The 144,179-nt window shown below is 48.6% G+C and overlaps 1 protein-coding gene across 1 annotated transcript; it reads right to left on the bottom strand.

Moving 5' to 3' along the window:
- Window positions 1-70,676: 70,676 nt before the first annotated feature.
- Window positions 70,677-124,660, bottom strand: SYT17 (synaptotagmin 17). The gene is made up of 8 exons (XM_037507542.2): window positions 124,545-124,660; window positions 121,145-121,162; window positions 120,357-120,505; window positions 114,132-114,280; window positions 110,580-111,199; window positions 97,244-97,364; window positions 95,457-95,612; window positions 70,677-70,907 (listed from the first exon to the last, which is right to left on the bottom strand). The coding sequence occupies exons 1-8, from the start codon at window positions 124,557-124,559 to the stop codon at window positions 70,711-70,713; spliced, it is 1,425 nt and encodes a 474-aa protein (XP_037363439.1). The 5' UTR covers window positions 124,560-124,660; the 3' UTR covers window positions 70,677-70,710.
- Between the last annotated feature and the right edge of the window lie 19,519 nt (window positions 124,661-144,179).

The following is a 144,179-nucleotide window of genomic DNA, read 5'->3' as shown; positions in this document are numbered from 1 at the left end:
TGGGATCACCTGTGGGGTCCTTAAGAATTACTGATGCTGGTTTCACTGTCAGTTTCTGGTTTTTTTTTTTTTTTTTTTAGATTTATTTATGTGTACAAGAGCTGGGGTACAGGCCAGAGATGCAGGGGGGCTGAGATGATTCACCAGCGACAGAGCATGGAACAGAACAGGCAGACTGACTGAAACACACTGCTGAGGGGAGCAGCGGGAGAGGCAGGAGAGGTCTGCTGTGCCCTGTGGGTAGCTCCCTGGCAGGCCGGGGATCAAACTCATGCTGCAGAGGCTGTAGATTGCCTCATAGTGCGGTGCCCAACCCCTGCGCCACCAGGGAGGCCCAGTTTCTGGTTAATTGGCATGGGGGAAACCGAGGCATGAGTTTTGCAAAACTTCGCAGGAGATTCTGTAGGAAGCACAGTCTAGGAAACACTGCCCAGCCCAGAACCCCAGTTCTCAAATGTTAGTGTGTTAGGGGCATGTGTAGGGTTTGTTCAGACACCTACATTACAGGGCCCCACATTGTAGGGTTTTAGTACACCTGGGTGGAACCTGAGAATTTGCCTTTCTAATAAGGTATTGATGCTGCTAGTCTGGGGTTCAGACTTTCAGAACCTGTGGCCTGTGGCAGAGGAGAAGGACCTTGCAGACTACAGTTGGGTCACCAAGGAGGGAGGCTGTGAGCTTCACTGAACAAGCATGAATGGCCAGTGCAAAGTAGCTATGTGAGTGGACTGTCCTTTTGCCATCTGGGGAGGACTGGCCACCAAGTCTAGCCAGCCTGTGGGCCCCACTTCAAGTCATAAAACGTGCCGGCTCACCAACCTGTGCAGTCCATGGACAGCCTCCTTTGCTATAGTTCAGGCCAGCCTGGCCCCTCTAGAATAGAGAGAGACAGACTCATCCCCAAAGGGAGTGAGGTGTGGAGGGTGAATTTTGCACCGAGGCCACCTGGAAATGGCCCACCAAGTCTGACATTGGTAGACTATCCACTTGGCTTCAATAAAAGCCCATGATTCCATTCCATGGAGAGGGCTGAGCTGCCCAAGTTCTTATGCAAAGGTTGGAAAAATTACTGTTAGCAGGCACCCTCAGGGCACCCTGGAACCCCAAACCTGCATGCTTTAAATGGATCCTGCCGGTGGGGGGGAGGCCTCCCTGGTGGCGCAAGGACTTAAGACGCAGTGCTATGAAGCTCTTTGTAGCCACTGCAGCATGAGTTCCATCCCCGGCCAGGGAGCAACCCACATGGCACAGCAGACCTCTCCTGCCTCTCTGCTGTTCCTCTTGGTGGTGTATTTCAGTAGATCTGCCTGTTCTGCTCCCCACTCTGTCCCTGGTGATTCTTCTCACCCCCTGCACCTCTGGCTTGTACCCCAGTTCTTGTATGCATAAATAAATAAATAAATAAATAAATAAATATTTTTTTAAAACTCTTGGGAAAAAAAAAAAAGAACAAACAGCCATGTTCCACATGGCACTTTCCACGTTCCAAAGTCCTTTCTTTCCCAAACCCCTTCTCTAGCCCCCTCCCTGCTCAGGCCGCCCTTCCTACATGAGGCAGGGAACTTGGAACCTCCCCTTTCCATGGAGACCACACTGCACCCAGAGGGGTGTTGAGATATGGTTAAACGAGTGAGATTTCTCTTAGGGGAACAGATGGAAGAATGTTCAATCCAGGATTGTTCTGGAAAACACCGAGCTCTGTACTCCAATAAGTTCTTTGTCCAAATCAGTGTAATATTTTTCCTGCTTTTAGTTCACGTTTTCATTTAAAAAAAATAAAAGAAACTGGTCACACATTTACAACTAAGCTTCAAACTGAGGCAGAGGTAAGCCCAGAAGCTCTTTTTATTCTTTTTTTTTTTTTTTGAGCAGAAAACTTAATTTGGTTTATAACATCGTATACATTCTAGCTGTACAGCATCAAAACTCAACATTTGTATATCCTACATCATGATCACCATTAAGTGTTCACTGTTATCTTCCCCAAGGAAAATTCCTTTGTCTATCTATTTATTTTGTTTCAGACTATTAATCTGAGTGAAGTTACACTGTTCAGCCTTAGACTAAAATTCTTAGAATAAAATCGGCCTAGGGCTTCCCTGGTGGTGCAGGGGTTAAAGACAGCGCTGTCAAGCTATCACCAGCCACTGCAGCACAAGTTCAATACCTGGCCAGCCAGGGAGAAACCCACATGGCGCAGCAGACCTCTCCTGTCTCACCCGCTGCTCCCCTCAGCAGTGTATTTCAGTCAGTCTGCCTGTTCTGCTCCCCACTCTGTCTCTGGTAAATCCTCTCACCCCCCACCTCTAGCTTACATCCCGTTCTTGTATGCATAAAAAAATAAAATCTTTAAAAAAAAGAATAAAATCCCCCTAGAGGTGTGGGAAGGAAGCCACCATTTATTAAGTGCCTAGTATATACACACTTTGTGTTCATTAGCTCACGGGCTGAAGCAGAAAACACGGGGATATATCACTGACTGTCTAGAATTTGAGGGGGAAAAAAAAGCATGTTTTTGAGCAAAACAGTCCTTAGGATAAAGCATTCTCACAGAGAAAATGATACAGATAACATATAGAGCTGTGAATATATGCGGGCCATTATAGAGTCTTTCTGGACCTGATATCATTAAAATTCCTGCTGAGGGCTGGTTACTTAATTATACCACAAGCAAAGTTTCAGCAATTGCTTCTAATGGTTTTCACAGGCCTGTGAGAAACCTAGGTGGGGCAGACGGGTGGCAAGGCTTATTTTTGCCTGCTGGAGAGGACTTTAAATGTTTAGCGTGTGTGCTATTATACATAGGACAAAATTATAGCAATATGAAGCCATGTTTTAGACAAAAGACCAACATTTTTGTCTTCAAAATATTAGATCAGACACTGGCCCTCACACTAAAAATTATGTAGTCTTGTAAACAGGTTGTAAATCAATAAAATTTAATTTAAAGCAAGTGTTGGTCTTGAAAATGACTGCGTTCATTCATTTAGTAAGCATGCGTTTGCACTCCTACTGCCTGCCAGGCGCTGAGGTTTCCATGATGAACAAAATAGACACAGTCCCTGGCCTCAAACAGCTTCAGAACTGGCCCAAGAGAGAAATACTATGAGTAAAAATACACCCCCAAGCTGATATCTTGATACTTGTCCCTTCGTTGCATACATCAGCCCCAACAAGAGAGAGAAGTAACAAGGATATAATTTATATTGGAAGGTCAGGGAAGGCGACTAAGCACCCCTAACCAGTCACAGAGGGCTCCCTGCTGGTTAGCTCACCTCCCACTTCACCAGGCCCACCTCCTCGAAGGGGAGCAAACCTGGACACTCTCCATTTTTCAGCAATAAAGCTCCCCGCTGTCTGCCTGTGCGTCCCTGTGAAAATGCTAACAACCGTGCTGACTCCCTGGCACAGCAAGCTCTGAGTAAACAGCTTCTGACTTTTCTTACTTGGATGGTCTTTGTTTACTCGCATGACCTCCATGCCCTGGACAGAGGCTGGCACACAGAAGGTGCCTGGATAGTAACTTGGTGGGCTGAAGGAGGCACATGGCGGTGGAGAGGCCGTGGGTCCATTCTTTGCCCCCTGGTTAGACACTCAAGCCCATAGCACATGCTCTGTCTTACCCCAGTCCTACTTCTCTAGAAATCTAGAGAAAACTCTAGACCTGCCCACACAGTGACTGACTCCTTGGACTTCCCCAGGCCTCAGGCACTCAACACACCACAGACCTTCTAGTCATCTTGTCCCTTCCTCCCACAGTCCTTTTCCTGGTTTCTTCTCCCAAGATTCACATCCCCTTGCCCCCTCAGGCCCCACCTGGAATGTGAGAATCAGCCCACCCCCTCCCTCTTGTCCTTCCAGCCCATCAACCATCAGTGAGCAGGTTGGTTGGTTCTACTCCAGAATGCAGGGGAGGGCCTCCCGGTGGCGCAGCGGTTGAGCGCTGGGTTGCGAAGCTGCCCGCAGCCTCTGCGGCGCCGGTTCGATCCCCGGCTGCTCCCCCGGCACCTGAGGACCACGTGGCGCGCAGACCTCTCCTGCCGCCCGCTGCTCCCTCAGCAGTGTACTTCGGTCCTTCTGCCTGCTCTGCTCCCTGCTCTGGCTCTGGTGAATTCTCTCACCTCCATGCTTCTGACTACCCAGTGCATGTAAACAAAACAAAACAAACAACAAACAACAAAAAAAAAAAACATGCCTCATGCAGGGAACCTGCCCCTTCCTCAAGCTCCATCCCTGGGGCTTGTCTTCTCTGCAGCAACAGCCCAGAACTGGTCAAGCTGCCTCCAGGGGTATTTCCCCTGACGACCCCATTCTGGCCAGAAGAATCCACTCAACAGCGAACCCCTTGGGCCCAGTCAGGTCAGAGTCTGCAGTAAAGAGCAGAGCTTGCTGGAATCCTCCAGACCTGGTCCCTGCCCACCTTTGCAGCTTTAATTTCACAGGTACGGCCTACATTCCAGTCCCTAGCAGGGGCCCAGTCCCCAACCTCTCCTCGCCTACTTGACAAGTTTCCCTTCCTCAAAGCCCAAGGAGTCACCACCTCTGGAATGAAACCCCTCCCTCCTGATACCTGTCCTCTGGGCTCATTTTCCCCAGTGTGGACATTCCTCCCAGGGAGGGATTTTACTTCTTTTGCCATTGTCTTCTCAGAACCAAACATCATGCCTGGCACTCAACAGATATCAAAATGTCAATATTTGTTGAGCAAACAAATATTTACTAAGGAGAAGACTTGTATCAGGGCTAGATTACCCAAGAGAGTTTGAAGCCAGCTGCAAAACAGGGGGAATACCCCAAAATTATCTAGAAAGAATTTACTTTTTTTTAAAAAAAAAGATTCATTTATTTATTTATACAAGCACTGGTTACAGTCAGAAGCCTGGAGGGTGAGAGAATTCACCAGAGTCAGAGCGGAGAGCAGAGCAGGCAGACTGACAAAGTACACTGCTGAGGGGAGCAGTGGGCGGCAGGTGAGGTCTGCGCACCATGTGGGACCCTCACCCGGGGGGCCGGGGATCGAACCGGCGCTGCAAAGGCTGCGGGCAGCTTCGCAACCCAGCGCTCAACCGCTGCGCCACAGGGGAGGCCCCAAGAATTTACTTTTTTTAAAAAAGATTTATTTATGCATACAAGAGCTGAGGTGCAGGCCAGAGGTGTGGGGGGGTGGGGTGAGCGGATTCACCAGAGACAGAGCGGGGAACAGAACAGGTAGACTAACTAAAATACACTGCTGAGGGAAATAGTGGGCAAGACAGGAGAGGTCTGCTGCACCACGTGGGTCACCTCCCTGGCCAGGGATCGAACTCGTGTTGCAGAGGCTACAGATAGCTTCATAGTGCTATGTCTTAAGCCCTTGTGCCACCAGGGAGGCCCCAAGAATTTACTATTTGATAGTTAGGTAGAAGCAATAAAGTCATCATGAGGACATAAGGCATTGGGCTTCCTTACATTCCTTTTGCTATTTAGTTTTTTTTTCTATTATTTTGCTCTATTTTATTCATAATTGACACATGAATCTTGCTTTTGAATAAGCTAGAATATTGAGGATATGTACACCTTCAGAGTATGAACAATGACATAAACCTCTGTTAACTTTTTCTATTAGAACCCATTTGCTGACTTCTTGCAGATTTCTCCCTTTTCTTCCAAAAAAAAAAAATCTTAATGTTTATCAAGTACAGGTATGTTTTCCATGTTGTGTTTCTTCCCTTAATTTCCATGAAACTCAGAGCTAACTTGTGGCCTGTATTTTATGATTATATAGAACCCTTGTGCATGAATTTCTGACTCCTAACTTCTCAGATTGCTATTGAACCTTTATTTTTTTTCTTCACTTCTGCTCTGCATCTTTATTTTTCAAGCTTAACTATATTATGGTTGTTATTGTTTTCTTGTTTAAGTATGGGACTTTATTTTTTAGCAACAGCAAGTGTAGAGAAAAATCCAGCAGAGAGTACAAGGAGTTCCCATCTCTCCTTCTTACTTTTCCCACTATTACCAACTTGCATTGGTGTGGTGCACTAGTTACAATCAATGACCCAATGGACACATTATTATTAACTAAAGTTCATAGCAATTTCAGGGTTCACTCTTGGTGATGCACATAGAGTTCTGTGGGTCTTAACAAATGAGCAGCCTGTGTATGCACCATTTCAGTATCACACAGAATAGTTTCGCTGATCTAAAAATTCCCCAGGATTCATCTTTTCACCCCCGCCCCATCTCTTGTTGCTTTGTTTCTGTTTTGAACTAAGTAAGAAAAAGGACAGAGTAGAATCATAATCTTTTTGTCTTATCTTATTATGAAAACTCCCGAACATCCCTAAAGCTTGAATATATGTCAAAGTGACCTCAAGTATATCTTCCATCTAGATTCAACAATTGTTAACATTTGTCACTTGGGCTCTGTAGCACCTATTTGCTTTGTTTTATTTCACTTATTTTATTTTTCTGAACTCTTTGAAAATAGGTTGCAGACATTGTGAATAGTTGATTTCTAGATACTTCAGGAAAAAAAAAAGAAAAAGAAAAAACAGAAAAAAATAGATACTTCAGGATTTATCTTGTAGGATTAAGGACACTCTCCTGCATAATCTGCATGCCATTCTCACATGAAAGAACATTAACGATAAATGATAATCCCATACTATCATCTGGGATTCACACTCACATTTCCCCAACTGTCTTCAGCATTTTCTTGCTCTGCTTTCTCAAAACAAGATGCCATTAAACTTGATGTTGGTCATTTTTGTCTCTTTAGTCACTATTCATTCAAAACAGTCCTCTCTTTCCATCTTTTTTGATGTTGATTTTTTTTTTAAAGATTTATTTATTTATGCAAGCACTGGGTATAGTCAGAAGCCCGGGAGGGTGAGAGGATTCACCAGAGCCAGAGCAGGGAGCAGAACAGGCAGACTGATGAACTACACTGCCGAGGGGAGCAGCAGGCACAGCAGGAGAGGTCTGAGCGCCATGTGGGACCCTCACCAGTGGCCAGGAATTGAACCAGCACTACAGAGGCTGCGGGCAACTTTGCAGCTGAGCGCTCAACCGCTGCACCACCAGGGGAGGCCTTTGATGTTGATTTTTTTAAAGACTATATAAAATACGCATAGCAGAAAATGTGCCATCCTAACCATTTTGAAGTGTCCAGTTCAGTGGCATGAAGTACATTCACATTGTTGTGGAACCCCCATCCATCTGCAGAACTTTTTCCATCTGGCAGAACTGAAACTGCCCATTTCTCTCCTCCCTGTCCCAATCTACTCTCTGAATGACATGGACCTTTTTTTTTTTTAAAACCTATAAAAAGTGCTCCATATTTAACACATACATCTTGATGAATTTACCAATGAAACTGTCACCATACACAATGCCATAAACCTAACCATTACCTCTAAAAGGTGACAAAAATATTTAATGTAAGGTCTACCCTCCTAACAAGTTTGTAAGAATTCAACACTGCTCTATGGCCAAAGCACCCTGAACATGCCCATCTCATCTTTTCTCAGAAGAATACCACACAGTACCCTTTATTCTATGTTCGATGGACTTTGTGGTCCAGTAACTCTCCGGGACTTTCTATCCTGCGTAAGTGAAACTATACACCCACTTGACCAGCACCTCTGGGTTCCTCCTTCCCCCAGACTCTGATCACCATCATTCTACACTCTGCTTCTATGCGTCTGAGTATTTTAGATGCCTCATTTAAGTGGGATCATGTAGTGATGTCTGACCTATCATGTAGCATCATATTCTCCAAGATCATCTATATTGTAAAATTAATACAATCCTTTCTAAACGCTTCCCAAAAATTGAACAGGAAAGAATCTTCTAAACTCATTAAAAACAAAACAAAACAAAACAAAACAAAACAGGCCCATGCTGATACCAAAGCTGAACAAAGGCATTATTAGGAAAACTAAAAGTCAATGTCCCTGATGTACATAAATGCAAAATTCATCAACAAAATGTCAGCAAACCAACATTCAACAACATATTAAAAGAATTATAAACTTGACCAAGTTGGATGTAATATGTATGTATGTATGTGAATATTTGGTATGTATATTTGGTATGTAATATTTGGATTCATCCCTGGAATGTTTGGGTTCAACATACGTACATGAATCAATGTGATATACACCACATTAACAGAATGAAGGATAAAAATCATATGATCATTTCAACTGATGCAGAAAAAGTAGTCTACAAAATCAACAGCATTTCGTGATTCAAATATCTCTACAGGGCCTCCCTGGTGCCACAGTGGGCTGAGCACAGCGCTGTGAAGCTGTCCGCAGCCTCTGAAGCGCAGGTTCGATTTCTGGCCGGCCAGGGAGATACCCACTTGGCACAGCAGACCGCTCCTGTCGCGCCTGCTGCTCCCCTCAGCAGTGCTTTCGGTCCATCTGCCTGTTCTGCTCTCGGCTCTGTCTCTGGTGAATCCTCTCACCCTCCCTTGCCTCTGGCCTGTACCCCAGTTCTTGTATAAATAAAAATAAATCTTAAAAAAAAATCGCCACAAATTAGGTGTTGAAGGAATTTACCTCAACACAATAAAGCCCATATATGAAAAGCCCACAGTTATCATCCTCCTCATTGGGGTCAAATGGAAAGCTTTTTTTCTAAGATCTGGAAAAAGGCAAGGATGTCCCCTCTCGCCACTTCTGTTTAACATTGTACTGGAAGACCTAGCCAGAGTAAATATGAAAAAGAAGCCAAAGTCATCTAGCTTGGAAAGGAAGAAGCTGAAGTATCTGTTTTCAAATGACATGAGCCTCAGGGCCTCCCTGGTAGTTTAGGGTTTAAGGTTCAGCGCTACCACTTCAAAGGCCCACCGCCAGGGCCTGAATTCAATCCCCAGTCAGGGAGCTGACTCACAAACAGTGCAGCGGACCTCTCCTGTCTGGCCTGCTGCTCCCCTCAGCAGTGTATTTCAGTAGATCTGCCTGTTCTGCTCCCCACTTTGTCTCTGGTGAATCCTCACACACACACACACACACACACACACACACACACACACGTCTGGCATACACCCCAGATCTTCTATGAAAATATAAATAAAATCTTCAAGTGACCTGAACCTATATGATGAAAACCCTAAAGATTCCACAAAAAGCTATTAGAACTAATGGAGGAATTCAGTAATGTCGAAGAATAGAAAACCAGCATTCAAAAATAGTGTTTCTTTACACTCTGAACTTTCTGAAATGAGTACCCTGGACTCTTAAAAGCTTCAGGCCAGTTGACTTGAATAACGTCCCACCTTCTGAATTAGTCTGATTCCTTCGTCCTGTGGTTAACTCCCTCTCCTTTCTGGTCAGCTGAAAGTTAGTTCTAGAGGCTCTGTTCAGGCCGTTTGGGGGCAAGAACACTCCACAGGTAATGCGAGTCTCAGAGAGCATTGCATCAGGGAGAAACAGCATTACAAGCCCCACTATTTGTGGGGATGGGGTGGGAAGGAGGGACTTTAGGCTCAAGCCAGACTTGAGTTGAAAGAATTCCTCACTCCTCTAGTCTCACCGCAGGGCTCTCTAAGTGGATGCTTCTACAGTTTCTACAATTAAATTGTCTCCAAGCAAACTTTTTTTAAAAAGATTTATTTATGCATATAAGAGCTGGGGTACAGACCAGAGATGCAGGGTGTGAAAGGACTCACCAGAGACAGAGTCGGGAGCAGAACCGGCAGATAACTGAAATACACTGCTGAGGGGAGCAGCGGGGAGACAGGAGAGGTCTTCTCAGCCATGTGGGTCAGCATCCTGGCCAGAGATCAAACTTGTGCTGCAGTGGCTACAGATAGCTTCATTGTGCTGCTTCATTGTGCTGCATCTTAATCCCTTGCACCACTAGGGAGGCTCCTCTAAGCAAACTCTATGCTGAATCTTCTCCCAGTTACTGTGCCCTGTCTTCAAAACCAACATTACGCTTTAGTAGACAAGGATGGGAAAGAAATATTCAATTAAATTGGCTGTAAATGCCCCCCTACCTCCTGTCATGTATCAGAAGACTTTAATCTCATGTTTTTATCCTTTCCTTTTTGATCACTAAATGGATATGAATTTCTTTGCTTTGATTTTATCATCCTGCTACATTTTCCTTCTAAAGGTGTTGAAGTAGACAATTACTTTTATTTGAACAGATAAGTTCAAAGAGTCATCTTAAGATCTGGTCCCAGTTTCAACCATTATATCTGATTCATTAATCAGAAATACAGAAGCCTACATTGGCTTACATTCTCTGCCAAAGAAAAGACAAACGAATAACACTCAGATAACTCTAGAAATTTGCAAAGGTTGGAATATAAACTGTACTGGCTGCATGGAGTTTTTCCAGTACCATTTCTGAGTCTCTGACACCAACTGGGTATCCAGCCATTCAGTTCAACTCTACTGCTACCTGGACTCCGTGTCAGCTCTGACAATAAAGGGCTCAGTCCCACAATATTGCCCCCATTTCAGATGCCAGTTACAAGTGGCCTGGGGTCCCACCTCCTGGCCTCTCATTATGAGAAGAAACAAACCCCTATTGTTTTCACCATCTCACCTGCAGTCAAACACCACCCAGCTGACTGCCCATCTGGTAGGAATTGTTAGCAATCCTTTCTTTTTCTCCAAGCTCTCTCCTACCTCCTGCCTTCTCTTTTCCTGTTCCAAAGATTAGTTATTCACTTCTGCTAAATGGCCCTCTTAGTAACCAAATCTGCTAAGCAGAGACAATGTTACTGTGGATGGAGTGGGTGTCCTGACATCTAGTCCCTACTCAGCCCTGTGGGTTAGCCATTCATTCACAAATACCTACTGAAGGCCTCCCTGGTGGCACAAGGGGTTAAGCACAGCACTGTGAAGCTATCTGCAGCCTCCGCAGCGTGAGTTCCAAGTCTGGCCAGGGAGCTGACCCACAGCCAGGGAGGTGACCCACATGGCGCAGCAGACCTCTCCCGTCTCACCTGCTGCTCCCCTCAGCCATGTATTTTAGTCAATCTGCCTATTTTGTTCCCCATTCTGTCTCTGGTGAATCCTCTCACCACCACCCCCCACCTCTGGCCTGTACCCCAGTTCTTGTATGCATAAATAAATAAATCTGTAAAAAAAAAAAAACAAACCCAAATATCTATTGAGAACTGAATGAGATGATCTGTTTTGCAGACTGTATTTGCTTCTTAGGGCTGCTGTAACAAATCACCACAAACCAGGTGACCTCAAACAACAGAAATTTCTTCTCTTACAGTTCTGAGGCCAGAAATCCAAGATCAAGGGATGGGCACGCATGCTTTGAAGGTCCTAGAGGAGAAGATATTCTTGCTTCTTCCACCTCCTGGTGGCTCCTTGGCTGGTGGCTGCTTCCCCACTGTCTTCCAGGGCCTCTTCCTCTGTGTCTGCAGCTTCTCATCTCACTCATGACAGCTGTCGGTTGTAGGGCCCACCTGGCTCATCCGGGACCTCGAGATAAGAATCAGCATCTTGAGATTCTTAACCACAGTTTGCAACTCTTTTGCCGGTTAAAGTCCTATTCTCAGGTGTGGGGGGGTTAGAATGTGGGCATGGCGCTTGGGGGTCACCATCAACCCATTAGACATACTCAAATTGGGGCTAATTTTGTTTATCCATTGATTTGTTACTGGGCATTTGGGTCTTTCTCTCTGTTTGGGATTGTGACAGCATATGGCTGTTTTTCTCCATGTCTTTCCACCATGCCTAGAACTGAGGGGGGAGGGTGGGCCAGGTGTTACTCTTGTCAGTCCTGCTGCTACATAACAGGCATTACTAAAGGCTTGTAGAGCTGAGAGCAAAAGAATAAATCGCTAGAGAAACAGTAATAGCTGAAGCCGTTATCAGGGAGAAAGGCTTTCTAATTTCTACCTTTTGAACTTGAAAAAAAGTGACTTATGATAGCCTCAGAAAGATATTTAAATGCCAAGTTCTGAGGCATTTATCATAGGACGGCAAAAGCAATATGATGCATTAAGATGTTGGGAGACTCACCGGAAATCAAAAGTAAGTAGGAAGGCAGATTTCCCTCCTACTGGGCGAGCTCCAGGGAAAAAGTCATTGAAATCCAATTGCTTGAAATCCAATGGACTTCATTAAATTGCCGAAATTACCGGGAGCCTATTGCAAAAAAAAAAAAAAAAGGAAAGTGAGGGGCGCTCATTTCTTTTTAATTGTTGATGCAATTTGGAAGGAATTAAACTGCAATTATGTTCTTTTACTTATGAGGAGACCGAGTGTGAACACCCTATAGGGACCCCTCTCAGCCCTTTGAAAATTAACCAGCCTTTTGCTTGGGATGGCTCCCCGGGGCTGCCCTGTTGCTCAGCGAGTTCGGCTACTTCGGCGCGCCCTCTGGTGGCCACGGGTGGCAGGTTCGGCAATTGCCTTCTGTTCCCCCTGACAGGCGAGGATTCGAGCAATTTCAGCCACTTTGGGTGGACCTGCCAGTTGATTCACGCTTAAACTGCAAAGTTCGCCTCAGCACCTATTGTTTCGGGGTCAAGACGGACTATCTAGGTCCACAAGCTTTTAAATTTGTAATTATAGGGGGCCTCCCTGGTGGCACAAGGGGTTAAGCACCGCTCTACCAAGCAATCCGCAGCCTCTGCAGCACGAGTTCGATCCCAGGCCGGCCAAGGAGCTACCCACATGGCGCAGCAGACCTCTCCTGTCTCGCCCGCCGCTCCCCTCAGCAGTGTATTTCAGTCAGTCTGCCTGTTCTGTTCCCCACTCTATCTCGGGTGAATCCTCTCACCCTCCTGCGCATCTGGCCTGTACCCTGGTTCTTGTATAAGAGTAAATAAATTGGCCCTCCCCTGGTGGTGCAGCGGTTGAGCGCTGGGCTGCGAAGCTGCCCACAGCCTCTGCTGCACCGGTTCGATCCTTGGCCGCCAACAAGGGTCCCACATGGTGGGACAGACCTTACCTGCCATGCCCGCTGCTCCCCTCAGCAGTGTACTTCGTCAGTCTGCCTGTTCTGTTCCCTGCTCTGGCTCTGGTGAATCCTCTCACCCTCCTGTGCTTCTGACTGTACCCAGTGCTTGTATAAATAAATAAATAAATCTTTAAAAAAAAAAAAAGGAATAAATAAATCATGTGGTTCTTGTATAAAAATAAATAAATCTTTTTTTTTAATCTGCCTGTTCTGTTCCCCACTCTGTCTCTGGTGAATCCTCACCACCCCCCATACCTCTGGCCTGCACCCCAGTTCTTGTATGCATAAGTAAATAAATCTTTTTTTAAAATAAAATACAATAAAAATGGAGATTTCCAAGACTTACCGAGGTCTACTGAAGTGAAGGGATTCTCTGGAGACACATCTTTGGAGTCTGGTTTTAAAATCAAGCTCCCTAGGCTAATTTTAGATTCACTGAAGCTTGAGAACCCTGCGGTTGGCAATTGTAAATGTGTGTTCATTATCACTGTAAATGTGATTGTTCATTGTTGTTGTAAATGTGGGGTTGTTCTTTTTTTTTTTTGTTTTAAAGATTTTTTAATTTATTTGTGTGTAGAAGATCTGGGGTGTAAGCTAGAGGTCCGTGGTGGTGAGAGAATTCATTAGAGACAGAGTGGGGAGCAGAACAGGCAGATTTTTACTGAAATACGCTGCTGAGGGGAGCAGTGGGCGAGACTGGAGAGGTCGCTGCTTTGCCATATGTGGGGCAGCTCCCTGGCAGGGGATCAAACTCAGGCTACGGCCTGTGATAGTGCTGAGACAACCCTAGGCCACCAGGGAAGCTCTGTTCATTATTATAAAGTGATTGTTCATTGTGAGGGGTCAAAGTTTATTTAAGTGAGAGAGAACCAACTAGCCAGAAGCCAAAAAACTGGTGTGAGGGACAAGGCTACTAATATATCAGTCAGGAAAAGAATGCAAAAAATAAGATTGCTAAGTTAGACAGGAGACTTGGGGTATGTTCTATAAGACAAACCAAAAATCCTGCTTGGGGGTAACTTTGTTACTGGGCTATAAAATCATAATTTATCACAATATCATTGGACAGTAAAGGAATTGTGTTGAAGCAATTGTAGATTTTTACCCAAAATCGTGGGACCAAAAAAAACTATATTCTCCGGAAGTGTCAGATGAGGCCAAGCAGGCTGACTAGCAACTGCTCTAACTTCAGGATCATGAACCCCCCATGAAGGGGCAAAGGGTGAAGCATTTTGAGCTTTCTGGGCCCAACATCTCTGTGTGATTACTCAATCCTGCCCTTTGCAGGAAAGCAGTCGTGGATAATGTGTAAATGAATGAGCAAGGCTGTAGCCAGTAAAAACTTATTTACAAAAATACGTCACAGGCCAGATTCAACTGTGGCCATTGTTGGTTCATGCCTGCTGGGACTGAAGTCCAGAAACTGTGGTGAGGTGCTCTGCCTCAGGTCTAGTACCTCAGGTGGATTGCCTCAGGTACACTGTCTCAGGCGTGCTGCCTCAGGTGCACTGCTTCAGTTACGCTTTCTCAGGTGCACTTTCTCAGATACATTGACTCAGGTATACTGCCTCAGATACACTGTCTCAGATGCGTGCCTTAGGTCACACAGGTACATTGTCTCAGGCGGCTGCCTCAGGGCCCTGCCTCTTTTCAGACAGCTTGCCCTCTGTTAAGGCAGAGATACCAGCCTGCAGTGGACCCTGCACCTCCCTAAGTGAGCAGGCTGAGAAGTTGTGCTGGGCTCAGAGGCCACAGATCATTTTTGGTCCTGAAGCACCTGAGTGGCTTGTGCTCCATCCCCCCTCCCCCACCTCATGGGGGTCGTGTATGGATGGGGAGATGGAGCTTGACCCTTAGCTTGGCTGTTGACACTGGAGCAGTTAGGGACATTCCAGGCATGAGCTCCAATTTCAGGGGCCACTCACTGTGTTTGGAGAATCTTCTCTCTCCTCATGCTCAGAAGAAGCCAGGCCATGCAGCATGCAATGATTGTTCTCTCTGGGGTCCATGATCTCAAACGGCACAGGGTAACTCTTGACACAGGGGGTTGCACGTGGTGATCAGGATCAAAGTGGCAGGATCACCAGGCCAACGTGGACTTCAGTCATCTTCATTCAAAACAGGCTATTGCTGGGCCTCCCCGGTGGCACAGCGGTTGAGCACTGGGTTCGATCCCCGGCCACCGGGAGAGGGTCCCACATGGCGCGCAGACCTCTCCTGCCGCCCGCTGCTCCCCTCAGCAGTGTACTTCATCATTCAGCTCCCTGCTCTGACTTTGGTGAATTCTCTCGCCCTCCCGCGCTTCTGACTGTACCCAGTGCTTGTATAAATAAAAAAAAAAACTTAAAAAAAAAAAAAAAAGAGGCTATTGCTAAGGACAGTGACGCCCCGGAACCCTGACTTTGTCACGCCTGAGAGCACCTGGACAGATGGTGTGGCCATGGGGTCTGGCTTCCAGAAGGCTCGGCCATGTGGCTCTGGGCTGAGGCCTCAGTTTCTAACCACAGGGTGGTTTCCACAGGGTTGTTTCAGGGTCCCCCCCCAACAGTGAGGACCAGCTTTCTCCCAGCGAGGGGTTGAGGACAGTGCAAGGAGGTGACTGAGCACCTTCAGTGACGTAGACTTGGGAGCCACATGGCCATCTGGGCATTTCCCTGACAATCCCTGGTTGCACAGACCTGCTCAGTGTGCCCAGGGCTGCTGGGGTGTAAGTACGAGCTGCTGAGACGGGGGCACCTTGAAGGCTGGACCCCAAGCTTCCATCATGGGGGAGAAGAGGAGCACCCATCACAGCAGGGGGCAGGAATAAGGACAGAAAAGCAGGTTTGGGGCTGGGCCTGGAGCGCCTGGTCAGCAAAGATGAAGAGTTTTAGCTGAGAACCAACACTTGGTCCCCACAGCGGTGTGGGCTGGGGTTTACAGGTTAGGATGCTGGGTCTTGCTGGCAGCCTTTCCTGAAGGTGGGGAGCAAGGAGGGGCCCTGAAGGCAGAGATCCCTGGGGAGACTGCTGTGGAGAAACCAATGGCAAAGAGTGATACCGGATTCCTGGTCTTGGTTCCCCTGCACCGAAAAGGAAAGTAGTTGTGACTTTGTCACAAATGAAGGTAGCATAGTAGAGTCTGAAAAACCTCCATCCTGCTCACTCGCAGAGCTTTGGGGTACTTAACTAGAGTTACAGCACATGAAAGAGGGGAGCAGGGAGGGTCAGCACCTCAGTTTTGTGACCTAAGTGCCTGGTGAGTTGGCTGACTACTGGTTTCCAGCTGCCACTGGTGGTCAGTCATTCTGACCTGTCTGACAAGTTCCCTCCTTGGCTTTGTTTTGAAGTTTCTTTGTAGTAAGCCCCTTAGCCCTGGGAATGCAAGAAAAAGATTTTAGTTAAACACATAAATCAAGGCCTGTTGAACTTAGAGGCGGGGGTGGGGTGGGGAGGCAGGCCCTGCAGGCACCTCAGACTTGGCTCTCACCCTGTGGGCCTGAGGCACAGAGTGGGCCGGTGCCTTCCATCTTTTTGTGCATTTTCAACACAAACGCCTCTATTCACTTTTTGATCCCAACTGGCTGCTCCAGCTCACACCAGGGAGGGAAGAGGGGAAGGGGGTGTGGAGGGCCTGTTCCTGGAGACTGCACTTCCTTCTGTTAACATTTCATGGTTCGAGCCTAGTCCCATGACCACACTCACTGCAAAGGAGACTGGGAAATGTAGTTTTTTTTTGGGGGGGGTTGGCCATCTGGGTTCAGGAAGAGAAAAGGTGTGATTGTTTATTAGGGACATTAGCCGCGTCTGTTCACTGGCAGCCACAGGGAATGAGACAAAGTGAGGAGAACCAGATGCTTTTTCTGAGGGAGTTAGAGCGGGATTTGGGGGAGGAGGGGTTGGGGTTGGAGGAGGGAAGAGTCTCTAACTTGTTGCAGCTGAAGCCTCACCTTGCCCTCACCTGCTCTCCCTCAGGCACTGATACGTGCCTCTCCTTCCCCAAAAATGTAACCCCTCCCATTCTCCTCTTGCACCCAGCTCATTTGGACTGCTCTCCATCCCCAAATGTACTGCCAGCTGCTGTTTACTTAGGAAATGAAAACTAATTTTAGTGTAAGCTTTAGCAAAACCTAGTCTCCCGGCAAATTGGTGGCTGCTGCCTCTGTCCCGTGAATGCCAGGGACTCCAGGGTCAACAGAATCTTTTTTTTTTTTTAAAGATTTATTTATTTAATTATTTATACAAGCACTGGGTAGTCAGAAGCGCCAGAGGGTGAGAGAATTCACCAGAGTCAGAGCGGGGAGCAGAGCAGGCAGAAGGACCGAAGCACACCGCCGAGGGGAGCAGCGGGCGGCAGGAGAGGTCTGCGCGCCATGTGGGACCCTCCTCTGGTGGCCGGGGAGCAGCCGGGGATCGAACCGGCACTGCAGAGGCCGCGGGCAGCCTCGCAACCCAGCGCTCAACCGCTGCGCCACCGGGGAGACCCTAGTCAACATAATCTTTAAGACCCTCCTGAGTGGACAGTTCCGGCCCTCCACCATATGCCTCTACTGTGGAGTTAAAAACAACTCTTTCCCCTGAATTCTGAAAATACCATGAGCATTCTGTTTGCTTTTTCCTCCAGCTGGGATGTTCTTTCTTCAGGTCTCTGCTCCAATGCCACCTTCTCCGTGATTGTGGCGACCACCATGCTCACGGTCACTGTCCTCTTTGTCACTTTAGTTTTCATCATAGCACCTGTCACCATCTGATGCATGCTAGAGCCACTTGCCAAGTGGCCCGTTATGTCTCCTCCCCCTTTGATGAATGCCAAGCTCCATCCAGGCAGCAACAGGTGTCTATTGGCTACAGCGGTCACCCAGGGTCTAGAACAGTGTAACAGCTCAACACAGATCTGCATAGTGGTCCTGCTGGAAAAGGTGGGGGAGGGCGGGAGGGAAAAGGGACCCTTCAAATCAAGTTTCGGTGACAATGTTTTCAGAATCAGCTTTCTGCACTACAAATTAGCTTGATACCCTTTGGATATGTTAAGCCTAAGGATCTCATCAGCGGTGTGCACAAATATTGAGAACAGGATCAGCAAATCTCTTCTTTCTTTTTTTTTTTAAATAATAAATTTTATTTTTATATTCCCCATACAATTGCAGCCCCCCCATTCTGACCCCAATCCCTCCCCTCCCGCCCCCGCCCCCCAAAAAGTGTCTCTGGTTCATAGTTTTTTGTTGATTTTGATTTTCACTTTCTTATAGTTATTCATTTTCCTGGTCCCTTATTTAAGTTTTCTAGATTCCTGCTATGAGTGAGACCATCCGGTATTTTTCTTTTTCTTTCTGGCTTATTTCGCTGAGCAGGATCCCTTCCAGCTCCATCCATGTTGCTGCAAATTGCATGTGTTTATCTTTTTTGAATGCTGAGTAATATTCCATGGTGTATATGTACCACATCTTCTTGATCCAGTCATCTATTTTTGGGCATTTGGGTTGTTTCCAAAGCTTAGCTATTGTAAACAGTTCAGCAAATCTTTTCTGTAGAGAGCTGGACTGAAAGAATTTGAGGCTTCCTGATATGTAATGGTCACTTGTAACAACTCAGCTCTGCCTCTGGTGCAGCCACACACAATGAGATAATGAAAGCATGTGGTTGGGTGCCAATAAAACTTTAGAAAAACACACAGAGGGTCAGATTGGGCCCATCAGGCCAGTTTGCTGATCTAGATTTAGAGCAAAGTGCCATTTATAGTGGCACAAGTTGAGAAGATCTTAAATATGAAGCAATTGGGAATTACTCCAACTATACCACATTCATAAGATGAAGATGATGGGGCCATTAAAAAAGGTGTTTTTTGAGAAATTGTTATGAACTGGGATATATTTACTGCACAATTACATAGGAAGAATCATTTAAGCCAATAATTAAGGGAGTGAAGTCTGGAGTGGAAGAAATCTAAGCTTGTGTCCAAACCCCACCCTTCCTGCCTGTTTGATCTTGAGCAAATTGCTTAATTTCTGGTTACTTCATTTAAAAAAAGAGACAAAAAAAATCACCTATCTTATAAGGTTGTTGAAAGATAATACATAGAGCATACTGTTTCGTGTGTATGTGCTTAACAAATAATAGTTCTCAGGTGGGGAGATGGAACATGGCCCTATTTTTATAGTTTCATGCTCTCAAACTGGAGGAAACCTTCAAGGCACGTCCTTCAAAGGAGGCTCTGAATCTCTGCCGGCCTCGGTTTCCAGATGACAACATCTTGGTCCAATCACCGTGTCAGCTTTCTGGTTATTGTTTGGATCCTTTGAGCCCTTATAATATGTATCGGATGCAAAGATCCACAGGGGTAAGGATTAGAAGATCAAGCGTTTCCTTTGCTTTTTCTCTTCTTCCCCTCCCCCAGCATAAAGTTCTATGATTCAGATTTTTACTCTTTGAGCATTTAAAATCTAATTCAGGGTCTCCCTGGTGGTGCAGGGGTTAAGAAGCAATGTATGGGGCCTCCCCGGTGGCGCAGCGGTTAAGCGCTGGGTTGCGAAGCTGCCAGCAGCCTCTGCAGCGCCAGTTCGATCTCCGGCTGCTCCCCTCAGCAGTGTACTTCGGTCCTTCTGCCTGCTCTGCTCCCCGCTCTGGCTCTGGTGAATTCTCTCGCCCTCCCGCGCTTCTGACTGTACCCAGTGCTTCTATAAATAAATAAAATAAATAAAAATAAAAATCTTAAAAAAAAAAAAGCAGTAATATATGAAGCAATCTGCAGCCACGGCAGCATGAGTTCGATTCCTAGCCAGCCAGGGAGCAATCTACATGGTGCAGCAGACCTCTCCTGGCTCGCCCGCTGCTCCCCTCAGCAGTGTATTTCAGTAGATCTGCCTGTTCTGTTCCCTACTCTGTTTCTGGTGGATCCTCTCACCCCCCACACCTCTGGCCTGTATCCCAGCTCTTGTATGCATAAATAAATAAATCTTTTTAAAAACAACATAAACTCTAATTCAGGGCCTCCCTGGTGGCACAGGGGTTAAGACGCAACCTATGAAGCTGTCCGCAGCCACTGCAGCACAAGTTCGATCCCTGGCCGGCTGGGGAGCAACCCACATGGTGCAGCAGACCTCTCCTGTCTCCCGCTGGTCCCCTCAGCAGTGTATTTCAGTCAGTCTGCCTGTTCTGCTCCCCACTCTTTCTCTGGTGAATCTCCTCACACCTCTGGTCTACACCCCTGTTTTGTATTCATAAATAAATAAACCTTTACAAAAATAAAATCTAATTCAACTTTCAAAGTTCCCTTTACATCTAACCTTTCCAAATCCAAGCTATGTCCTCATTCATGCGTGCATTAACAATCTTATTGGATATTGGTAGAAAATACAGATTCCCCGGTCTCCACATGAAGTCTGTGTGGATTTAAATAGATGTTTATTATTGAAGGTTTTTTTAAAATTATTTATTTATTCATTTATTTTGTGGGACACTCGCCGGCGGCCGGGGAACGAACCCGCGCTGCAGAGGCTACAGGCAGCCTTGCAGCCCAGCGCTCAACCGCTGCGCCACCAGGGGAGGCCCTGAAGGTCCTTTTAACAAGATATTTGCAGGGAATCTAATGAGCAGCCAGGATGGGGAATTGCTTGTCAGGGTCGCATTCATTACCCTTGTGGCTTTGCATTGATTATTTGTAAATGAGAAGCCATCCCCTGGGCATCTGACGTCCCGAGTACCAGGGACCTCAGACGGTGCGCGGCGCAGAAGAAATGCAGGGCGAACTCCACAGGCTGTGCTGCCGCGGGCCTCACAGCCAACCAGAAGGTGGCGCGAGAGGCCAGGCCACAGTGGAGAGTTTCTGCACCTGTGCTCCCTTCTCCTGGCCGTTTAGACCACCGGTGTTTTCACTTTTTTTTTTCTTTAATTGTTTTTATGAACAATTCCACAAGCTTAAGGAATGATTCTGTTTGTGGCACATTCATAACCTTCTTGGGGGGGCCCTTATAATACTCATTTTCATTCATCCAACAACCTCATCTGTTGAGTGTTTTTTTGGTTTTTGGTTTAAATATTTATTTATTTATGCATACAAGAGCTGGGGTACAGGCCAGAGATGTGGGGGGCGAGAGGATTCACCAGAGACAGAGTGGGGAACAGAACAGGCAGGTTGACAGAAATCCACTGCTGAGGGGAGCAGCAGGTGAGACAGGAGAGGTCTGCCTCGCCATGTGGGTTTCTCCCTGGCCGCTGGGGATCGAACTTGTGCTGCAGTGGCTGTAGATTGCTTCACAGTGATGTGCTTAACCCCTTGTGCCACCAGGGAGGCCCTGTTAAGTGTTTTTAAAGACTACTTTGCATTTGGAATGTACTTATTTAAAAAAATAAATATATGGCAGTGCTGCCTGCACCTTTCTGGACCCCAGTTCTTCCTCTGTAAGGTGGCCTCCAAAGGCAAGAGGGGCTAGGGTGGGGTTTGAACAATCCTGTTTCTTTTGATCTGGGTGCTGGTTAAATAGGTGTGCTGAGGTTGTGAAAATCTTTAAAGCTGTATGGTTATAGTAGGTGCACTTCTCTGTGTGTGTACTCCATTTTAAAAAGGTTAAAATAAAAGCAAAAGCACCAAAAGCCCAATATTAGTTTCCTTTTGCCACCATAACAAATTATCACAAATCTAGTGGCTTAAAACAACACGCATTTATGGTGCCGTTGCTATGGAAAACAGTTTGTAGTTTCCTCAAAAAATTAAAAATAGAGTAGCCATATGATCCAGCAATCCCACTTCTGGGTATATATCCAAAATAATTGAAAGCAGGATCGCGAACAGATTTTTGCCCGTGTTCACTGCACCATTATTCTAAAAGCCAAGCAGTAGGAGCAACCCTAATGCCCATTAACCAAAGAGGGGACAAGCAAAATGTGGTGGGCACATCCAGTGGAATATTATTCAGACTTAAAAAGGGAGGAAACCCTGTTATATGCTATACTTAAAATTTTTTTTTTAATTTTTAAAAAGATTTGTCTATTTATGCATACAAGAGCTGGGGTACAGGCCAGAGATGCAGGGGGTGAGAGGATTCACCAGAGACAGAGTGGGAAGCAGAACAGGCAGACTGACTGAAACACCCTGCTGAGGGGAGCAGCCGGCGAGACAGGAGAGGTCTGCTTCGCCATGTGGGTTGCTCCCTGGCTGGCCGGGATTGAACTTGTGCTTCAGAGGCTGCAGATTGCTTCACAGTGCTGTGCTTAACCCCTTGCGCCACCAGGGAGGCCCTCCATGGATTTTCTATTGGCTCCTGTATCCCTTTCACACTCTCCATCACTGTGGGGTTTTTTGCTTGCTGTTTTTTGTTTGTAAGTTTCTTCTTACTTTCTGGCACTGCAAAATATTCCAGGTTTATCTTGTATATTTCTTGGCCCTGTCTGAGGATCAGCCACGTTTCCAAGCTCTCTGCTTCCTTTTCTTGGAGATTGCTATTAAAAAACCTAGATGTGAGAGCAAAATGTGCTTATTGCTGCTGAACTGTCCTTGCTTCTCAGTCTTCTCAGCAGACGTCTCAGCGGAGAATGCAAGGAAAAGTGTCTCTACTCACACTAAGCTGTGCATACAGACAGAAGAGTAAATTTTTCTATGTGGAACCATCTGAACGTATGTATTGAGCTAAACATGAGTTCATATTGGTGTTTCCCATTCTGATCTGCTAGCACATAGATCGGTCTGTTTCTCCACCTATTTATAATCTCCTAAGAATGAGAAGCTTCACTTTCACCATTGCTATCCGTTGACGTAACTGTTTGATTCAAGTAAACACATATTGCAGTGTGCATTTGTTTTAACCAGCAATTATTCCTGCAGTTACTTATCCCAACGAAAAACACCTTCAAGAATATAAAGATACAAGTAGGAGGAGGTTCACTGGTAATTGACTCATTGCCAATATTTGGCTTCCCACCTTGTGGAGGATTATATTTTTGAGCTCTTTGAACTCTGGCAAGGTCCCGTTTTTGTTTTTTGTTTTTTTAAGATTTATTTATTTATGCATACAAGAACTGGGGTACAGGCCAGAGGTGTGGGGGGGGTGAGAGGATTCACTAGGACAGAGTGGGGAGCAGAACAGGCGGATCTACTGAAATACACTGCTGAGGGGAGCAGCAGGTGAGTCAGGGGAGGTCTGCTGCGCCATGTGGGTCACCTCCCTGGCCGGGGATCGAACCCGTGCTGCAGTGGCTGCGGATAGCTTCATAGGTTGAGTCTTAACCCGTTGCGCCACCAGGGAGGCCCTACAAGGTCGTGTTTTGGCCCCCAAATATGAGCAGGTCACACATGTCCATTACCAGAAGAACCTTTAAATGGTTGTATGTTTTTTCATCCTGCCTTTTTGTTAGGCCTCATTGTTCTGCCAGTTCCAGATGATGGCAGCTCTATCAGCATGGTTTCTGGAATGAGGATGACAAGGGCAGAACCCCAGCTGACCGACAACGGGAATGTTTCGTGGACAAGAACTAAACCTCTCTTGTTTTCAGCTAACACTTGGATTAGTCATTACAGCAGCCTAACTTCACCCATCCTGACTGTTGTGCAACAGTGAATACTGGAAGTAATGTAAACATGTGTCAATAGGAGCCAAGTTAGTAAATCAAGGCACCTTGTGACAATCAGGTCTGTTATGGAGGCACACATTTAACAAAGTCTCGCTATTGTTGAGAAGAAAAAATGTCCATACTGGTAAGTGAAAAACAAGCAAATTATGAGACAGTTGGTTCAGTATGGCACATTGTTGTAAAGCAAATAATTTATGTACAAATGTGAGTATGTGCATCAGAAAACTCCCTGGAGGAATGTATACCAAACTCTCAGCTGCAGCTAGCTCTACATTTTAGATTTCTGTATTTGAATTTTTACAAGTTTTGAGTCAAGATTCCCTCTGCTCTGGGCTGGATCTGTTTCATCTGTCAGTTGGCAGCTAGAGTGGATTATGCAAATTGGCTTTCTCCTTGGATGGATTTGACAATCTACAAGGTTAAGTCTGGAGGCAAACATGTGGACTTGTGAAGTGGGGACAGGCTAATAAATAAAGCATTTTGAGCAGCATTCCTGAATTTTTTTCCAACCCCATCAAAAGCACAGAAAGTAATTAGTGTTCATCTTAATTCCCATTGTAAACAGTGGTGATTACAAACGGATGAAGACTTAGATGGTTTCTGTGCTTCCGTTTGTCGCTTACTACTCTTGGATAATTATTTTCACAGAGCAGTTTCAACAACAACGAAGAACGAGTTAGGGGGTGGGGGACGTTATTTATTTATCTTTGAATCCTCAGTCCGGCTTGACCCACAGTAGGGTATTTAATGAATGTGATTCCAAAGATGCCTGTTTTCGGTAATATCTATTATTTAAAAATCTTTATTTTATTAAAACATTTTACAGCAAAATTGACCATTTTGGATGTGCAGATCTATGAATTTCAATGCATGAATGCGTTTTCATAGCCACCCACCCAGGCAGAATACAGAACATGTCCATCATCCCCAAAATCTCCATGGTGTGTACTCATTGTAATTGTATTTCCTCTCAACCCTACCTGACTTCTGGCAAACACTGGTATACTCTATGTCACTGTTGCTTTGTCCTCTCAAGGATGTCAATGAACTGCCATGATACAACAGATAATCTTTTGCAACTGTATTCTGTTACCTGGCAGTTTCTTTTAAGTACTGATTAATATTCATCAGTAACATTAGCTTATGAACACCACCTTTGTGCCAGGCACCATGCTGGGTATAGGGATGTAACAAAAGACCCTGTCTATATGGTCCCTATTGGACTGGAGCTTTAAGACCTTCACAGAGATTCATAGAGCTCTGGAGTACAAGGAGGCCCAGAATCAATTTAACCCTGAACTCCCCAAAGATTGGGCAGTGGATCAGGAACATCAGCACATGCTGAGAGCTTGTTAAAAAGGTAGTGTTACTGAGAATAGGCCTGGGTTCTGCTGCCTGTCACTACAAAAAAGCCAATAAACAGAGACAGGAATTGAATCTGTAAGTGCTTTTATTTATCAGATCACTGGCCATCAATCTGAGAGAATGGAAGGACCATTCTGCCATCATATCTAAAGCTGGCCTTTTTATAATGAGTTAAGCAAAAACAATCACAAACAAACAGCCATCAAAACAGCCCATCATAGTTGATGTTCTTGGTCTTCATCAAGTTCAGTCCCCAGAGTTTATTATCAGATTGCTGGTTGTTTTGATCTTGGTACACCCAGTGGCATCAGTGTCCAGCATGCCTTTGGGCATCATTAGGGCATGAATCTCAGTTTTAAAGCAAGAGTTTTAGTTTAAAGCATACAGATCAGGCCCTCCCTGGTGGTGCAGGGCATAAGTTTCAGTGCTGTCGCCACTGAAGCCTGAGTTCGATCCCCGGCCAGGATGCTGACCCACATGGCGCAGCAGACCTCTCCTGTCTCGCCTGCTGCTCCCCCCACAGTGTATTTCAGAAGATCCACCTGTTCTGTTCCCTACTCTGTCTCTGGTGAATCCTCTCACCCCCCACACCTCTTGCCTACACCCCAGTTCTTCTACACAGAAGTAAATAAAATCTTTTTAAAAAGAAAATAGATCATTAATCATGTAGTGTGCACGTGCAGTCTATGCTAGGTGTGTATGTGTTGATTTCTATGCTAGGCCTTTTCCTGCTTCCTAGTCCCCATCAGTAGAATTGCAGGTTCCACCCCTTACCACTCGAATCATACTTGCATAACAGTCCCTAGGGGCCACCTTTGCACATGGAACTTGGTGAAGTCTTGCCTTCCACAGAGTGCAGAGACTCCTGCCTCTTTGCCCAATACCCGTTCAGCCTTTGCACAAGCACTTTCAAAAGGGATCTTGCTCTGTGCCTCAGGAGCCTTCCTTGCTGAGCAGCTCACATTATTTGCAGTTTTTCTCAGTCCAAATGGAAATTTGCTTTTGTCTAAATACTACTCTATTTCTGACTTTTGGGTTGATCCAAAACACACAGTTTTCTTTCTTTTTTTAAAAAGATTTATTTATTTATGCATACAAGAACTGGGGTGCACTCTAAGTAATTTCAAACACAGCAGCGTTGCAAGAGTAATATAAAGAAATTCTATAAATCCTTTGCCCATACTTGCCAGTTGACTTTTTTGCCATGTTTACTGTATAATTCCCGATTTTTTTCATTTTGTTCTGAATTACTTAAAAAATAAGTTGCAAAGAGAATGCTCTTTACCTTTGGCACCTCTCAGAGTGTATGCCCCATGGGCAAGTTCATCCTTACATATAACTAGTTACAGAGTCATCAAAACCAGGATATAACACGGAAAACAAGCGTCTAGACATTTTCAACCTCTTTTTATGGGATGTCAGGCAAGAGAGAAGGATTCAAGTTCCCACAGCAGAGTCTATGACCAGATGCAGCTTGAGTATAATTTGCCTTAACTGCTTTAAACTTCTTGCGGAACTATCTCTTGATTAGAATAGAATATTTATACGGTATATGTTTTCACTTTCATAGTGATATCATCTACTCCCTAAATTGTGTTGAAAAGAATCTATTGGCGATAAGAGCCACATCAGGGAACAGAGTATGATTCTCTCCAAATTTTCACAGAGTTGATAAAAGAAGAAATGGCCGGGACTTTTTTTTCTCTTCAATTCTCTTTTACTGTCAATTTCCCGAAAACCTTTCCTAAATGATATAATTATATTGCTGTAATCCTCACCAATTATAGTGAAATCAGAGGCTAAGAGAGGGAGGTTGGGAGATCTTCCTTGTCTCCTAGCAAAATTAAATTCAAATTGCGCTGGAGAGATAGGAGACAGTACACAGGGAGCAATATTTTTATATTATCCTTTTTAATGGAATTGAGGATAGGAAGCGGGCACTCCCGAGGCCTGGCTTCTGATCTTCAGGAGGTGTGGGGATGGTTTATGTGCGATGACGGGCGAGCACTTAAGGCTGGAGAGGGGTTGTCAGGGAATCTTTATTTTTATTTAAAATGGGCAAGATTTATTTATTTATGCATACAAGAGCTGGGGTACAGGCCAGATATGTGGGGGTGGGGGTGAGAGGACTCACCATAGACAGAGTGGGGAGCAGAACAGGCAGACTGACTGAAACACACTGCTGAGGGGAGCAGTGGGCGAGACAGGAGAGGTCTGCTGCGCCATGTGGTTTCTCCCTGGTGGGCCAGGGATGGAACTCATGCTGCAAAGGCTGCAGATTGCTTGGTCGTGCTTAACCCCTTGCACCACCAGGGAAGCCCTGTCAAGGAATCTTTAAATGGAGAGAGGAAGAGACATTTTGACTGTATCCAGCCCTGAGCTCCCCAGAAATGCACACCCCCACCCCCATGCCTTCTCTCATGGAGATGACAGAAATTCCCAGCTCCAGGAGAGGTTTAATCATGGTGCATGGAAGAACAGAATGGACTACAGCTGGCTTCTTCACTTTGACAGGGAGGGACGTTCTTTTAAGAGTGGGAGTTCAGGGGGTTTGGCCAACCTGGCCAGGATCTTCATCGGCAGAGGGGAGGGCAACCCCAGAATGCTGAGCAGAAAAAGAGCATCAGGAATTGGTGCAAGGAGTGCTATGTGGCTGGAACAAAAGGAAAATGAGTCAGGAAGTTGGAGGTCAGGAAGAGCCCCGATTGCATGATTGTATTCACCACAAGGAAAGGCAAGTTGGGGCAAATAGTATAGGACCCAGACTGCAGGGGTGAGGAGGCTGGTGGCTGTGGATGAGCTGCAAGTTGCAGGGCTGGTGGGGTAGGAGGGTTTGTGAGTGGAGGACTTGGCAGAAGAGGTCCAGCGATGAAGGACAGCAGCCTCCTTATCCCATTGCTTCCGCCTTCCAAGCCTATTCTTTCTGGTGACAGCTCGGGCCAGAACTTCAAGGGAAATATTGGATGTGTTCATCCCTGAGTACAACAAGCTGAGCATAAGTTTTTGGAGCCAAATGATTAAAAAAGGAAACAAATCTAATGTGGAGACTGTAGAGCCTGGGATTGGGGTAGAACTGAGGTCTGTTCTGGCTCCACCACTCACTCACTAGCTGTGTGACAAGAGACAAGTTACTTAACCTCTCTGTGCCTCACTTTTCCTTTATAAAATGGGGATATATTAATGAAATCTACCTTATTGGGGTATAGTGAGCATTAGATGAGACAATGCATTTTAAATGCCTAGCACAGGGCGTGGAGGTCATCAATTCATGGCAGTTTCTGTTTCTGTGACATTTAATCTCTGGGGGCTTCTTGGGGTAGGTAGTTCAGAGAGAACAATACAAAGGATGGGGAGATGGCTTGAAAGGTCAAAAATACACTAATCAGGGCCTCCCTGATGGTGCAGGCTGTTGAATGCTGCGCTGTGAGGCTGTCCACAGCCTCTGCAGTGCAGGTTCGATTCCCGGACAGCCGGGGAGATACCCACATGGCACAGCAGACCTCTCCTGTCTTGCCCGCTGCTCCCCTCAGCAGTACGTTTCAGTCAGTCCGCCTGTTCTGTTCCCAGTCCTTCTCCCAGTCCTGCACATCTGGCCTGTACCCAGGTTCTTATATGAATGAATTAATAAATCCTAAAAAAAAGAAAACAAGAGGCTAAAATATTAAAAAAAAATACACTAATGAATGGAAGTTGTTTTTTTTTTTATCATTCAAAAATGTTAAATAGCTAAGAGGTTTTTGCTGATTGCATTGAAAGCTACAGAGGGTCTGGATGCCCCCTCCAGGCAGTGGGCGATGTGGTTGGAAGCTCAGCTCTCCTTTCCCACTATCTCGGAGCCTCCAGGGCCTTGGTTTCTGGAAACTGTGTGTCTGGGGATACCATGGCAGGTATTGTTAGTTGCTTACCTAGTAGTCATTTCCCCTTCTAACTCATCAGCCAAATTCTGGCTTGGCTGAGGTTTTCCTGTGTGGATCTCAGACTCCAGCTTTCCCTGTGAAACCCAACATCCCCTTCCACACATCTGCAGGCCACAGATGCCCCAGCAGGGCTGGGGGTGCCCTTTGGTGCTGGTGGGCTCATTCCATTGCCACCTACTATCATGAGAATGCCCATCCTCCTGGACCACCAGTGCCCTCCAAGCAATGGTTAGCTTTGCCAGAATGTAGCAAGGCAGAGGCCCCCCCTGGTGGCGCAAGGGTTAAGTCTCAGTGCTATCAAGCTATTGCTAGGCACTGTAGCACGAGTTCAATCCCCGGCCAGGGAGCTGACCCACATGGCACAACAGACCTCTCCTGCCCTGCCCGCTGCTCCCCTCAGCAGTGTATTTCAGTAGATCTGCCTGTTCTGCTCCCCACTCTGTCTCTGGTGAATCCTCTCACCCCCTGAACTTCTGGTCTACACCCTAGTTCTTGTATGCATAAATAAATACAATGAATCTTTCAAAAAAGAATATAACAAGGCCACGTAAGATGAAGAGGGCACTGACTTATACTTACTTGGATTTTTAATGTCACCTCCAGACACCCGAGGTATTGGGGTCCTCAGTTCCAAAAGTCACGTGGCAGCTCTTAGCCTGGAAGAGTAGGCACAGGGACAGTTTGCATTCTTCCAAAGCCTTCATTTCCATCTTTTTTTGGATCACTGGGTTTTAAAATGTTGGTGCTTATTCTATCCTGGACAGCCTGATGTTTTGGAGGAGGGGTGTCTACTTGATAAATTATTACACATCAGGAACCACAGAGAAATCATTCAATAAAGTGGATTTAGGTGACTTGTCAAGAGCCACTCCCCAAACTGCAGACACAGGTCAGGGATGGTGCTTGAATGGGGGAGGGGTCTGTGAACCCTCACACCCTTGGTGGTTGGTCCTGGAGCTGAAGAGACTTGAGCTCTCATTGGCTGGATTTGCTGTCAGTCAATAAGGCATTCACAAGCTTGCCACAGGGAAAACTGTTCTCATAGCTGATGAAAGAGCTCTGCCTGTTCCAATATCACTGTATGACCAGCAATGTGAATTTTAAAAAATATAGTCAAATTTTAGTGATTTTCCTTTTATTTACATAATTATGTCATTTTGGGAGCACAAATTCACACCTCACCCTCCACCAAAGCTCTAGTAGCAATGGCCTTTGACTACAACAATGTTAAAACCCACAGATCATACAATATCTGTCTGAAGTAGTCCAGACTTGGGGACACCATTAGGGTGAAAAAATGCATGGGTAGAATACTTACATTCTGGTACAATACACATAACATAAAAATGACCATTTTATACAAAATGCCACTGAATTGTACACAATTGCTTCTTACTAATTGTTTTGTTGTAAGAGGACTTGGTAGAATGACGTCCATTTGGCAAAATCTGCCAGAGCCAAGGTCAAGGTCGAAGTGGACATGTAGCCCCTCTGTAATGATGAATTTAAAAATTATGAGTATTTAGTGTGTGCTGCTGACCTTTATATACATTTTTTGAGATTTATTTGTATTTATTTATGCATAGAAGAACTGGGGTATAGGAAGAGGTACGGGGGGTGAGAGGATTCACCAGAGGCAGAGTGGGGAGCAGAACACACAGATGTACCGAAACACACTGCTGAGGGGAGCAGCGGGCAAGACAGGAAAGGTCTGTTGCACCATGTGGGTCAGCTCCCTGGCCAGGGAATCGAACTCATGTCGCTGTGGTTGGCAATAGCTTGATAGTTCTGAGATTTTAACCCTTGAGCCATCAGAGAGGCCCCTGAATCTTTACATATTTTAAATAATTAAAGTGTGGGTGTTGTTAGTTTCCCCCATTTTATGGATGAGTCTCTGAGGTCTCTGACAGCTCAGCAATCCTGATAGCTCCGTGAGATGTCATTACTGCTCTTGGAAGTCAAGGAAATTGAGATTCAAAGGTAAGTGCCCAAGGCCACAGATTTGAATTTGGTTACTGGGGTGGCTTCTTCCATTGCTACTTGCTGCCTCTGTTGATGAATTAGCAGAAAGTATCATTTGAGCACTGTAAGGGAAGCAGACAGATGGGCACCAAGAAGACGGCAGACCTGGTTTACAATCCAGCATCACTGCAACACTTGGGCACCAACTGAAAGGCCCAGAGAGAGGAAAAGATGTTAATGAACTTGCTGGTTCGAAGGGCGAGCCTCAGGTGGACACCTGCACTGGGTAGTGATCTGTGTCCTGTTGCGTGTGGTGATCAACGTTAAAAATCTGGTTCTAGCAGCTCTCCTGCCTGCTTGTGACTATGCAGATGTCTCTTAGTAAATTTGTCCCTTTCAGATGCAACTCTTCCTGCCTGCTTGTGTCTATGCAAGCATCTTCTCCTTTCCCTTTTAAAATAAACCTGCCCCCCCAAAATGGGCAGGTTTATTTTAAAAGGGAATGGAGAAGATGCTTGCATAGACACAAGCAGGCAGGAAGTGTTGCAGAAGAGCTAAAAAGAAACTTCTCTGAAGAGGAAATGCAAATGGCCCACAGGCATATGAAAAAATGTTCAACATCACTTGTAATCAGGGAAATGCAAATCAAAACTACCATGAGATACCATCTTACACCAGTGAGAATGGCACATATTAAAAAAACTAGCAACAACAAATGTTGGGGAGGATGTGGAGAAAAAGGAACTCTCCTGCACTGCTGGTGGGAGTGCAAACTGGTCCAACCACTGTGGAGAGCTGTGTGGAGATTTCTGGACCTACTAAACATAGAGCTTCCATATGATCCAGCAATTCCACTCCTAGGTATTTACCCAAAGGACACAGAAACATCCATTCCAAAGAGCACATGCACCCCTATGTTTATAGCAGCACTGTTTACAATAGCTAAGCTTTGGAAACAACCCAAATGCCCAAAAATAGATGACTGGATCAAGAAGATGTGGTACATATACACCATGGAATATGACTCAGCATTCAAAGAAGATAAACACATGCAATTTGCAGCAACATGGATGGCGCTGGAGGGGATCCTGCTCAGCAAAATAAGCCAGAAAGAAAAAGAAAAATACCTGTCCCTGTTCCTGCTCACTCACAGCAGGAATCTAGAAAACTTAAATAAGGGACCAGGAAAATGAATAACTATAAGAAAGTGAAAATCAAAATCAACAAACAACTATGAACCAGAGACACTCTGGTTGGGGGTGGGGAGGGGAGGGATTGGGGTCAAAGTAAGGGGGTTGCAATTGTATGGGGAATATAAAAATAAAATTTATTTTAAAAAATAAAATAAATAAAATAAAATAAACCTGCCCTTTTGGATTTTTTTTTAAATATGGCTCTAAAATCTACCAAGTTTGTGACCTTGAGCAAGTTACTGGAGCCCAGTGTCTCCATTTCCTCCTCTGTAAAACGGCAGTACTGCATAGTGCCTACCTCACAGGGTTGTGATGAAGATGACATCATCTGTGCACTTAGTGAGAGGCCTGGAAGCCACTGTCAAAGACAATGACAATTTTATCTCTCTGGTTACATTTCCAGGGATGTTTTAGCACCATCCCTGTGGTTTGGCACCCAATGTCCCATCCCTTAATCTAGTTGGGGCTGCAGCCTGGACCCTCTCCAAGCCCCAGTCACTTTGCTAATCAGGATCTTATCACATGCCAGTCTGGGCTCTCCCAAACCAGGCAGGGAGCCCCTAGGTCCTGAGGGCCTTCTGCACCATCCGTATGGCTCTTAGCCGGGGAGACAGAAACCAAATCCTTCCCAACGATGCTGGGAAATTAGTTTAGCACTGTCTGTCTGCTGGTGCACAGTGACTCAGAGGCGGCCAGCCCAGCGGGGCTCCTGGGCTCTGGAAGTTGAGCAAGATCGATGTGGTGGTGAATGCAAAGCAGCAGAGAGCTGTGGCTGGGAGGCAGGGTGAGAAGGCCCTTCTGCCTGCTTCTTGCTCCCTTCTAGGTGAGCTGAGGTAAGGTTCCAGTAGGGGTCTGAGCCTCTAATGCTGCCCCTCCTCTCATTCTTCAAGGAGTAATTGTACTGCACAGATGAATTTCACTAAACAAATGGCACTGGAAGCTTACATAGCCTTCTCTTGAGCTTTTGCGGAAGGAAGTGATGGCTTTCTTTTGGGGGTCGGCAAACTTTCTCTGCCAAAGTCCGGAGAGTAAATATTTTAGGCTTTGTGGGGCAGGCGGTCTCTGTCACAACTACTCAACTCTTATGTTGTAGTGGGAAGGCAGCCATAGACAATCCACAAACAAATGGGTGTAGCTGTGTGCCAATAAAACTTTATTTCCAAAAGAGGTGGAGGGCCACATTGGGCTGTGGTTCATAGCAGAGTCCTGCTCTAGGTGGTAATCTTGACATAGAGGATGGAGTAAGTGACATCTTAAAACCTTTTCTGCCTTAAGATACTCCTAACTGAAATAATGACAGTTATTAATAGTGGATTATTAATAATAATTATTAATTATTATTATTATTAATAATAATAATAGTGGATTATTTTAATTGATGACCTAGAGCAGAACAAATTCACCATAGCTTGGATCTTGAGAGCGAGAAGGAGAGATGAAGAAAGGAATGGGAACTAGTTAAAATTACAGACCCACGAAGTGTCTAACCTTTTTGGGTTCTTTCTGGATTGTCTGTTTTGGTTCCCAATGCTGGTTGCACATAAGAAATCCCTAAGGAGGTCAGCATCAAAAAAATTAATGCTGAACATTACACCAGAGATTTGAATGAACTCATTCTGGGTGCAACCCAGGGATTAGGATTTTAAAAAACTCCCTAGTGAGTATAACATGCAGGCAGATTGAGAAACACTGGTCTTGATGTTGTTTTCAACATGCTGCAAAGCCAGCGGATTCTCCAGGAAACACAAACCAAATCCCTGAAGACCGCTTTGCTCAAGTGTTCATGTTTCCCGGCAGCCATCTGCACAAAGCCCTGCCGATCACTAACTTGTGGTGAAAGCATTTCTTGCTAGTATGTGAAGGGACACCCAGAGTAGGTGTTTCCCAGAGAATACATAGGAAAACCATACAGATAGTCCTCATCACAACATACACGAGAGAGCTCCAGGGTCAAGTAGATTAGGGAAATAGCAGGTTTGAGTTGGACAAAGTTCTTTTATTTTTTTTTGTTAAAAAAAAAAGGACTTATTTAGGCAGATGAGATCTGGTGTGCAGGCCACAGTTGTGGGGGGAGAGGATTCACCAGAGACAGAGTAGGGAACAGAACAGGCAGATCTACTGAAATACACTGCTGAGGGGAGCAGTGGGTGAGGCAGGAGAGGTCTGCTGTACCATGTAGGTAGCTCCCTGGGCAGGGATCGAACTCATGCTGCAGTGGCTGCTGATAGCTTCATAGTGCTGAGACTTGACCTCACCAGGGAGGCCCAAGACAAAGTTCTTAACTGTAGGACTTCTCAGAGTTTTTAGACACCAATGTGCAATCACTGATGCAACAAGTAGTGAGTAAATGTCTGCCACGTGCCAGGCATTGTCCTGGGAGTGTGACATGGTGGTGAGTAAAAATAAAGCACGGGTGCTGCCCGTGAAACTTACACTCTAGGAAGGAAACTAAGGAGCAAACAAGTGACTAGATCAGTACAAATTGTGACAAGTGCTGCAGAAAAGGAAAAGAAGAGGGTGCAAGAAGAGAGAACAGCAGAGGGGATTGAAGGTCTTGAAGAAATGCCATTTAAACGGATCCCTGAAGTGTGCAAAGGAACCATCAATGTGAAGACTGGGGAGAGGGAACAGCAAATGAGAAGGGGGACAGCCTATGAGAAGAGGGAACAGCATATAAGAAGATCCTGCGCGCAGGAAAGGCTTAATGCTTTGGAGGTGGCTGAGTGGCGACTGAGTGGGTGGCTCACTCAGCACAAGTCAGGGAGGGGGTGAGCTGGTGGGAGGAGGCCAGTAGGGCGGTTCTGAAGTTTGCATTTTATTCTAGGTGCCACAGGAAGCCACTATGCGTAGTGCATCTCCTGGGGACAGAGGGGTGAATATTAGGGCCTCCCCATTATTTAAGAACACATGCATGTTGAGCTGCCAGGTGTCAAGGCAATCAATGAGGACAATAAGCCAAAGTGAAAGTAACAATCAAGACTTGATTCATTTAGTGCAACAGTGAAAGCAAGGGCAGAGAAAAGGAAAAGTGTCGCTTCCCAGTGTGTCACTTGTCCCTGCAGCTAAGGATTGGTGACATGACATAAAACTCCCTAGAGACTGTGGGCACTGGTCCCGCACGGCATTGGGTACGGGAAGGACAGCTTTTCCCAAGTGGCCTGCCAGGCATGGCCTGGAAATGTCTATGGTAGAGCTGGACTCCTCAAGGAGAAACCATGATTCTGCAACCCCTTTGGAGAATTCCAGAAACACACCTTGGTAAGTTTTGCAATGTACATTTCACTGAACACTGAAATATAACTTATTCAAGAAAAGCAAACAAGTCACCCATTTGTGGTTTGATGAATTTTCCCAAATTGAGCTGAGCACTCCTGTGTAACCAGCACCCAGAGCAAGGAACAGAATTTGACCAGCACCTAGAAGTGCCCCTGTGGCCCTATGCATAGTGCATCTCCTGGGGACAGAGGGGTGCCCCTGGCCCTTCTGGTCACTCTCCACCCACTACCTGACCTGCCCCACCAGAAATCTTGCCTGGTTTTGGACTTTATGCAAATGAAACCATACAATGGGTACTCTTGTGTACCTGGCTTCTCCTTTAACCTAACGTTTGTGAGATTCCTCCAAGCTGTTTGTTGAGTGCAGTTTCAATTGATTTGTCCTTACAGCTGCACAGCAGGCGCTGGAAATCTTCAGCTCGTGGGTCAGATCTGGCCCACTGCCTATTTTTATAAATAAAGTTTTATTAGAACGCACTCTTGCCCACTCCTTTCCAGCTAGTGTGTGCCTTCTGCCACAACCATGGCAGAGCTAAGTAGTTACAGCAGAGACCCTATGGCCTGCAACACCAAAACTATTTACTCCTTGGCCTTCTACAGAAAATGTTCTTGGACCCTGGCTACATGGCAGAGACATTCAGAGAGTGTGGTCAATTGACTGATGTTCATCTACAAACTGGTTCTGGTCAAGGACAAGTTAAGCACGGAAATTGAGCAGTTTCAGACTCTTGTTGCAGCCAGTGGGGTGTAGACCTGCCTGGGTGTTACTGAGCTCACAAGGAGAGTCTGCTTGCTGGCTGAGGCCGAGGATGGGCAGACATACAAGGCCTATATCTTGATGGTGACAGGTTGGGGGGAAGCAAAACTGCTCCTTCACCACAGAGAGTTCAAGAAGCACTGCTGAACTAAATTGTGTGACTATGAAAATGACTTATTTACCCATCCAATACTTGATAGATATTTGCATTGTTTTCTGTTCCTGCCGACACTTTTAATTTGCTCTATAAACTGTTTTTTAACATGGCAAATATCAGCCAGGCAGCCTGGAAGGGATTCTGACACATGTTGTTAGTATTATGGTCTGATGATACTTGGGTAGGAGCTTCAGTATAGGGAACCCTGCCATTGTAGGCCCTGCATTCATCATGGAGCTAGAAGGAGCGACTGCCTAGGCTGGTGCCATCTGTATCTAGGGAGGTGGGGCAGCTTCCAGGAGATGACAGAGTAATTAACTTCAGAGTAAGTTCATGGTTGAACTGGAACTAGATACAGGTGTCCCCCAAAGAGTATGCACTTTGGCATTAGAAGAACATTGCCTCCAGTCTCTCACTAGCGGCACGATCTGGGGAAATTCCTGGAAACTTCTAAGCCTCAGTTTCTTCATCTGTGAAATGAGTGGCCGCTATGGTAACACCTGTCAGGGAGGGTTATTAAGACGATGCTTGGAGGTGTTGAGCACTTGCCTGGCCCTTAGCAAGCACTCAAGGAAGGGGTTCTGGCTCCACATCCTCTCCTGACCCTGGGTCTGGTTTGCCTGTATGCATGCCTCTGGCTCTGTAAGCACGTGCAAAGGTGGGCCTCCCCTGGTGGCGCAGCGGTTGAGCGCTGGGCTGCGAAGCTGCCCGCAGCCTCTGCAGCGCCGGTTTGATCCCTGTCTCCTGGCGAGGGTCCCACAAGGTGCAGCAGACCTCTCCTGCAGCCCACTGCTCCCCTCAGCAGTGTATTTCGTCAGTCTGCCTGTTCTCTTCTCTGCTCTGGCTCTGGTGAATTCTCTCACACGCCTGCGCTTCTGACTGTACCCAATGCTTGTATAAATAAATAAATAAATCTTTATTAAAAAAAAAGAACATGCAAAGGATTCCAAGGTCTTAAAAAGTTTCTGTAGAATGTCATGTGATCCAGGCTCCTCTGCAGCCACTTCCAGAGATAACTATCATCAGAAAAGACCTGCCTTGGCTGATCTACCGTGAAGAGCATGTTATGCTCTGGTCCATGGGCTCTTGGTGCAGTGCAGGGCAGGCAGGGGATGCCTTTTGGCAAGAGGTGGGAGGAAAGTCCCAGGGAAAAGAAAGCCAGATCTCCCCACACCCCCACTGCTGCTTACTCTCTTTTTCTCTCTCTGCAGCCCTTTTCTTTCTTCCTTGAATCTTCTTAGGTCAAATAATGATAACAATATTAATAATAATAATAAAAATAATAATCCTCAGCACCTGATAGCAGGCTCAAATTTTCAAATCCCTTCAACACATCATTTCATATCAATTTACAACTTAGCATGGGGGTTGTCACATGGCAATAAATGGCAGGATAATATTTATTATGATATAATTGTATAACATTTATAATAGTATTTGTTGATCATTTACAAAATGCCTGCCACTGGATGAAACCTTTTATGTATGTTAACCTATTGAATCTTCCCCATAACCCCATAAGAGGTAGACACTAGTTCTGTGACCAATTTATACGAAAGGAAGCTGAGCACAGAGAGGTTAAGCAGCTGACCCAAAGTTGCACAGCTAGCGAGCAGAGGACTTGGGCATTGAATCCAGGTGGGCAGATTCTCTCCCTTTATCCCTCCAGCACCCCAACCCCAGATCCAATGACTCCTCTGCTCTGCTTGGTGCTCCATCACCTGACTCCTGGTCCTGTGGTTTTCTGTTGGGCTCAGCGAGTGGGAGGATATGGAGAGCAGGAGAAGGGAGATAGGGCTGTATCTTGCCCGTCCTTACTCCTACTCCAACCCCACACCACTCCCCAGGCTGCAGTCCTATTTCTCCCCAAAATGCACAACCAGGACAGGTGACCACTCTTGGCCACCATGGGTTTCCCGGGGCTCTGGGGATGCTGCGCCTCCACGTCCCATTCAAGGTGGCACAGCTCCCCCCACTCTGCTAGTCCTGTGCACTAAACCACCTCATCATTTAAGTACTTTTAACTTTAATCAATTTTTTTCCAAGAACACACACTCATTACCTTTAAATACACAGCGTGGGGGGTCCGTGAGTGAGACAGCAGGCAATCTGACCTCAGAGTCCTGGGCCACAGTCACCAGCTTGCACCACCTCAGCCCAGAAGGGAAGCTTTAGCATCCCCTTGGAGAGGGAGATGAGACAGCACCTTCTCATGCATCTCGTTTTACAGGTGAGAACACTTGGGCGTGCAGAGGGGGGCGCCGCTTGTAATAGATGCCGAGGGCCCTGCGCTCTGGCCCTTCCGGCCCTTGGACTAAGTACGGGGCTTTCTGTGCTCAAAGAGCATCCCAGTCAGTGTGGAAGGGCTTGAGAATGCATGTCTTGAAGCAGCCTCAATCAGTGACAGATGGGGCTTGGTGGATAAATTCCCCCAGCTCCCTTCCCTGTAGAAAGTGCTCCCTTAAACCCCCAGCTGCGCCGAGTCCCATCCTAATTGCCCTAAGCAGCAACCCGCTTATGAATGCACCCTGAACTGCCTTCCTTCCCTGCCTCACTTTCTCATCTCCTTGTGGGTGCTTCCTGGCCCTGGGGTGACTAAGGCATGTGCATCTGGGCTCCAGAAGGAGATAGGAGAGGTGGTTAGGGGTAGAGACCAGATTGGAGGGTTTGTGTCTGAAACCTGTGGGCCTGGGGGAAAGCCCTTCCAGAAGGGGGCGCAAGAGAGACAGGACGTCAAGGCAAGATGACTCTGGGCTCGGATTCTGGACTCAGCGTATCAGAGCAGGTTGTCCAGAACCACGTGTGCCGAGCAGAGGCGAGCAGACGCACAGCATCCAGTTCTCCAGCTACTGAGACACAGTGACTGTGGCCCCCGGGTGCAGACTCCAGCCACACCTGATTTTGGATGTTGTCATTTACATGAGCCAATCCTGCTCTGTTGCTGAGCCTGCTTAAATGTTGTCATCTGTAAACAGAAAGACTCACACAGCTAGCTAAAGGCAGGATCATTCCCAGGTCTGTATTTATTTCACTGAAACTCTGAAAGTGCTCAGCTGTGTCCTGGGCATAAGCTATGGCCTCTGGATGGCAGGAAGCAGCACTGTGCCTGACACGACTCAGTGGGGATCGTGACCGTATCTGGGTGATCAGCCACGGCCCCCCATCCCTGCTGGATGGGAAAACAAAGGAATCGTGAGGAGCTGGGCTGGAGCAGCTGAGGCCGGGACCCGTGCCTTCATTCTGTTCGCCCCAGGATGGCAGATTACAATTTCAGAAATGTGCACCTGTTCTGTATTCAGGAGATTGTTTTTGTGCATAAAGAGACCACTTGAAGCCCTGTGAGCAGACACTAATGGACCTGCGTCAAAGACTGGGAATATGATGACCTAACGGGCGGAGAGGACACGCAGGCACAGACGCACGGAGCGAGCGCTGGGGACTGTGAAGACACGGACAAAGCACTTTCCTGTCCTCCGGGGTCTGCTAGCAAAACAAAGCAGGCGCCCAGGCTCTCCGGAGGGCATTTTCCAGAGATCAGGATTTCTTTGAATGCAGGAGAAAGAGGGAGGCATCACATCTTAATTAGCACAAGGGTTTCACAACTGTAACCAAGACTCAAAATAATTATGGCTTTATTTACTTATACATATAAGAACTGGGGTATAGGCCAAGGTGCAGGGGGTGAGAGGACTCACCAGAGACAGAGTAGGGAGCAGGACAGGCAGATCTACTGAAATACACTGCTGAGGGGAGCAGTTGGCGAGACAGGAGAGGTCTGCTGCGCCATGTGGGTAGCTCCCTGACTGGTGAACTTCAGCTGCAGTGGCTGCTGATAGCTTCACGGTGCTGAGACTTAACCCCTTGTGCCACTAGAGAGGCCCAAAATAATTATGACTTTAATGAGATACATGTTTGTCTCTCTCAAGCAAAACTCCTAGCTCCTGGGTTGCTCATTCCATGAAGTCATTGAGGGGTGCAGTTTTCTCCCATCTAGTTTATCCTCCACCCCCTACCCGCCCTGGACAGTCCACCCGCCCCCACCATCTGCAAGTTCTATGATGGCGCCCACCCGTCCACATATGCATAGAAAGGGGTGAAGATAAGATGGTGTCTGGTTCTTAAGTGGACATGGCAGTATTCGAGATTTTTGTTCTGGAACTAAGAAAATTTCATAGTGTGATTTGTGAGTTTTCTTGCTCTTTAAGTTTATTCTATACACCACTATTGCCAAATTATAGCTATTGTTTGCCTGACTAGGATGTGGTAGGAATAAAACTAGGTTGACAGGTTCTAGAGAAAGGGGAAGAGGGACAGATCAGGGAACGGATGAAGGCAAGAAACAACAAAAAACAGAATGTCATCAAAATAACATGACATCACATTTTTGTAAAATATATGTAAAATCATGCACATGTATCAAATGATCATTTATGTAAAACTTTTAAAAAATTTTCAGGCTTCATTAACTTATGTAAAATTCTATGTGTTTTGTATCTATTTTATCTTTTGCTTTTTTTTTAATTGACTATTTTTAGAGTGGTTTTAGGTTTACAGAAAAGTGAGCACACAGTTCAGAGTTGCTGTCTCCCATTCCAACTCCCCTTGTATATGTTTTATTATAAACAACAAAAACATTTTTTCAAAGGAAAGGAAGTGAAGAGGATGGAAAGCCACATATTTTCATTTTATTTGTTAATTTTTATTTGGGGTCTCCCTGGTGGCCTAGGGGTTAGATCTCAGCGCTATCACCCCAATGGCCTGAGTTCAATCCCCAGCCGGGGAGCACCCCACATGGCACAGCAGACCTCTCCTGTCTCGCTCGCTGCTCCCCTCAGCAGTGGATTTCAGTGGATCCACCTGTTCTGCTCCCCACTCTGTCTCTGGGGAATCCTCTCACTCCCTGCACCACTGGTCTACAACCCACTTCTTCTATGCATAAATAAATCTTTAAAAAATATTTTTTCTAAAGTTACCCCATGTTATACAAACAGTTGATAAATTTCATATGATGACTTTACATCTAATCCCAAGATTTGGCAGAAATATACACACATCAATGCTCTTTAGTTCTTACTTTCTAAAATTAACGAGTACTAAATTTTGGTTTATCTTCTTACAGGAGACCATAGGAAGCTTTGCCAAAGAACTGCATACAGAAGGCATTGCCAGAGTTCCTGCTTCTTTTTATCAGACCGTTACAGTCATGCTAATTTGGTGGATAAGGCATTGCAGCTCTTGAAGGAAAGAATAAAAAGAGGGGATGCCATGGCATTATTTCTACGAGGTCAATTATACTTTGAAGAGGTACCATTTTTTCGTTTTGTTTTTATTCCCTATAGTGCTGCTGTTAGATTCTCATAGCAAAATTTCCTGTAGTGCTCTTTACATTACACCAGGGAAATTCTGTCAAATTCCATAGATATATTGAAGCTTTTTTTTTTTAAAATAATAAATTTTATTTTTATATTCCCCCATACAACTGCACATGCCCCATTCTGACCCCAATCCCTCCCCTCCCGGCCCCCACCCCCCAAAAAGTGTCTCTGGTTCATAGTTTTTTGTTGGTTTTGATTTTCACTTTCTTATAGTTATTCATTTTCCTGATCCCTTATTTAAGTTTTCTAGATTCCTGCTATGAGTGCAGTGGGTATTCATTTTGCTCTGCATTGCTGCTTCTAAATCAGTTTTCCTCCTCATTCCTTCAAAATCTCTAGAGTCTTTGAACTCCAAGTCACCTGACTCTACTCTACCACCAGGCACAGGTCTACTGCCCACTCTGACACATCACCTCACTCACTGTGCTGGCATCTGACGCGCCAACTCCTCTTCTGCTGCTTCCTCACTCATTGTCTGCAGTCAGTATGTGCAACCAATTCCTGACATCTCAGTTCTTTGACCTCAACTCAAGCCATCTATTCTTGCACCCAGTCTCAGCCACCCATTTCTAGTCATACCGTTAACTATGATTGCAATTCCTTTCCCAAATCAGCTCATACAGGAATTTTCTTTAGGAATTGTGGCAAAGTTTCTTACTTATGACGCAAATGAGATTTGTTGGAATTGTTCTTTGATTGGAATTTCAACTGGGTTGAAGTCAGGGCAGAGGTGCGTGACCTTGGAATGGAAGACTGATGACACCTCGAGCTTGACAGTATATGATTTAGCATCTGTTACCTACAAGTTGTCTAAGACACAGAGTAGAGACTTGTGGGGCTGCTCATGATTATTTTCTAAAACACTCATCTAATTTTCCTATTCAATGTGGCTCTCTTAGTCATTAAAATGTCAGGTCGATTTAAAAAATATATATATATATATTTTTTTTTAGGGCCTCCCCTGTGGCGCAGCGGTTGAGTGCTGGGTTGTGAAGCTGCCCGCAGCCTCTGCAGCACCAGTTCGATCCCCGGCTGCTCCCCAGCCACCGGGTGAGGGTCCCACATGGCGCGCAGACCTCTCCTGCTGCCCGCTGCTGCCCTCAGCAGTGTACTTCGGTCCTTCTGCCTGCTCTGCTCCCCGCTCTGGCTCTGGTGAATTCTCTCACCCTCCCGCGTTTCTGACTGTACCCAGTGCTTGTATAAATAAATAAATAAATCTTTAAAAAAAAATAAAAAAAATTATTTTTTATTTGCTTATATTTAAACTTTTTTTGAGGTGACGATACACAAGGGTGTCCATTCCACCATGCCTTTGCCAACACCAAATATTTCCTATCTTTTCCATTTTTGCCAATTTAAAGGAGGAAACCTAGCATTTTGCTGATTTTTTTGGTGTCCTTTTGCTCTATCCAGGGATGGAAGCAGAATGTCAGCACTGGCCACATGGTTTTCCCCAGACACCCTGGGGCAGCGAAGGTCGCCCAGCTCAGGTGACTGCTCTGGAACCTCTTTCCAGGGTTTTCACATCTGCTTACCCCCGGAGCCTAGCCAGGCCTGGGCCAGCCGGCTTCCCTGGTGTCCGTGAAAGGCACTGAACCTCCTGGCAGTCAGCAATGGTCTAACTAAGCTGTTCCCTGGGGTTGGAAACCCTCCAGCTGGAAAATCATACAATACAAATTACAAAGAGTGAGTGGAATAAATATTTGAGCATTTCGGAGCTGGTGGCTCTGCTTGTTAAGCTAATTGTCTTGCTGAGGGGCAAGTTTCGAGACTGACAGGCTGCAGGTGTGGAGCCCTTTGGTGGGCTGGACCCTCGGTGCTATTTGGCCAGTCTGCCCGCAAAGACTCATTTGGGAGTGACAGAGTGAGTAGAGTCCCAGGTCACTGTGGGGGAAATGCCCGCGGGATGTGTGCTGGATGTGATCAGCCACGCGAGGCAGGTGCTTTTCAGCCGTGAGGAATCCAGAGGGGCCAACATAAGCCCACCCTGACCACGAGCCAGTCTGCCAAAAACGATGTCTCCAGGAAGCCAAGCCCACAGTCCCTCAGCCTGGTCCTGAGAGCTGGTCCTGCTGCCCCTCCTGGCCCCACTTACCATCTAGTCCCACCTGCCTCCACCACCTTGGCTCTGAGCACCAAGTCTGAAATCAGAGCATCCTGCGTTCAAGCATTGGCTTCACTATCACATTCTGAACATGCATTTGGTGCCAGGTAAATAAGAATAATTCGAGAAATAGTTTTAACACAAATGACCCCTTGACGTTGACGTCTGGTCCCCCGGCCCGGCAGCATCGGCGTGGCAGGGACCCGGCTGGAAAGGCAGGGACTCCGGCTGCGCTCCAGGCCCATGGAAGCAGGATGTGCAATGAAGCAAAACCCAGGTGCACCTGTGAGTTTCAGCAGCCCTGGCCTCACCCGTAGACTCATCCGGAAATCAGTGACACCAGGTATGAATGTGCCCGGGACTAGAGTCCTCAAGGAAGGAGGCGAGAGGCAGCCAGGGGAGAGGGGAGAGACGATACTTAGAAAGCTGGCAGGGAAGGAGCAGCCAGTGAATGCTCTTGGTGCCCCACCCACATCCTCTGGGGTCCTTCTTACCTGTCCAGTAGCCTGTCTTCCTGCTCCTACAAGTGTTCTAGCCCCATCTTCCTGTTCCTGCAGGTGTTGCCTCTGATGGCTCATGGGGAAAATCTCTAGAGAGTGCCTGGGTGGCTGGAGATGCCCAGGCATTCCCTCTCCCTACCCCCTGAGAAGGTGCAACTGGCTTTGGTCGGAAGATAATCTCCAAGTAGAGAAGATAATCTCAAAGATGAATGGCATATTATCTTTTACCTGTGGTCAGTCAACTCTTTCATAAAGGGCCAGATGACAAATGGCTTAGGCTTCATGGGCCAGCCAGGCAGACCCTCTTGCCAGCACTCAGCGCTGCCATCAGCGAGAAAGCAGTGCAGACGGCTACGAACAAGCCTGGCTGGGTTCCAATAAAACTTTATTTATGGCCGTTGAAATTTGAATTTCATGTCATTTTCACAGTATGAAATTCTGCTCTTTTCCCAACTGTTGAGAAATGTGAAAAACATTCCGCGCTCATGGGCATACGAAATGGGGTGTGGGTCTCCCTTGACCACTGGTTACAGTTCGACAGGTCTTGACTAAGGGCTTTATTGCCCTCTAGGTCACTAACTAGCTTTGTGTTTACCTTGGAAATGGATTCCAGCATTCTCTTTCCCCCACTAAATGAATGTGGGCGTGGGTGTGCGTGGATTAGTTTCTCCTATGCAATTTGAGTTAGTTTGATCCTCCCGCTGGTCCCTCCACTAATGATGGAACACATCTTTGACACCTGCTCGCCCTCCACTTCCCACTCTGAATATGCAGCAATCTGTCATCTCTTCGGTTACCTTGGCTCCCCTTCCCAGCAACACGTATTCCATCAAGATGTTTTCCTAAATACAGACAGGTCTGCCCTGAGAGAATTTCTGATACCTGCAATTTCCCCCCACTAGTCTATTATTATAATGATTCTTGGGGGCCTGGTGGCACAAGGGATTAAGTGTCAGCACTATGAAGCTATTTGCAGCCACTGCAGCATGAGTTCGATCCCTGACCAGGGAGCAACCCACATGGAACAGCAGACCTCGCCTGACTCACCTACTGCTCCCCTCAGTGTATTTCAGTAGATTTGCCTGTCCTGCTCCTCAATCTGTCTCTGGTGAATCCTCTTACCCCGCACTGCTGGCCTACACCCCAGATCTTGCATGGATAAATAAGTAAAATAAATCTTAAAAAAATAATAGTGCTCTTGGGCCTCCCCGGTGGCGCAGCGGTTGAGCGCTGGGTTGCGAAGCTGCCCTAAGCCTCTGCAGCACCAGTTCAATCCCCGGCTGCTTCCCGGCCACCGGAGGAGGGTCCCACATGGCGCGCAGACCTCTCCTGCCACCCGCTGCTCCCCTCAGCAGTGTGCTTTGGTCCTTCTGCTTGTTCTGCTCCCCGCTCTGGCTCTGGTGAATTCTCTCACCCTCTGGCGCTTCTGACTGTACCCAGTGCTTACATAAATAAATAAATAAATCTTTAAAAAAAATGATTAAAAAAATAATAATAGGGCTCTTTTCGCAACACCCCCCTCTCCGATGAAGCCAAAGGCTGCGGCAGGCAACGGGCAGCCTGCATGCATGGAAGGTAATGAGTTAATGACCCGGGTAGTGGCTGCTCTACCAGCGAATGTTAAGCCTCCAGAGCCCACAGGGAGGAGGACAGGGCTCAGGAGCCTCTGAGGGCTCCTGCAGGGCTTCTCCCCATCGCTCCCCTGCATCTGTGCTTGAAGTACAGCAGGGGCCTCGCCCCTGTGGCTCTATGGTATCATTAACACAGACCAGTGCTCCCTAGAAGACTTGGGTCTGACAGGCCAGGGCCGGTGTTGGCGTCTTTCTATTGGAAGACAATGGCACTGGCGCCAGTGGGCGTGGGGACAAGTGTAGGTTCCTGCAGAGCCGTGCACTGCACGCCGAGCCGTTTGGTTGGATGGGGGCAGGTGTTTATTAAAGAGGCCCCGGGCTGTGGGAGGTGGGCATTTCCAGATGCTGGGGTTGGGAGAATAGAAAAAGTGGTCTCTCTCTTCCCAATGCAAGAAGGTGACAAACACGATGGAAAAAATGTTCATCCCCAGAGGTAATCACAAAAGCATTCGTTGAAACTACACCCACAATGTATGCTATTATTTTTGTCATCTTTGTATAGTTGAGGGTGGAAAATGGCACTGCCTTCTTCTTGATAAATATATTAAGCATACCAGTGTATTGTTCCAACCCCTGTAGCTGGGCTGGGTCTTTGGCCAGTCAAACCTAGTTCTGGAGGTTATGAGAGAGAAGGGGCTGAAATTCATCATATACATAGACACCAAATAGCAAACATTATAAACCTTTTGTAATTAAGACAATGCATTAATTTGCACAAAAATAGACATACAGTTATACGGGGGAAAAAATCAGAGTCCAGAAACAAGTCTATAGCCATTATGACAATTGACCACACAAGTAAATTATGGCAAATTTGATGCTGCGGAACAGTGAGGGAGGGGCGATCTTGACTAAATGATGCTAAATCAGTTACATACCCATTTGGGATAAATAGCGAGTCTGGACTCATGCAAAAAATTCAGTTTCAGAATGTTGTCCATCTCAACTTGGATGCAAAAACAATAAGCCTTTTAGAAGAGAATCTCTCCCTTTGAGGTCAATAACAGCGAAGTTTATTTTATTTCAAATGTAGCTATATATATATATTTAAAGATTATATTTATTTATACAAGACCTGGGGGACAAGCCAGAGGCATGGGAGGTGAGAGGATTCACCAGAGACAGAACAGGGAGCAGAACAGGCAGATGACCGAAAGCACTGCTGAGGGGAGCAGTGGACGAGACAGGAGAGGTCTGCCGCGCCATGTGGGTATCTCCCTGGTCAGCTGGAATCGAACCAGCGCTGCAGAGGCTGTGGACAGCTTCACAGCGCTGTGCTCAACCCGTTGCACCACCAGTGAGGCCCTGTATATATTTAACCACATGAGTTATACATGACTATCTGATCATTGTAAAAAATTGAGCATTGTAGATAAGGCCCAATTCTCCCTTGGGACCATCATTCCCTACTCTGAGGTGCTCAATTTTGGGGGCTTATGGGAGACACACACACACACACACCACACACACACATACACACTTTTCTCTGTGTATATTTTCTGAGTCCACATGAATTTTTTTATAATGAAAAAGCCACGCTATTTTTTAAATGTGCATATACTTTGCACCATCAAGTCCACTTCTAGGAATATATCCCCAAGAAAATAGTTACACATGTATACAGAGATACTTATCACCATATTATTTGCAATAGTGAAAAATTAGGGGCCTCCCCTGGTGGCGCAGGTGGTTGAGTTCCGTGTTGTGAAGCTGTCCGCAGCCTCTGCAGCGCCAGTTCAATCCCGGCCAGCCGGCAAGGGTCCCACATGGCACAGCAGACCTCTCCTGTCTTGCCTGCTGCTCCCCTCAGCAGTGTATTTCGTCAGTCTGTCTGTTCTGTTCCCTGCTCTGGCTCTGGTGAATCCTCTCGCCCTCCCGCACCTCTGGCCTGTACCTCGGTTCTTATATAAATAAATATATCTTTAAAAAAATAAAAATTAGGTGTACCCCACAAGACTAACAATGGGGGGATGGTTAACTAGGTTTAATACAGCCACACAGCGGATCACCTATAGTAACAGTCTGGGTGATACATATGCACTGTCATTTAGTCATATATATTGTAATAAGTGTCAACCTATCTGTTGACACTATGTATCTATCTGACCTCTCTGAACATATCCCTGTCATATCCATCTATCCATCCACCCATCCACCCACCCTCCCACTTGTCCATCTATCCACCCTCCCACCTGTCCGTCTATCCATCCATCTACCCACACATCCATCCATCCATCCATCCATCCATCCATCCATCCATCCACCCTCCCACCTGTCCATCCATCCATCCATCTTTCCAAGCATCTACCCATCATGCATCATTGATCGATCCCCCATCATCCATTATCTCCGTTCGTCTTCTCTCTCGCTCTCTCTCTTCATTCTCAGGCTTGGTTGCCAGGCTTCCCTGCCCACAGCATCTCAGTAGCAACAACCTAGAAAAGATCGGGGCTCTGTGGGTCATCAGAGACTGGCACAACAACACCCAGATATGCTGACAGGAGACAAAAATACCTGAAGTTGATGCAGCCCACATGACCCTGAGTCATCAATAAAAGTCTAATCCTTTTGAGTATCTCCTGTTTAAGGGAGCAGGGAAATGTAGAACACGGTTTAAAAAGATTTCCATCCAAAGTGGAAAACATAGAGATAGTTGTAATGCTTGAGGAAAAAAAATAAAGTTTTCTGGAAAAGTGACCTGTGCAGAAATTCTCATTTCCCATAGCTCCTAATAAATCAGTCAGCGCTGGAAGGGACTGTGTCTCCCCCTGACCGTGGAGAACACAGAAACTCAGAGAGGCAAGGCCACCTCCATGAGGTCGTGCAGTAAGTAGCAGTGGTGTGACATGAGCCCAGGCCTTTTTTTATTCCACATGTGGTAGCAAAGATGCAGCACTCCACCCCCTTAAGGAAGGGGACATAGGGCTTCCAGCTGTCAGCTCTTCAGGGGCCTCAGCTGCTGCAGAAAGCTGCCTTAAAGTCACATCCTTGTGGAGAAAAAGGAGTCCTCGTGCATGGATGGTGGGAATGTAGACTGTCCAGCCCCTGTGGAAAACAGTATGGGGGGTCCTCAAAATATGAAAAAATAGACCAGGGGCCTCCCTGGTGGCTCAAGGGGTTAAGTCTCAGCACCATGAAGCTATCAGCAGCCACAGCTGCACAAGTTCGCCCCAGCCAGGGAGCTACCCACATGGCACAGCAGACCTCTCCTGTCTCCCTGCTGTTGCCCTCAGCAGTGTATTTCAGTAGATCTGCCTGTTCTGCTCCCCACTCTGCCTCTGGCGAATCTTCTCACCCCCCACAACTCTGGCCTGCACCCCAGCTCTTGTATGCATAAATAAATAAAATAAATCTTAAAAAAAAAAATAGAACTAGCAGGGGCCTCCCTGGTGCCACAGGCGGTTGAGCGTAGCGCTGTGAAACTGTCTGCAGCCTCTGCAGTGCCGGTTCGATCCCTGCTGACCTCAGAGCAACCCACATGGCAAGCAGACCTCTCCTGTCTTGCCCGCTGCTCCCCTCAGCAGTGTGTTTCAGTCAGTCTGCCTGTTCTGTTCCCTGCTCTGTCTCTGGTGAATCCTCTCACCCTCCTGCACATCTGGCCTGTACCCCGGCTCTTACATAAATAAAATAAATCTTTAAAAAAAAAAAAAGACCTAGCATATGATCCAGCAGTTCCACATGTAGGGAATCTACCCAGAGAATGCAAACACTCTGATTCCAAGGGCAGTGCTATGTGCACCCCTAGGTTCACTGCAGCACTGCTTACAAGTTACAGAAACCACCTAAGGGCCCAGCGGCAAAGGAGTAGATTAGGAAGATGTGGTGTCTAGCCACGGTGGAATACTACACAGTACACACACAACGGGATACTGTAAGAAAAGCTTAACTTTTGCCATTTGCAACAATATGGATGGAACTGAAGGGGATTATGCTAAATAAAGTAAGTCAGGAGAAAGGCAAATACCAGATAGTTTCACTTATATGTGGAATACAGAAAAGCACACACACAAAATGAGACAAATCCAAACTAAGGAAAAACCCTGGGAATCTGACTGCAAAATAGAGACCACCAGAGGTGGATGGGGAGGGCCAGAGCCACCTGGGGAGGGGGTCCCTAGTGGAGGAGGGTGGGTGTCTTGGTGGTGGGCGCGGTGTGATCCCCCACCTCTGAATCACAGTGTCCTGAACCAATGTCACCGCAAAAGAAAAAAAAAAGTCACCCCCCCTTGCAGGGAAGCAGCGGCAGAGAGAAGTTTGGATCTAAAGGTCTGGCACCTCGGCCCCCATGGCTGATGATCTATGGGGCCACATCCCAGTCCACTAGCTGCACTAGTAAACAGCTTCCACTCCAGTCCCAGGGACTGCTCCGGGGAGCCCAACCCGGAACCACTGACACCAGGAGCAATCTGAGGAGGCAGGTGATGAGGCGGGGCTCAGGGGCTGGAGCTCCAGGCTGTCAATCTGTGATGGTGTGTGGCATGCAGAGAGCCCCATGCACCAGCTGGTGGCCAGTTGCTAAACTTTCCTGGAATGACCTGCCAGGGAGGACCAGGAGGAGGGAACGCATGGGCAGGATTAATGCATCAGGTAGTTGGTGAATAGATCACGTGGTGCCCGCAAGGAGGTACCCATAATGGTACCCATAATGGTACCACATTGGATAGCGACTGTAACAAGGCTTTGATGCTCCGCAGAAGGACAGTAACAGCTGAGGGCAGATACTAGGTCCTTGCTCCAGGAGTGGCAGCCAAAGAGCTTCCTTGGCCTCAGACAAAGAAGTTCTCACCTCCTGTGGCTGGAGGGCAGCCCATCACCTTAGTCGGCTGAGGTTCCCACCCAGCAGTGTTTTGCTCCCCCGGCAGCCTGGCTGGGACTCCAGCACATGGGATGGAGCCATCTAGATGCTGACACCCGCCCCCGCCCCCAGCCTCCTTTGAGGCTGCAGACATGATTCACTACATCCAGGGTTCCCTCATCCTCCAGCTTCCAATTAGGTCCAGTCAATAAACACCATGAAAGACTGTAGGAACGGAAGATGTTGGGGTATCTATTCCTCCAGATTCCTCCCCCATCCACCCACTGGGCTGGGCTGACATTGGCTATCCTGGAGGACAGGGTCCTGCAGTAACAGCCTTTTGGGGTTCACAGCATGGTTCTGCCTCCTGGCCCCTTCAAGCCTAGTGGTGCTGACCTTCCTGCTCTGCTTTGTTCTCAGGGGCTTTGCCACACTCCCTTGACCCCCTTCATCCTGTTCAGACCTTGCGAACAGCCTCGTGGTTCAACTGCATTCCATGATTCTCTGGAGAATTCTATCTACTCCCAACTGGGACTCACTATAATGTCTGTAGACAAGTTTGGGTTTCAGTTTTCCTTTGCTGGCTTAGTCACTTAACTAGTTGTTGAAATCCCAAAGCATATTACTTAACTCTCCCGAGTCTCAGTTTTTGCATCTGTGCAATGGGCAGTGATAGCCCTGGCTCTTTTTACTCAATGCGATAGCTTAGGTGAAGTGTCAGCAACAGCACATCCATGATCTCATCTGAGTCCTGCAATAATCCCAAGACACAGGACATGCATGACTCTCCCCGTTCATCAGATGAACAGATGCACAGATGGTTTAGGGTCAGTGAGGGCCCATAGCAAAGGAAGTAGCAGAACCATGTCTGGAATCCAGTGACCGTGAAAGTTCATCCTGTATCATCCCTCATGCCTGCCTTTCTTCCCTGACTCCATTTCCTGATAGAAAGCATACAGGAGGGAGGTCAGCGAATATAGCCTATGGGTATTCTCTGGCTTAAGCACTGAGAACAAATGTTGCATTTTAAAATAGTTGAAGAAAATCAAAAGAGGAATATTGTGTGGTATGTGATGATTTTATGAAATTCAGATTTTAGCATCCATAAATAGTTTTACTGGAACACATGGCCACACCCATATTGTCCATGGCTGCTTTCTCGCTAGAAGGACAGAGTCCAGTTGTTGCCATAGAGACAGAACAGCCCACGAAGCCTGAAATATTTACTATCTATCCCCTTACAGAAAAAGTTTGCGGGCTCCTGGGACAGGAAATTGCTTCCTTGAATCCTCTTAGATTTGCTAAGTGCCACTTGCTCTTCTTGGCCAAGAAACCCAGGCAGTGAAACACCATCTCTTCTCTTAATAATTGGGACAGTCTCCACTGATTAGACTCCTTTCCATTCCAGGGCCCGTTTAATCTTTACAAGGCAGCTGTTTTCTACCTATTGTAGAAAGGAGACCAATGTTCTCAGAGGTTTAGTGACTTTTCCGAGGCCCTCTAAGGAGGTGTGACAGAGTTTAAGTTGAGTTCAACCTTCCTGACTCTACAGACGTTGCATTTTGATGAACCTTACCCCCTCTCTCCACAGCAGCATCATGACGTCCCCAGCAGGTTATACACCAGGATCCCCAAAGAAGTCGGTGCTTTTGGCCACATCAGACCAGTGCTTCTGTCGGGCAGTGACAGCTTGCGGCATGGCTTTCTGATGATGTTTACTTATTAAACAGTCCCAACTAAAAGTTCAGACTCAGGTGGACTTATATATAGCTCATCTTCTCTCCAGCACGGACTAAACTGGTGGCTCAAGGGACCTGGGGCAGATGGGACATGGCTAGGTCTAACTGCCACTTCAGGTTCACTTCTTTTATGTGAAACAAACAAAAAAAATCAATAAAAATGTGCATGCCTTTCTTCTGTTAATCTGTCTTTTGTGGGTTTAATTCACAGGCCTCTGTTTCAGAACCTAACAGGATACAGGAAAACTTTTTCCTCTTCTAGATGCCTAAACTCCCAGGGATATGCAATAAACATTCTCAAGAAGTCCCTGACCCAGTTTCCCTCTAGGGGAGATCAAGAGGGGGACCACATTTTTAACAGTACAGCAAGCATCCCACTGAGCCCAGCTTCCCTTTCTTGCAGACACCCCTAATCTCTACAAGAAATTTCTTGGACTTCTGCTCATGTGACAGAGGAGATAGGGAGGAGGCACCCTCTCTAGCTCCCATGGAAAGGAAAGGCAAAAACCTCCTTTACAGTGGATACTACGCTACCCACAAGGCCAAGAGCCCCATCTTTGGCACCTCCCCCTCACAGGTTGATCTGGGGGAAGGTGACCAGCCCCATTGTTCCCTGCTCTCTTTCTAAAGAGGGTGATCAATACCTGCTGTTTTCAATTGCAGGCTCAGGATCAATTTTGATGCAAAGGATATGGCACAGCAGATCTCTCCTGTCTCACCTGCTGCTCCCCTCAGCAGTGTATTTCAGTCAGTCTGCCTGTTCTTCTCCCCACTCTGTCTCTGGAGAATCCTCTCACCCTCCCGCGCATCCTAAATATGTTTTCCAGGTACACCCAGTTTGTAGTATGTATAAGTACTTTATTCCTTTTTATGCCTGAGTAATATTCCATGAATATTACTTATCCATTCACCCTAGATGGACACTAGGTTATCTCCATTTTGAGTGTTATAATATTATTATAACAATGTATTTTCAAATTCTCCTCTGGCTGTACCTAGAATTAAATTGCTGGGTCATAAGGTAATTCTATATGTAACTCTTTGAGGAAGTGACAAACTGTTTTATAGAATGGCTTGGCCCTCCTCTTTGAGCCCATGAGGTTCAGATGACATTGACTCCAATGACCCCAGTTGCCCCAGCTCTGTGCATTCACGCACGGTCAAGCCAACCAACCTATGCCAAAGTCAGAGCTTCAGGAATGGGCATGAGACCTGGGCCAGGCCAACAGATTCAGCTCTGAATCTAGTACAACCCCTGGACTTTCGTTACTTGGACCAATAAATCCACCACCCATTTTATTTACTAAGCCAGTTTGAGTTGGGTTTCCTGTGACTTGTGACCAAGTGACCACCCTGGATCGTTAAAATTTTCTTGTTTAAAATCTCTGGGAGATTTATCTCTTCCATGTGTCTTACATGTCTTATTTTTTTTTTAACTCATGTATTTTTCTTGCCTGATGGGGAACAACCCATTTCAAGAAGCGTCCTGTTGGGAATTTGATTGGTGTTGCAGTAGATGTGCAAATTAACTGTGGAGAGAACTACATCCTTGCACTGGCCTGGAATAAAAGGCATCTTCTCATTTATTCCAGGTTTTAGAAAAGTCTCCCTAAAGCACTGATGATTCTGTTGTAGTCTTCTGCAGGAGACTAGAGCTCCTTAACCTTTCTGTCCCCTCTCCCTTCATGGATCGGAAGGCCTTCCCTGCCTTCCACATTCCTTCCTCTTTTATCTTTCACAGACATTTCCCCTCAAAAATCTCTTGCACATCTAATGCCTTTTGTGTGTGTGCTTTTTGGAGGATGCAAACAAAACAGAGCCCCCCCACCCCACTCCACCCCACTTACTATAGGCACTTCTGGAAGTCAGAAAGGAGAAAGACACCAGGGCATTTCTTGCCCTCTCTTCTTGGGTCCATGGAAGGGGCTGCCTGTCCTTGGGGGCCCCAGCTCCCCCAGCACTGACCTGTATTCCACTGGGGATGCAATTGCTTCCCGCCTTGTGAATTTCTGCTCAACTCCCTAAGGCCCCTTTGGCCTCTTAGATTCCATCACTTGTGTATGTGTTACCTTCTCTATTTTTTTTTAAACTTATTTATTTATATAAGAGCTGGGGTACAGGCCAGAGGCATGGGAGGGTGAGAGGATTCACCAGAGACAGAGCGGGGAGCAGAACAGGCAGACGACCGAAAGCACTGCTGAGCGGAGTAGTGGGCGAGACAGGAGAGGTCTGCCGTGCCATGTGGGTATCTCCCTGGCCGACAGGGACTCGAACCCATTGCAGAGGCTGCAGCCAGCTTCACAGCACTGCGCTCAATCCGCTGCGCCACCGGGGAGGCCCCTTCTCTGTTTTAAATACAAGCAGTGGCTCCTGCTCTCCTGCTCAGGCCCTGATTATCTCACTATGCTCCAGTATCTCTGAGAATACCATGGCTACTTTATATATCTGATGGGGGGATAGATGAGGGCAATCAAGGATCCCTTGGAAACTAAGATCGAACTAACTTATTCTCTGTTCTGAATAAGACCCTAAAGCATAAAGAACCCACCATCCTTCTAACGTGAAGTCTCTGAGATTCTCCAGAGACAAGACTTGCCTGAGATTTTCTCAGGCAAGACTGAGTTTGTAGTTTGGGTGCTCGCGGATCATACCACACCTGGCTCTCCCTTCTAAATGCTTTGCCTTCTACTGCTTTGCCTCCTATTGCATCTTCAACAAGAAATCAGGCTGGATAAAAGTTAGCTTCAATGACCAAAGGGAAACGCCTTCCTTCAACTCCCCTTCCAAAGGGGGTGCTTGGTTGCACTCCAGAGTGGGGAGGAGTCACCCACCTGTGGATGGAGGCCAGGTTGGGGGCCTTGCTGCTGATGGAGAACTCAGCAGTAGAAGTCAGCCTCAGCCCAGGTCTTACAGAGCAGGAAAATTCTGTAGCAGTGACCTCGGAACTCCATCCAGAACAGGAGATACGGGGGACCAGGGGAATTTCTGGCATGGCTGGGGACAGAGAGGAAACAGACAGGTAGAGGGGGTGGTGGTGCCAACATTGTTTCTACAGCTTCAGACTAATTTCAAGAATGAACTTAAACATGTCCCATTTTGATTCATGCAATTTCACCCTTGAGGTCCAAAAAGATAGGAGTACCTAAAATTTACACTAAAAGTGAGAATGTACTCATGATAGAACACTTGGAAATTGTTACTACCTGGGTGTATTTGCCTTCATCACGGCTTCATCACATGCTTCATCACAGTGATTTTTTAAAAATGCAACTGCAATTGTATCATCCTCTACCCACTGGTCAGTAGTTGCAATCTAAAAATTAGAATAAAGCATTTCCCTCCATGGCATTATACATTTTTTTTGTAAATACTTTCGGAAAATTTATTTTAATTTTTTTTTCTTTTTTTTTTTATAGAGGCATGTTTTATTTATTTATTTGTTTGTTTGTTTTGTTTGTTTTTTGTTTATACAAGCACTGGGTACAGTCAGAAGCATGGGAGGGTGAGAGAATTCACGAGAGCCAGAGCGGGGAGCAGAGCAGGCAGACTGAGGAAGTACACTGCTGAGGGGAGCAGCGGGCGGCAGGAGAGGTCTGCGCGCTATGTGGGACCCTAGCCAGCGGCCGGGGATTGAACCGGCGCTGCAGAGGCCGCGGGCAGCTTCACAACCCAGTGCTCAACTACCACCGGGGAGGCCCTATTTTAATTTTCTTATATCGTTGTTTGTTTTCATACAATATTTGATGTCTCCCCTCAGGGGTAGGACTTCTCCCAGCACCACAGCAACCATGCTCCAGCACCACAGTACCTTGGCCATGTCCCTACTATTTTGACTCCTCTCCCTCCCCTTCCCCTGCTGGATGCCTCCGTTCTATGGTCACCTGCAAGTTTCGTCTTCTTCCTGACCCTTTGTTTGGTTTCCTTATATTCCACCTATAAACAAAACCAAACAAAACAAAAACTCTCTTTTTCCTTCTGACTTACTTCACTGAGCATCATCCCTGCCAGCTCCATCCATGGTGCTGCCAATGGCAGGAGTTTGTCTTTTTTGATCGCTGAGTAGTATTCCATTGTGTATACAGACCGCATCTTCTTGATCCAGTCATCTGTCGTGGGGCATCTGGGCTGTTTCCGTGCCTTAGCTATGGTGACTAGTGCTGCAGGAAACATAGGTGTGCAGGTTTCCTTTCAAATCAATGTTTTTGTGTCCTTTGGGTAGATTCCTAGGAGTGGGATCGCTGGATCATATTGTAGGTCCATTTTTAGTGTGTAAACATTATTTTAAGTAGCTCTTGAAAGCTCCACGAAGTGGACCCCCTAGAGTTTATTTAATTGGTGCCCTGCTTTTGGATGAGATTGTTTCCCCCTTTAAAAAATAATCACATGTGAAGCTGAGACGGACTGCTTCACGCTTGCAGCTTTTTCAGCATTTCTGAGGAGAGATTTTTAAGACTTCAATACAATTTGCTAAATTGCCTCCTGAAAGCACTCTCTACTCCCACGGTAATGTCTAGAGTGCCCGTCTCACAGTGCCCTTGCCAGCGCCGAGTGTTATCACTTTCACGGCAATCTTTGCAAATTTTATAAGCAGAAAATTGTCTCTTGTTTCCATTTGCAAATCTGCACTCTCTGGAGCAGGCAGATATTTTTCATGTGTTTATTGACAAACTCTGTATCGCCAAGACTATTTATATCATTAGCCCATCAAACTATGAGTGTTCAGGATTTGTTCTTAATTCTGAAAAGGAACAAATGAAAACTCCACGTTTAAGACAACAAAGTTCTCCCAGGTTTCAGCCCCACGGAAGCCCTCTTAGGAGATACTTTTTTTGGGACATCATGCGTCAAGATGACAGACTGGGGGAAGAAAGTATGGGGAGAATCTTCCTGGAACCAGGCAGAGGGCGGGGGTGGGGGGTGGGTGGGAGGAACCCGAGAGACTGGGGTGAGGAAGTTGGGTGTCTGCACCTGTGTGCCGTGTGACCCTGGCAGGTGGTGGCTTCCTTTCTCAGCTGTCCAACTGGTTGAAGTGTAGGGACCCTTTTGTGCCCAGTCTTTGCTTCCAAGACACTATCCTAGCTGGCTGAGCTCATGAATAATAAAGAGATGGACAGTGTATGTTGAGCATTTAGGGTGTGCCAAGCGCATCTAGGGAAACAGGAGTTTAAACAGATTAAATGACTTGCCCAGGGCCTCCCTGGTGGCGCAGCAGTTGAGAGCTGGGTTGCGAAGCTGCCTGCGGCCTCTGCGGCACCAGTTCGATCCCCGGCTGCTCCCCGGCCACCGGAGGAGGGTCCCGCATGGCGCGCAGACCTCTCCTGCCGCCCGCTGCTCCCCTCAGCAGTGTACTTCAGTCCTTCTGCCTGCTCTGCTCCCTGCTCTGGCTCTGGTGAATTCTCTCACCCTCCCGCGCTTCTGACTGTACCCCAGTGCATGTATAAACAAAAAAACAAACAAATAAAATAAATAAATAAATAAATAAATAAACATGCCTCTATAAAAAAAAAAAAAAAGGTGAAAAAAAAAATAAATGACTTGCCCAAGATCACGTTGCTAGTAAGTGGCAGAGCAGGGTTTTCAAGCCAGGCCTCCTGACACCAGAGCCGCTGATCTTAGAGGCCACCTGCTCTTCATCATGGGAAATCAATAGGCCTGAGGATGGTCAATCATCTTGCAGCATCAACTTCATAAAGTTGTTGGGCCAACTAGTGGCCCAAATGAATTCACTTGGCATATACAGTTGCTCCATAAAAGTATTGTTAATGATAAGTTTAGGGCTTCATGACAGGGGCTGAGGTTTTCAGGGACCCAATAAATTCCCTGGAATTAAATGCAAAATTCAAAGTGTGCGTGTGCATTTGTGCACACATGCAGCTCTCTACATTTGTGGGGTGGGGAGGGAAGTAGGGGACAGTTGCTTTGCTGGCGAGAGCGCTGCTAAGCAGATTCCAGGCCCTGCTTCCCATTACTGTGCAGGGCCATGGTGCTTTCCCACTTGGCCAGAACCAGCCCTTCCCCGCCCCAGGCAGCTGCACTGGCCAGTCCTGCCTTGTTCTCCCAACCCTCCTGCAGGTGGCAAAGGGAGGGAGGGAGCTTTGCAGGGAGAATGAGGGGGGCTCAGTCTCCTAGTCCATCCTGCCCCTATCTGAGCCTTTTCCCATTGAGCTTGCCTCCAGGTCTTCCTACAGCTGAGGGGGCTGCAGGGCCCCTGGGAATGCTGCGTGTCGCTCAGCCTAAAAATGGGGACTTGTAAGCACTGCCTTTTACAAATAATCTCTGTGGAATCTCTCTCTGGGGGCTACCTTGGAGCCGTCTTCCTCTTCCCATAGATGAGAAGCAGCATCTGCCTTTCACTTACCACCTGTAACCAAGGACACTCCCAGGCAAGGACTGGAATCATTGACAAGAGTATGGCAGGTGTTGACACTAAACCTCTTTCCCCACTCCTTCCCCCCAGCCTCCATCCTAAAATGGTCAGGCGCCATCAATATTCACATCTAAGACGGAAGCAGGGAACAGGCCTCCCTGGGCTGCCCAGGGCTGGCCCAGCTTTGAAATGGAAAGTCCCACATTCTAGGGCCTCCTCGGTGGGTCACCCTGGAGCAGGGGTTCTCAATCAGGGGTGATTCTGGCTCATGGGGACACAGGACACACCTGGAGACACTTACTATGACACCTGGGACATGACTATGGCATCGTGTTTAACTCCACCAGCCTGTTTTGACTCCGAAACAGCCTCTAATTCATTCCTTTCTTTCCTTCCCTTCCACTGTCTTCCTGCGCCATCATCTCTCAGGAAGACCTTCTCCACTGCCTCTTAGCTCTCCTTCCAGCCTCACCTCCTCTTGTGGGTCCTGTGCGATCCTTCCAACAACCTTCTCGTCTCACTGAAGCCCTTCAGGAGCTCCCATGGCCCTGGGAATGCCTTCTCTAGGGATGATGAGGCAGGAGAGCTCCTATACCCCACCTTTCACATGCACACCCCCCATGAATTCTTGCCCAGTGCCACTCTTCCCCATCGCTGTTGTGGTCATCCCTCTTCCCAGTGCCTGGCACTTAGTAGGTGCACAATCACTAGCTCTGAATGAATGAATACATCTAGGGACTCAAACATTGCTGCTTTGGGGGGACTGTCCCCCTTTGGGATGGTGGTGTGAAGCCCCAGCGCACCACCTGCTCTCTGGATGCTAGGACAGGCTGACCCATCTGCTATTCCAGATTGGTCTGCACACCGACTGCTGGAAAGGGCGGCAGGGCAAGCCCAGGAGCTCCCTAGTCATGTAGAATCTTGGCCCCAAATCCCGGACCCAATTGCTCAGAATCGACATCTTAACAAGAGCCCCCCAACCTGTCCCATGACGTGTGTGCAGGCGAAGTCAGAGGGTGCCAGACGGAAGATGGAGCCTGGAGACTCTCTCGTTCACTCTGCTGTCGCGGTCTGGCAAGAGGAAATGAATAACTAATTAAATGAGAGAGAGGAAGGCTGGGTGAGGAGAGGAGGAGGGAGGGTCCTTGTTCCCCCAGGGAGCTGGGTAGGGGGAGTCCAAGGCTTCTCCTGGGTCCTAAAGTACAGTGGGTATTTTAAAAGCCTGTTTCCCCTGATGGAAAAATAGCTCCCCCACTCCCCGCTGGGACCCCCACAGAACTATTGCCACTCCCTCGCCCCACTCCAGATCCCTTTGATATTTTTCTCTACTTAGCAAAAGGTGGATGTGGATGCCTGGAGGGAAACCGAGCAGGAAAAGGGGCTGAGGCAGGTCATGGCTTCCCCCCTCCCTTTCCACCCGGCAGGCAAAGACCTTTAATTGGAACCAGGGGGTAGGATGGAGAGGCCGAGAGGCCGGCAGCACTGGGAAGACACTGCCCTGCCTGGCGTGCTCCACAACTAGGGCCCACTTTGCCTCTGGGATTTTGGAAATCAGAAATAGCAACACTTCTGTGTTCTATAGAGGGCTCTCATTAACCTAAGCCTCAAAGTGGCCTTTGCTAATGTGTGTCTGTGGTGAAGGGATTCCTATAACCTTACAGGGATCTAGTCCAGGAGGGATGATGTAGAGTAAGTGACAAAGGATCAGGCTTTTCTGCCCTCCCGCCTTTAGGATCGATGATGGCTCTGCGATCCTGAATGCATGCCTGATGGCGGACACCTGGAGTAGGGTGTGGGCATGCGTAAGTGGATACACCTGTGCTGAGAGACTGGGCTTATAAGGGCAGCGTCAGGGGGACGCCAGGAGAGCAGAGAGCAGAGAGCAGAGATCACAGATCACCAGAGACTGCCGGAGAGCCAGAAAGAGTGAAGACTTGCTGCGGGCTGGGACGACTCCCAGCCCCCTGGCACCCCTTGCCAGCCGTGTACCTGGTAAATCCCAGTAAAAGCTTGAAAAGCTACCGAAGGCTCCAGGACTCCTTTACCCCGTCTGCTCAGATCATAGAGATCCTGCTTCCTGTCCTCCTGCCACTACAGATGACCACCTCACAAACCCCGCAGGCCGCCTGAGTGTCCACGGAGTCAGGCATCATGCCAAGGGTTTCGCACACCACTTCATCTCATCTTCACACAGGCTACGAGATAGGTACCACAATCAGTCCCACTTTACAGCCAAGAAACACAGAAAGGCTGAGTGACTTGCTCAAGACCACACAGCTCTTAGGCAGCAGGCTGTCTGGCTCCAGATCTAATTTAGAGGTTCCTATTGCGTTCCAGTCTCTCTCCTTTGGGCTCAACCTCCATGCTCCAGTTCTTCATTTCTCTACTCATTCAGCACGTCCTATCTGAGCACCTACTCTCTCGGTCTCAGGCAGCCGGACTCATGCAAACTGGCAGAGGTGGTTTCTGACCCCCGACACTTGCAAGCTGCTCAGAGGTGGTTTCTGACTCCACAGGTCTTAGCATCTATGGAGACAGATATTAAAGAAAACTAGCACAGGGCCTCCCCGGTGGCGCAGCAGTTGAGCGCTGAGTTTCGAAGCTGCCCGAAGCCTCTGCAGCACCAGTTTGATCCCTGGCCACCGGCGAGGGTCCCACATGGCGTGCAGACCTCTCCTGCTGCTCCCGCTGCTTCCCTCAGCAGTGTACTTCGTCAGTCTGCCTGTTCTGCTCCCTGCTCTGGCTCTGGTGAATTCTCTCACCCTCCCATGCTTCTGACTGTACCCAGTGCCTGTATAAATAAATAAATAAATCTTTAAAAAAAATGAAGAGGTCATTAATATATGATTTGTAAATGTGTGTCATGCAGGCAAAAATGTGAAAGCAGTCCTCAAATTATTTTGTAAATTAGCTGAGCTGTTTTCCAGATGTCCATGGGTGATTTTTACAGGGTCCGAAAGTCCCCTCCTCTGTTGGAGGAAATGCAGGGTGTTGCCACAGGAACACCTAAAAATGACACGTAACCCAGATTTGCAGATCTGGGAGGCTTCCTGGAGGAGGTGATTCCCAACTGAGACCTGAAGGATGCATACAAGTCAGGGAACAGGGGAGCTAGGTGGCAGGCACAGCAAGTTTGAAAGCGTAGCCATTTGGGGGATGGCAAATGGTTCAGCCTGCATGGAAGCTGGAGGCGGGGCCTGAGCTGCGGTTGGAGGTTAGAGGGTAAGAAGGAGGGGGGTAGGGATGCACAAAGGAAAACCAGGAGGCCAAGCTCCTGTAAGTCTTTTACTTCAATTAGCAGCATCAAAAGCCGTGAGGTCGCCCAGCTGGGGTGGAAGTCTGTCTTTGGAAGTTCTGAGCTTGTTAAGGAAAAAGAACACCCCAGCACACCAGCGGAGTTTGGGACTTTTCCCCCCACCCTCTCTCCTTTTAAAAGAATAAATTGTCACCTTCCCACTCAATCTGGCTGATCGCGCCTCTGGCCCCAATCCAGCCACCCACAAATGCACTACCCTGCCGCCTCCTGCCCAGATCAGCTTTGGGAGCCTGCCAGGAGAGGAGGTGGGGGAGTTTCTGGGGGCCCCACTTATCCCACCCCAACTACTGGGCCCAGATGTCTCAGGGGATAAGGGAGTGTCTGGGAGGGTGGCGGCTGGGAGGGCTTGTCACCCTTATTGCTTTTGCTTCCTGCTGCCTCCCAGACTCACACATCCTCCTGCCGGACAGTCCTCCCCAGTGAGTCCTGGTTGTAGTGTGCAAACGTGGTGGGGGGGAGGGCGGGGGGAGTTGGGGGGGACAGGTCTTTGGTGCCTGAGCTTTGCTTTCTGATCTCAAGCCAATCCTGTGGCCCCTTGATACAGAGAAAACAGATCTGGGCGGTTTCTTAGGTTGCTAATAAAAGCGGCCACTCTTGGGGGTTGAGTATGTGTTGTGGCAGGCAGGCAGGCCCAGCAGGGGGACAGGCATGGGGGCAGGGCAGCAGGGCAGGGGTGGGGAGGCAACTGAGCCTCCCAGTCCCCTGGGAATCTTTGCTCTGCATCCCGCCCCTGTAGGCACAGGTGTGAGCATTTACATATGTGCATGCCCATGCTCTTTGGGCCCCGGGTATCCATAATTACAGGTGCACTCTGCATGCCCACACCTCTGGGCCCTGGGCATCCACGTGCAACCCAGGAGGTGGGCAAGACCACAGGTGGTGGTCAATAGAGGCTAGTGGCGGACAGGGAGGAGGGAAAGCCTGATAACTTCATTTACCACACAGTATGCAACTGTTGAGACAAATGGGGGTGTGTGGAGGGAGACAATATCACCCCCATTTTATAGAGGAGGAAACTGAGGCTCCACAGCTAGCCAACGACGGCAGTGTCAGTATGAGACTTAGGTCTGATGGACTCAGAAATCCCTAAGCACTATAGTGCCTCCAGAAACACCTGCTCTTGGTTTTCTCATTTATAAATCTATTAAGCATGAGATTCCAGTGTTAGGGACTGAATATCCGTACCCCACCAGTTCATATAGGGAGGCCCTCACTGGTGGTATATTTGGAGATGAGGCCTTTGGGAGGTGACTAGGTTTAGATAAATCATGATGGGGTTATTTTTCTGATTAGAAGAGAGACCAGAGCTCTCTCAGTCATGGGGGGGACAGAGCAAAAAGGTCACCTGCCAGTCAGGGAGCCAACTGGTGAGCCAATTGATGAGCATCTTGATCTTGAATTTCAAGGGCTCCAAAATTGTGAGAAATAAATTCCTGTATTTAAACCTTCCAGTCTGTGGTTGATTTTTTGTTTGTTTTTTTGTTTGTTTTTTTGTCAGCTGGAGCTAAGACCAACAGATAATTATGCAAAGAACTCAGCGTGTCTCAGGCACCTGTTTGACCTTAAGTCCGTGCCCTCGGGCTGCTCACAGTGTGAAGAGGATCGCATACATGGCAGTGAGCCATCACATACTAAAGATATTCTAGAAGCATGCAGGGTGCTCTGTGACCATAGAGGGGTGGGGAAGGGCCAGAGTGTCCACGGGACCCTTGAGATCGGCCTTCATGGTCCCAACACTGAGGTGCATGCACTCTTGGAAGTGGGACATTCAGTGGCTGCAGCTTGAAGCCTAGAGTCACATGGTGGAAACTCAGCTCTTTGAGCCTCTGTTTCCTTAGCTCTAAAATGGGCACACCAGTAGCGCCTATCCCCAGAGAAGCCGCTGCCTGTGAGACTAGTTAGATATCACCACAGCACAAACAGCCTGCGCCCCGGAACCTTTCGGAGTTGAGTGCAATGTCAGTTTCTTGAAGGGGAGAAGAGCTGCTGCGCTTGACTCCTCCTTCCCACCTGCGGGAGCTGGTGCAAAACACTTTGCTAGAATTTCCTTAGCTGTGGAGAGTTCTTGGACTCAGGAGTCAGGCCGAGGAAGCTTTGATGGTTATGGTTGAAGAGTCATCATAGCAAATATTTATGTAACTTTTACTAGGTACCAGGCGTGCTTTAAATTTCTTTACTGTCCTTAAGCCGCTTAACCGATGTGATCAAAGCCAGGTTCGGAGAAAATGTTTGGGGGGGAAAAGATCTAGTCTGGCTAAATCCTCCTAAGTCTCTCAGAAGATGTCTTAAAGGTTTTTTTTTCCCCAAAGCAAATCCAGGGGTGTGGCTGAGTCATAGTATTTGCATTGATTTGCATATTTATGAGGAACAGTCTGGGCAAGGGGATGAATGAGAGAATGGTTTGCTTTGTACCTGCAGGCTGGGGGCGGGGCGGTGGGGGCGTCCAAAAGAGGAAGAAACACCAGGTCCACTCAATAGGGAAGGCTTTTGGTCTGCAGAGGCCCACCAAGGCCCTACATTAGTCCTGCCTGTCAAGCTATCCATAGGCAAACTCACACTCATACACAAACCCACTTAAATATGCGCGCGCTCACACACCCTTACACTCATACTTCGGTTGAAATCACTTTCCTCTCGAGGATCTGTCCACCCAGCCTCTAACTAGGCTTTCTGGGGAGCAGAACGACCACTTGGTCAGATGATGACTTTGGCCGGGTCCTTTGCTCTCTGAGTCTGCCCCTAGGACAAGCCCATGAGGTGCTGTCAGGACCCCAGTGGGGGCCCTCCAGTGAGGCAGGCCTGCAGCCCAGGAGTTTGGACCTCACTGACAGAAGTGAAGTCCCTGCAAGGTCCTTCTGTCCACCCCCTCCCGCCCCTGTGCTCACCTGGGCTGAAATTGATGTCCGTTTGTGGGAAGCCCTGTGCAAGAGAGGAGGTTCAGGGCGGCCAAGAGTTCCAAGGCCACTTGGCGGCTGGAGTGGAGGGGAGAGGCCCTTCCGCTGGGCCTGGCGTCCAGGCTTGCTCTCCAGGCTCCAGCAGGGTCTGTGGGGGACTCTGGACACACTGGGCTCCTCCTCTTCCCCTCCCTTCACACCTCCCTCCTCTCTGCAGCAGATGGCTCAGAGTGAAGCTTGGAAGCTGCCCTAAGCCAGAGCCAGCCTTTGACTCTGAGTCTGAGCCACCAGGGGCAGGATCGTGGGTCTCTGTTACCGTTTCTTTTCTTTAAGTTGGAATCACAAGGGAGCTCACGTCTCAGCGTCGTGGGGATAAAGCATGTTGGCTCCCTCAGAGGAAATGCCTACTTAAAGGTAAAATTGCAAGTCAAGGTCCAGCTGGGTCAAGGCCAGCTCATCCACGGATAAGATTTGTTTGGGTTGGGCCTCCCTGGTGGCGCAGCAGTTGAGCTGCGAAGCTGGCCACAGCCTCTGCAGCGCCGGTTCGATCCCCGGCTGCCAGCGAGGGTCCCACATGGCGCTGCAGACCTCTCCTGTCATGCCCGCTGCTCCCTTCAGCAGTGTATTTCATCAGTCTGCCTGCTCTGCTCCCCGCTCTGACTCTGGTGAATTCTCTCACCCTCCCGCGCTTCTGACTGTACCCAGTGCTTGTATAAATAAATAAATAAATCTTTAAAAAAAAAAAATTTGTTTGGGTCATAGTGTTTAAAACAATTTATTGTTTGTTGTCATTTCATAAAATGTCATGTCAGGAAATTTTAGGTATAAGTCCTGATTCCTGTTGAACATATCAAGCTGTAAGAGACCTTTACACCTATAGGGGGAACAATTGCACGGAGCTGAGAAAAGGCACCCCTTGCAGGCTGAGGCTGCATGCTCCCTGCTAACCTGATCCCCAACCCTTCTGCAGGGTCCTGAACTAGGCACTGGGGACCCCCTGCTGAGGAAGCCCGTGGGAAGGGTAGGTGGGTCTGCCTCCTGCAGAATCTTGGAGGTTAAAGGAGAGACAGTAGAAGGTTCTGTCTCATCAAGGAGAAGCAAGCCTTATCATATCATTAGTGTATAGTTGGAGTGTGTGGTTTGCTCAGATTTTATTTTAAAATCTGCTGGTGTTTCCTTGGAATCTCATTGTCTCTACGGGTAATTAATATCTCTACAAATCAGGATCTTTTTCTCTGCCACTTGGGGTGTGCTCAAACCAGTCACTTTGCCTCTCTGAGCCTGCTGCTTCTATGGAGAAGTAGCTTCCTCACCAACATGAAATAAAACAATTTGTTTTGCTAATACTTAGAGGAGATGTTGGCAAGTAGTAGATTTTCAATAAACGATAGCAAATTTTGCTGCAATTATCACTGTTTCAGTGCCAGCCTTTTCCTGGCACCCCGTAATCTTCCCCCTTTCCAGCACGCCATGCTTCCTCTCCCAAAATGCTCAGCCAGGTGCCCTGACACTTTTGGGGACTGGCATTCACAGGGAGGGCTGGAAACGTGTCCTAGTCACTCGTTTTCTCTCAGGAACTCCCACTGCTGTGCCTGCGAGGAATAACTTAACTGGTGCCCACACAGCGGCTCTACCCTGCTGGCCAGCACCAGGCTGAAAACCCGCCAAGGCCTGACTCAGGCTCCAAACCGGCGCGGGCCCAGCCTCAGCCTCTTGTCTAGTAGTTGCCTCAAAACTCCGTTCGGGGGCACACCTCAGAGTAGACACGTTTATTTCTTTATAAACAACATACATTTATTATATAAGTGATGGGCACGCACTCCTTATCGGGCTAGCATATCATGTCTGTTATAGAACACTCCTCCCCAGCACTGACATTTTCAAAGGTTGATCCAAAATGCAAATATAGAAAAAAGTTTGGTGTTTTTTCCTGTTTCCGATCATCTGGTACACTGGACTTCAGGGGCCCCTTCTGTCAGGTGAATCAAACACCCCCTGAGCATCAACATAGGAGGTGGGGAGAAGGAAGGTGAACAGGCCAGGCCACTGGAGATCCTTTTCAAAAGTCGAGGGTCCTGGGCCTCCCCAGTGGCGCAGCGGTTGAGCACTAGGTTGCGAAGCTGCCCGCGGCCTCTGCGGTGCAGGTTCGATCCCCGGCTGCTCCCCGGCCACCAGAGGAGGGTCCCACATGGTGCGCAGACCTCTCCTGCCGCCCGCGGCTCCCCTCAGCAGTGTACTTCGGCCCTTCTGCCTGCTCTGCTCCCCGCTCTGGCTCTGGTGAATTCTCTCACCCTCCCGCGCTTCTGACTGTACCCAGTGCTTGTACAAACACAAACAAACAAACAAACAAACAAACAAACAAATAAATAAATAAACATGCCTCTAAAAAAAAAAAAAAGTCGAGGGTCCTTTGCTCTGGCAAATCAACCACTTGAAAGATCTGGATTGGTACTGTGTTGATGTGTGATGCCTGCAGCTTTTGGGGACCCACTGAGCAGAGCTGGGAAGAGATCTTGGCTTCTGTTAAGTTCCAGTGGATGCCCTGGAATTCCAAGGGTTGGAGTCTAAGAGATGAGGACTCAAGCATTGGTCCTGGGAAAACAGAGGTGGCTTTAACACTGCTTACCACCACTCTTATTCCACCTCCTTCCTTGGAACTAGGGTCCTCCCCCTGCCCCCACCCCACAAGAGAGTGGGTGATCTGGCATTTCCTTTCCCACCTCCTAGCTGGGGAGGAGAATGCTAATTAAAATGACTGGGTAACCCACAACAGGGCACCATGGGCCCAGGTTTCTATAGAAACCAAGTCATTCCCTCGCCATCAACAGCTCTCCAACATCCCGCCTCTTTCCAACTCTCTTGCCTCTCGATAAACTGTCCTTGGAGATGTGGGCAGCTCTGACACCTGCCCCTCCGCTGTCCCCTCTGGCCAGTCCACAGACACAGCCAAGTAGGGGCAGGCACAGCCGCTAAGTCTGCACGGGGAGACGCTGCAGGTGTCCTGGCTGAGCCTCCCGGCGACGCGTGTGTAAGAACCGTCAGGCTACTTTCCGACGAGATGGCCCTGCACAGCGATAGCTGCACCTGCTCTGTGTGCGCTTGTGAGGGCTGCCATAACAGGTCCCACGAACCGGGCTCAAACGACAGAGATTCATGGTCTCATGGTTCTGGCAGCCGGAAGTCCAAGATCCAGTTGGCGGCAAAGGTGGTTCCTCCTGGGCCATGAGGGAAGGGGCTGTTCTGGGCCTCTCTTCTTGGCTGGGGAGCCGTCTCCTCCCCGAGTCTCTGCACATCAGCCTCCTCCTATGCCGGTCTGTCTCTGTGTCCTCATTTCCCCGTTTTATGAAAACACTGGTCATATGGGATTAGGGCCCATGCTGACCATCTCTGTCAAGATTCTTCTGAAGGGCTGGGGGTTTGGACACCAATATCTTTTTTTTTTTTTTTTAAAGATTTATTCATTGGGCCTCCCCTGGTGGCGCAGCGGTTGAGCGCTGGGCTGTGAGGCTGCCCACAGCCTCTGCAGCGCCGGTTCATCCCCTCGCCGCCGGCGAGGGTCCCACAAAAAAAAAAAAAAAAAAGATTTATTTATTTATGCATACAAGAGCTGGGCTACAGGCCAGAGATGCGGAGGGGGAGAGGATTCACCAGAGACAGAGTGGAGAACAGGACAGGATTGACTGAAATAGACTGCTGAGGGGAGCAGCGGGCGAGACAGGAGAGGTCTGCTGCGCCATGTGGGTATCTCCCTGGCCGGGGCTCAAACTCGTGCTGTACAGGCTTCAGATTGCTTCATAGTACGGTGCTTAACCCCTTGCGCCACCAGGAAGGCCCACCAATATCTTTTTTGAAGAGGTTACAAAAAAGCGTGCAACAGGCCCTAGCGTCCCACGAGCCTGGGGCTGGTGTTCCAGCTCTATCACTTGCCCCTACTCAGTCTCATTAGACCTTGGTCTCCTTTGTAAAAGGGGAAGAATAACATTCCCTGTGTGGGTTGCTGGTTGAGGACTAAATGAGATATTTGGTATGTCGCAGTGTTAACCAGTCCTTTCCTTATTATTAATGCGGGTGGCAGATGCTGGGGGTGCCCCACCTCGTTACCCTCCATCCCCCCTGGTTTCCGCTTTGGCTGCAGTGGGCCGGGCATATATGGAGACAGCTTACCTGGCCCAGCACATGTGCCTCAGTCTCTGCCCACGCACTAGAGAAGCCTGCTCAGCCCACAAAGGACAGGCCATGATGTGACCTGTGACCAAACACTAGGGACTCAGGTGGAGAGGCTGAGTCCCCCAGCTGTCAGTGTACATTAACCACCACACTTGGGACAAATAAACTTCCAGCGCCTCCCTGGTGGCGCAAAGAGTTAAGCACCGCACTATGAAGCAATGCGCAGCCTCTGCAGCATGAGTTCGATCCCCGCTCTGCCAGGGAGCAACACACATGGCACAGCAGACCTCTCCTGACTCGCCCGCTGCTCCCCTCAGCAGTGTATTTAGTCAGTCTGCCTGTTCTGTTCCCTGCTCTGTCTCTGGTGAGTCCTCTCACCTCCTGCATCTCTGGCCTGTACCCCGGTTCTTGTATGCATAAATAAATAAATCTTAATCTCATGGAGCAGAGACCAGCTATCCCCCGCTGTGCCTGGTCTGAATTCTTGACCCAGAGGATCCACGAGCGTAATAAATATCACTGTGTTGAGTAACTGTGTGGCTTGTTACACAGTAGCAGCGATCTAAGTGTCCCCCCACCCTCTACGCCTTGTGAGCATGAAGAAAAAGATAACTCGAATGCATGGCACAAATAAATAATCTTTAATTTCAATAAATAGCTCCCCATTATACCAGACAATGTGCTGTGGGAAAAGATACAGAAGCATCCAATGGAGAGAGATCTATTCTATCTATACTAGTTCCTTAGCACGAGAAATGACTTTGGTTCACACGAAAACACAGAAGGAGCCTCACAGTCTGACAAGGAAGGAGATGATGCGGGTCGGGTGGCCATTTTAATCCATGGATCTGTCCTTTGCATGTCTTCTGTGAGTCATAATTACCATGATTTGGTCAAAAAAACCCTTACGTTTGCTCTATTATTTTATTTACTTGACACACACGCTACTGGTGCTGCAGGTGGGGTACTGACAGACAGGAGGACACTGGGTGAAATTTCACTGGATGGGAGAGGCAGAGAAGGCTCAGGACTGAGGTCCCGGCCCACGCCACACTTGCCAGGAGGACGAGCAGGTACATATGAACTCACCTTGAGGGCACACACACAAGAACAGTGACATACATACCTACAGGGATTCCCGGGAATAAGCTAACACATAAACAAACCAGGAGAAGTTTCTTATACCGGAATAAATTTTGTCGCTATTTGGTTTCTCCAAATAGTCTAATCTATCACATCCACTAAAGAGAAGACAAAGTACTTACATTTTTTGGGAAAGGTATCAGGTTTGAAGAACCCCAGGGAACAGCAGCTCGTCCAGAAGTTACCCAAGGGTGAGCGCTTTGGGTGTGGGGTTGGGCCTCCCACACACTCACCAAACTCTTGGGAGATTTGTCTCCATGGAGGTTGGCAACCCTTTGGGAGGCCACTTCTCTGGCCTGAGGGTTGAAGTGCATTTTGGGGTGGGGGTGGCAACAAGAACAAGCACTGCCAATAAGTCTCACAGCAGAGCCTGTTCAGCTCATGACATATGGATGGGACTTCCAGAAAGTTCTCTGGCCTTGATGATTGAGGGCGGCCATTTTATGATTAAAAGTCTGCTTCATCTCAGTTCTGAGAGGATTTGGGGTGTGTGTATGTGCAGGTATGGATGTAGTAGGTATGTGACAAATTTTCTTCCCTTTTTTTTGTTTAAACAAATGAAAGCGGCCTTTCCTCAGCCCCTCAGGTCACCTCTAGCGAGGCAGGAGACACTCGGTCACACTCGGCTCGCGACCGCAGGCTGTGCCACTGCTCCACGGCCGTGCGGTGGGTGTTGAGCATCCGCCGCCAGTGGTTGGATTCCGAGGGGCCGGAAGAGTACTGGCCGATGACAATCCTTCCGATGAAGGCGTTGCTGCTTTTCATGCTGTGACCAAACACTAGGGGAGAAGGCCAGAGGAAGGAGGGGAGCAGGGTAGGGTTGCAGAAACAAGACAGGCTCTGTTAGTTACCTGCTCCTTACTGCAAACCTGGGTCCTTCCTTTTAGGACTTTGTTTCTTTTAATAGCAAGAATTCCCCTGATTTCCTCATCTCTTCCTTCCATGTGTCTCTCCATCCCAGTGCACTGGGGCTCCTGCAGTGCCTCTCCATGTGAGGCATATTCCTGCCTCCCAGGAACAGCATTGGCTGCTGCTTCTGCAGAAAGCTGTGCTCCCTGCAATGTGCGGCTTAAAACTTACCCCCACGGCCTCATCACATTGTCCACGGAGCACTACAACTGGTTTGTTTAGTGGATTTTTCAGTCATCGCTGACTGCATTTGAGCGCTTAAACCAGGGTTTCTCAATGGCTTTGCTGTTGACATTTGGGGCTGGATGATTCTTTGTTGTGGGGCTATCCTGTGCACTGTAGGATGCTTAACAACACCCCTTCTCTCTAGTTACTTGATTCTAGTAGCTCTTCTCCCCAGTTGTCACAATCCCAAATCTCTCCAGACATGGTCCAACATCCCGGGGGTGGGGAGAGGGCAATTCATCATGGGTGAGAACTACTAGGTTTAGCCATGGGTCTGGGGGCGAGACAGCCTAGGTGAGTCCTGGCTCCATCATCTGACTAGCTCTGCAGCTCAGTTTCATGGTTAGTTCTGTACAAACCTTTATAGCACTTTATCTCACAAGTCGTGGTCAGGTTCGATGAGATAACAAGTGTAAAATTCTCAGCACACAGAACCTAGCACTTGATAAAGTGCTTAATAAATGTTACACTGCTATTTTGATCCTAAATTTCTGTCTGTTGACCTTTTACAAAAGTGACCTCATGTTTCATCTATTCCAGGCAATGGGAGGCAAATTTTCTGAAAGCACTGGCTATGGCAATTTCTTCTACTCCTTGTTGTACTACTGCCTTTCTCTTTGAAAGGCTTCACTGTTCATTCCAATGCAAGCTTAATTTGTCTTTCAAGACTAATGAGATGGTTAGCTTGATTTATCTTCCCAGCCAAGTTCCACCTAATTCTTTATCTGCATGCGGGCAGTCCGGGCATGCCATCTCACTAACGGGAAAGCAGGCTGTGCCTGTGTTATAAATGAAGGCCTACAGAATGGAAAATGTCACAGATTCACCCAGCAGGAGCTGAGCAAAGGCAGCCTGGATCCCAGGAGGGATGCCGATGATCAAATAAACCAGCTAAAATATGCAGCTGCAAACAGAGTCTGGACGCTAATGAGCCTCAGTTCTCCCCTGTGGGGTTCACTTCAAGAATCCCATAAAAATGGGGGGAAATAAGAAAAGTGGAAAAACAAAACCCCCATCCATTATCTAAAAACCAATAAGATCTAGGATTATCTATTTTATCTATTTTAGATTATCTAAAAACCAATAAGATCTAGGCTACATGAAAACACTACACAGTCTCAATCAAGAGTCTGGTACCTGCAGTTCTGTGGGCAAAAATTGGACCATGTATATTTTTTGTAGATTTGGTAAAGTGCTCAGTACACCCAGGTGGGCTTCATTTGTATAAATATTCCTTATATGGGGTTTTTTGAAAAGTCATGATGCATTTTTGCATAGAAAACATAGAAAAAATACATCATGATTTTTCTGACAACCCAATAGATGGGAAGAATTAGGAAAGGAATTAAAGGAATTTTTGCTTAATAAAGGAAGTTGCTCAGGAGTTCTCTGGTACATTTGAAAAAAAAATTTTTTTTTGGTTTAGGACTTTCCAAACACCTTGTGGGCCATGTAAGGTATAATCTCAGCAAACAATAGTAACTGATGAGTCCCCTTCTCTGTGGGCCTCGAATCTAAAGCAAGATACCATTATAACAACATTTCAGGCCCCACTTGGCTTTCTTCCTTAGGGGCAAAATATTCAATTTTCCTCTGGCTCATAATGCTCAAGAACAAAAATGCAGAAACATCTTGGCAAATGAGAATAGGTTTTACTTACTTGAGAAAGGAAGGAAAGAAAATTTTTAAGAAAGGAAATCTCAAGCACTTTCATACATTGCCGGGGAAAGAGGAAATCAAGGTAACTTTTAGGGGAGGTTCACTACTAGAATAAAAATGTTCTAACAGGAGACCCAGCAATTAATTCTATACTTCTAGGAATTTATCCCATAAAATTAGCTACACAAATGGACAAAGATATACATACAAGGATGTTTTCTATGATAGGGGTTGACAATCTATAGCAGTTCCAAGCCAAATCTGACCTGCTGTCTGTTCTTTTGTACACAAAGTTTTATTGGAACCTGGTCAAACCCACTTGCTTACATATACCTAAGGCTGCTTTTGGTACAGCAGCAGGGTCCAGCTGTTATGACTGGTTTGCTGACTCTTGTTCTAGAGCAATGTGAAAACAAAAAATCAAAAGTAACAAAAATGTCCACAAGAAAGTATAGCTGAGCCTGTGGGTGCCTGGACCATCTCTCAGCCTACCCTGGAGTAGCCACAAGTCCCGTGGCTCATGTCCCACCTTGATGACCCACAGTTTCCTGCCTGTGCCAGGTTAATCTAGATTAACAACGTGATTCAGAGTGGGGGCCTTGGGCCACTCAATATCAACTTGGCCTTAGAAAGGGCTGGACCAGGGACCTCCCTGGTGGTGCAGAGGATTAAATCTCAGCACTATCAAGCTATAGGCAGCCACTGCAACATGAGTTTGATCCCTGGCCAGGGAGAAACCCACATGGCACAGCAGACCTCTCTTTTCTCCCCGCTGCTCCCCTCAGCAGTGTATTTCAGTAGATCCACCTGATCTACTCTCCACTCTGTCTCTGGTGAATCCTCTCAAACCGCGCCCCCTCCCCAGCTACACACCAGCTCTATATGCATAAATAAATAGATCTTTAAAAAAAAAAAAGGGCTGGACCAGTCACTCAGAGAGTCAGCTGTGCTCATGTGACTGACCCCAGTCAGCATCCTGGGCACCAAGAATGGAACGAGCAGCCATGGTTGGCAATACTCTGAGCATGTCGCCACTGTGGTTCTTGGGAGAATCAAGTGCTGTCCATACAACTCCAGTGGGCTCGAATCTGGTGTCTCCTGGGCTCTGCTCTCTACGCCTTTTCCTTTTGCTGATTTCAGCATAGCCAACAGCAGGCCAGCTTTCTGAGTTCTGAGTTCTAGCGACCTGAGAGTCCCACTGAACCTGACAGTAATCTCGGGGACCTTCCCAGCTACAGTGATCCCCTTATCAAATGTGTTGACTTTCTTGCCTTCTCTTCCTGTCTGATGTCCCCACTTTTCTCAGCTACTGGGATCACTTCCACAGTTGCCTGCTTGCACCCAAGTTATTGTCTTGTCCCAAACTGCATCGGATTTGGGAGGCACCCAGACTAACACTGGGAGGGACTAATTACTATCTCATAGAACAATACCATGGAAACCATGTCGCTGTTGAAAATGAGACAGACCTATATATATGAAATGGAAAAACCTTCAAGACTATTGCTAGGAGACAAAAGCAAGGTGCAAAAGAGTACATGTAAACACAATCTTTAAAAACTGTTAATATATGGACTAAAAACAACCTGGAGGAATGTTTGCCAAACTGTTAAGAGGGGCTCTCTCCATGGAGGGGAAACCAAGAGAACTTTGTGCTTTCTGTCTTATAGAAGTATAGGCAGTCTAACTTTTTTTTACAAGTACAGATTATTTTGGAAAGAAAATAAAGGAAAAAAATAAGTCACTATTAGAGAATCCACATCTAACTCGCCAGAAGGAAAGGACAATTAAAAGGAAGTCTTATATCCTACGCTCGCTCCTTATCCCAATCTGCAAAGTAACTGGTCTTGGTGAATCACTTGGCCCTTGAAAGGTGGGAGCTTAAGTGATTCAGCTCTTCTGACAAGAAGCAGTCGCCCCGGTGTCCATCTGAGTTAATTGGCAGGCACCGGCACTTGCAAATCACTTGGTAAAAGCTCTGGCATTTTAACAGTCTCTCAAAATCAAACATCTAAAATGCAAATTATAATAAGCTAAGTTGAAAAAAACTAATGACTTATATTATAAAAGTTGCCTGGGAGAATATCAAGATTTGCCATCACTGTAAATGACAGGGTGTGTGCTGTCAGGGAGGCGAGGAGTTAAGACAGGATACTTGGAGAATCCTCTAGGGGCTCAGGGACAGCGGGACAAAGGCCCTGGTCCCCTCCCCTTTATAGATAAGGAAACTACATTTGCAGCAAATAGCCCGTACATTCTTCATAACTGCATTCCTACATTCTTTGCAGCTAGAAATCTTGATGTCAGACACCCCATCCCAACTAGTCTTACCAGCTGTTGGCCACGACCACTAGTATGTTATTGGGCAGCGTATACATCCACCAGGCCTAAGTTACCTGGCAGCAACTTCCCAACCACCTTTACCAGAGCAGCGAAAAGGCACCAGAGCAGTTGAGCAGATCTCCCAAAGTCCACGCACAAAACCGATGAACATGACCTCACAGCCTGTCTCAAAGAATCTATTTACTTTTCATGGATTTAGACAGAGTTTGAATAAACTTGGTCAACTAGATTCCCCATCTGGAATAACTGAAAGTAATTTATTGAATTGTAACTACCAGACAGACAGAAAAACTTGCAAAAGAACAATGGAATGGGGCCAGGGAGAGTCACTATGTGATCATTTATTTTCACAAGCATGACTCTGAATAATCGAGAAAGCTTCAATGTTCTGGTTAATGGGTCAGAGTAAGTATGAGGAGTTTCTATCAAACAGTTAAAATGCAAAGCCTTTTTAAAGTTGAAGGGAAGAACATTCAGCAGGAGCAATGTTCTTCACATGAAGCCCCTTCAGTGTCCTCCTGGGATGATCACAGGCCAGGGAGCCCACCTTGCCCAGGCTCTCATATGGGGATCACTGTGTTCCTGGCCTTGCCTGGAAGAATCGCGAGCAGCCTGTGACTACAGCCCCAGGATCCATCACTGAGGGCCAGTTCTGCCTCCAGACAGGGCCTGGACACACCTGGTGTACTCTATTTTCTGGAATTTTAGACTCAACTTAGCTTGAAACAACACTCAACATGCTTGTTTGCCTCTGTGGCACCCACTGTCATGGCAATTCAGGTTAGAGAAGCAACTGGCCACACAAATGCCCAATAAGAGGCACCTGCAGACTGCAAGAGTCGGCCTTGAAGGTACGTGGAGAGTAACACGGCTTCACTAAGCACCTACTATGTGTATAGCCCATGGTGAAGCTGTTCACGTGGACTAACTCCATCTTTACACACCAACTCTCTAGAATGGGTTCTTTGCCCTCTGACCTACTGACATTTTGGGTCAGATCATTTGTTGTGGGGAAATGAGTGATGTTCAGCAGCACCCTGGCCTCTGGCCCCTCACCAATTGTGACAACCTAAGTCCCCCCAGACATGGCCAAAGTCCTGGGGTAACCTCTACCCCCTTGAGAACCACCTGCTCTAAGATGGTTGCTAACACTGACCCATTGTACAGGTGAGACCAAGGTCCAGAGAGGTAACGGGGAAGCAGGCCTGCTCTCGTCAAAATCTCGACGCCCTCAGCCCAGGAAGGGCGAGGGGAGGCTTTCCCATGTTGATATTTGCTGTAAAAATGAATTTGTTCTTGCCTGCAAGAGCTAAACTCTTGGGTTGCTAATTGAGTTTGCCAAAGCAGCCGGTTCTGGAAGGAAAGCTGGATGACTTAAGAGTGTGGGTGTGATAAACACTGCAAATTAAAAGGAAAAAAAAAAAGTCCCCATCTTTACCCCGGGGAGCAGACCTAGCAGCTCCATTTTGCATGTTTGATTCACAGGGTGATGCTCCCACTTCGGCTTCCAGCCCGCAAGCACAGAGCAAGGCTGTCCCCGGATCATGGCCAGAGACCCGCCTCATCAACTCACCTCCTGTGCTGGCTTGAGCTGCTTCCCTAGTTCTGAACAAGATGCACTAAACCAGCAAGGCCCATCCTGCACTGCTTCCCAGGGCTCCCTAGTTCGTCACCACGAGACCCCCACATTTCATCTGGATGTTCACGAGTCCTCTCAACCCTCGGAGGAGCCCCCAAACAGTCCACACTCCGCTGTGTCCTCCCCTGGCCTCCCCGCTTCTGACCCGCAACCAACAGGGAACTATTCTCTTTCCGATTTCTGCAAAATGTCCTCAAACAATAACACTCCCTCTTTTATCGTCTCTCTGAAGCCTAGCAGTTCTCTCACGGGTTTCTTGCAAGCCAGCTACAGGCCTTTCCTGGACCTCGGCTTCCACATTTAGACAATGGGTGGGAAGACGTAGATTTTAAGGCCTTTGCGGAGGTGACCTTTCTTTGGTTCTAGGAAATTCAATCTGTGACTTAAGAGTGATGTTTTTCAAGCTTTCTTGGCTCATTTTGTGATTCACCGCAGCTGCTCAGACAGAACTTTTTTCCCCATGTTTTTCCTTCCAACAGTCATTAGACAATGGAGATAAACAGTGTTATCATAATTAAACATCAGCAGTATGGAATCCCGAGTTCTGTCTACCAGGCCCCGAGCAAAATACTTTATATACATTTCCTGACTTAGCCCACACCACAAGCCTTTTGGGGAGGCACCCTTTGTATCCCCACTTTGCAGGTGGGGAGGAAGGGCCTCAGAGGGGTTACGAAGGTGAGTGTCCAAGGTCTCAGCCAGCACATCTCCCAGCTGGAAGCTCAAAGCTCAGAGTCTCCGAAGGAACACAGCCTCAGCCAGCGCCAACATGCAACATGGCAAGACTGGGAGTAGAGATCTATTTCCGGTACAGGGAAGTTAGATCCTCCAGCTGACATGTAAGGGGAGAAGCAGCGACAGTCTGAATGGCCTGGAAACCAGCTCACCCCAACCCGGGTCCCACCGGCAGGTTTGCCGCCATCATCTGAACATGGCGCCTCTTCAGGCCAGCAGCCAGCAAGGGCAGCGACCTCCTGCTTGGGAACTGTTGGTATGAAGGTAACAGTGCCCCTGACACATTCTGCTTGCTTAGTGGATGTGATCAACCACACAGCAAGCCTGTTTACAAGGTAAGTCCAGCAGGTCCTTTCACTCAGTGGATTTTTAAGAGCATTGACGAGAAAACCGATTCCCGGTGGGGGTCGCTGCGTGTGTGGTTTGCCAACTCTCTCCACACCTGTCAGGGTTTCTCTGGGTTTCGTATCCGTCACTTCGCTAACAGCATCACAGCATCAGTTTCTGAGAACCACGTGATGATGACATTAGTGAGACTTGTGCCCTTACTGTCATCTCCTTGGTCCTAGAAGCCACAGAGCAGCATCCTGAGGATGGCCCTGGGAAGGGGCTTGGGTAGCTCGGGCGGGAAATTCTGGGATCTAGTACGGGGTGACCAGACTCCAGGTGGGCTCATCGTTTCACCCCTTGCCTTTAGACCCTTCACCCTATTTAACGTACGAGGCTGAGGATAGGGGCTCCTCACCCCCATATCAGCAGGCAACACTGGCCTGGAGCGTACTGCTGAATTCCAGGATTGCAGTGGCTCTCGGCTGAAGTCAACTCAGCCCCTCAAATGTGGCACTATCTGGGGATATTCTGGGCTGTGAGAATTGGTGGTGGGATGTGTGTGAACTGCTGGCATCAAGCGGGCAGAGGCCAGGGATGCCAGAGCATCCTACAGTGCACAGGTCAGGCCCACAACAAAGGATTATCTGGCCCCAAATGTTAAAACAAGCGCTGAGATTGAAAAACTCTGCTTTAACAGATGCGTTTGGGGGGCTCCTTTCATAATACCTCATCCACCACCAAAGGAAAGTCATTGAGACACAAAAGGCTCAGCAGATCTACAGGGAAAAACAACAGGGGGACTTGGAGGGAGTGGGGCAAGTCACCTTGGCTGAGCTCAGAGGGCTTGGGAGCCCATCATGGAAGAAATGCCAGAATAACTTAGGGTGAGAGAGAATTGAGAAGTGGAGGAAGGGGCTTCAGGGAAATGATGCATGGCTTGTGAATTAGGCATCTTTCCCCTTTGTCAAGATAGAAGCCAAGACTGAATTCTCTTTAAGAATTCCTCTGGGGGGCCTCCCTGGTGGCGCAAGGGGTTAAGCACCACATTGTGAAGCAATCCACAGCCTTTGCAACATGAGTTCCATCCCCGGTCAGCCAGGGAGCAACCCACATGGCACAGCAGACCTCTCCTGTCTCGCCCACTGCTCCCCTTATCAGCGTATTTTAGTCAGTCTGCCTGTTCTGTTCCCCACTCTGTCTCTGGTGGATCCTCTCACCCCCCGCATCTCTGGCCTACACCCCAGCTCTCTTATGCATAAATAAATAAATCTCTAAAAAAAAATTCCTCTGCAGCCTCCCTGGTGGTGCAGGGGTGAAGTCTCAGCACTATGAAGCTATGGGCAGCCACTGCAGCATGAGTTCGATCCCTGGCCAGGGAGCTGACCCACATGGCACAGCAGACCTCTCCTGACTCCCCGGCTGCTCCCCTCAGCAGTGTATTTCAGTAGATCTTCCTGTTCTGCTCCCCACTCTGTCTCTGGTCAATCCTCTCAACAACCCCCCCCCCCATTTCCGGCCTACAACCCAGCTCTTGTATGCATAAATAAAATCTTAAAAAAAAAATTCCTTGGGACCACTTCTTTGTCTCCGTGTGTGGAAACAAGGCCAGGTGGAACCTGCGCTTATGAAGACAACATATGGGTGGAGAATCGCTCTCAGATCTGTGTGAACTAACCATGTGACTATAATGTGCTTGTTTTTACATGAACCAAAATGCATACATCTGAGTGATTATCTTTGTGCATTTGTTCCCGAGACGCTGGCATCACCTTGGAGGAAATGTTCTCTGTAAACTGTCTTCGGTGTTAGCTGCAAGACACTTGTTGGAGCTTTAGGGGGGTGATTAATCAAACCTTCCCCACCAATCTTCTAAAATAATTGAGAAGGGCCTCCCTGGTGGCGCAGTGGGTTGAGCGCAGTGCTGTGACGCTGTCCGCAGCCTCTGCAGCGCAGGTTCGATTCCTGGCCGGCCAGGGAGAGTCCCACATGGCGCAGCAGACCTCTCCTGCCTTGCCCACTGCTACCCTCAGCAGTGTCTTCGGTTCATCTGCCTGTTCTGCTCCCCACTCTGTCTCTGGTGAATTCTCTCACCCTCCCACGCCTCTGGCCTAGTACCCCCGTGCTTGTATAAATAAATCAGTCTTAAAAAAAATAAAATAATTGAGAAAATAAAGGAGAAATATGGATACACAAACCACTTGGAAGACTTATTTAAAGATACCAGTGCCCTGGTCTTACAGCTAGAGATTCTGTTCATTGGTTTGGGGGGCAGGGCGGTGGGAATGGATGTTGGTTTGGGTGGGATACCAGTATTTTTCAAATTCTCCCCAAGTGATTCTTATGTGCTGGCAGGTCAGAATCCTGGGTTGGAGGCAGATGAAAATGCTTGACAGCTTAGCTAGATTGTAGAAAGGAGCCTGTCCCGACGATTTGCTCTCCTTGAATTAAACCTCTAACCAGAACCATGCACAGCTTGAGGTTGCCACCTGTGGGTGGATGGCACATCCAGCAGTGTAACTTTAAGAAAAGGGCGGCATGGTGGCACAGGGGTTAAAGTCTCAGCACTATCAAGCTATGCCCATGGGGGCATGAGTTCGATCCCCCACCAGGGAGCAACCCACATGGCACAGCAGACCTTTCCTGTCTCGCTGCTGCACCTGTTCTGCTATGCACGCTGTCTCTGGTAAAACCACCCCCCTCACCTCTGGCCTACACGCCAGTTCTTGTATGCATAAATAAATAAAAATGAATCTTTAAAAAAAAAAGGAAAAGGGAGGTAAAGTTTTTCCATAAGGGGTCAGATGCTAAGTATCTTAGGTTTCATGGGCCAGATATGGTCTCTGTCCTATTACTCTGCAAGGTGGCTGTGAGCAGCCAGACAACATGCCAGTGGTGAGCATGGCTGTGTGACATAATGAAAGAGACATATTTGGTCTCTGCCCCCAGGTCCTAGCCCGGAGCTCCTACAACCCTTGTAATTTCCTGAGCGATAGGAGCATCTTTCCTTATATTTGGCCTCAGTTCCTGGTTCATGACACAAGAGTGTCTTAGACCCTTGGAATCTCTAGAGTGATGAGTGTCACTTTGAATATCAAAGAGACAACTGCTGGCTGGGGTCTCTAGACCCTGAAATATTACAGACAGGGATGCACAAAGTGTGGTCCCTTGGCCAGCAGCTTTAGCATCCTCTGGAACCTCTTAGAAATGCAAATTCTCAGGCCCATCACAGATCTACTGAATCAGAAATTCTGGCAGAGAGGGCCAGCAATCTGTTTTAACAAATCTCTGAGCGATCCTGGTGCTGGAGCTCAGCGCCAGTCCTCAGCCAGGCTGCACATTATAATCACCCGGGAGCTTTCTTAACATGATGAGGGGGGTGTCCCTGGCCAACTGATTCCATGTCTAGAGATGGCAGCCAGACATCTGCATTTGTTAAGTTCCCCAGGAGGCCTTCATAGCGACCGTGCACTGCCCTCATGCAAATATTAAGCTTGGAATAGAAATAGAGACCCCTCCAAAGTACCTAGAGAAATCAACCTCATTTCTGATTTTTTTTTTAAAAAAAAGGTGTTGCTGAGCTTGATCAATATGAGTCAATTAGCTTTTCATGAACTCAATCTGTAAAAGAACATATATGTTTCACTGCAAAGGGTGAAGAATTCTGCCATGTTTATTTATATTTTCTTTCAATGAGAGGCAAATCCTGGGGCTAACTTCAGAGAAGACTCAGACCCCTTTTGAATAATGGTACTATGGCTTACAGACTGGAACAGTGCTTAGAAGCCCTGGGTACAATCTCACTCAGTCCTCACGATGACCTGGGAGATGGTTCAGATTGACTCTTTTTCCAGATGGGGAGACCGAGGCTCGGAGTGAAAGTGCAGTGGGCCAGACTGTCTGGAGGGAGCAGGGGAGCACAGGCAGGGCTGCTGGACAGGAACTGTCTGGGGCTAGCTTCCTTCCCCAAACAAGGGGCTCCCTCCACACCCCCAGAAGAGTAGACTGTAATTCCCAAGAGCCCTGCAGTCTCTGGCTGCTAGCCTCCAGTCTGACCCCTCGAACTGCAGTCCTCTACACCCTGCTGGAGTTAACCCACCTGGGGTGCCTCCACCACTGCTCGCTCATGTCCGTGACATAAAGTGATGGGCTAATGCGTACAAGACTTGAGAAGTGACAACCCCAAATGCCTCCAGATGTTGCTGAGGGACAAAATCAGCCCCAGCTGGGAACCACTCGTCTGACTGCTTTTCTGCGTCACCAGGTATTGCGTTTTGCCAACCTCAACGTATTTATTTGTTGAATTCACCACAAGGACTGCTCTCATCAGGTGAATTCCAGGGGCCTGGAATTTGGTGCTATGGGATGCCCCAATGATGCTGAGGTAAAGGCAGAGGCACAGCTGTGCAGGGAGGCAGTGGAGCAGCACATCTGGCCCCAACAGGGTACCTGTAGCACCTGTGGCTGCATGGTCACCACAGTCCTTTCAGCATGGACAAGCAGCTGGACTACATTTCCCAGTCTCCCCTGCGGGAGTTCTAGCCAGCAGAGCGTGAATGGAAGTGGAGTTGAGATACAGAACTTCCGGGCCTACGTGTTAAAACTCCCCATGTAATCTTCAACTGTCTCCTCCCGGGGAAACCCTCCGGGTCTGAGAAGCTGGCAGAACCTCAAGAGGGAAGGTACCTGGGTAGCTGAACTGGCACTTGACAGACCACTCGTGTCTCAGTGCCAGCAAGAACCGAGCTGCTGCTGTGATAAACCACAAAACCTCGGTGGCTGTTGTATTATAGCAGCAGGCCTGACCTTAACTAGTTAGTGACTTTCAGCTAGTCCCCTAAGCTCTGAGTGTTTCCACCTCTATAGAATGGGGTCATTCTAGCAACGACCTTATTAGCTGTTGTGAGAAGCAACTGAGATAGCGCTGGGCAGTGCCTGGAACATAGTGAGGCTTTAATAAACACTGGCTGTTGCTGTTCACGGGAAGAAGAGCTATTCCTCGATCCTGCCCTCCCATCATCCTTAGTGATAACCTGGAAAAGAATGATTTGCCCCCATCCTGCAACACCTAAGGTACACATTGGGTTTTAGGGATACTTCTTGTAATGAGGCTGTCACTTTATCATGAGGTTGTCCAGGCATCTCTTAAGTGACCTGGCCCCTCCTTACTACGAGGTCACCGAGAGGCCGGGGTGAACAAGGATGGGAGGGAACTCATTCTCACATCATCCAGAAGCTGCTTCTCCAGCCCCAATAAAATTAAACAGAATAAGATCTGAAAACAGATGCACAATGGGAACTCAGGCCCCCAGCCAGAGAATCTTCTCCCTGGGCCTGCTTTGTACTCAGGATCACACAGGCAGTGGTGAGAGTTAAGCTCCTTTCAAAGACCCTCCCTCTTCTGGCCAGTGTGGGGCACCTGCACTTGCACACAGAGGGAAGCAGAGCCCTTCTGCACACTCTGCTCAGTCTTCGCCCGTTGCTTTGCTTTGCCTGGCAGATGATGCCCTTGCCAAAGGTGATCTCCAGATATAATCACGACTCTAAGCCAACTGCGTTCTGTCCCGCTTCAGTGCAGGGTGCGAGGGGGCGAAGGTTCGGCAGAAACCCAGGCAAGCAGTTTTCATGTCAACTTACAAACAGGGGAAGGCAGAGAATCACACCCACTCAGCATCTGCTTCGTGCTCAGTGTCCTTGCACGCCAGTCATCCGCCCTCCGTGCAGGCAGGAGCCACATCTGTCTAGTTCACTGTTTCCCAGAGTTAGAGGCCTCAGGCTCACAGGCGGTACTTGATCAACCCCCACCATCCAAGCGTCTTTCCTGGCCTCACTTATGGCCACTGCCTACTGTGGCCCCTACAAGTCTCAGGTATACAGTAGGTGCTCAGTTAATCCTCATCTAAGCTTACCATGGCTGCTACTTATCATCCTGACCTCACTGCATAAATCACTCCCCTTGTTAATGCTGCTCTGCCACTTCCACCTTCTTTCTCTTCAACAAACTCATTCTAATCTCAAGTCCTTTGCATCTGCCAGTCTCTCTGCCTAGAATGTTCCTCTCCCCCATCTTTGCACAGCCCACCCTTTCTCTGCTTTTCTTTCCCAGTGTAAAAATAATGCCCCAGGTCCTCTTTATTATTTAGGTGTTTATTTCTTATTTGTCTCACCCCCGCTAGTGTGAGAGAATGAATAATTTCTGACTTTCTGTATTTCTCCAGCCACAAGCACAGCCCCTCAACATAGCAGGAGCTTGACCGATATTTGAGGCCGTGTGACCCAGCCGCTGAAAGCTCAGACTCTGATCCAGACCTGAGGGTGAATCCTGGCTCCAGCACCTCGGGCAAGCCACTTACTGCCTCAGTTTCCTCAATCACCCAACAATCATGATGCCCACGCCACAGCATCGCAAGGAGGCTCACACGTTCATTCATGGGAACGCTTGGCACAGAGTCAGGCAGGTAGGAAGCCCTGCGCACGTGTTTGCAATTATTATTGGAAAAGACAGAATGAAGATGTATTGCACACGTCCACAAGATGGAAAATGAGGTCTGCTAAAGAAAACGCAGCAGACAAGCTCTGGGAATCAGGTTTTCTGATTTCTAAGCCAAAGTTATTTCCACTACAGTTAAAGGTTTCCTGCAAATGAAAGGCAGGTGGTGCTACAGCCTGTCCCCTGGGGGCCCTGGCATTTTAAAGGCTGACCTGCTCTGGCTGACTGACAGCTCTGGTTGGTGAAGTGAGGACAAGGCACTGGGCAGAGGGGGTATCTGGAAAGGCCACTCTTGGTTTCTGACTTTATTGCATGTACCAGCCTTCACCTTGCACCCACCTAGGTGCTGGGGTGCTGAGCCCCACTGTTTCCAGCCTCAGACATGAGACAAGGCTGAATCTGACCTTTGCATGCCCGCTCCAGCCAGTTCAGGCTCTGCAGGGACCCGTGTGGTTGGATAAATCCTCAGCTCCCTGGGGGTTTGCCTGGATCAAGAATCCATCCACAGGCACCACAATCATTAACAGCCATGCAAATGGAATAAAAAGCCCCGGGTGCCCTGGCAGCTGGCCTGGTCTTCAAAGGCTGCCATTAGAGCCCAAAATGATATTTAAGATCCAGCCAAGTTTTACCGCCTGGGTGGACTCTGGCAGCCTCCAGGAGCTCTCTGGAGGAGAGGAAGCGGCAGAGGTGCTGCTGCAGGCTTTATGCTCTGCCAGGACCGACCAGGATGACAGATCCCTGCTTCGACCTCCTGACCACTTGGCCAGACTTCTGCTTCTGTGCACAGCCAGGTTCAATGGCGCAATCTGCCGCGCACTCACTATGTGCCAGCACTGAGATCTACATACAAGGAAATCCTGGTTCAGAGGAATTCAGTAACTTGCCAAGTTAGACCATGGCCCCTTATGTCTAATCCAGCTGCAAGTCCTGTTAGCTACACCCCCAACATTATATCCCCTCTGAGTTACTTCTCTGGACCCACCTGTCACCTCCCTGGTCCAAGACACCATCACCTCTGTCCTGGTCCAGCGCCGCAGCCTCCAGATGGCCTCCTGGCTCCCTCTCTTGCTTTTCTACAACCCCTTCTCCACTCAATAGCCTGAATGATATTTTCTTTTTTTAAAAAAAGATTTATTTATTTATGCATACAAGAACTGGGGTACAGGCCAGAGGTGTGGGGGGTGAGAGGATTCACCAGAGACAGAGTGGGGAACAGAACAGGCAGACTGACTGAAATACACTGCTGAGGGGAGCAGAGGGGAGAAAGGAGAGGTCTGCTACACCATGTGGGTTGCTCCCTGGCTGGGCTGGGGATCGAACTCGCGCTGCAGAGGCTGCGGATAGCTTCACAGTGCTGTGCTTAACCCCTTGCGCCACCAGGGAGGCCCCTGGAATGATATTTTTGAATATTATCCAGCTCATATTTTGCTGCCTTGGTCAACACCTTCCAAAGTCTTCTCAAGGAGCTTACTAAAAATACGAGTTTCTTGGGCCTCCTCTGGTGGCGCAGTGGTTGAGCTCTGGGCTGTGAAGCTGCCCGCAGCCTCTGCAGTGCCAGTTCGATACCTGGCCACCGGCGAGGGTCCCACAAGGCGCGACAGACCTCTCCTGCCGCCTGCTGCTCCCCTCAGCGGTGTATTTCATCACTCTGCCTGTTCTGTTCCCTGCTCTGGCTCTGGTGAATTCTTTCACCCTCCCTCGTCTCTGACTGTACCCAGTGCTTGCATAAATAAATAAATAAATCTTAAAAAAAAGATACGAGTTTCTCATTCTATAGGTTCTACTTGAAGTGCCTGCTGCTGCTGTTCCAAACTCACACTCACTGCCTTCCCTGCTCTGGATGGATGGGAGTAATCTGGGTGAGCAGAGGAGAACCTGGCCATTCCAAGTGTGGGCCTCAGACCAATTTAGGAGTCACCTGGAGCTAGTCAGAAATAAAGACTCAGGTGCCAGACTTACTCAGAATCTGCATTTTAACAAGACCCCCAGGATATATAAGCACATCAAAGTACATAGCTGGAGTAGGGAGGGCTTGGAACCAAGGAGCCTGCGCCGGGAGTGATGTTCAGCCACTCAACAGCTGGTGATTTTGCACGAGTGACTAGTGACTTTCTGTGCAGAAACCACCTTACTCAAAGGGCAGTCTGGTCTTTGCCTTTGACTCCTGAGAAGAAATCTCTGGGCTCCTGGAGTGTCTGTCAGGAGCATCTGTGTTTGCTGGGGCCTCTGGCCATGGGACTAACAGTGTGATTTAGGATGAGAACTACAGGAACAGGAGGTGTCAGTTCAGACCCCTGGAGAAATTGGTGACAAAGAGTATGAGATGGACCTCTAGGGGGCGCTGCGGGCTGAAGGTCAGTCATCAGAGGCTATGTGATTGAACCCCAATAAAAACTCTGGTCACCAAAGTCTCGGTAAAGTTCCCTGGTTAGAAACATGCTTCATGTGGTCTCACTCGGTGACCAGGGGTGATAATCCATGATTTCATGATTCTCTGAGCACAAGCTCTGCCCTATGTCTCTGTCCTGGGCTGATTTTCACCTGTTTCCTTTTGCTGCCAGAAAACTACACCCGTAAGTAGCACTTTCCTTAGGACTGAGTCTCTACTGTGAATTATTAAACCTCAAGGTAATCACTAGGACCCTGAATTTATAGTCAACTGGTTTGAAATAAGGGTGCAAGGGGGGGACCCCTGAAGCTGCAGTTGGTGTCTAAAGTGAGGGCAGTCTTGTAAGGACTGTTTTCTTGGACTTTGCAATTGGTCCAACTCAATATACTTTCCTTCTCTGCTTCAGTTTCCCCACGGAAAAGCAGCATGGGCTAGATCAAACATATGGTGTGAGACAATGAACACATAGGAGGTTCATGATAAATACAAGCACAGGGGTTCCCATTACTCAGATAAAGAAACTGAGGCTCAGAGAGGCAATGCAACTTAACCATATAATCACAGATTCTGAAGCCAGGTCAGGTCAGGGAAAGGAAGGATAGAGTGGTTCTGCTGAGCTGGGGGCACAGCAACCCATAAGGAACTGAGAGGTTCATTGGGGTGCCCATCCCCATCCCAAGGCTTCCTTTCTGAGAGACACACGACATGAGTATATGAATAGTAGACTTTTTTGATATTGCACTATAGATCTGTTTTTACCCCCTTCTGTTCTTCTCCCCCAATCGTTTTATTCCCTGTTGATCAATCAGCGTCACTTTTCTTGATCTACATGTTCGATAACTTTTCCTCTGATGTGTCTGTTTTGCTATTGAGTCCATCTGATATTTTATTTCAGGTGTACTTTTCCATTCTAAAATTTCCATTTGGTTCTTTTGTGTGTCTTTTGTTTCTCTGTTGATGTTCTCTATCTTGCCATTGTTTTCAAGAGGGTTCACCCTTATTTGTTGGAGCATGGTTATAATATGTGTTTTAAAGTCTTTATCTGATAGTTCCAACATCTGGGTCATCTTCTGGTTGATCTTTGCTGACTATATTCTAAGAATTTGTCAGATTTTCCTGGTTCCTCATAAATCAATACTTTTGAAATGTATCTGGGAAATTTTGAATTTATGTTATGAGGTTCTAGGTCTTGTTTCAATGTTATTGAATATGGTTGTTTTTTTTTTTTTTTAAGTTGCAGCAAACAATTGATTCAATTAGGTTCAGAACACAAGTTCTACCCTGCCTTCCATGTTCCAATGTCAATTCAGTTTTCAAAATCTTTGCAGGTGCTATTCCTGTCTGTCCCCCAGGGGTCAGCTTGGAATCTGGGAAGTGAACTGCCCTGTAGTTAAGTTTGCCAAGTATCCTATGTACTGCTTAGAGGCATGTCCATTCCACCTGCACTTGGAAATAAGCCCAGGAGTTCACACTTAAGTGCAGGGGATTCCTTCTTGAGCTGCTTCCTCTCTGTAGTCTTCCGTACACTTTGGTTCCCAAGAGCCCATTTTCATGGTCCTCTGGCTAGAAAGCAGCGCTTCAGCCTCCCCATCCTGCTTCTCATATCCTGTGACTTGGTCCGGAGCCAAGCGCCTCCTGCCAGCTCCTCTTGCACAAGCCAATCCCAGGGGATTGCAGGCAGCACCTACTGGCCTGATTCTGCGGCTGGGTTGGCAGGCACAGCTTTAGTGTCAATTCCTGGCTCCTGGAAACTATACCAGTTGGCAGTTTTGGGGTGATGGTGATTTAGGTGAGGGAGACAGTGGGAGATAATCGCAGGCAGCTGGGCTGAGCTATTAATCTTAAAAGTGCCATTGTTTCAACTCTAACTGAGATTATTAAAACAGCAGGTATGATTTTCCAACTGGTTACTTCTGGGAAGGATGGATCCATGGAGGTGCTGACTTACTCTTATTTCCATAATAGGAATGATTTGCTACATTTCACACAATAGAAAGTTAGGACTCAGAGAGCTGCCATCATTTACTTACGTCACACAGCTGGTTAATGACGGGCTAAGATTCAAACCCGAGTCTGCATAATTGCAGGGTTTGCTTCTTGATGACCATCACCATGTAGCTGCTATTTTTTTGAGCACTAACCATACAAAAGGTACCATGTAAAGCTTTTTATATGAAGTATTGATATTGGAAACTCATGTAACAGAGGAGGAAACTAAAATTCAGAAAAGTGTTTTCACTTGTCAAGATCACCCACACCTGCAAAGCAATAAAGGTGAACTTCAAATCAATCCACATTCTCTCTGGGAGGCAGAGCTGGGCCTGGGGCCCAGTAAGCCAGGCTGCAGGGGCTGCACAGAGGAAGCATCGCCGGGGTGGGCTGGGGCCAGGCACTAAGCAACATGTGTGCCCCAGGGCGAGACCACAGCATCTCTCAATTTCAAGGGGGTTTCTGACTTGCAGAATGGCCATGCCCACTCATACACTTCCTCTTCTCTCCTCTGCTAGAAACCCGCAGCCTCTCCCTGGCCTGCTTCCTAAGCCCTGACACTTTTTCAGCACATCCGCTGGTGCCTATTTAACCCTGGGGTCCACCCAGGCGGGAGGGCGGTGGCACTGTCCTCCAGACCTCCGTCTCACACTCCGCCATGCCTCCCCGCCCATCCCATCTCGCCAGCAGATTCAATTAACCAATTTGATGCTACAGCTGCAGAAAACCAAGCAATTATGGAAAACAGACCAGGTGCCTTGGAACTCACCCTCAGAGCGAGGCCTCCAAGCAGACAGAGGGTGGGGAGGGAGCCAGAACACTGTAGGCAGATGCTTGCCAATGAGGCTGTACCAGAGAACCACCTGGGAAGTTCTGGAAAACACAGACCCCTGCCCCTGCCCACTCCACAGAGACATCCTGGCTGATTCAGCTGCTCTGGGCTGGTGACTGGCCACCAGGATTTTTAAACACCCCCAAGTAACATTCATGTACAGATGAGGTTAGGAAGTCTAAGGACAAGCAGAAGTAAGACTCATGCCCATGAGCACCACACACCTTGATATACTTCTTGGGGCTCCTATGCATCTGCTCCCCCATATGGTCTGCAGACCCACAGCACAGCATCACCTGGACACAGTCAGAAATGCAGAATCCTTGGCCTCACACAGACCGACCAGTCAGATTTGCATTTTCACAAGTCCCCAAAGATGCCCACACATGTTGGAGTTTGAAGTGCCATTAGCCGGAGATGCTAAGATTGGTCCTTCGTCACCTGATCTCCTTTCTCAGGGGTTCTGAGCTGTCTGGCGCTGGTTATCAAGATGATAACCCCCTAAGCTTGTGCTCTGGTCAGTTCCAGCAGCAGCTGGAAGAACGGGCGGATGGACGACATGGGTCTTGCTTGCCGACCCTGGCAGCCGGTGAGCCCCCGGGTAGAAGCATGAAGTGGGTCTCCATTTCCTTCCCTTCGACTCTAAGTTGACAAAGGAGTAGGACATATGTAGGGTAAATGAGTTCATCAGGCTTTTCTGCCCTCCCGCCAATAGCCTCTATGGTGGCACCTGCGGTCTTGTGTAAATGCTCACACCTGGGCTTGGAAGGGAGGGCTAGAAGGGCAGCGTCACTCTGAGGCGAGACTACAGCTACGAGATGACAGGAGCCGGGGAGAACGGCAGTGTGAGAGCACAGATCCTGGGGCTGGGGGCTCGCTTGCTGCCCCCTGCGCCCCCTGCCTGCCTGACACGCCAACCTAATACTTATTTGTGTAAATTATCCTCTGCCACCTTTCGGGAAAGCCCCCTGGCAGCATTCGGCTGCAAGAATTTAAGTCTTTTGAGAAGTAATAACAATAGTATCTATGGAGCACTTTTCTTCGAGCCAAGCATCTTATAAGCCTTTACAGCTGGGAACCCGTTTTAGACTTGAGAACCGCCTACTGAACTCGGCAAAGACCAATATTCCCATTTCAGAGATGAGGAAGCTGAGGCAAAGAGCAACCAAGGGAAGCTCCAAGATGCCCCAGTGAACCCCATCACCCAGATCAAAGGGCTGGCCCCTCGCCACCACACATAACCCCTCAGACCTGCCATGAAACAAGAGCGACCTCTCGGAGAGACGAGGCGCCAGGGGCCGGCCTCAGCTCCCACCTGCTGCTCTGCATCGCGCTGCAGAACTCAAGCTGGGTTTTTTTCCTTTCTCTTGAAATTGTGGCACAATGCACAGAACATAAAACTGACCATTCCACCATGTCTTAGGTTTACGATTCAGCAGTGCTAAGTCTGCTAACATTGCTGTGGGGCCCCCCAAGCACCTGCAGACTTTGCTCATCTTCCCAAACTAAAACTCCAGATCCACTAAGCAGACACTCCCCTCCACTCCGCCCCTGATAATCTTGATTTTTTTTCTGTCTCTAAATATGGTGACTCCAGTAGCTCATATAAATGGAATTAGTATCTGTCCTTCTGTATCTGAAATTAGTGTTTGTCCTCTGTATCTGGCTAATTTCACTTCCCATCGAGTCTTCAAGGCTCTTCCAAGTCAGGTGTGGGGCACAGTTTCCTTCCTCTGAAGGCCAAGGAGCGTTCTGTTGCATGTACAGACCCCGTGTCGTTGATCCACTCACCCAGCCAGAGGCACGTGGGTTGTTTTCCCAAATGAGTAATGCCGCTATGGACAAGAATCTGTCTGAGTTCTGCTTTCCAATCTTTGGGGCGTACCCCCAGAAGTGGGACTGCTGGATCGTACAGTCATTCTCTGCTTTAATTTTTAGAAGGCGCGGCCTCCCTGGTGGTGCAAGGGGGTAAGCTTCAGCACTATAAACCTGTGGGCAGCCACTGCAGCATGAGTTGGATCCCCAGCCAGGGAGCTACCCACATGGCACAGCAGACCTCTCCTGTCTTGCCCACTGCTCCCCTCAGCAGTGTATTTCAGTAGATCCACCTGTTCTGCTCCCCACTCTGTCTCCAGTGAATCCTCTGACCCCTGTACCTCTGGCTTGTACCCCAGTTTTTGTATGCATAAATAAATCTTTAAAAAAAATCTTAGAAGGTCCATCAACAAGCTTCAATCCTTTTCTCCCCCCATCCCCGCCACCCCTCAACAAATACTTCAAATACCAGCTCAGTAGCCTCAGTGGCCAACTTTACTTTGGTTCAGTAAACCCTCCTGAATTTCCTGGAAGGCCTCTGGACGGCCATTGCTATCTGAAGAAGCAAATGTCCCCTCTTTTAAACTACAACAGCAGAATCACCTGACTGAAAACCTCAGAACCCTGGGCCCACACAGGCGGGGAACTATTCAGAAGGCCCCGCCCACCAGTAATTACAGGCTTTCCCCAGATTCTCGGCAAAACTGCAGATTAACCCTACTTTTGTTATGAAGTGTTTGGAAACAAGATCGTGTGCTGGGTTTCTCGATCCTGAGCCTGGGGATGACAGTTTTCCCCGAACGTTGAGAAATAAAGCAAGTTAGAATCTTACCGCTTTGAATTTAGGAGAATCACAGCTTTGCCTAGATACATATCAGCTCAATCCACATTCCTTTTATTATTGTAGCCAGTGCCCTTTATGTAAAATGCCACCCCTGCTGGGATTTCCACTCACAGCTGTGGTTCTAAACCCTGACGGGGCTTTAAAAATATAGATATAGAGAGAGGTGCCCAGACTCCAGCTTCCTGCTGCTGAATTGCAGTCTCTGGGGGGTGGGGTCTGGCATTTTAAAGCTCCCAGCTGACTCTAAAGAGCAGCCAGTGCCGGGGCTCTTTCTCAAAGGGGCAGGGAGGCCTGCAATCCTTCCTTCTCTTTAAAGAATATTTTTACTGGGCATTTAACCTGAGGAGAGGAAGTCCTGCGTGAGGTTATATTATAAACTTCAGCGTGTAAAGGAGAGAAGCAGGTCATCTGGGGAAGACTTGAGGACTCAAACGAGAGGTACAGAGGTTGGGGGTGACAGCCCACTCTTGTGTGAGGCTTCTGCCTTATAGGCGTTAACTATGGGACTGAAGGGGTTCACAAAACTTTGAAACACGTGCAGAAAATCCTATCCTGTTTATTTTCTCGGGACAGGCCCTCCAGAGTTCTGATCACATTCTCTGAAACTATGACCCCCTCCTTCCTGAAATGAAAATCTGCTTTTGTCATGCTATGGCACATAACTCAGTTATTAAAAATAAAGAGTTTGAGCCACCCGGATTTGCGCTGAACCTCATTGTTAAACAAAGGCAAGTCTCAGAGTGCTCTCCCCAGAAAGATCTGCAGGAGCAGAGGTGTCCATCTGCTCACTGCTGTATTCCCAGCTCCTGGGAACCATGTCCGGCACAGACACATTTCTTGTATGAATCAGTAACTCTTTAAAGGGAAGGAGTCCTCTCTATGTGGAATGTTTGTGTGAACAAGGAAAATTGTGCGGAAAAAAAAAAAAAAAGAAAAGAAAATTGTGCGGAATGAGAGACCAGCTCATTAAGGGCTGTGACTTCGGGGAGAAGGGACTGGAAGCAGGGTGAGGAAGACAGTGAAATATCCTTCAACAGGAGTTCAGTGACTGAGTGTTAGATGTGTTGGGCAGTGTTCAGTCCTGGTAACATGTTGATCTTGTTATACCCACCGACAGACTGTAATCCTTTGAGGTGTCCTTGTAGCCCCATTTATAGAAGAGAAACCTAGGCACAGAGATCTGGAAAGACCACAGAGCCGGGACCAGCCCCTGACTCCACAGCCCATGCCGTGAACCTGCTACTCTTCCGATTTTCCATCTAGATGCTTCTTTCAGGTTTATTTCTCACTACAACTTGCAGTGTTATTTTGGTTATGCAATTCTAAGTAAAATATAGAAGAATCAAGGCTTTCCATATGGGTTCTCAGGCCCAGGGAGCCCTCACAACCCAAATGTGCAACATTAAGTCCTTGATTCTCAGTAGGGACTTAGAAATCGACAGTCCATGCCAGGATCGCTTTGGGTTCAATATTGTGCCACCGCCGGCCTGTCACCACTTAAGGAGTCAATGGAATCACAGTCCTCTATCCTGACCTGGAATCCTGGGGCCAGCGGGCCTCATTTGTAACTCAATCGGGGCAGCAGCCATCACAGTTCTGTCAAACAGGGTCATTACATCTGTTTAAGGCAGGTGCCCACTGATTGGATGCAGACTCTCCCAGTGACAGGCCTTGAGCAAGCCCAGAGCCTGTCTGCCTCGGAGCACGGATCACTGGCAGGCTTGGCGTTGAGAAGCAATAAGCTCGTGCAGAGGAAGCCTGTGGTGTAAGGGTTTTTCAGTTATGGCCGGCTTTCTTGGGAGACCTACAGCTAAGGATTCTAGACTAGATCTGAACAGGTGAGGGTTTCCAGTTGCTTTGGGTGTAGGATTCCTCAAAGTGATGTTTCATCCCAATGCCAGCACTACGTGCACCCTGAGGAAATGCAGATTCCTTGATCTTTGGAGCTGGCAAGACCAGGGTGGAACCCTGACTCTGCCAGTTAGAGTGGCAGATGGAACTGCTTAGGTTTTAAGCCTCAGTCCCTAACCCTATAACCCAAGTCAGCTGCCCATTCATCTATTCAATTCCCCATCCATTCTTTTACTGACCTGTTCTTCCTTCCATCCAACCATCCACTCCCTCATCCATCAGTTTATCCATCTACCTATCCTTAATCCTCTAAGTTGATGAAAATGATGTTTTTGATATTAAGTGACAAAAAGACTCTGGCTTCTATGTGTTCACCCTCTCTTGCTCCCTCACTTGTCCACTCTCATAGATATGTTATCTGCTCTGATGCCAGATGCCTGGTGGAGAAATCCAAGAGGTGAGAAATTGACGAAGGTCACTGGTCAACACCCAGGAAGGAACTGAGGCTCCCAGTTCAACAGCCTGCAAGGAACTGAAGCCTGCCAGCAACTGTGAGTGAGCTGCAAAACAGATCCTCCTCCAGCCGAGCCTTCAGATGACACTGCAGCCCAGTCAGCACCAGGACTGAAGCTGTCAGAGAACCTCAGCCAGAAGCACCCAGCAAAGCTGTGCCCAGATCCCTGACCCACAGGAACTATGGAATAATAAAATGTTCACCAATAATACACTCTGGAAGCAACAGATTAAACTACATATTGGAAACAGGTTAAATTCAACCAGGGGGAAGTACATTGAAGCCGCTAGTTAAACACTATGTCTTCTGGAAAGCCTCTCAAAATTCTCCTTTCTACATGACCCTATTTTCTCATGTTTCCCTATTAGACTGTAAGCTACTTGAATCATCAGCTCATCAGAGCTAACTTTGTGTGCACTCATTATTATTCCAAAGCTGTATATTTACAACAAACATCTGAAGCAGATACTATTATTGCCCACATTTTATAGGTGAAGAAACTGAGGTTCAGGAGGGTGAAATAATATCCCTAAGACTTCAGTAATTATGTGGAATTTCCAGGAAACAGGTTCTAGTAACAACCATCCTATATGGTTAGATGAGCCTTGTCAAAATTTACAAATTATAAGTAGATTCAAACTCAGGTAGTTGAGAACCAGACATGAATTTCTTAAACATTATCCTCCAGAGACACTTTCTATCTATAGGCCAGTAAGATGAACAAGCCTCACCTGGGGTAAATCTAGGTCTGGAAAGCTACTTACCTGTAAACACTAGGCTGGCGTTTTCCAGTTCTTCTTGGGGAACTTTGAAACTGAAGGATTCATTGTAGAAAGGATCAATTGTGCCTTTTAAAAAGGATGTCTTCTTTGTTTTCACAAGCTTGAGTCCATGTACCAGCTGGATTTTCACAAAGGGGTCTGAGAATTGGACACAGCATCCCAGAATGTTGGAAATCATGAAACGCAAGTCCTGTCCATTCATCTATTCAATTCTCCATTGATCCTTTTACTGACCTGTTCTTCTTTCCAACCATCCAGCTGTCTGTCTGTCTGTCTATCTATCTATCTATTCATCTACTCATTCTTCCATCCATCCATCCATCCACCCACCCATTCATATTCATCCATCCGTCTTCCCATCTGATAGTCCAACCATGACTTATTCTTTTATCTTTTTAGTTTTCCATCAACCTATCCATTAGTCCAGGTATCCACCACTTCTTTCATTCATCACTATTCCCATCCATCCACTTGTTATCCCCCTTTGCCAGCTCAGGTGCTTAGCTCTCATTTTCCTTCTTCATCCAGTTATCCAATATTTATTGAGTTCCTCGGATGTATCAGGCATTATGTTCATTTTAAAGATGACAAAACCGAGGACTCAAGATGAGAAATGATTTGCTTAAGATCTAACTAGTGGAAAAAAGCGCCTGACCCAGAGCCTGTCCTGGATTTTGGCCCCTGGAAAACCAGTGTCATGTCAGTGAGCTCACAGCCAGAACAGAGATGGCAGAATTCTATCTATCACTCTCAGGCTACTTTACAACTTACAAAGAGATTCATATACAATCCCTAATTTAATATTTGGTTAAACAACCCAATGAAATGAATGCTGCCATTATGTTGATTTTTCAGACGGAGAAACTGAGGCATATAAAGGGTCAGTAACTTCCTCAATGAAGATATCATTTGTAAACAGTAGAACTGGGATTTAGTTCCAGGAAGTCTGACTCCAGAACCCTCAGTCTCTTGATCATACTGGTCCCAAAAGGTAGTAAGTCTGAACCTCTCCAGTCTTAATACCATTCCCTCCACTGGCCCCCTCAAAATCTCTGTTTTACAATGTGGTTTTGAGAATGGAAGATGTCTGCTAAATTCAGTTGTTACTTTATAGCAAAAGTAATTTCTTTGAACCATTGCACTTAGAGAAGACTATTTCCAATACTGAGCAGAAGAGATTGCAGCAACCTTGGCTGATTAGCAATAATAGCCTTTGCTGTCATGGGAGAACCTACATACAGATTTAATGTAATCTGTCCCGTTTTGTTAAAAGTTATGTTTCACTTGGTTTGCTATAAAGTAGACAGTCTGAATACAATGGACTTGTTAGGGCTGGGATTTATGAAGATTTATGAAATGAGTTGGGGGAAAAAAACCTCTGTATGTCCACCCAGCAGGTTCAATGCTCACCACGCATGCTCAGTTTGCTCACCATCGCCACCTAGAGCATGATTTTCCATTGCAGGCACAGAATTTAGAAAGGCATGCGTAAAAATAAAGATAGGGATTTCAATGGTTATCATCCCTGGCCTCAATCACATCCCCAACTCAAATGGGGTTACTGAGATACATTGTTCGCCTGCCTCAACTAAGAGACATCTGATCAATTATTTCCTTTCTTGAATTAAATCCTAGTTCTGGGTGCTAGTACCCTCATGGGGTCTTAGTAACAATATTCAGGATGCAGAAAAAGGAAAGCAGGTCCCTTGTGTCCAACAAACAGAGATTTCTTATTGAAGAAGTGGGCAAAGGAAGGGGTTGCTCTGTACCTGAACCTTGGCTCACATCTGTCTGAAGAAGTTGCTTGGCTCGAATTACATCAACATTCAGCCTCCCAGCACTGGGGAGATAATTCAGGGACAGAAGCAGCTCCCCGAGCTCTACTTCATTCTGTGGAGAAAGGAAATGGTCAGAGATGCTTTTTCTCTTTTATTCCTTTTGCAGCTACCAGGCAGAAAATGGACCCCAACAGCTCATGAATGGGCTTCTGAAGGTGGATCAGTTGACCGTCAGTGCCTTCTCCTTTGACTTTTTTTAACCTTTGCCCCTAGTTATTTTCATCTATCCCCAAGAGTTCTCTCTGCCCTTATAATCCTTAGCAGCAGCAGCAACCATAACAACCGGAGCATCAATAATGGTAATAAAGAAATGCTTCATGTCAAGTAATATGCTAAGCACTGGACATGGAATAACAAGTTCAATTTTACAGTAAGTCTGTGAGATACTTGAATTGCTCCCACTGAATAGATTGAATGGATGAAGAAAGTGAGGCTCAGGTGGGGTTAAGGAACACGTCCAAGGTCACACATGGCCAAGTGGTCATGGTAACATTTGGGCCCGGGGAACTGATTCCAGGCACCTGGACCGCAATGCTGTCGTGCCTTTCAGAAGAACACCCTGCAGAGCAACAATATGGGCGAGGACCTGTCCTCAAACTGTAGTCCCTGCAGAGCCCACACTTCTCACCTGGGTGGGAGTCTGCCCACCCTCAGAGGCCCTACAGGAAATGCAAGGAAGAGAGAGGACCCCAGGTCAGCTCCTCATTACCTGAGGGGCCCTCAAGCCCTTTCTAGAGTACAAAGAGCTCTTCTGAGAGGAGAGAGTGGCTCCTTCCCTCCCCTGGGGTCACTGCTGTGACTTCAACAAGGCTTCCTGATGCCATCCTCTTTCTGAGAAGGTCATTTTTCAACTCAAACAAAACAACCTCTTTTATTCCTCCTTCTCTTTGTAGGACACGGGGCTGACCACCCCCTCCCGGCCCCCCTCAGCCCCAATGCATACATGGCAAGCTTTCCATAGTGTATTTTTCCAGAATCGTGCTCTCATTGACCCAGCCTCTCTTTCTGTCTGCTCCTGGGAGTGACCACTTTGCAAGGAATTGGAGGAACAATTGGCAGGAATGCAAACGATGGCTAATTGAGCATTCCCAGGGATTTGCTGACTGATTTACCAAGCTTCTGTTTAATAGTCACATCTTAGGCACCGGGGATGTTGTCATCCTGAAGATTCCAGCAAACTTTACTGAGAATCCCCTCAGTCAGGTCCTGACCCCACGTGGAGGCCGAGTCTCATTTTTTCCCTCTGTAGCTCTTAGTTTCCATTTTACTCATGAAGCAATTCAGGCTCGGAGAGACCAGGTGACAGGCTCAAGGTCACAGAAAAGCAAGGACAGGATTCAGACTCAGTCCCATCACCAAGTGGCCGGCACTTACAGCACAATCCCAGCCACCACCAACTCAGCCTCCCGGGATGAAGCAGAGAAGATATTAAAACAAAGCTGAATCCCGGGAGCCTCCTGCTCACTGGGACCGCTCTAAAAAAGCAGAGAAAGTAACAAGTGTTGGTGTGGATGTGAGAAACCGGAAGCCTGCACGCTGCGGGGGAAGGTGAACCAGCACAGCCACTGCACTGTCAGGCGGCTCCTCAAAAGGTAAATGTGGAATTACCATGGCACCCAATAATTCCACTCCCAGGTGTCTACCCCAGAGAAGAGAAAACACATCCACCAAAAAATGGGACACCACTGTTCCCAGGGGCACTACACGGTAGCCTCAAGGCAGGAGCCACTCGAGTGCCTGTGGATGGAAGAATGGATGAACACGGCGCCAGATACAAAGCTTCCCCCAGGAAGGAGGCCCAGTGGTCCCAAAGAGAATGGATCGCTTATTCTGGGAGGATCTCCAACTCAGCGAGTCTCCCTTCTGCTATCCAAATTTAGCCAGGTAAGGTTGGCACGTTGCAGCTGGAATAATTCACTCCAATGCTCCTGGCTTATAAAGGAAAACTGAACCACGCTATTCCCTTACTTCCCTGCTTCGTTCCCCCGTCATTCTCAGAAAGAAACCCCCGGTCTTTAACCCAGGCTACCCCAGGATGTCAACCTGTTGCCACTTGGGGTTGGATCATTCTGTGTCATCGGGGCCCAACCTGCGTATTGTAGGACACTGAACAGCCTCTCTGCTTTCTGCCTACTGGATGCCTGTAGCATCCCTCTGTGACCACCCATATCGTCTCTAGGCCATATGTTCCCCAAGGGCAAAAATCACCCAGTTGAGAACCTCTGTCTACCAGGATCTAATTTGCCCCTGCCTCCATCCTCATCCACCTGCCATATCTGCCTTCTTTTCTGTGCCTTGAAAACACAAGACCACGCCTGCCACAGGGCTTGCATCCTGTTCCCTCGGTCTGGGAATCTTAATTCAAACAGCACCTTCTCCTGTCAGCTTTCCACAACCACCCGATTAAAAGCGGTCCCCGCCGCCATCACTTTTGATCATTGATTCCCTTCATGCCACTGGGTCCTAATCTGACATCTTCTTCTTGTTCACAAAGGCAGACACAGTGCCCACTCTCCACCACTATATTCAGAGCCCCTGGAACAACGTCCATCCAGATGGCCACGAGAACAAGACATCCTGCCCAACACAGAGGCCCACGTGGCCACCTTCCAGCCCAGGGGGGCCACGGACAGGGATGGTGCCTGTCACCTGCCACATCCAACTCCAGAGAATTAAAACTGAGCAGGGAAGAGGAGCCATTTTTCCCTAACTCTTTTCCAGGCAAAGTCACAAATAAACAGCCTCATTTCCCTTTTTAAGAACCCGATGAGCTTAATTTGGCTGAACCACGTGGGGTGGGCTGGGAAGAACTGAAATAGACAGTTTGTAATTACTCAAATGAATCCAGAAGCCACCCTGGGAGGCCCCAGCCGCAGGCTGGTATAAATTCCACAATGTTCTCTACCTGGACAAAAATTCTTTCTCCCTGAAGCCTTTGAACACAGCTAAGTTCTAATCAATAAAATGAAAATCAAAGGAAACCATTTGGGACAAAGCACTTTCTGGGGAAAACAAGAGCCTGGCACTGCCCGGACATGCTTCCTTTGAAGGGTTTCTAAATGGCACTTTTGCTGGGTCTCACCTAGCAGAGGCTCTCAGATGTGTGCACACACTTCTCAGGTGCCCAAACACAGCTGTTCTGCAGCCCCTGCCTTTGTCTCCTGGGTGGGAGAAAGGCTTTGTCTCTTAATTTACTGCACAAACAACATTAAAATAGAAATGGATTTTTTTCCCCAAAAAGCAAAATCCAACTACCATCCCAGCACTTTGCACATTTCATCAAATGCTTCCCCGCATTCCATCAGCCCCCACCATGAGGTTCTTTTCCTGTCTATGTCAATACCCCAAAACAATATTTGCCTAGCTGTACCTGCAACATCGGCGAATTCTGAAATGCCACTGTTTTTTTTAAATTATTTTAAATAGACATATATTTTCCATGTTACTACCTAGACATCCAAAGTATCATTTCTAATGTCTGGATAGACTATTCTAGAAGGCCAAAGTGCTGGAACTTACTGTCACTATTGTCCTATTGCTGTGTACTTCAGTTATTTTTAATGACCTACAATTGGGCACTTTGCCATTTTTTCTTTCTTAAGATTACAACCTCCTAATAAAAACCAGGACGGGATCACTGAATTGAAGAATACATTAGGACATATCAAAAACCTCCAGATATATTTCTGCCGCTCAACAGAATAAAAATTCCCCAGCCCAATTGGCAAGAGGATTAACTAACTTCACCAGCAGAGAGGACAAAGTCTCCCACAGTGTCACCAGCACTGGGTATTAACGTTGTGACAAACGGGCATGGGACCAGTGTGGCTGCTAAAATGTATCTTGTTTGCATTTCTTTGGCTGCATATCTAGGCATAGTGTAACTGATTCTCCTCTTTTGCTTGGAAACGCTGGGTTTCTGGAGGAGCTCAATCCCTCCCCCTGTGTGCCCAGGGCGGGGCTGATGACATAAGATTCACACTGACTTATATTTGTTACTGTCACTGGACATTGTATCGTGGGTTTTGTTGGTATTTCTTTGTCTGCTTAAAAGGTCAAGCTTCTTTTTCGTCTTTATCGGCTATTCCTGCTTTCTCTTTTATGAAAACGCTATTTGTCTCTTTTTTTCTTTTTTTAAAAGATTTATTTATTTATTTACACAAGCACTGGGTAAAGTCAGCAGTGCGGGAGGGTGAGAGGATTCACCAGAGCCAGAGCGGGGAGCAGAGCAGGCAGAAGGACCGAAGTACACTGCTGAGGGGAGCAGTGGGCGCAGCAGGAGAGGTCTGCGCCCCATGTGGGACCCTCGCTGGTGGCCGGGGATCGAACCGGTGCTGCAGAGGCTGCGGGCAGCTTTGTAGCCCAGCGCTCAACCGCTGTGCCACCAGGGAGGCCCTGCTGTTTGTTTCTTTTTGCTCATTTTTCTATTGGCTATTTGTCTTAATCTTGTTAATTTATAGCGACACTTTAAATAGGGTGACTACCACATCACTCATCAACAATGTGTTGTTATGGATTCAATTGCATCCCCTCCCCTCTCAATTCCTATGTTTAAGTCCCAACCCCATGGATCTCAGAACGTGACCTTATTTGAAATAGGGTTGTGCTGACGTAATTAGCATCACCGAGGATGTTTCTGTCACCCAGGGCCTGCAGGCGCAATGGGGCTGCAACAGGCTCCACCATCAGGTTGGTATGATTACACTTTAGGACCTTTGCAGGACAATAGTCTCCGAAGGACACATTTCTTAAGTGACGACTGACTATAGCATCATTTCAGATGTCAGACTGGAGCAGGATGGGCTCTGACGCAATATGACTGGTGTCCTCACAGGGGTGGGGGGTCTGGACTGCACACGGGGAAAATGCCACAGGTAAAGACTGGGAATGTGAAGCAAGAGAGAGGTCAGGACAGGCCCTCCCCAGCATCTGCTGAGAGAATGTGGCCCTGCCAACGGCTTGACCTTGAATGTCCAGCTTCCAGAGCCTGTGAATCAATGTCTATTGTTTATTTTATTTTTTTTTTAAAGATTTTATTTTTATTTATTTATACAAGCACTGGGTACAGTCAGAAGCGTGGGAGGGTGAGAGAACTCACCAGAGCCAGAGTGGGGAGCAGAACAGGCAGAAGGACTGAAGTACACTGCTGAGGGGAGCAGCGGGCGGCAGGAGAGGTCTGCGCGCCATGTGGGACCCTCCTCCGGCGGCCAGGGAGCAGCCGGGTATCGAGCCGGCGCTGCAGAGGCTGTGGGCAGCTTCGCAACCCAGCGCTCAACCGCTGCACCACCGGGGAGGCCCAATGTCTATTGTTTAAGTCACTCAGTGTGGGTACTTTCATGACAGCCCCAGCAAACTAACACACGTGGATAACAAACATTCTCCCAAGGTGTGGCTTGTCTTTCCATTTTTATAGTATGTTTTCTGATAAGCAAAGTTCATAATTTTACCATCTCCATTTTTCCTCCATGGTTTGCATTTTCCGAACTTTTAAGAAATGCTTTGCTACACTAAGGTCGTAAAGATATTCATTCTCTTTTTGTTTCCTTCTAAAATGTAAAATTTGGGCCTCCCTGGTGGTGCAAGGGGTTAAGAAGCAACCTATGAAGCTGTCCGTAGCCTCTGCAGCACGAGTTCGATCCCCGGGCAGGGGACCTCTCCTGCCTTGCCCGCTGCTCCCCTCAGCAGTGTATTTCAGTAGATCCTCCTGTTCTGCTCCCCACTCTGTCTCTAGTGAATCCTCTCACCCCTCAACACCTCTGGCCTGTACCCCAGTTCTTGTATGCATAAATAAATAAATCTTTTAAAAAAACGTAAAATTTGGCCTTTCAAATATAAGCCCTTGGGCCACTGGACTTGGTTTTGGTGTATGGTGTGAGGTAAGGCTCTCCTCAACCTTACTCCTCTACCTCCCCCACAGGCTGTGAGCTCAGTCATCTTGCTTTACGTCTCTCCACCTCCCCAGGTGCGTCACAGGCCTCAGTGAATGTCAACAAGAGAAAGGCTTGTTTATATCCTGCCTATGAAGCTAAACCTTCCAGGGATGATGCAAGAAGCTGGGTCTTTTGATGTCTGAGCATTAGTCTGGGCCTCAACGGCCATCGAAATTAAATCAACCTACTTCAGATCCACTCAAGCATCTGGAAAGAGTGAGCAATTGATCTGGTCCTAAACTGAGTTCCCATGAGCAGCCTGCTGCAGAGGCTGCTGTTCAGCAGGATTGCTCCAGAACACGCGAAACCATAGGTTCAAACCTAAGATGCTGACACGAAGCCCGTCTCCAGCTACCCAGGGTCTGTAACAAGGACCGACAGGGGACAGAATTTTGTTTGGGAGAGGCCCCCTCAAGAACAAACAGCAGGGGCATCCCTGGTAGTGCAAGGGGTTGAGTCTCAGTACTATGAGGCTATGACAAGCCACTGCAGCATGGGTTCGATCCCCGGCCAGGGAGCTGGCCCACATGGCACAGCAGACCTCTCCTGTCTCTCTGCTGCTCCTCTTGGTGGTATATTTCAGTAGATCTGCCTGTTCTGCTCCCCACTCTGTCCCTGGTGATTCTTCTCACCCCCTGTACCTCTGGCCTGTACCGCAGTTCTTGTATGCATAAATAAATAAATAAATAAATAAATAAATAAATAAATATTTTTTAAAAACTCTTGGGGAAAAAAAAAAAAAGAACAAACAGCAGCAGCCAGATAGACCAGGCTCTTGCACAGGAATTTCTGCAAGAGGCCCCACCCGCTAAGGGAGGGCCTTAGAGACAGCAGGGTCTAGCACCTGCACCTGCAACAGATGGCCACATGTTGGGTACAGGGCTGGCACATAGTAGGTGCTCAATAATTATCTTTTGACAGGGCCATTTAGACAATAAGGATATAGTAGTGAGCAAGACAGGCGACATCCTGGTGGCAAACGTACTTCATTGATTATTACACATTGTTAATTATGAGATTATTTGGTGCATGCTGTGAACAATAATGGGGTGCTGTAAGAGCTGACCTTTCTAATACTCTCCGGCAGAAGCAGTAACAGGAGTTAGAGGGTCAAGGAGCAGACGCACTGAACCACTGAAACGGCCAATGTAGACAAGGAAGAAACTAGGGGGACAGGCGGGGCGGGGGGCAGAGCTGAGCTGGAAAGAAACAAAAAGTCAGCTCATGCCTTGCGGCTTTTTGTTTGTTTGTTTTTGTTTTTTTGTGGGACCCTCACCGGTGGCCGGGGAACGAACCAGCGCTGCAGAGGCTGTGGGCAGCCTCGCAGCCCAGCGCTCAACCGCTGCGCCACCAGGGGAGGCCCTGGGGAGGGCATTTGAACTTGCCCTGAGGAACAGGGAGCCACAGAAGGCTCCAGGCAGAGTCACCGACTTAGACTTGCACGTCTGAAACGTCTTTTTGGCAGGAGCTCCTTTCTCTTGCAATCACTTGCTTTTCCGCACCTCTTGTAACCAATTCTCTTCTGTGGTTGCTTTCCTTGCAGGCGGGAGGGAATGGCCTTTTCTGTGGTCTTGATGCCCTCGCCTCCCGCCCTGGTATTTGGAGAAGCGTGGTGATCATTCTTTGAACTGCGTCTCGCCCTAACACTTCATGGTGAATGTGACCTTATTTGGACACGGGAGTCAGCAGACGCAACCCAGCTAAGACGAGGTCATACCGGAGTAGGGGGGAACCCAACCCAAGAGGACGTGTGTCCTTCTAAGGAGAGTCACAGAGCGGGAGAGAGAGCAGGGGAAGATGCCGGAGTCAGATCCGGGGACGCAGATGGAGGCCGGGAGCGCCGAGGATGGCCGGCACCACCGGAAGCTGGAGAGACGCAGGAAACAGACTCTCCCCTGGTCCCAGGGGGGCCCAACCCCACCAACACCTTGATTTCAGACTTCTGGGCCCCAGAACTGTGAGAGAATAAATCTGGTCAATGGAAGCTACCCTGTCCGTGGTCTTTGTTACAGCAGCTCCAGGAAGCTGATACAGTGCTGGGTTTCGGGGAAGAACCACAGCACAGACCTACATCCCAACACCTGCTCCCCCAGGTATGTCTGTGTGACCTGGGACGTGCTGCTGACCCGCCTTTCTCCTGGGGAGACAGGGACAGAATACCTACCCTGTGAAGGCCCAGCAGAAAACAGCTCTTGCTAAAATTCTTCTGTGGTTTCACACATCCTTCCTCGCTTATTTCTTGGTCGTCCACATCACTCTTTTTCCTTCTCCCGTGCCCTGACGTGTACATTCCCCCAGAATTCAACTCCTGGTCCCCTCGGTTTCTTAGATTATACAGCGTTTCTTGGCAACTGTGAAACACTGTGAGGCCTGAGGTTCCACCACATTTACTGTGTGACCCAAACACGCTGATTTCTTCTGAGCTTTCTTCTGCCCTCCCACATATCCTTTCACTGAACATCCATCATGTACCAGCCCGGGGTGACCAACAGTGAGCAAGACAGAAGAAATCTCCATCCATTTGAAGCAGTGGAGTTAGCTGGGCGGTACAGTCCCCCAACGGGTACCCCTACTGTGCAGCTACATCCCAGTGATGATGACTGATAGGACCTTTAGCCTCTGCACTCTGACCCCTGTCTGCACAATGTAATGCCCGTGCCAGCTCAAAGGGACACCCAAAGCCAGGGGAGTCGGCAGGGTCACAGCACAGGGTCCACAAGCACCCTGAGGCCAATCCCAGTGGGAGTAACAGTCCAGATCGGACAAGAATGGGGTCAGCTGGGAATGGCTGATGGCACTTGCCCAAGACACCAGGCCCAAGGGGGGACCTGCCAGATTCTGTCTCCTGGAAATCTGAATCTTGAATGGAGGCTCAACTCACTGCCCGAGCTCTCACGGCTGGCAGCGATTGGGCTGTCCTGGCTTGAGGAGGAGTAGATTTGGAAAATTTTAACTGAACTATTATAAATGATGTTATAATTATTAATACACTGACTCTGGCCTGCAAGGCCATGTGCTCCGCCGTGCTGTGGCTCCACTGTCTACACGGGCCGGACTCTGTGGCCAAAGTGAACTAGCTCTCTGCCCCATGAAACCCTCCCAGGAAAGCACAGCGCACTCCCAGGGGGGCGGAAACATGTGACTCTTCAGGGGGAAAGGCTCTGATTTCTATCGATTGTCGATTTCACACACAATGGGTGATTCCAAGCTACCAAGTTAGCTGGCTTGCCAAATTCCTAAAAATTTAAAAATGGGCTCTGTGAACCGGGGCCAGCTGGCTCCAGGACACCACCTGACGCCCATTTCACAGGCCAGGAAGCTGAGGCTTAGTGATGGTAAGTTAACTCACCAGGCCAACACCTCTAGAAAGTAGCAAAGTCAGGGCCTGAACCAGGTCTGTGTGACTACAGGGCCTGTGCTCTCAGCCACCATTGACTTGCTTGTGGGTAAAGAGTGAGCACTGTGGCCAGACCTGCCTGGAAGTCAGGTAACCTAGCTCTAGTCCCTATCACTGTCACAGAAAGCTGTGTGACCTTGGGCAAGTCACTCAACCTCTCTGTGCTGCAGCTTTCTCACCTATAAAATTCCCCTTCCAGGTCATGCTGCAACTAGGATCAGAAACTCTTGTTGAGGCTTGAAATGTAAACTCCACTTCTGTTTCAGGAGGAGGAAAACAAGAAGGACCACATGAAAAGAAACTTCTAGTTAATGCTGCCTTGCAAGGGTTGGGGCCCAGGCCTGGCTGCACAGTGTTGTCAAAACACAGCTATCCACAAAGCCTGGGCAGGAGAGCCTTTGAATACACACCAAGGCAGCATTCTGTTGAGAGGATCGGGGCTGACAGCAGCTCAGGGCAACTTAGAGAGGGATCCTCATTACAAAGACTGACATTTGCCTTGTCAAGGGTCTTGCTTGTTAGTGTCAGGCGGGGAGTGATCTCAAATACAAAATGCAGCCAGGAAGCATGTATCACTCCCGATGGCTCCCAGGTACTTGCAAGAGAACACAGAACAATGGGCATCTCCTTTTATTTAAAAGGAAAATAAAACTACTTTTCTTTTTTAAAATGTCCTAAATTTCTTCTAGTTCTGTCTGCCTGGGGCTCAGTTAAGACCAAAGAGGCACATATTGAAACACGAATCAAATTCGAAAGCCAGTTCCTCATGGCCTCAATTTCAATTGCTCCCCAGCCTCTCCACCTTTTAGCATTTTCCCTCCTTGCTTCCTCCCCCAACTGCCCAGGGTCTGAGCTCCAAGTCCCCCATATTCCGTGTTTATTACCTGCCAGGTGCTTTGCCCACCTGGCCTTGCGTTGTCAAGAGGCGAGGGAGCAGGGCAGACTGCTAAGTGCACAGTCTCTGGAGTTGACAGCCTGGGTCCAAATCCCAGCTCTGTAGCTTTGGGCATATTAACACATTTCTCAGTTTTGTCATCCATAAAATGGGAGGATAAGAATTAATGCAATAGGAGCACTTAGCATCATGCTGGGCACACAGTGGGTGCAATGGAAGTTACCACTGTTTTCTGCACAACACTCCCCTACCCCTCCCCACCCCACACTAGCCATTATTGTCCTGAATTTATAGGTGAGAAGTTGGACTCAAGCTCACACTGGTAAAGGCAAAGCTGGAGCCACAACAGATTCAGTCTAACGCAAAGGCTCATCCTCTTTACACAATGATAGTTATTCCATTCAAAAAACACCTACTGAGCTCCTTCTAAGTGTCCAAGATGCCAAGAAGAAATAGGAGGTTATGCGGGGGCGGGGGGGGGGATCTGAGGCCAAAATTTTTCCATACAAATGAACGGTGATATCATTCCCAGTACCAAAGCATAACTTGCCAGATCCACCAAGCAGGTGGATCTACTTTCAGATATTGGGAAGCCTGGCGACCCTGCCTATGTCTTCTTCCAGGAAGCTTCTTTTTAAAACTGTTGCCGTGCTTAAACTGGGGTTTGTGTTTTAGTTTTGAGTTGTTGGAGTTCTTCACATATTTGGGATGTAAGTACCTTGTCATGCAATGTGTACCCCGTGAGTTCTCGCCAGGGCAGCCTGATCGGGTGACCCCTTTCTTGAAACTTCCATCATACTTAGGAATCAAATCCAAGTCTTAACTTGGCCTACAGGACCACGCGATGTGGCCTTTATCCCAGTTGAAGCTCATGTTCCGCTCCCTCCCTCCCTCTACTACTTTGCCAACAGGGCAAGTCAGCTCCTGCCTCAGGGCCCTTGCACATCCTTCAACCTCTGCCTGGAATACTCTTTCCCCAGAGATCTTCCAGGCTCACTCCCTCACTCCCCTAGCTCTCTACTTGCATGTCATCTCCTCACCCACCTACAATCACTTCCCCAGCCTGCCCTGCTTTAATTTTACTCCGGACATAGACGATGGTCAACATCATTATTAGTCCAGAAATTTCTCTTATGCCCCTTTCTGGTCAACCCCCTTCCTCTCTACCCCAGAATAACCGCTGTGCTGGTCATTTTACTGTAGCTCTGTGGGTTCTCAAACATCATATAAATGCAATTATTGCATTATTTAACACATTATTTAACACAGCATTATTCGTTGACTCATCTGCCTGCTGCGTATCTCCTTCCACTAGACCGCAACGCTGTGGAGGGCAGAGATTTGGTTGTGCTTGCTATAGAGACGCAGTCTCATGTTGCGGTCGCAGCACATTTTTTTTTTAAGTCAAAGAGACCTGGTTCCACCACTTAGTACACAGACAACGATTTAACTTCTCTCTGCCCAGTCTCCCCCTCTGCAAACTGGGCGCTGGCAAGTATAAATGCATGAGTGCATGTAAATCACACAGAACACTGGCTCAGAGCAGGCACTCGCTAACATTACTTACAGCTCATTTTATTGCACCTTGCAGATAACTGCATTTCTTATAGGCTCCTCCAACCCAAAAGATTACAACTCACTCAAGACTCAGTTGGTGGCTAGCATTTTTAAGCAATGAGGTATTTATAAATTAATGTATGCATATTGTATTTTTAGATATGTTATCGCATACTTAATGGGCTACAACATAGTATACATGTCGTTTTTATATGCACTGTCAATCCAAAAAAGTTGTGAGACACCCTTTATCAGGCTGGTTGTTTTACTGGGGGGTCTGGAACCCAACTCTGATAGGCCTGAGCTGTACCTGCAGCAGTGGGCCCTGGGACCTGAGAAGACCCTAACAAATACTCATGGACTAAATGAATAGCTCATATACAGACCATATTTTTACATACAATACTTTATGTCAGGTTGAGGACTTATCTCCAGAAGCTACTGTTTCTCAAGAAGAGTTTCTGGTCAGGTATCACTTAATGATGGGGGACGTGAGTCATTAGGTGGTTCTGTGGTTGTGGGGATGTCACAGAGGTCACTTACACAAACCGAGCTAGGCCCATGGCTGAGGGGGACCACTGTTGTGTGGTTCGTCATTGACCATTACAACAGTAAGCGCCGATGGCCTCTACCTCCACAGAAGCGCCAGAGAGAAGGTAACAGGTGCTATTTCTCCACATCACATGAGGCCAACCAAAATGTGAAAGGGCTCCATGAGCTGCGTCCCCAGACGAAAAGCCCCAAAAAGCTCATTCTGCTGTGAGCCAGAGGCCTCTACACTGGCCCCACGGGCCACCTGTTCCTGGGGCTCTGAGGCAGAGGATGCAGAACTAACGGGATACCCCAGAGTCGCACACTCCTGCACCATCAGGACAGGCAGAAACGAGACACTGAGCCCTGGCTCCAGCACAACACAACTGCGTCTACCTCTCCTAGGCAACTGGCCCATTGAGTGCTAGGGGCGGCCATCAGCCTCTCGCGGAGACCAGCAGTGATACCCCACGCACCCCAACAGCCCGAGCAGCCTGCACTTGCCTTCCGTCTCCAAGGCAGGCCCATCGGGCTCGAGGTGGACTTTGGTTCAGAATCCATGTCTCCTCCTCCACATATGGAATCAATGTATACACGTGATAAAATTCCAGAGAAGCACACCAGTGCATGCACACACACTCACACACACACGCATGCACGCACAATGTGCAAGTCAACCCAGTGCAAACTAAACAAGGTCTGTCACACATTGGCAACGTCAATTTCCAACTTGCTGTGTCCTCTGCTTGTTTAAGATTTGTCCCTGGGGAAGCTGGATGAGGGCCACACAGGGACTCTCTGTCCTGTGTTTGTAACTTCTACCTCGAAATGATTTCAAAATAATTTGAATTTTTAAAACTTAAAAAAGGTCTTTGAAATACAAAAAATTGTTGATCGTACAATGCAAACTGTCGCTTCTTAAACCCCCCCGGGAGGAGGCGAGGTGACCCCCCTTACCTGAGAACTGGGGATCAGCGCCTTCCACCAGTGCCCGCCTTTCACCAGGTCGACCTCGCACAGGGGCACGGACACCTTGCCAATGACGCAGTGGCGCGAGAACTTGTCAAAGTCCACCACGGTCAGCAGCAGGGTCCTCCTCTGCGCCTCCAGGAAGGGGATCTCGAAGGTATAGCGCTCCTCGAACACGGGCTTCTGAGTCTTGCGCTTGACACCCGTCTGCTTCGAGTTCTTCTGGTCGGGCAGCAGGCAGACCTTGACATAGGGGTTGGAGTGTGCCATGTCCTGGCGGGCACCGTCGTGGGAGATGGGAGGCGGCAGGTCCCGTGCCTCAATCACCCGCACCGTCAGGTGGTTGTGCAGCAGGTCATACTGGGTGCTGAAGTGCAGCATGCCCAGCTGGTACTTGGACAAGATCTCCTCGTCAGTCAGGAAGTCCACATCATCGCTGTTGGAGTCGAGGGAGTAGAGCTGGGGCTCGAATTTTCTGAAATAATCGTCTGGAGTATAGGTCCGTCTGAGCACCGAGGGCTGGATGGGCTCCTTCTTGGCACTGAGAACACCGAACTCGATGGGTTTAATATCAATGAGTGGGGAGCTGGGTCGTCGGGGCTCAAGACCTAGACAATCACCAGAAAGCACAATTAGCACCACCACCCTGGGGGCCTCCAGCCCTTAGAGGGATTGGCACCCTTTCCCAGATGCTTGAGTCGGTCATAATGCTCACTGCCACCTGCTCCCTGACACCCTGAAATCCTCTTATTTTTTCTCGGAGAGGCAGCCAGATGATGGTCACCACCTGACCATCTCTACTGGGGTCAATCACAGCTTCAAAATGCACTGCACAGATCAAGTCATCTCCTCAAGGGATGGGTAAAAATCACCCCTTTTATAGATGAGAACCCAGAAACTTGCCAAAGTTCACACAATGAGTAAGAGGAGGAGACAGGAGTCCAGGCCAGCCTGCCTGACCCCACAGGCCAGCTCTAACCACTACCCCATACCGCCTCCACATTCAGGGAGTAGGCCAGAATGCCTGGGTTAAATTCCAACTTGCTACTTCCTAGCGAGCCAAGTGACTCACTATAATGAGTCATGTGATTCCAGGCACATTCTTTAGACAACTTGGGACTCAGTTTCCCCACCTGTAAAATGGAGTCAGTTGTAGCATCTGCCTCAAAGACTGGTGAATTTACTGAGCACATACATGGAGAGGCTTTGACACTGAACTTGCATGGGGCAGGAACCCAGTGAGTAGAAACTACTGACCTTCTTTGGAGACCATATCAGACCCCCTCCCTGTTGGGGTGCCTCTCCACTTCTCATCAACCAGCTGAGTCCATTGCTCCAAGCCTATCATTCTACTCCAGCCATGAGCTCATGCCAGTCCTTTTTCTTTTTTTTTTTTTTTTGAAGATTTATTTATTTATACAAGTACGGGGTTACAGGCCAGAGGCGTCGGAGGGTGAGAGAATTCACCAGAGACAGAGTGGGGAACAGAACAAGCAGACTGACTAAAACACACTGCTGAGGAGAGCAGCGGGTGAGACAGGAGAGGTCTGCTGCGCCATGTGGGTAGCTCCCTGGCTGGCCGGGAATCGAACCCGTGCTGCGGAGGCTGCGGACAGCTTCACAACACTGCGCTCAACCTGCTGCGCCATCGGGGAGGCCCCTTTTTCTTTTTTTTTTAAACAATTAACTGATGTGTGATTGACATACAAAAGCTGTACGTGTTTAATTATACGACTTGAAGAGTTTGGAGATAAATACAAACGCATGAGACCATCATCATAATTGATGCTACAAATATATACAACCCAAAGTTTGCTCCCAACCTATTATTTCATTTAAGAACACTTAACACAAGCTCTTAACAAATGTAGATGTTTGGGTACAGCATCACTCATTGTCCACAGCACGCAATGCAAGAGCTCTAGAATGTCCTCATCTCTGAGAACTGAAACCCTCTCAGCTCCAGCGCCCCCTGGTGACCAGTTTCCTCTCTGCCCCATGAGTTTGACTTGGATTCCTTACAGAAGTGGGGTCCTGTAGTATTTGCTCTTTCATGGTACTTCCCCGCCCCCAAACACCTGTCTTGCCAGCTAAAACCATGTCTTGCCCAGCGTGTGGTGGCTATTTTGATATCTGTGCACTAAACACAAATCATCTATGTACAGAGATGGGCCTGACACTCAGGAATCATTTAGTCCAGTGTTATCCAAGAGAAATATAATAGGAGTCCAAATACAGGTCACATAGGTCACTTAAAATTCTCCTGTGGCCACAATTTTTTCAAAGTGTGAAGAAATGAGTAAAAATGTCATCTTTTACCTATCTGACATTATTCAAAACATGACCACTTTCATATATAATCAACATAAGAACATTTTAGCAAGTCCTTGTAATTTTCCTTTTTTCATACTAGAAATCCAGCACCTCTCAGTTCTGATTCTTCGGGCTGGCCCAGTGAGGGGCTCTGCAGAGACACGTGTCCAGTGGCTGCTGGCTGGACAGTGAAGGTACAGACCAGGCCTCTCATTCTGCAGTTGGGAAGACAGGCCCGGATGAGCCCACCAGCCCCTCTGGTTCACTATTTCAAGCCCTTGAGCTGTTCACTGTTTCCTTTTTCTTCCCCATCTACTCCCAGCAAGACCAGGCACCAGTCATTTCCACTCGAGTGGGTATTTCATGAATTTGAAGCTTTTTCCTTCATTAAGTGAATTTCAGACACTGGCTGAGTGAGATGGCAGAAGCACATTTGTAGGGAACAGGGTTGGCATCTGTGGGCTTTATTGTCCTTTGCCTCCCCACCCAAATCATGCCATTTAGTCAAACACATAAGCATAACAGGACTCACTGGGTCAAATTCGACCCAAAAACACATTTTGTTTGGGTTTAAAAGCAAGAAAGTTTCATCTAAAACCCAGGTGGCCAGTTTCTCCTTAGAGAGATTAGTCATTACAGCTGCTCTTTCCAATGGAGCACAAACTTTCCGCTCGTCCAGCCCCCACTCTGCCATCGCATCCTCTTGAGGTCAAGAGAGCAGCATTTGTCACTGCATCAGGGTGACATTTCTCTGTCTAGCCCCTGCACTCAGTCGCTGACTTGACCCTCCTGGCCCCCGAGGTCCCCTGTGTTTGTCACCCTGCTGTATATCATGGTGACACTCACCCGTCAGGGTCTGAAATGACAGGCACCGGCGATGTCAAGCAGTTGAGCCAATTCAATGCCACGTGTGATCAATAAGGGCAAAAATCAATCAAAATGATTGCTTCTGACTGGACTCAGCAAAAATCAGGTGCAATGCACTCCTGTCACACTGCCATTATCTTCCTGTCACCTTGTCTCCTGGATTGTCACTCCACCCCACCCCTCCTGGGACATCCCCGCCCTCACATCTTTCCCTGGGGACGTTGCTGAGTCTTTGGGGAAGACTCTCCCTTTGACCTGGGGACCCAACCAGCGGGATTTGAATTCTTGGACTCTGAATGTGGCTGCGCAGCACAGGCTTGCTGGAGCCAGGACCCGCGGCAGCCCCGAGAGGGCGCTTACTTGAAATCCTGCGCGTCAAGCTGTAGGTGGACTTGGATGTGTCCGAGGAAGAGCACCTCCGGTCGGGGGAGCTGGTCCGCGGGGTGAGCGCAACATCGCTGGCCGTGTGGACGGAGTCCCCGTCCTTGTCACTGCTCCGGCTGGCCATCCTATTGGAGGGAAGACGGCTCAGTGGTTGTTAAAGACCCCCCCCGCCCCCCCAGAGGGCCTCCCGGGTGGCACAAGGGGTTAAGTCTCAGCACTATGAAATATTGGCAGCCGCCACAGCACGAGTTCGATCCCCGGCCAGGGAGCTGACCCACACATGGTGCAGCAGATCTCTCCTGTCTCACCCGCTGCTCCCCTCAGCAGTGTATTTCAGTAGATCTGCCTGTTCTGCTCCCCGCTCTGTCTCTGGTGAATCCTCTCACTCCCCTCCCCCCACCTCTGACATGCACCCCAGCTCTTGTATGCATAAATAAACATATCTTTAAAAAAAAACAAAGACCCCAGAGACCGGCCCCTCAGTCCCTGAAGGAGACAGTGCAGTGTCATTTGAAGGATGCACATTTAAATAGCAAGGTAGCCCTGAGTTCTCAGTAATGTCTTGCCTTTTTTTTTTTTTTTTTTGCACAAAAGATGAAATGATATGAGCGAATATTTCCTAATTTAGAACAATCTGCCAAGAGTCTGCATCATCTCAAAGTTGGGACCCAGAGGAGGGTATGTAAACTTATTCGCGATCATGCCACGTGGGGGCGCCACTCTGGCTAATTGAGGACTTTCAGTTCTTTTTGTGGGCATTTCTATGCATCCGAACTTGTGCGAGTGGCTTTCGGTGAGCGGTACCTGTGTCTATAATTTCACATCTTTTAAAAATATCCTGTAGGGCCTCCCTGGTGGCGCAAGGGGTTAAGACGCAACCTATGAAGCTATTCGCAGCCACTGCAGCACGAGTTCGATCCCCCAGCCAGGGAGCTACCCACAAGGCACAGCAGACCTCTCCTGTCTCGTCCGCTGCTCCCCTCAGCAGTGTATTTTGGTAAGTCTGCCTGTTCTGTTCCCTGCTCTGTCTCTGGTGAATCCTCTCATCCCCACACCTCTGGCCTGTACCAGAGGTGCATAAATAAATAAAATCCTTAAATAAAAAATAAAAAAAAAATATCTTGTAACTGTGTGTCACTCAAGGGTTCTTTGAGTGGCAGGGTTACAGCTATGAAGGGGCTCTGAGAATCACTAATTTAAGACCAATGGTTCCAAGTGAAGAAACAGCTGTGAATTAGCAGCAGTTGTGACTCAATGTGTTCCCAAGGAGGAGGAGGAGGAGATGCAAAAAAATGAAGAGCACCACCGGGTGGGGGTGGGTAGGGGCAGATGATCTGGAGGAGCAATTAACCTCACTCTCTCTGGACTTGAACCCTGCCTGCTGAACTTGGCAGGTCCCTTTTCTCTGTGCCTCTGTCTCCCCATCTGTCAAATGGGACATCCCCCGCCCCCAGATGGCTGCTGTGAACACCAAGAGCTGAAACACATAACATGCTTAGAACAGTGGCTGAGGCTTCTACCCAGGTGCTCAATACGCTTTAGCTGGTATTACAACAGGGTGGCTCCCAGATCCCCCTACTCACAAAGCGAGGTAGGGGTGACAGAGGAGGGGAAAGGAGAGAGAAAGCTGGCAATGCAGCCTCTAGATCACTGCTGCTTATAATAAGGCCCTAAGCTGTTTCAAGGCTTGTAGACAGAGAGCTTCTGAGGTCACATCCCCCCAAGCTGACATTTAAGCCTGCCGGGCAAACTAGTCTAGAAAAATGAAAGTTTCAAATTCTATGGGGTCTTCAGATGCATCTGTGCATGAAATGAGACTGATCTTATAATCTTCCACATGACACAAGGGTCACAGCCAGGACCAGACAGGGCAAGTTATGGGGGAGGGGATGCCCCATTCTTGCCCCCTGTCCTGATCTGTAAAAGGTGGACTTTGCAAATGATGTGTGGGGAAAGAGTGGGAGGAAATGGGATCATAGTGGAGCCATCATTCCTTTCTCTATTTGTTCAGTGAAGCAGCAGTATTTTCCAACCAAGGTAGGGCTAACGTGTGTGACCACTGGGTCGCTTCTACCTGTGAAGTCCCATCTGGTCTCCAAGGATCAGCCTAAACACCACAGCCCCTTTCAGCCTTAGCTGAGTCCTCAGTCACAAGTACCAGCGTTTGCCCAAGTACCCCTACAGCCACCAGGCCTCCCTGCCCCTCCTCTAGCACTCTGAGTCATGCTGTTCCCGCCACACAGAATGCTTTTCCTGGCACATTCAACTGTCTGGTTCCTTCCCATCATTCAGGTCTCAGTTTCAAGGGCTGAGAGAGAAGCCCCGGCCTACCCCCATCCCTACCCGTCAACCCCTATCCCTGCACCTTCTTCACTGCACATCACTCATCATTCGCTCTGACCGGCTAGTTTATCTTCTGCCTTTGACACTAAGCCACAGCTGCTTATTCAGTCCTGTCAAGAAGCATAGCACCTGGCACATTTGGGGCATTCCATGTTTATATTCTGAAGGAATAAATGAATGATGAATGGATAGATACATCCTTCCTGTGGATTTTACCTGATTTCTCTTGCATACAATGGTCTGAGTATTTGGCACCCTCCCATGCCTGGCACGCTTCTTAATGGTGAGACTTATGATCAAAGGTAAGAGGTGCTGAGCAACTTACTAAGTGCCTTTTACAGATGAGGCCTAGGGGTGGGGGGTGGGGCAGGATGAATAGTTAATTGGCATCAGTGTTACATGGTAGAAGCCCATGAAGTCCACCACACTACTGGGCATCCCCTGCGAGGTCTATAAGAGCTTTGTACACAGTAGGTACTCAAGATATGCTTGCTGGACAAATAATTTGACTTTAATTCGCTCTTCAATGAGAGTATTTCTGGCAATGCCCCAAAAGGAGTTGTTTATATTGACGCTTTCCTGACACTCACCAGTTCCACCCAGCTCAGGAAAGCTGGGGGTCCCACATGAAGGAAGCATATGTAAAAATGCATGGTGTGCCCCCCCCAAATCATACAAAGGGCCAGCCCATCTGCCACATGTCATCTTGCAGAGAGACATGTCCTCTGGTTCTTGGCTCAAATGTCACAGCAGGCACAGCACTGCAGAGCTGCTCACTTGACATTTCCACTCCCTGCTGTTTGATAACATGCAACTGCCCACTTGGTAAATAAATCTGGGGAAAACACAAGCTGTAAATTCACTTTTTGAATGACTTAACCCGCCCGCTTCCCCTCTACAGATTTTTAACATTTTACATTATGGTGAGTGCTAAAAACACGCTAAGCACTGACTAAGGTTCCAGGGAGATCGGGTTCATCCCGGGAAGCACAGACCATGTACAGCTCTTCACGCTGCAGACTGCACAATTCAAGGGATGCCGGTCAGGACACCATGTGGAGGGTGCCTCCTGGAGCTCTGTGGTGGGTTGGGAAGGTTCAGTCTACTTCTCTGATGGTGGCAAAACCAAAAGAAGTCTCTGCCCAGAGAGTTCCCACTTCTTTCCCACAGAATGAGTATGCTGCTTGCACAGAACAGCAGCCAGAGCAAAGCACAGCTGTCCAACTCAGCGTCGGAACCTAGGCTGCGTATCTGTAACACTCACCTCCAGGGTGTGGGGACAAATGGGTGCCTGACAGCAGTTTTCAATGCACATCAGGGGTCTCCACGAGATCACAAGAAAATTTGTATTTATTAATCTGTCATTCAAGACCCTCATGCATAACCTGAGCTTGCAGACTCGTGTTCTGATTCCCCCAATTTTCCCTAGATGTAGTGTCCATCTATCATGTTTGCCTGCCCTGGATTCAGTCACAGCGCCAAACTATCTGTTATGAAGGTCACCAAATGACAAGGCTAAGTCCACTGCCTGATTTTGCAAATGAAAGAGACTGGCACACAACACAGCCACACCCACCCACGTATCCACTGCCCATGGCTGCTTGCGCTCTACAATGATAAGATGAGTTGTTGTAATGAGATGAAGCCCAGGAAGCTAAAATATTTACTATAAGTCCCTTTGTAGGAAAACTTCACCAACCCTTGGTCTACTAGCCTAGCTTGTGTGTTTCAGATGGAAAGGACCTTTCCCTGATTGCAGAGTGCTCGGGCAACCCAGACCTGACCCACTGTGGCATTTCTGCTACTCAAAAGTAACCAACACATGGCCCAAGGGCAATGAGTCTTTTTTTGATGCTGCTAAGAATAAGGTGAAGAAGAAGCAAGTCTGAGAATGAGGTCAACACAGAAGAAGAAGAGGAAGAAGAAGAGAGAACACACCCAGCTCATCATTGGAGCCCCTGGACCCAACTATTCCTGAAGGCACTATCCCTGGATTTTTCCATAACAAGATTCTATGCGGGATGGCATCTGGGCATGCAGGATGTAAATGCACAGCTCTCAGGGCTGGACTTAGGTACTTGCTTATCACCTAGAGTGGGCTTTAGACCCCCTGAGCATAATAACTGACTCTGCCTGGCCTTTGTATACTGCAGTGCCTGGCACTCAGGGTCCACCAGAGAAAGAGCTAACAGAGACCCCGAGACTCGCTTTCACCGGGATGACTAGCACTCTCAAGATTCATCTGCCTAGTTAGAATTGACTGTTAGTCAGTCGGTCAAAAACTATTTTTTGCATGAACAAGACAGTGAGCCCTGTCCTCACTGCGCAAGCTTTCTTCCGAGCGTGGAGTCAAAGACGCGAGATGGTACCACCTCCACCACATAGGGCACCGGAAAGCGGGAATGATCTCTTGATTAACAGCTTGGTTTCACCAAATATCTCAACTTTACACACACCTGCAGGATTCAGACTACAACCCATGAATAACAGAAGAATTCCCTAGGATTGCCTTGACATTAGTTTATAGAATGTCTATCCATACCTAACAATGACAGAAAAGAATATTCAGTATTGTGCCAAGCACGTTATGTGCCTAAGTCATTACTCTTAATCGTGACCCTAGAAGCTGTAGTGTTGTTCCCATTTTACAGATGAGGAAACCGAGGCCAAACCAGAATAAAAAGAATCATGTCCATTTATGATAATTAACAAGCTGTCAAGTGGACTGAGGTACTTTTCCATATACCTGTCTGCGCAATCGCCGGAACACCTGTTTGAGATAAAAACTATATTTTTATCGTCCCCATTTTACAAATAGAAAATCAAGGCACAGAGCACTCAAGCAACTTGCCCAAGGTCACAGAACTAGAAACAAGCAAGAGAAATAGGATTTGAAGACACAGAGCCAATTTGCCTTGGAAATATTTAATACTTGCTTCCAAGAAGAGAAAAATCAGAGGATTAAGGCATGACCCCCAAGTTGGAGAGAAAGAGGGGGTACCACAGACTTCTAGACTCTCAGCCCGAGGATTTATCTGAGATCTCAATGGGTCCCTGCCGAGGCTCCAGCCATGGGCGTTGGGACCTCACACGGTCTCTCCGCCCTGCCCCTGCCCCCAGCTGCACCAAGAGAAGTTACACTTGATGGTTCCCAGGCTTGACCACACTGTTCCTCTAACCCGGACCCAACCCAGACTCTGGCCACGTTCCTCAACCAGCCATGGAGAGGTGGACCCAACACGTGGCTGAGAGGCTCTAAAACTGCGTTCCCAAAATATCTGAGCGACTGGCAGATGGAGATGTTGTATGCAGGCGCGGGAGGAGAACGAATTGGAAATAAAATGAAAGATGCCGGAGAGAACATAAACAGCGTTGGAGGACAGGATGGAGCCTGGCGTTGCTTTTCTGCTTCCCCATTTCTGAAGTTCTCATTCCGGACAGCAAAAAACCACTTGTTCATTTGTTCCCTCCACCCATCCCCGCAACAAATACTTATCGGGCATCCACTCTGTGCCAAGCACGACACCAGGTGCTTGGGACACTTGGTCAGACTCACTGGGATGGCAACCCTTAGAACCTAGAAGGCTCAAGGTACGCCCAGCTCTCTCCACTTGGCACAGCACTCAACGTGATGCCAAGTGCCCGCACGCTTAGCATCCCACAGCTCTGTCTCGGGAGCTGGCTGAACTCAAGCTCCACCACCAGCTGGCCTCGCCAGCTTGCCAAACAAAACAGAGCATGCCCACCGGCAGAGAGGTCCCTGCAAGCTCAGCCCAGCCCTCTTTCACCTCCCAAACCCTCACTGGGAGGAGAGGTCCTGAGTTCGCCTTCAAGGAAGTTCCAAGCAGTTGTACTTACAGCCAGGGAGGGGTCTGGGCAGGGAAAGGTCCCAGAATTTCCACTTCATCCTCACTCGACTGGCAGCAGCTGGACTCATAGCACTTCTGACAGCAGTGCCGGCAAGTCCATCTGCACAGCAGCAGATCAGAGATTCTAGAAAGAAAACCCTGAGGCCATTGGGGGAGGTGGGCAGGGGTGAGGGGAGGGGAGAAGGGTGGAGAGGAAGGGAGGAAAAACCTGAAATTAAGCCGATGCCTGATGAGAAATAATGACATTCAGGAGTCTGTCTCGGCGGCGGAACACTTAGAACAAAATGTTTTCCATGTCTATTTACCAACTGCAGGCACAAAGATGGCAAACACCGACGCGCTGCAGCCGTTAATAGCGAGCAAAACATTTGCAGGTATTTTCTTTTGTAGTTTATGTGGATGTCTTTGTCGACATGTGGGCGGTGCACGCAGCCCGGTGAGGGCCCCACAATATGTTCTCGAGACATAAGAAATATTACCGTCTTCTCGAAAGCAAAGCAAAAAAAAAATTTTTTTTTAATCATCTCAGTGACATGACAGTAAACAGAGACAATCAAACGGAATAAGAAGGGGGTGGGGCGGGAAACCCGTCTTGTCAAGGGGGTGTCCTTTCACCCAGGAATCTCCCTGGCATGGAGAGGCATGGAAATGTGCCCTTATCAACATCTGGTTACTGTTTCCTATCAAAATCCCCACAGCCCCACGGAAGACTCCAAAATGAAAGGCAAACACTGCTGGATTAGAAGCCAGACCAGACAAATCATCCAATGAACTCACCTCGTTTAAAGGTTCCAACTGCCCTTTTAAGATCCGGGATGAAGCCAAGGGGCGTAGGGAGTGAGGGGGTTTCAAAAGAGAGAGAGACAAGACCAGTTTAGCAATTTTCCAGCAACTCCAGGAAAACATTAAAAAAAAAAAAAAAAAAAAAAAAACCGCCCTGCATCCTTCCACTTACCATCCTGGAAAGGGAGCTGACTCGCTAACAAGGTGTTGCTATCCTCAGGGCTGCTGGTAGCCTCCTGGCTAACCAACACCGAATAGATGGGAAACTTTAGCATTTCGATTTGCTTTGCACCGTATGTTGTTATGAATCAGAGCGAGGGGATAGATAGTCATGCTATCCAATGCAGCCACACTGCAGGGAGCAAACCTTGCTATTCAGAAATAGCCATGAAGTCAACCCAAAGGACATGAGGAGCGCGCAGGCAGGCAGAGTGCATGTCACCGCTCCCCCGCCCTCCCGCAGGCCCTACCTTCCAATTCTGCTCCAATGGCGGTGGTGGGGAGCTTCCTAAGACCACCCACAAATAGAGGGAGCCCACAAGGCAGGCATAATCTGGTCCTGGGGAGGGTGGGGCTACCTCCTTCCCCGGCCCCACCCCTCAGCCCATCTTCTCAAAGACACCCTCCCCCTCTTCCAGGGAAGTCTTGAAGACTTTCCAAGTGGGCCAGGTAAGTCCGACGGGCTAGGGGGAGCCCCCCATTCCAGTTTGGGACCTTCTGGAGATGGGGCTCAAACTCAGAACTTCGAATCAAGGAGGCGAAAGGTCTCCTTTTGCAATTCTCTTCCAAGGAGACTGTCTCCATCTGGCACACTGCTAACCTCTTTCAAACACTGGAAACCCCTCCCTTCCTTTTTACACAAAAAGAGTAGACCCTGGCACAGCAGAGGCTGCCGTATCTGCTAGAATTTAATAATGTGGCATCGCGTTAATTTGTCCAGTTGCCTTGTGCTGACATCAAGTGATCCTGATGTTCTATGATGGGAGTGACACAAAGTTTCCTTTTTTGTATGCTTTTTAACAAAAGAAAATAGTGATTCCATTTTATGGAGAAAATATTAATAACGGGGTGGTAGGTAGCTGGTGAGAAATTCAAAATCCCCCAAATGGTGAGGAAATGACTACCAGCTGGGAAGCAAAGGACAAAATCGTAAACTCTGCCAAAGCAAAACTCAACCCCCCTCCACAGGCAAGACCTGAGGGGGGTCATGCAGACAGGAGAGGGGAGAAACTCACCAGGCGCCAATCCTGCGATTTAGGCAAGTTGGGGAGGCTAACTCAAGACACTATGAAAATGAACGTACGTGTGCTGTCCAGCTGCAAAACATCTGTACCCTTTCGATGGCTATGAGAACAAGGTGATTTGTCCAGACCAGTGGGAACCCGCTGGGCACCAGGGACTGTCCTGGCCCATCCAGCCGTGAACAAAGCCTCAGAAAGCTGTGCCCTCGTGTGGTTACGGAAGAGAGTGCTTCCGAAAAGCACAAGGATAAAGCGCTGCTTTCCCACAACCCATTCTCCTATACCCATTCTCCTAATTTGGGGAAGTCTTGTCTAGGCACTTGTTGATTAAAAACAAAACACTCATAAAACCACGATGAGCAGAAAGCCCCTCAGGATCCCTGCAAAGAAACCACCATCTCCATCGCAAGGCCCCTGCACAAGAGAACTGCCGGGGAAGCACAGATTAACCAGGGAGCTGAAGCAGTCAGGCTGTGTCTTAACTCACTTTGGCCCTGTGGTGAAGACTGACTCAAGTCAGGAGGAAACAAAAAACAGGGGCTGGCAAGCTGGGAGCCTCCGGCCTGTTCTCGGGTGGCCGTCTGGCTACGAATGCTTTGTACATCTTTATGAAAAGGTTGGGAAAAAGTCAATGGCAGAGGAATACTTCAAACTGCAGTGCCCACATGGAGTTTTATAGGAACACAGCCCCGCCCATTTGGCCCATGCTAGCCCAGGGCTGCTCAGCACCAAAGTCAGCCTTGACACGGACCACGCAGTCCTCAAAGAATACAGTCACTGGTCCTTTACAGGACAAGAAGGCGAGCCAAATCGCCTGGCCACGCTCGCCACGCTCACACCAGATGCACCACATCCCCTCTCCCCTTCCAAGCACACCAAGACCACTAAGAGGAGCTCAGCTTTGGGCAAGTGACTTAACTCCTCGGTGCTGAAGGCAGTGTTAAGGTTCTAAGGTTCATCCAGTCACGACGCTGTGCATTCTCAGGGGCAGGGACTGTGCAGTTTTCACAGCTATATCCACAGTGCCCACACATAGTAGGTGGTCAAGCAGGTATTTGTTGAGCGACTGTAGAATAGCCCTCCCCCCCATAACATCCGGCACACAGGAGGTGTGTGGCACATGTGACCTTGGCTGAACTTGAAAACAGGACCTAGGGATTCCAAAAGGAAAGCCAGGGGCTCCCCTAAGCCAGGCGAGGAAGGGGGAGGTTATGCCTGGTGACAGGGCTCCTGGCAGGCTGAGAAGTCTGAGCACAAGACGAGGGGATGTGTAAGCCAGAGGGGGACAGGGACCAGCAGCCCCCCGGCTGTGACACAGGGAAGAAGTGAGTCCAGAGGCCCCTGGAATGGGGGAGCCTGTGGGCTTGGGGCTCAGAGGACTCAGTCCCAGAAGCAAGCGGCTCTGTGGGTCTGACTGCTTGACCTTGGCGCTGACCTGTCACTGCTTCCCCCTTGTATTGAGGAAAAAGGTCTTAATCAGGGGGTCCTCCCTCCCCCGCCCCCCCCAAAAAAGATGCTTGGAAATTATTTCAGCCCAAGCATACCTGGGGGAGCTTCCCCAAGGTGGTGGGGGTTCACAACTGCCAACCCCCTATGCAATGGCCGAAAATAATCGGCCGACCCCAGCAGCAGCAGCAGCATGCCTCTGACGCCTCTGGAGGGTTCCCCAACCCTCAGCACCCCGAGCCCGGGAGAGACGACGTCCTTGTCCCTCCCGGCCGGAACAGCTGCCTCAGGCTCGCTCCGCCGGCCCATTAGCCGGAGCCGTCACCACGGCAACCGCAGCCGGCGGGCCGGGCGGCGGGCTCGCCCCGGGCCGCCCTCGCCGGGCCCCTCCCCTGGGGTGGGGTGCAAGCGGGAGGGGGAGGGGGCAGTGCAGAGAAAAGTCCGCCCCACCCCCACCAACTCCCCGGGAGGCGAGGGCGTGCCCGCGGAGTCCACATGGGGCCCGTCATCCCGGGGTGTGGGGGTCCCCAGCCTCTTCTCTCGGGGTGCGCCCCCGCCGCTGCACAGGTGCCTGCGCTCGGGCACCCTTTTTCTCCAGGCAAGTTTGCGCGCGCCTCGCCGTGCGCCCCGGCTCCCGCGCGCTCGCGGGCAGAGGGGCGCGGCCCCCCCCGCCCCCCGCGCCGGGCTCGCCCCCAGCCCCAGCCTACCTGGATGTACGCCATCTTCGCCCGCGCGCTCTCACTCCGGCCCGGGCATGGCGCCGCCGCGGCCACTTTGCCCTCGCCAGCAGGGGCGGGGGAAGCAGGGGGGAAAGAAAGGAAAAGGCAGCCGGTGGCCCCAGACGTGACCGGCGTGGCTGATGAGCGGCGCCCGCCCCTCCGCCGGCCGCCCCGTCCTTGCCTTCCCCGCGCGCCGGCTCCCGGGGTCGGAGCCGCCTCCCGGGGCGGGAGAGCTGGGGCGCCCCGGGCCCCCGCCGCGGCCCGCGCCCGCCCCCCCCGAGGCCCTCCCCAGGCGCCCCGGCCCCGCTCCGGCCCGGGGAGGAAGCCCGGGGACGCGGGCGCTGCAGCTGCGGGCGCAGGCGGGGCCGGAGACGCCGAGGCCCGTGCGCGCCCGCGGCGGGGAGGGGGTGCGGCCGGGGAGGGGGCGGGCGGGGGCGGCGCGCGGGTCAGCCCCTGCGGCCGCGCGGGAGCGGGCGCCTGGCGAGAGCCGAGCCCCGGGGCGGCTGCGGAGCCCGGGGGGCGCAGTGCGGGCCGCCGGGGCGTCTGGCGCGGGAGGGTCCTCGCCACCCGGCCCTCTCCCAGGTCAGGTTGGAAAACTTTATTCCCGCCCCCCCGACGCGCCTCGAACTGCTGCGGCGAGACGCGCCGAGGCCGCGCGCCCATCCCGAGGGAGGGCGGGTGTCGGGCGCCCGACGGCGGCGCCGCAGCCCGAGCGAGAGGGGCGCGCGGGGCCCGCGGAACGCCCCCTTCCCCTGGAGCTGGGGAGCAGCGCCCCGGGCGCAACAGGTCCGCGAGGGGCGGCCCGTCAGCGCCACCCAGCGTCGCGCCCGGCGCGGTGCGCGACTCCGCGGCTGGGAGCTCCGCGCGCCCCGGCGTGCGCCCCGGGGCGTGTCCCCCACCCCTGCCCCCGCCTGCCCGCGTGGCGGGGCTCCGTGCGCCCCGAGGCCTCGGCGACCGCGGGCCTCGCACCCCAAGGCCGCAGAGCTGGCCTGGCTCTCCGCCGAGGGCGCCGGGGTGGAGTATTGCCCGCTGCGCGTCCTGTCAAATGCGCGGCCACCTCCAGGTGCCCGGCGCCGGCCTAGCCAGCTTTTGACCTCCCAGCCCTTGTATGTCTTTTCACCCGTGACAAGGTCTCTGCTGTGGCAGGGCGCGAGGGCTGTGTTGTGGGGGAAATGGAGAAAATAAATGTGGAATAAACAAAAAGATGCAGTCTACATGAAGCAATCTCGTGTACCTGCACTTTTTTGTGTGTGGCTTATTTCATTTTGTACGCAGGCACGTCACACACTTGCGGGCTTGAACTTGGGCGGGTATTTTACTCATCACGTCACAAGCACCCTTGCATGTCATCGGCCTTGCTCGCGCCTCTCTGTCTACCACACTGAGCCAACTCTCCAGGGCTGCTGGTGAGGCCTCTTCACTTCATGGGGGAGGTCCTGGCATCATCCCCGTTTGCAGATGAGGAGACCGGGGCACAGAACGGGGGAGCCACGCTACTGAGGCATGACAGCTGCAGCTGGTGGCTGCAGGCCTCACCCCAGTGGGATGCACGGTGTTGCTCTGGCACTGAGGGACACGTTACCACTGGGGAGTGGACTTTACAGAGGAGGGGGACCAGCAGGCACCGGAGCTCCCTGGAGAGACTGGAGGGAGGTGCAGCCCTTCACCAGGGCTTCCCAGGAAGAATAGCCAAGCTTTCTGCGACTGTTTGCCAGACACTGTTTTGAACCTTTTACACAAATTCAATCTTTTAATTTCTGATCATCCTGAGGTGGACTCTATTGCTATCCCAAACTTGAGGTGAGGAAAAGGGAGGCATAAGATGGTGAAGTAACTTGTTATGGGGAGGAGGTATAGGGCATCGAAGAGGTAGGATTCAAACCCGGTGGGCCTACCCAGAATCCTTCCGCTAGCCACTGTGCTAAACTGCCTCACCACGCCAGAGCTTGGGCGTATGGGGGGTGAAATTCTTAGGGTTAGTTTGGCACCTTGATCCCTAAAGACATAAAGCTCTGAGAATACCAAGCACCCCCAACTCCCTCCAAATAGAACCTACTTCTGGGGTCATGGAGGCTTTCATGGGTGTGAGCACCTGGCATGCAGTTGGTGCTTAATAAATGCCTGTTGCGTGAGAGATGGCCGTAATAGTCGCTAACATGGACGCGTGCAGCTTTTCAGTAATTAGGATTGTGTGCTGAGCACTTCACACGCTTGCTTGTTTAATGAGTTTCACCAGAGCCCTACAGAGTGGGTGCTGCCATTGTGCCCTTTTACCAGCAAGGAGGCTGAAGTGCAGAGAGGGGAAGTGAGTCACCCAGGTAAATAGGTCAGAGTGATGGGCAGCACCAAAATGCAGTCCTGCTTCGCTCTGAAGGCCCAGCTCCTCACGACTGTGCCATGCTGCCTCCAATGACAGGAAGGATGAGAAGTCATTCATCCCGGGAGTGTTCAGTGCCACTCTGAGCCTGGCTTTCTGGGCCCCCAGCTCCGTGAACCACCCTCTCTTTCACGGGGACCCACATTCCGGCCTTGAGGTGTAATCTGGGCTCAGACCAAGACTGCCTGTTTGGACAAGGCAGCTGGCCCCTTCCGGGTTTCAGTGGACTGGCAAATGCATGGAATTACATGGAGCTGTAGGGTACAGAGGAATAGCCCCAATCAGTGTGGTTAGGTCAGAGAAGACTTCCTGGAGGAGGTGACATGAAGCTGAGGACCAAATAATGGAAGATGGTGCTTAACTGGGGAGAAGGGATTCATGCAAAGAATTCTGGGGGGCTCTATGAACTTAGAAAGGAGAATAGTTACCTCTCTGGTGTCACTAACCCCTACCTGAAACCCAGCATCTCTTTTTACTACAAAGGCAGCCAACAAATGGTAACATTAGTAGCACTTCCCTGGGACTTTGTCACCAACAGAAATCAGTTCCATTCATAGCAGATCACAGTTGTTGCAAGTAAGAGGAGGTTTCCTTTACATATTTTACTGCTTGAACGTCACCACCAGGGCTAGGCCCACCGCAAGATCTGTTTTAATGCATTGATGAAGCAGCCTATATATTATATTACCCTATTTACTTTGGTTTTAATGTTTTGATAACTGTGTAGCAATACAATTATAACTCCATTCTAGTCCTATGTATTCTATTCTGTGATTTTGTTTTTTAAGATTTATTTATTTATTTACACAAGCACTGGGTACAGTCAGAAGTGCGGGAGGGTGAGAGAATTTACCAGAGCCAGAGCGGGGAGCAGAGCAGGCAGAAGGACCGAAGGACACTGCTGAGGGGAGCAGTGGGCGGCAGGAGAGGTCTGCGCGCCATGTGGGACCCTCGCCGGTGGCCGGGGATCAAACCAGCGCTGCAGAGGCTGCAGGCAGCTTCGCAACCCAGCGCTCAACCGCTGCGCCACGGGGGAGGCCCTATTCTGTGATTTTAAAAACAATTCTGAGATGGACTTCAATAGACCGGCCAGGGCTCCACGGCACAGAGGGTTAAGAACCTCTGAAGGCAGCGTGTGTATCCAGGTAAAGTGGGGACCGCCAGTTTTATTCCGGCTAGAGCAAGGGGAGGCTGGTGCCAGGTGAGGTTCAACAGGTAGGAGGGCCGGATGTCGGCAGCCTGGTAAGTCACCCCTAGAGCGGCAGGAGGGTCACACTCAAAGGCCTGCAGGTGTCCTTGTGTCTTGTGGGCCTGGGTCATACACATCTGGAGGCAAGAGCTGGAGGAATGGTGAGGACCCGCAAGGCAGGGGAGACTGGAGGAGGCAGGTTTGCTGGGGGAGGTGCGGGGTTTTGTGTTTTGATATGTTGAATCTCAGATATATATTACGCAAGGTTCCTCCAAGAAACCCAATTCAATCCAGCTTAAGCAAAAAAGAATTTATGGGCTCATTAACTGGCAAGTCCATGGGCAAATCCTGCAGGCCCAGCTGGATTTAGGCACGCAGCAATCGTGAGGACTCGGCACTCTCTGTCTCTCTCTGGCTTTCGCTGTCTCTCTCTCCATATCTCCCAGATATCCTTGAACATGAGATTTCTCCCCCACCCCCAGGGTAGGTCTGCTCGCCATGGCAGAAAATGGTCTTTTGTGACCTGAACCTTATATTTAACCATTTAAGCTCCAACAGGAAGCAAGATTTTGTATGAAATCTTAAGGAAAATCTCTACCTGGTCCTGCTTGGGCCACGTGTCTGTCTCTGCCCCAAGGACCCAGCTCTCTGCCTGAGGCAGCCAGGAACAGGGGACCAGAGACACGTGGGCGTGGACAGTCAGGATGGCAGGGGACTCATGGAGACATTTGGAGGAGAAAGAGATGCTTGGGGGAACACAGATGACACATCCACAGTGACAAGCTGGTGGGACACCCAGGTGGCTGAGCTGGTTCTAGAGCTCAGCCCCACCTACCACAGAAGGACACTCAACATTGAGGGTCAGTGGATGAGACTTCGGTCACTACCTGTGACACCATCACTGGGTTCATGTCAACCTCCAGCTTCTAAAAGGAATTCTCACCTTCTCCCTCCAAACACCCAGGCACATGGTGATGGTTCTCTCTTTGGGATCTTTAAGAAGGTAGTTGGAGTTGGCAGTACCAACCGCAGACGTAAGGATACCTATTATAATTCTCAATTTTTAAAGATTTATTTATTTATGCATACCAGAACTGGAGTACAGGTCAGAGGTGTGGGAGGTGAGAGGATTCACCAGAGGCAGAGCGGGGAGCAGAACAGGCAGAGTGACTGAAACACACTGCTGAGGGGAGCAGCGGGGAGACAAGAGAGGTCTGCTGCGCCATGTGGGTCACCTCCCTGGCCAGGGATCGAACTCATGCTGCAGTGGCTGCAGATAGCTTCAGAGTGCTGAGACTTAACCCCTTGCATCACCAGGGAGGCCCCCAGGGTACCTATTATAATTAAAAAGTTCAGTCACTGGCATCCATAGGGACAGCACACTTTGTGGTTAGGTGGCTTTCTAGTTCTGCCTTCCAGACTGACGGCGCTGTCCTCTAAGTCAGTTTTAATTATACAGCTCCCCAACATGTCATTCAGATCCTCTCTTAGTTCTGCCCGTAACCCGGGCAGAGTCCAGACCCCAGGGAAGCAAGAAGGCTCCAGGCTAATTAAATAGCTGGAAATAGGAAGGGCAGTCACCTGTTGGGGGTGCTCCCCAGAGCTGACATCACCAAGCAACTCACCCTGGAGTCAGCCCCTCCTCCCCGGGGCCTGCAGATTCCCAGCCTCGCCTCCCTAATCACTGCGTGGCCTCCAGGAAGCCACGTGGTCCCTGGCGCCTCAGTTTCCCCACCTGGGGAATGGGAATATCGCAGCACCCCCAGGGCCAGTGGGGAAACGCATGTGAAGCACTGGTGAGCTTCACACCAATTAGAAGCTCCCAATTAGTGGCTTTCATGTCTGTCCCCCGCGGTGTGGACTTCCTCTGTGGCCACGGAGCCTCTTATTCTTTGTTACAGCGTGACAGGGAGGAGGCCGGGCTAACGTGGAGATTACAGTCCGGTCTCCAGAGTCAGCTGGACCTGGATCTAAGTCGTGCTGCCTGTCGCGCTCACACGTGTGACTTCAGCCCTGCCTCCACGGAGGGGATGCCATGATTTCACTCCCTATAGCTGGAAGGCCCGCCCCTTGGCACGGTGCCTGCCACTGCAGAGGGACTCGGGGCATGCCAGCTTTTGCTGCTTTTCCTTTTCAAAAGACAAGTCACTATCGTGAAAGTTACCGTACTAGGTGCTTGATTTACCCAGAACGTTTTCCTCTTTTGCTCATGGCTAGGACTGGGAAGCGAACACAAGCCGCACCACACACCGGGACAGGCTTTCTCACGCTTGAGAGTGCAGGGCGGCGCGTGGGGGGCTAGCTAGTAAAAGGGCCTATTTTCAGACTTCTCACTCAAAGACTTGATGCAGCAGGCTTAGGAGCAGGGCCTGGGGGTCTCCACTTCCCAACCAACCTCTCTGGAGATGCCGATCCAGGTGGGCCCAAGTCTGACCTTGACCATGGCAATCTAGGACATCATCTTTGTGATGTTCACATACTTCCCACGCAGGAAGATGATCCCCACCAGTCAGGCTGCCCTGGGAGGGCCCCACTGGCTAGAATGTGTTGGAGGAGGGGGTGGTGCCGAGGCGGGGGTGGGCCTGGCAGGACCCACAGCCCCTGCAGGTGTTTGACTCACCGGTGACGCCTGATTGCCAGCTGGTCCCTGCATCCCACCGGCCAGTGCCTCTTCTCGCCTGCTGTCTGCTGGCATCACTCCTAAGAATCCGGCTCAGAGGACGGAGTCTGACGGTCCGGCCTTTGCACCCCCCTGGAGCCCCCAGCCCATCTTACCTCCAGCTCCTGCGCTAATTGAAGAATCTCCCCCACATGTGTGCGTGTCTGAGGCTGCAGCCGGCCCAATCCTCTCCACCCCATGATTCACAAAAGGGTAGCTAATTATTTAGTCTTCAAGAAGGAAAATCTGAGGGCGATTTAATAATGGGCTGCAAACATATGAAGAGTTATTAGCAGGGAGCTGATGACCACCTGTTCCCTCTCTCTGCCACGGCTGGAAGAAACTGAGATGGGGTTTCTCTGCAGAAATGAAAGGGGGCACCAGAGTAGACATGATGTGGTTTCCAGGGGCAGCACGTGAAACCTGCTTTCCTAGGACTGAGAAGGAAAGGGCTTTGGATCTGATGTGTCGTCTCCCCGCCTGACAGGGCCCCGAGACACACACGTGCACCGACATCCCCAAGGCTGGGAGGAGGACTAATGTGAGAAACTTCAAGACAGAGCTCAGTCTTACTCAGCCTTGGGCCCTGGCACCTAGCCCACTGCCTACCAGCAGTTCTGAAAGCATGGACGCTGGGCCAGCAGCTGCGGCATCGTGAAATGCAGAACCTCAGGCCCCACCCCACACCTACTGAATCAGGAACTCTGGGAGAGGGTGGGCCCTGCAAGCTGGGTTTTAGCAAACTCTCCGGATGATTCTGACATTGGCTGAAGGACAAGAACCACAAAGGTTCCAGCCTCACCTGGGCAGGCCTCTCACCTGGGCATCTTGCTGAAGGCAGCTTCCCACTCAGTGGGTCTGGGATGGGGCCTGAGAGCCAGCAGTTCTGACCAGCTCTCAGCAACGCTGCTGGGGCTCCACAGACCACAGTGTGAATATCCAGGATCCGGAACAAATGCCAAGTCATGTCATTTTTTTTTTTAAAGATTTGTTATTTATTTATGCATACAAGAACTGGGGTGTAGGCCAGAGGTGCAGGGGGTGAGAGGACCCACAAGAGACAGAGTGGGGAGCAGAACAGGGAGACCCACTGAAACACACTGCTGAGGGGAGCAGCGAGCGAGACAGGAGAGGTCTGCTGAACCATGTGGGTCAGCTCCGTGGCCGGGATGGAACTCATGCTGCAGTGGCTGCAGATGGCTTCATAGTGCTGAGACTTAACCCCTTGACCACCAGGGAGGCCCAGCTCATGTCATTTCTCTGGTCAAAATCCTCCAGTGACTCTCTTAAAGTCAAAAACTCCTTTGACATCACTTAATGTCAAAAAGGTCCAACATAACCTGGCTTCCCTGTTACCTAACCCTCTGTCCTCATCTCTGTGCATCCCTCCCCCTTGCTCACTCCTCTCAGCTGCACACGCCTCTTCACTGCTTGTTGAACACCCCAGGTAAGCCCTCCCCCCAGTCACTGTCCTTGCTCCTTCTGCCACTTACACTTAACACCCCCACCTGTCCCCCCAATGGCCCGCCCTTTCACCTCTATGACCTCTATGATCCCTTATGATCCTGGTCTCCAAGTATTAATGCCCTGGCGTGACCTCCTCCCATTGCACATGAGCAGGACCTTTCTCTGGTGATGGCCATCTTCTATATCAGGTTCCATAGGCAGTAACTTCTGTCTTGGTCACAAATTCTTTCCCACGCTGGCTTGGATGATGCAAGCAGCTGTGTTGGAGACACCCACATGACAAGGAGATGTGGGGACCTAGGTAGGAACTGAGACCCTGGGTCCAGTAACCCCAAAGAAACTGAAATTCTGACAGCACCTTGTGAACTTGAAGTGGATCCTTCCCCAGTCGAGTCTTTAGATGAGACCCCAACCCCATTCAACACCTTGGATGAGGATGTGTGCAAGAGCCTACAGCACAGACTCCAGCTAAGCCCAGCCCCTGATCCACAGAAACTGTGAGATGATAAATGTGTTGTCAGCAGCCCAGTCTGCAATAGTTAGATGGCATCAGATAAGACAGCCTCCTTCAGGTTTTTTTCGAATGTGCCCTTCTCCATATGCTTCCCTAACTTTCCTCTTTAAAATAGCAACCCTCTCCACTGCTCCCAGGAACTCTCTACTTCCCATCCCTGCTTAATTGTTCTCTACAATACATGTATCACCACGTGATATATATGTTTTTATGGTCTGTCTCCTCAACTAGGAGTTCTATGAGCTGAGGAGTTTTGAGGGTTTTTTGGTGTCTATTTCTTCCACACTTATACCTAGAACAGCACCTAGAATATAGAAGTAAATCACTAATATTGTTGAATGAATTCTGCACACCATCTCCACACAGTAGACAAATGACACTAGTGGGTGCCAACTTTACATTTCTCAGCCTAGCAACCCTAGGGAAAAAAAGATTTTTCCAGGTATCTATCTATCTATCTATCTATCTATCTATCTATCTATCTATCTATCTATCTTTATTTCAATCCAGGAAAAAACTAATTCATCCTCACCTGGATTCTGTCCTCCTTATTAAAGGAAATGTGGGGAAATCCCTGTTACAGAGACTGAAACTTTCTGCCACTTCCTATAACGGTCTTGCTGGCTCAAGGTAGCAGACAGTTTTAACTCTGTACATTATGCTCAAGCAAAACTCAAGAAGGCCTATTTACTGATCCAAGAAAGAGCTTGCCTTTCTGATAAGAGGCAGTTGGCATTATCAAAAGACACATTGCTCCATATGAACATTCACTGTAGCGTTCCTTATAATTGCCCCAAGTGAACCCAAATGTCCATTGATGGGGGAATGGATAAACAAACATGGTCAAGCCATAAAGTGGAAAACAGTAATAAAAAGGAATGAACAACAGATGCTTGGACAGCCTAATAATATGTGAAAGAAGTCAGGTGAAAAAAAAAAAAAGCAAGTATATGTCATATTCTGTGACTCCATTTATATGGGCTGTCCCCAAATGGGCAACAAATGTCCCAATATGGGCAACTCATACAGACACAAAGTGGATAAATCTTGCCTGGGACTTGGGGTAGAAATGGGGGTGATGAAGATGGGCACAAACGATTGGGGATGCTGTGAAGGACGTTTCTAAAACTGTATGTAGTGTGCTGTGTGAATCACTAGAAACCACTGAATTGTGATTCAACGAGCGAATGGAACATGGTATATAAATTATATGTCAGCAAAGCTGTTTTTAAAAAGAAAATAAAATGAAAATCCCTTGTTAAAAGTTGTTTTGGTTCTATATCTCAAAGGATCACCTCTCAAATTTTCTTTCAGAATTATGTTTCCTGAATTTTTAGATAGTTATTTCTGTGAAAGATCAATGCAAAGCACCACTGGTATCCTTAATAAATAAAAAAATAAATGAAGGCAATAAATAAACAGGCCTCATGGCTGCCTTGAGTAAGGCAAAAAAAGGGGTCAGCATGACCTTTCGAAATGGGTCGCCTGGACAGGCTTTTTGTGGTCTGATCCCATCATGAGGGACCTGCACCCATCAAAACAATGGACGAATCCCATATTCACCCCGGGAGCAGAGGCAGTCTGGGAAGAATCTTGCTTTCTTATATGCGGAGATTGCAGAAGAGTGAAGTACTCTGATTATCTCTTAGTGACCTGCAATTTCCGCCTCTGTACAATCAAAGGGGGACAGTGATAGCTTCCACTTTGCTTGCCCCCAAAGTGCCACTCTGAATCAATCCCAGAGGCGAGGGGGGCAGGAGCACTGGGACTGGCCCAGCCTGGTGTCCACCCCCATGGCTGGGGCCAGGGCACTGTGATTGGGGTTCCCTCTAGAAACACATCACAAGAGGAGAGCAGTTCCCACAAAGGAAATCAGGTCAGGAAAGGGAAGGAACACCAGAGAGCCACTATATTAGCCCATGTGTGGAAAATCATGATAGGGTGAGATATCCTCTGGGGGAGGACAGCCAGTGTGCACGTCAGACACCTTAAACCCTGCCCAGGCAAGAGTCTAATAGCTGCTCATAGGAACACTCCTTCCTGCTTCTATCCAGGGCCACGCTGATGGGGCAGCAAGATTTCCCTTCTTTATTTTTTTTAAAGATTTATTTATTTATGCATACAAGAACTGGGGTACAGGCCAGAGGTGTGGGGGGGTGAGAGGATTCACCAGAGACAGAGCGGGGAACAGAACAGGCGGATTGAGTGAAATACACTGCTGAGGGGAGCAGGGGGCGAGTCAGGAGAGGTCTGCTGCGCCATGTGGGTAGCTCCCTGGTCAGGGATCGAACTCATACTGCAGTGGCTGTGGATAGCTTCATAGTGCTGTGCTTAACCCCTTGCGCCACCAGGGAGGCCCCAAATTTCCCTTCTGAAAGCCAGCCCCATCCCATCCAAGCTCACACTCCACTGGAGGGGCTGAAAAGGAGAGTCCTGGGGTAGTGTGCGGCCCAAAGATGATGGTCTCCGGATGGCCTTTGTGGGCAGGCAGCTCAGCATCTGCTGAAGCCCCTCCAGTCCTCATCTTCTGCGGCACTGGCTGCACTGACCTCATAGGGCTCAGTGCCCAGGGAAAATGCCGGCCCACTTGACCAGCATTATTAATAATTTCAAGCTGGCAATGACCGCAGAGCATGAAGCAGAGTCCTTCTGAACATAGTCGGTCACCGCCACTAAAGTCAGGCCTGTGTCAGGAAATCTATTTCTTCTTCCTTGTCCTTGTAGAGGGCTCCAGGACCCCCATCTCCTCCTCCAAGTCAGTCCTGCACCCCTTCTTCCTTAACCCCCAGCCCCACTCTTACTCATTTACAACTAAAAAATAAAACAACAACAAAAAGGAAAAAAAAAAAACCACCTTCCCCAGAAAGCTAAAATGCAAAAATCTCTCAGGCTAAAGAGCTCTGTGAACTCACATCTTTAGACTGACGTCCTCACAGTACGTCTCACGATGTTTACCCTCCTCCTTGCCCAGAAATCACCCCCGTATTTCTCACAGGCCTCGGTTTGAAGATGAGGAACAGTTTCCTGAGCAGAATCCCAGCCATGGGGCGGTCAGCATCTGATGGTGTTTAGCAGTAACTGTTTCCATTTCTGAGCCCTTCCTGGGCGGCCAAGCACAGCCCTGTACGTTCACATACAGGGACAGCAGGTCTTCAGACACCATCGCTTCAGTCCATGGTGCTTAGCTATAGTGTCCATGGGAACAAAGGTCACAGCGTCCAAGACCCTGGTGACAGCGTTCAGTGAGGACTTAGTGCCCATTCATTCCATTCTTGAAACAGCTCCGTAAGCCAGGCACAAGGCAGAACCCAGTTTTCAAAAAAGAAATGAGGCTAAGAGATGCTCGGCCAGTCACCCAAGGTCAGAGAGCTGGAGAGCTGAGGCCTGAGTTGGGGCTGGCAGCGAGTGGAGTTCCTGGTCTCTCTCCACCCAGTGGGGGACCTTCATTTTTTTTTTTAAAGATTTATTTATTTATGCATACAAGGGATATAGGCCAGAGTTGCGGGGTAGGTGAGAGGATTCACCAGAGAGAACAGGGAGCAGAACAGGCAGATCTATTGAAATACACTGCTGAGGGGAGCAGCGGGTGACAGGAGAGGTCTGCTGCGCCACGGGGGTTGCTTCCTGGCCCACCGGGAATCGAACTTGTGCTACAGTAGCTGGCAATAGCTTGATAGCTCTGTCTTTAACCTCTGTGCCACCAGGGAGGCCCAACACCCAGTGACCTTCAATCATTTCCAACCCCACAGAGTCCTGGAGCCTGGATACGGTATTATGAATGAAGATATTATGAAGGTATTATCTTCAGATGCATTTTGATGCCTTTGGCAAAGCTCAAATTCTGTTAAAGTGATCAACTTTGGAGGTTGTCATGGAAAACAAAATCAGACACAGGCCAACCAAAGGCTCTGAGTGAGAATGATGTCAAACCCGATTGGATGATCCATTGTTCCAATAAAGATCTGTGAAGTTTAAGTCACGAATCTTCCTGCATAAACCAGATGGGTGGTGAGTGGAAATGAGTAAGTGCCAGTAAGTCTTAGTATTCATCTGCAACTATGCTTATTAATAAACAAGTGTGTTTATTAATAAATTAGCACATAATAATCAAGAATCCTCCTGATCGGTGCCCAAAATGATGATGGGTTTATTCAACCATGATTATGTAGTCATAATCATCTATCTAGAAGCTTCAGTCAATATCCTAATCAACAGTATACCTTTGTATCAATGCTAACTAAAGCTATGTTATCCCATTCAGAGCATCCAAAATCTATAAAAGCTATTAGGTCAAAAAAGGAGAGAGAGCAAGAAATGAATTAGTGCCAGCCATCCTACAGAGAAAGCACACACTGGAGATTGCTTTGAGTGCTGGAAAAGAGGTTGTATTAAGTGGTGGAAATGGCCCCAGCCCTTATGAAAACACTGCTTGCATCATTCATTTCACAAAGTACACCAAGCATGAATTTCTAGGAGCTAGGCACTGTTCTGGGTGTGGGATCTGGGGAAACAAACTAAGCCATTTCTCAACCCAAAGGCCTCCATGGCCTGCAGAATGAATACCAGCTCCTCCGCCAGGCAAACGAGGCCTGCCCTGACTCGCCTCCATCCCATCTTGTAGAGGGGAGACAAATAATGCTTGGGGAGCTGGAGAGGGAACAGCTCCAACTGGGAAGAAGTGGATCAAAAGAGGAAGGTCGGGCATTGGGCAGGGGACGTGTCTCCCCACTGTCAAGCCTGGATTAACAGTGGCCTCTCTGGACAACCATGTTTTTTGGTTTTTGTTTTTTTTTTAAAGATTTGTTTATTTATTTATACAAGCAGTGGGTACAGTCAGAAGTGCAGGAGGGTGAGAGAATTCACCAGAGCCAGAGTGGGAGCAGAACAGGCAGACTGATGAAGTACACTGCTGAGGGGAGCAGCGGGCACGGCAGGAGAGGTCTGCGCGTCATGTGGGACCCTCGCTCAGTGGCTGGGGATTGAACCAGCACTGCAGAGGCTGCGGGCAGCTTCGCAACCCAGTGCTCAACCGCTGCACCACCGGGGAGGCCCCGGACAATCATGTTTTGTCTCCCTGGCTTCCCAAGCCACAGATCTCCCGGCAAGGGGATGGGTGCTCCTTTGTGGTCTCAGAATGGTTGGCCTCGCACGCCCAAGCACGTCCCCCTTGCATCAGAGTAAGATCCGCCGATAACTCTAAGGAGACTGTCCTGCCCCTGAGCCCCTCCCTCTCCAGAGAAAACGCTGCAGAGCGAGTGATCATGTCATTACCCAGTGGGGCTGGTGTCCTTGGTCCAGAATAGCCCTCACACTGTCGGTTCAGCCAGATTCTCGGAGGGGTACACCTGCCTGGCCACCAGGGACCCAGCCTCGTGCACATCTTACATGGATCCCCATTAGGAACGACTGAGCCGCTCCCCACGTCTTATAAGCCTCCAGCCCTTCCTTGTCTCAGGCAAATCTTCATTTGTCAGAACCTTCTGATGCAACACAGGTTAACTGAAATATCAGGCTGTGAACTTGACCCCGACATACTGTGAGTCAGTTGTGGGAAGCAGGCAGATACGTTTGCCATCACTTGTCTCATTGGAATCCAAAAACTCCCTCCCTGGCTCAGGAAACTGACCCTTTAAATATAATCAAACTCCTCTGATTGCAAACAGACGTTTCCAGGAAATAGAGCCCCTTCTATGGACTCGGTGAAGGGGGCTCCCCTGCTCTGACCCCTCCCGGAGATGGATGCAGGGAATATGCACCAATCCCCATGCATTCTGGGAGGCTGGTGAGCGGGTGGGACTTCAGTGTTGAGAGGTCCTGGGGCAGGGATGGGGGCAGGTGAGCCCTGACTCTGCTCCTGTGCTGCCCTTATAGTCTGTGTTCCAGGCGACTCCCTTGCCCGTGCCCGGTCCTGCCCACACTGGTACAGGCTGCATTAGTGCCCGGATTTCCAGTTGGGATCCATCACCAGTAATGCAGCTCCTACTCCCTCCCTCACATCCTGTGGTTGTTTCTTCCCAACCCCAGGCTTCTAAAGATTTATAGTAACCTCTGTGCTCCTGGAGAAAGGGGTGGGGTGGCGAATGCAACCCCCAGGGGGGTTTTCTGGAGCAGTCACCCTCAAGTTCACCTCCTCCCAGGTCTACCTCAGCCTTTGTTAATCTGCCATTCCCATGCCACCTTGAACATGGGGCCCACAAAAGCAGGTTCCTCTGAAAGCCCCGCTCTCTCTCTAGACTATGACATGGAAAGGTGGGCATCACCTCCAATTCTAGACATCCCCAAACCTTTCTGGAGATGTCTGCAACTCACTGGCCTTTGCAACTTTCACCAGGAAGTTAAGCAAAGTCTCTTTGATCTAATCCCTTACCTCATGGCCTCCCCCCCCTCCCCCAGCCCAAATGGACACCCCACTTCCCCATTCTGTCTGGTGGAAATCCCCCTATCTTAGCGCCACATGTCTTAAAGGGTAGTGATCTCATGCCTGTTTCCTTCCCGCTCAGTGGTTCCCTAAGTGTGGTCCCCAGACCAGCAGCGTCAGCATCACCCCGGGACTTGTAGAAATTGCAAATTCTTGGGGCCCTCACCCAGACCTTCTTGAATCAGTAACCCAAGGGGGTAGAATCCAGTGACCTGGGTCTCAATGAGCCCTTTAGGGGCTTCTCACACACACTGTAGTCTGAGAACCGCGCTGCGGGGTCCCGGAACGTGGTTCTCCATCCTGGCTGCCTTGGAGTCGTGGATTTCTAAGCCCCATCCTGGCTAATTAAATCTGAAGTTCCATGAAGAGACCCAGTGAAAACCAGCCCAGCCGAAGACAGAGGAGCAGGAGGGCCACCTGACCTAAAGACGCATAAGCAGCAGGCAATGGTGGTTGTCTCTGGGAACTAAGTTTTGGAGAAGTTTGTTATGTGCAGCGGTAGCAGATACACAGCACATTATAAACTCTGGTGGGATGGCGACCGAGCCCCTGACTTTTCAAAGCCAGCCCTCAGCTCTGTCCCAGGCCTGCTTCTCTAGCTGTTGCAGCCACAGGGAGCAAAAGTCCCAGCTGGGGCCTTCACACCAGCCCTGCCCGAGACCCCAGCCAGGGGACCCGCCAGGAACAAATGGAAGCTCCACTGGCCAGTAGAAATAGAACAAGAACTGGATATTTAATTTAAAATAGCCAATTTGCCACATATCTTAAAAGGTAAAATGAAAGTAAAATTAATTTCAATAATATATCTTATTACATATATAATTATACATTTTCCTTAACCCAGTATATCCAAAATATTGTCATTTCAATGTGTGGCACTAGGCACGTTGCAAATGTTGACGAGCCACCTGCAGCTGGTGGTGACGGATCAGAGCAGCTCCATGCTGATCCCCACGTGTCCCTTCTAGAAACAGTGACAGCAGGCGTGGGTAAGAAGCAGCAGGAGCAGGAAGAGCTGAGCCTCTGTCAAGTCCAGGTCACACCATGTCTTGACCTGAGAACAATTATGCTCAGCACGTTGCCAGTTGTAAGACACCTGCTCATGCATTTCCCCTGCCCTATGTGTCTTCTTCCCACTCTACCAGATTCATCTCAAACGTCACCACCACCATGAAGCCTTCCATGAATGTCTGTAGTGTGAACATCAGAATTCTAAAATAATTCTAAATAGCCTACCCCAATAACAGCTACCATTTGTTGAGCCTCAGTCCAACACAGGGCTGAGTGCTTAACCTGAATTGTCCCATAATTAGATGCTGACACGAGGTAGGAATCATTGTCCTTGTTACACAGAAAAGGAAACAGGTGCAGAAAGGTAAAGGCACTTCCCCAAGCTCACTCAGCTAGTAAGCGGAAGAGCCAGGATTTGAACCCCGAGAGTGTCCCGGACTCCAAAGGAGCCAACTAGCATCTTTCCCTCAAAGAGGAGCTGAAAGGATGATGGCCAGGCACGAGGTCTGAGAGGCCCCTTCTCTGTTTATACAAATGAATAAGTAAATAACTTACCAAGCACCCCCCAATCCTCCTCATTTTACATGAGGAAACTGAGATCCCCAGAGTCACACACAGCTGGAGCAAGCATGTGGGTTTCTGATTCAGAGTTAGGCAGATGGATTCTCTTCCCAACTGGACGCAGCCTGCAAGATTTATCCAACTCTGTAAAAATAGGAAATGGATTCAAGTGTAATTGAATGACCTGGGAATGAAAGCCACAGTCTCACTGGCCAGAGTCGGATCACATGGCTGCCCCCTAGCTGCAAAGGAGTCTGGGAAAGCAGGAGCGTGATTGGGTGACCTAGTGACCAACCATGGTCCGTAATCAAGGCAGCCCACTCCTACCTGGAAGAAGTCCAGAGCAGGAAAAAAAGTGGGGGGACATGAATAATTTGTGGGACATTGTCCAATCAATGATGATGTTATATTCATGTTACACGCAAAGAGCCTGATGTAACGGAGCTAAAGGGATTTGCCTAAATTCACAGCTAATGAATGGCCGAATCACATTTCTACCTGATCACAGAGTCTGAACCCTTAGCTGCCACGGAATACTCCCTTCCATAAAGAAAGCAAAAACAGGATACTTCAAGACTTTGAAACCACACTCTGCAAAGTTATGCTAATCTTTCAACCATCTCAGCTGAAAGATATTGAAGATGAGACACATTTTTCATTCAGAGCAACAGCTGATGATTCTTTCTTCAGAGTGGAAGCACAGAGCACCCTGGATTGCGCCACTGTGGGGGCGTTACCCATGTGGAGGCCACGTAGAGAGCGCCCTCCTAGCATTGAGCAGGGCACACCATCCTGGCCACAGGTATTAAATGGTGCCACATTTAACCTGTCTTCCTCATCTGAAACTTGCACTGGTGATTCTAGAATGATTCTGAGATCTCTTGATTCTGAGATCTTATGATACCATGACAAACCATATATCTTCACACAAGAGAATCATAAATAGGCAAGAGCACGGAGGTAGTTCATGCTCTCCCAGGAAGTCTTGCTGCTGCTTATCCAGAGTGCAGGATAGAGATGGACCTGAAATTCCCCATGATACAGCCTTTTCAGGTGTTAGACACCCTTGTTAACAATGCAGAACTCTCTGGAGCTTAATTTATTAGAAACAACATATGCCCTTACAGTGACATAAAAGTGTTCCCTCTTCCTCATCAGACCAGCAGCGAGCCGGGCTGTGATCCTTGAAGGACGCTATTTATGGGCATGGTGCCCGCTCTGAATTGGCATGACCTTTTTTGCCTCATAGCTGTCTAGTCCCTGGAGGGATGGGCCCTCTTATTACATTTTCCCAGCCTGGAGTTTAGCTCCACAGGCAACCTCCTGTCATTTGTTTGTCTGATGGGTATTATTTCTTCTAAGAATCTAATTAGGATCTTTTAAAGGGTTCAGTCTGGGAGTGAGGGAATTAAATATGACTCAGAGTGTGTGCTTCCCAAAGCCAGGCGAAAAGTGAGATGATCATTCATTTGATGTATTCATATATTTATTCAGTCCACAAGCCCTGACAATGCACCTTTGTGCCAACACAGGCTGGCGGGGAGGCTAATGAATAGAAATGGAAACTGTCACTCTCCTGGGGCGGGGTGGGGGGGGGTTAGCCACAGCTCACAGGTATGAGAAGTTAAAGGAAGGTAATTAAACATGTGTCCACCAAGTCCACTTTCATTTTGGGGAGTCTCATAAAGATTTCATGCCACAGCTGGCTTGGAGGTGGGGAGGCCATGCAAGTCGCTGTAACCAAGTGTTGTAGCAGAAGTGACCGAGGTCTAGAAGGAGCTGGGTGCAAACTCCTGTCCTCCCTGACCCTGTCTTGAGCACCATTGTAAAATGGGGCTGAGAGGTCCCCCCTTCTCAGGACTTCCTAGAAGTGACATGAGGCCACGGCAGACAACTGAAGGCTTTGTAAACAGGAAGAGGATATATAAATAAAAACAGAAGGTATTCCTGCAGAGCTTGCAGTGAAAACCGCTGCAGACAGCTCTAGCTGGGGCCTCTGGCCATTTCAGAGGAGCTTATTTATTAAACTCCAGTTCCTGACCTGGATGTTTCTCCTCAACCCCGGGGCCATCAGAGAGTTGGGGTGGGGGGCGGTGCAGGGCTGGGGAGAAGAGATGCTCACAAGAGGAGATAGGAAGCTGAGCCCAGCCACAGCTCTGAGCTGGCGGGCCTGCCTCTTCCAGAATTCTTTTAGCAGATTCATACACACACACACACACACACACACACACACACATACACCACACACCACACACATACCACTACACATGTATACACACATGCACACTTGCACACATACTCCACTACATATACACACAATACACATACACACTGCACACACATACATACACTTACACAGGGCACACATGCCATACATACAACCCTATACATACCACATACATATGCACACACACCACACAAACTACTGCAAAACACAATACACGCAACACGACATGAATATGTCCACACACAAACACACATGCACACATACACTACACATTACACATACATACACACACCACATAATATATTCACACACTATACACACACACACACACACACACACAGAGAAGGCAGTAGCTATCCAATGTACACGATTTGATGAATTTGGAGGAAAGTGAACCCCCATGAAGACACTGTCGCTGACATCAGAACATGAACTTATCCATCATCTCCAAAAGTTCCCTCCCTCCACCTTTTTTTTTTTTTTGCTTCCCATTTGTGGCCAAAGCACTTAACATGAGCAAATGTTTATACATAATACAGTCTGGTGAATCATAGTCCTCTGTCTACACTAGACCTCCAGAGCTTACTAATTTTACATCATTGAAACTCTGTATCCTTGGACCAACATGTTCCCTCTCCCCTGCACCCCAGCCCTGGAAGCCAACATTCTACACTCTGCTTCTATGGACTTGACATGTCAGATTCCAAATATAAGTAAGATCTTTCTGTGTCTGGCTTATCCCACTCAGCATAAGTCTTTCAGGTCCATCATGATATCACAAATGGCAGGATTTCCTCTTTTTTATGGCGGAATAACATTCCACTGAACGGATATACCACATTTTCTTTATCATCAAGGATCCTTAATACTATGGGGAGGAGAGGAAAGTTCCCCCACCTAGGTTCTTCTGAGGCTGGTGGAGAAATCAAATTAACATCAGACAGATAAAATTCAATTATAATTAAGTTAGTTACATATATAATTTAATACAAGATGATCTACATAGATGTAGGTTCTGATTCCAGAAATGTGGGCATATGCCCTGAGTTAAGGAATGGGATAGGGGCCTGGGTCTTCAAGAAGAAAAGAAGATGGGGCTCCCTGGTGGCGCAGGAGTTAAAGACAGCGCTATCAAGTTATTGCCAGCCACTGCAGCACCAGTTCGGTTCCCGGCGGGCCAGGGAGCAACCCACATGGCGC

This window comes from Talpa occidentalis, unplaced genomic scaffold (assembly GCF_014898055.3).
Source record: "Talpa occidentalis isolate TD23 unplaced genomic scaffold, MPIMG_talOcc4v2.1 talOcc4.12, whole genome shotgun sequence".
Taxonomy (NCBI): domain Eukaryota; kingdom Metazoa; phylum Chordata; class Mammalia; order Eulipotyphla; family Talpidae; genus Talpa; species Talpa occidentalis.
This window is presented reverse-complemented; position numbering and strand designations above follow the sequence as displayed.

Bases quoted from the DNA above. Each gene is read 5' to 3' on its own strand.
- SYT17 (XM_037507542.2), bottom strand. The intron at 114,281-120,356 runs GTAAGTACAACT...TCCCTCCAATAG, and splicing joins GCCCAGACCCCTCCCTGGCT to GATGGCCAGCCGGAGCAGTG. The intron at 70,908-95,456 runs GTAAGTAGCTTT...CTTCTCCCCTAG, and splicing joins CGCCAGCCTAGTGTTTACAG to TGTTTGGTCACAGCATGAAA.